At 59.9% G+C, this 136,422-nt stretch overlaps 4 protein-coding genes across 5 annotated transcripts in view; all 4 read left to right on the top strand.

Annotated features, from left to right (window-relative positions):
- Positions 1-16,295: 16,295 nt before the first annotated feature.
- On the top strand, positions 16,296-67,518 carry WNK3 (WNK lysine deficient protein kinase 3). 2 transcript variants are annotated; one of them, XM_030547211.1, is made up of 24 exons: positions 16,296-16,796; positions 25,669-25,841; positions 27,262-27,482; positions 28,187-28,344; positions 32,256-32,344; positions 33,083-33,302; positions 34,937-35,219; positions 36,265-36,458; positions 37,477-37,605; positions 39,050-40,930; positions 42,500-42,564; positions 43,152-43,299; positions 44,361-44,477; positions 52,125-52,280; positions 52,373-52,424; positions 53,058-53,153; positions 53,806-54,563; positions 56,165-56,255; positions 56,725-56,834; positions 57,789-58,243; positions 59,370-59,581; positions 60,794-60,895; positions 62,624-62,823; positions 63,222-67,518. In XM_030547211.1, exons 1-24 carry the CDS (start codon positions 16,296-16,298, stop codon positions 63,549-63,551), a joined length of 6,741 nt encoding a protein of 2,246 aa, XP_030403071.1. In that variant the 3' UTR covers positions 63,552-67,518. The 2 variants fall into 2 exon arrangements, with proteins under 2 accessions (XP_030403071.1, XP_030403072.1); XM_030547212.1 differs by having other exon boundaries at positions 37,474-37,587; positions 39,047-40,930.
- Positions 67,519-69,304: 1,786 nt separating this feature from the next.
- On the top strand, positions 69,305-93,408 carry FAM120C (family with sequence similarity 120C). The gene is made up of 16 exons (XM_030547181.1): positions 69,305-70,373; positions 72,549-72,795; positions 75,605-75,687; positions 77,107-77,235; positions 78,404-78,506; positions 79,187-79,272; positions 80,191-80,480; positions 80,963-81,242; positions 81,661-81,832; positions 82,223-82,472; positions 82,733-82,847; positions 84,125-84,334; positions 84,671-84,872; positions 86,047-86,185; positions 86,559-86,616; positions 86,856-93,408. The coding sequence occupies exons 1-16, from the start codon at positions 69,471-69,473 to the stop codon at positions 87,093-87,095; spliced, it is 3,507 nt and encodes a 1,168-aa protein (XP_030403041.1). The 5' UTR covers positions 69,305-69,470; the 3' UTR covers positions 87,096-93,408.
- A 5,441-nt stretch (positions 93,409-98,849) lies between these two features.
- On the top strand, positions 98,850-115,785 carry PHF8 (PHD finger protein 8). Its single transcript, XM_030547355.1, has 21 exons — positions 98,850-99,157; positions 99,826-99,911; positions 100,036-100,156; positions 100,937-101,097; positions 101,761-101,902; positions 102,827-103,013; positions 103,097-103,259; positions 105,736-105,823; positions 106,549-106,655; positions 106,747-106,838; positions 107,125-107,214; positions 107,652-107,885; positions 108,158-108,255; positions 108,687-108,856; positions 108,948-109,033; positions 110,814-110,944; positions 111,870-112,135; positions 112,277-112,372; positions 113,050-113,159; positions 114,094-114,433; positions 115,232-115,785. The coding sequence occupies exons 1-21, from the start codon at positions 99,060-99,062 to the stop codon at positions 115,318-115,320; spliced, it is 2,955 nt and encodes a 984-aa protein (XP_030403215.1). The 5' UTR covers positions 98,850-99,059; the 3' UTR covers positions 115,321-115,785.
- A 1,809-nt stretch (positions 115,786-117,594) lies between these two features.
- Positions 117,595-136,422, top strand: part of LOC115643313 (E3 ubiquitin-protein ligase HUWE1-like) — a 40,436-nt gene continuing 21,608 nt past the window's right edge. Inside the window, exons 1-4 of the mRNA XM_030547193.1 lie at positions 117,595-117,682; positions 122,243-122,387; positions 134,641-134,711; positions 135,337-135,435. Coding sequence (XP_030403053.1) covers positions 134,667-134,711; positions 135,337-135,435 — 144 coding nt within the window. The 5' untranslated portion in view covers positions 117,595-117,682; positions 122,243-122,387; positions 134,641-134,666. The remainder of the gene's footprint in view (positions 117,683-122,242; positions 122,388-134,640; positions 134,712-135,336; positions 135,436-136,422) is intronic.

Here is a 136,422-nt window from a genome sequence, read left to right as displayed (position 1 = left end):
AGGGGAGTGGGGTCTAGTGGTTAGAGCGAGGGAGGGGCTGGGAGCCAGGACTCCTGGGTTCTCTCCCTGGCTCTGGGAGAGGAGTGGGGTCTAGTGGTTAGAGCAAGAGGGGGGCTGGGAGCCAGGACTCCTGGGTTCCATCCTCTGCTCTGGGAGGGAAGTGGGGTCTAGTGGTTAGAGCGAGGGAGGGGCTGGGAGCCAGGACTCCTGGGTTCCATCCTCTGCTCTGGGAGGGGAGTGGGGTCTAGTGGTCAGAGCAGGGGTTGGGTGGTCTGGGACCCAGGACTCCTGGGTTCTTTTTCCCACATCTGGGAGAGGATGGCACACCGTACATCTTTTTGTTCCGTGTGTGCACGGTGCCTCGCACAACTCCCTCAGTACCGGTATCAATCAGGTTGTGTGTGTGAGTGCGAGCCTACGGGGTGTTGTGTGCGTGGCTAGCAAGGGTCTGGGAATCCTGCGCGTGTGTGTGTGTGTGTGCACGCCTCTCACACTTTGGCAGCTCGCCATACCAGTAAAGCATTAGCGGGCAGAGTTAAATGCAGCCGGGAAAAGTGGCTATTGACAGATTTTCTCTGAACTTTGCAGGGTTTGACACCGCTGAGGTATCAGCCCAGTTCTCCCGAGCGAGGAGACATCCGGGTAGTCTGCCTTTATCTCCCCCCATCCCCATCTCCATCCTTCTCCCCCTGGGCTGGGGCAGATGGTCCACCCCACCTACAAACTCCTTCCTCTGTGGCAGAGGCTCTGCTGCCAATAGCACAGCCCAGACAGAGGGTGCAGGAGAAAGAATTGCTTCTTCACCTGCTCGGCAGACTGGCTTTGCTGTCCCCCGGAAGTTCTTCCTCGGGAGGAAGAGTGTGTCTGTGTGGGTGAGTGGGTGGGCGTCTTCTCCCCAGATGCACTGCCCCTCCTTTGGCTGCCTTGTTGGGGGCAACCTGGGTACACAGATGGAGGGATGGAGCAGTCCACCCCCTTAAGGATGTAACTGAAGTCCTGCAATCTTGGTAGGAGGAGGGGGGGGATTCATGAGGGAAAGGGGAGGAGGGGTGTGTGTATGTAGTCTGGTTGGTGCATTGTGCATGGGATTGCATGCTGTCTGCAATGCTTCTCTTTCTGCTGAACGTGGTTAGAAATTGGGGCCAAAGGGATACAGCCAGGGATTTGGGGTGGGGGTGGCGGCAGCGGCTTTATGGGTCTCCATTTGTGAGCTGGGGTGGGTGGGATGTGTTTTCAGGATGATTCATCTATGTGCATAGTGTGTGCGCACTGTAGGTGAAGGATACTTATTCAGCGTGTGTTGGGGAAACAGGTGTATTTATTGATGGTGTGTGTAGGTGCGTTATTTGCTGGGAGATGCCTGTGGAAATCCGGTGTTACTCTTAACGGTGGTAGGGAGGGAGGGGAAGACTTTTTGCTTCAATTTTCTAACCCCTGCCTCTAAACATTGCCACGGAGTCACTGGCTGGAGAGTTAACTCCCCCCCCCAACCTCGTTTCTTGTAATGTGGTTTCTGTCTTTCGCTGGCTGTATCCTATTGCGCCTCGTTCTGCTGCTTTTTGTGAGACCTTTTGTGTGGGGGCTTGTTAGCTTTCTTCCTCCACCTCCTTGGAATTAAAAAAAAAATGTAAATTTTTGTGTAGTAACCCAGATTCATCTGACCTGAGGAGGTGGGGTTTTCCTGTTTAAAAACAATTTCCTTTCACTCGGGTTTGTCATTCATGTAGATTTATTTTGGGGGTGAAAGAAGTGGATTGCAATTCCCTGCTCAGCTGATCTGTGAAACAAAATACCGGTTTCTGAATGGCTGCTTGAAACCATTCTTTGTAACTGTGCCTTCCTCTTGTAATTTATACTGGGCTCCCAAGCCAGGGTTTGTGTAGGGGATCCCTGCTAGGTTTTTAGGGGACAGGGTTTTGTAGGAACGAGGCTTGCTTTGCAATTAAGCTGTGTCGTACCGCAGAAAATAAATTGATCTGTCTATTTCTTGCTTCTGCATAAAAGATTTAAAGTGCCAGGTGTTCTCCTCTATTCTTGCAGTGATATTTGTCTTATGTGTTTGCTTTTGAGTGGTTCTTTTATTTTTTTTTTTTTGGTCCCTTAAGTTGTGCAGGTCATGTCCTGTAAAAAAAAAGCCTGCTTTGCTGATTGAGTCCATCCTTGTGGTCCCCCGTTTTATTTCTCGTTGCCAGTGGTGAGGTCAGGACTCCACAGATGTCAGTATCTGGGTCACGGTGAAGACAGAATCTCCCACGGCTTGGAATTTCAGTTGCTTAGTAGCCGCTGGCCTTGGAAAGACGCAGCGGGAAGCCGGGAAGGTATTGTGATTTTTGCAGTGCCGTGGGGAGTCTGGGTAAACTGGCTTCGCCAGTAGGGGTGACAGCCACATATCAGATGACCAAGATGGAAAGAATTTGAATACAGGAATACAAATGTGTTAATGCAAAGAAATAAATTAATATTGATCTGGATGCTTTGGATGTGTGTGTCACAATTACATAAGTGTTATACCAGTACAGGGAAGCTGTTCTACTGGTCCCTTCCCACCCGGGAGGAGTTATAGTGGCATAATGCCCGTGTGTACTGATATAACCGCGTCCACCATAGGGGCAGAAGTAGTACTGCTTGAACTATAGTTAAACCAGTACAGCTGTTGTGTGAAGACAAGCCTGTCATTATTTATTAGGTGTATTATGGTATTACCTGAGGGCCTCTGTCCTCCACTGTGCTGGTTGCTGTATGTTGTTATTAGGTGTATTACGGTATCAGCTCAGAACCCCCATCCTGCACCAGGACCCTGTGATGCTAGGCACTGTCCATTGTATATGATCAGTGCAGCGTCTCAGTCCTGGACCAGGATCCCATTGCGCTTGGCGCTGTACATTATATATTAAGTGTATGACAGTAGAACCTGAGAACCCAAGTCCTGAATGAGGACTCCATTTTGTTGGTCCCTGTCCATGATATATTGGGTATATTATGGTAGCACATCAGGGTCCCAGAGACAGGTAGTGTGTGCTATATATTAGGTGTATTATGGTAGTAACTGAGAACCCCAGTCATGGACCAGGACCCCGTTGTGTTGAGTGCTGTACCTTATATATTAGGTGTATTACGGTAGCAGCTCAGCGCCCCAGTCCTGGCCCAGGACCCCATTGTGCTAACTACTGTAAGCTATATATTTAGGTGTATTATGGTAGGGCCTGAGAGTCCAAGCCCTGGACCAGGACTCTGTTGTGCTGGGCGCTGTATTTTATATATTAGATGTATTATGGTAGCAGCCCAGCACCCCAGGGATCGACCAGGACCCCATTGTGCTGGGCGTTATATGTTTTATATTAGGTGCCTTATGGTAGCAGTTCACAGCCCCAGGCAGGGACCTGGGACTATTGTGTCTAATAGTTACACCAGTACAAAAACTGCAGGCGGCTCTGGCTTTACCCGCTGGCCTGGAGTTAGGTGGGAAGACTGTGGCTGAGCAGGGAGTTGGACCTGGTATTCGATACAACAGACCAGCGCTCTGGTGCCTGGAGCAACCGTCCTCTTTCCCTGTATTTCCGTCTTTAGCTGTAGTTTCCCATGGGGATCGGGTACAGGACGGGGACAGGGTGAACATGGTTTATGCTTTACAGGAAGTCAGGCTCACTAGAGGATCAATGGGCTCTTCTGGACCCCTGCTCTATCAAGCAATGGTGAGTGATATGTTGCTCGAGACATGGCTCGACATCAAAGTGAAAGCAGAAGTTATTTGCATTACATATAGCTGGCTGTGTCAGTGCTCTGTTAATCACAAGCTCAGACATCTCGAAAAGGAGGAGGGGAAATTGCTAGTCAGCCTTGTTTGTTTTTCTGTGGGGGTGCTTTGGACTGTCCAGAAAACAGCCCCTGTATCTCCTAGCAGACAGAGTTGACTGGGGGAGGAACATCTGGTAAGTTCCCTTGGAAAGGGCTGGCAAGGTGAGGTTTCCAATGTGATGGTTGCGTTAGTGGTAATTATACTTACGGGGACGTAAAGGGGAATTAAGAGGAAGGATTTGACCAAGTCCTTTGTGAACTTTTTTATGGGGGCGGGGGGGAGGGCGGTTCATTTGGGTCATGGCATGTTTTCTAAAGAAGGGAAAAAAAACTTTGCAGAAAATTGATTCAATCTTGTTGTTAAAGAAGGGAAGGTTCAGAATTTGGGTGGGATTTAGTAGTGTTGTGGGGGGTCGGGACCTCTGGGTTGTACTCCTGGCTCTGGGAGCAGAATGGATCCAGTGGGTTTGAGGTGGAGGTCAGGGAGCCATGACACCTAAGTTCCATCCCTAACTCTGGGGTGGGTATCTAGTCAATTAGAGCAGGGGACCTGGCGTCCTGGGTTCTACCCTGGCTCTGTGAAGGGAGTGGGTTTTAATGGTTAGAGCGGCAAGGTAGAGGCTGAGAATCAGGACTCCTGGGTTCTATCCCTGGCTCTGGGGTGGGTGTGCGTTCTAATGGGTTTGAGCACGGGGGTGGGGGGAGGTGGGAACCAGGACTCCTGGGTTCTGTCCCTAACTTGGAGGTGGGGGGTAGTGTTATTTAGATCTTTTCATGATATGTTTGTACAATGCTCAGCAAGGTGGGATCTGGATCCATGCTTAGGGCCCCCAGGCAGTGCCCCTGTACAAATTCATCATAATAATGGTACGGTGTTTAGGTCAGTAGCACTGGGAGCCAGGACGCCTGGGTTCTCTTTCTGCCACTGATGAGCTCTGTTATTTTGGCCAAATCATTTAATCTCTCTGTGCTTCATCTCTCCCCTCCCCCGCTCCTCCCCCCAAACTGGGACTGAATACAACTTCCTGCATGTATAAGGTCTTGTTTGCACATGCACCTTACCCTGTTTAACTATACCTAAGTATACTGAGAGGGTATAGCTTCTTCCTATCCAAGAAATGGAATGAGGGAGACCAGTGTTAGGTGTCTTTACGCCGGTATAACCACCCGCACCTGACCTCCTGTGTAACCCAGGACAGAGAACTCCCTTGAATGAATTTCTGGCTAAACAAGAGCAGATCTCTGAGAAAAGTGTCCATCACTGACAATTTTAAAATCAAGATGGGAAACTCCACTATGCCCCTTGTTACATTGGTCTAATGGTTAATTCCTCTAATTGTTCAAAATTAGCGGCTTGTTCCCAGTCAGAATTTGTCTAGCTTCAGTTCCCAACCTGTGTACAAAAAGTACATCTCGACCCCACTTCCCTTTGTGGAGAAATGTCACCCCAAGTACTGGTGAACGTTGCTGTTCATATTTGAGAAACATGCCCGCATTATGTATTTCTGTCTTACAAAAAGCACCTCATTTTGAGGAGCGATGTTAAAACAAATGCGCGCCGATGTCTCTCTGCCTTTATCCAGGCTGAAATGTTTGTTTATAGTGAAAGGAAATGGCTTAGTCTGTAAGAACCTTTTGACTGTGCCAGAAATGACAGCTCGTAGTCAAAACCCTGTTGTGCTGATGCATTGCATGGCTTTTGATTGTACAGCTGCGGAAAGGATTCAGGGATCTGGGGCTAGCTCTTTAAACACAAAGTCGGATCAGTCAGCACTTTCATTTGCAATGTGAATTCTTGGGTTCGTCACTGTTTTGCTTCTGAGTGGTGCCCTCTTTGTAAATTTGTAGATTCCTCGGTTCCAAGATCATTTCATCTCACAGGCCATAGAACTTCCCCATAATAATTCTTTTTGAACTAGAGCATGGCTTAAAAAAAAATCCAATCAATCATCTTATCTTGAGTTTGTCCTTTGGATCTAACTGATGGTGGTATGTAGTATATTGACTGTGAGGACTTACTCAGCGCTGTAGGATAGGACAGATTTTTAAAGGACTGGTGTTGTTCTCTCGTGCGTAGCACACGCTCATGATTCCTGGATGTTTGGATTAATAGTGACAAAGCAAGACTGGGACCAACTTGGTAAAATCCAAACGGCGATTGTTTGTCTTTGAACTGAGGGACTTACCACTGAGAGAGGTCAGTACAGCTTGGTTTGGTTTGAAGGCCAAGCAGTTGAGGATGCGGTTTGTGCCAACACCTGTTCGTGTATCGTTTCAGCACCACAAGAACGGCCAGACTGGGTCAGAACAATGGTCCATCTAGCCCAGTGTCCTGTCTTCCGACAATGGCCAGAGGGAATGAGCAGAACATAGCAATCATCGAGTGATCCATCCCCTCTCGCCCATTCCCAGCTTCTGGCTCAGAAACTCGGGATATTCAGAGCATGGGGTTGCATCCCTGACCTTCTTGGCTAATAGCCCTTGATGGACCTATCTTCCCCGAACTCAGCTAGTTCTTTTTTCAACCCCGTCTTTTATTGTTGGCCTTGGCAGATAACCCATTTTCCCTGTCGTCTGTTCCGTTTTGCCATGGTGGTTGGTAATAACAACGTGTTGCATTTCGAAGCGCTGTGCAGAATAATTAGAATTTCTTCCCTGCAAATGTTTAGAGCATTTTTATGGTGTTCTCTCCTGCCCCCACGTATTTGTTCCTGTGCCTAGCATTTGATAGAATGGCTTTCATTTGCTTTGCTTTTCCATTCAGTATATTTCAGATGTAATGCAGTGTTCTACATGAGTATATCTTCTCCTGTTAGCCTTGCTAATCTGTTCCAATGGTGAAGTCCCCTCGCTGTTAACAATGCATACCTGCTCTCCAGTCTGACTTCATGTAGCTTCAACTTCCAGCCATTGGATTGTGTTAGACCTTTGAGTGCTAGATTGAAGAGTCCATTATTAAATATTTCTTCCCTGTGGAGGTACTCAGACTGCAGTCGGGTCTTCTCTTGGTTAAACTAAATACATTCAGTTCCTGGAGTCTCCCTCTAGAATCATCTTCATGGCTCTTCTCTGAACCCTCCCCAATTTGCCAACATCCTTCTTGAATCGTGGACACCAGAACTGGACACAGGATTCGCACCAGGGCCAAATCCAGAGGTCATAGAACCTCCCTGTTGCTACTTGAGATTCCCTTGTTTATACATCCCAGGATCACATTTGCCTTTTCGGCCCCAGTGTCACATTGGGAGCTCATGTTCTGCTGATTTTCCAGCATGACCCCAAGTCTTTTTCAGAGTCACGGCTTCCCAGGGGAGAGTCCCCCATCCCGCCAGTACGGCCTACAGTCTTTGTTCCCAGATAGGAGTCTATATCTGGTGCAAAGTGGCTCCAGCACCGTACTGTACTCCTGGGTTCTATCACTGGCCTGTTGGGTGTAGCAGTCTCCGATCCTGTCCCCTACCCAATAGATCACACGGCTTTTCTCAGAGCACGAGAACCCCACTCTGATCTGGATAGGTTGCTATGGCCTACGCTATATGTCGTCTTGGAAGGCTTAGATTTTTATCAGGAATTGTTCTTAGCCATTGATTTCTCTGGCCACACGCACACCCAGGAAGCTGGGAATCGAAACGTACTGATAGGCAAAGTAAGACAAATGCAGCTTGAGAACTTTTATTTAAGGATATTTACTTGATGTATTTTGACGGGTGTTGTTGACAGTTTGCATTCTAATGGCTGTTAAGTGTTGACTTTTTGAATTTCAACATCTACAGTCCTTAAATAATTATTGTCTGGCCCCTCCTCCATTAATTTCCAGCAACTGTGAAAATTTAAATTGATAAATATAGGGAAAAAAATGCTTAAAATGAACACCTATGATATCCGTCAAATAAAAAATCCAGGAATTCTGTCCAGTTTAGTTATAGGTGAGGTCGGAGTAGATGATCATAGCAGTGCATTGTGGTCTTAAAATCTAGGAATCCTGTGTTGTTGTTGTCTCCCCTCTCCCCTCTCTTCCCACATCATTAGCAGATCTTGGCTTTATCTAGCCAGATGAAGTGGGCTGGTGCGCTTTCTGGATCACTTGTCTCTCTGTGCTGTGGTGTATCTTTTCCTCCTTCAGGGTGGTGATATCCTGGGTATATTTATTTTTGGTCACTACTCTGTGTATGAGGATTGAGCTAAGAGAGGAAAGATGAGGTTGTGACGTAGTTTAAGGTTTACATTTTTAACAGGGGAGGGAATTGATGCCTAGAACACCTTACCAAAGGCTATGCTGGGTTCTCCATCACCGGCCAGTTTTGAAGGAAGATGGGGTGGTTTTTTTTCTCAAAGATCTGCTCTGGTTCAACCAGGCGTGAATTTTGGGCTACCTGTGGTCCGAGTAGGGGATCCCAGTGGTCATGTCTGGCTTTATAATCTATGACTCGGTGAATTTAAATTGCAGTAGGGGCATAAGGCCAGTGAGGCCAGGGTCCCCATTGTGTGAGAAGCTCTACAAATGTGCCCTGCTCTGAAGAGTTGATGATCTTCTTATGTGTTGGTCCGGTTCCTGGACCAATGAGACCCTGATCTCAGCTGGACTCCTTTCATGTGAATAATAAAATACAAGTTGAAAACCACCGGGCTGGAATTTTGTTGTCGTTGCCACCGGTGGAATGGGGTGGCCCTTTGAAGTCAAGCCCTTTTGTGGAATTTGTGCTCTTCTGTTTCATTGCATGGTTCTGTAGTTCCCCGTTGGACGTATTTCCTCGTTTTCAGTCTGTTGGTGTGTGGGCAAATCCACTGAAATAGAAAAAGCCCCCTGTGAGGTACCAGGGCTTTTGTCTTTAATGTGGGCAAGGGAAATCTGTCCTGGGTCCGGTTCTGTTCAATATCTTCATGTGTGATTTGGATAACAATGGAGAGAGTACACTGATAAAGTGTGCGGACAACACCAAGCTGGGAGGGTTGGCAAGTGCTTTGCAGGACAGGGTTAGAATTCAAAATGATCTTGACAAACTGCAGAAATGGTCGGAAGTAAGTAGGATGAAATTCAATATGGAGAAGTGCAAGTACTCCACTTAGGAAGGAACAGGTCTTCGCATACACACAAAATGGGAAATGACTGCCTAGGAAGGAGTACGGTGGAAAAGGATCTGGGAGTTATAGTGGACCGCAAGCTAAATATAAGTCAACTATATGATACTGTTGCCAAAAAAAAAAAGTGTACATCCTTCTGGGTTGTTTTAGCGAGACACACGGTGTAATTCTTCCACTCTGCTCAGCGCTGATGAGACCTCAGCTGCAGTACTGTGTCCGCTTGTGAGCACCCTGCTTTGGGAGCACACACTGGGGACAGGCCGGAGGAGAGCAACACAAATGAGGAAAGGTGTAGAAAACATGACTCCGACTGGTCAGATTTAAAAAAACAGCAGGGTGAGGAGTATTGTTTAATCTGGAGAAGAGACGGCTGAGGGGGGACATGTTGACAGTTTTTAAGTACATAGAAAGTGGTTTTAAAGAGCAGCGTGATAAATTGTTCTCCTTATCCGCTGAGGACAGGACAAGAAGCATTGAGTTTAAGTAGCAGCAAGGGAGGGTTAGGTTGGACATTAGGAAAAACTTCCTGACTGTCAGGGTAGCTAAACACGGGAACAAATTCCCTACGGAGGTTGTGGAACCTCCATCGCTGCAGGTAGTTAAGAGCAGCTTAGACAAACCCCTGTCAGGGATGGGCTAGATCACACTTCCTCCTGCCTCAGTGCAGGGGACTGGCCAGCTGACCTCTGGAGGTCCCTGCCAGCCTGCACTCCCAGGGTTCCTAGGGGGCAGCCATGTTTAAAGAAAGCCCGGCTGGTCCTCGGCACCCTGCAGTTCCCAGATTGTTAACATGGTGCATTTTCCCAGCAGAGAAGAGGCCTGAGGCAGAGGAGGGTGGGGGCGGCTGCAGAATGTAAAGAAATAGAAGATGACAAAAGCCCTAGTTCAGTCCCTTAGCCCATCTTCCCGCCTGCAAACGGCAAATGGGGAACTCAGGATCACTGTCCCCTTTCTTATTGTGTTCCGCCTCTCCGGGCCGAGCGTGCCCGGCGCTCCCTACCTTCTCCGCCTCGCCTCTCCGGGCCGAGCGTGCCCGGCGCTCCCTACCTTCTCCGCCTCGCCTCTCCGGGCCGAGCGTGCCCGGCACTCCCTACCCTCTCCGCCTCGCCTCTCCGGGCCGAGCGTGCCCGGCGCTCCCTACCTTCTCCGCCTCGCCTCTCCGGGCCGAGCGTGCCCGGCGCTCCCTACCCTCTCCGCCTCGCCTCTCTGGGCCGAGCGTGCCCGGCGCTCCCTACCCTCTCCGCCTCGCCTCTCCGGGCTGAGCGTGCCCGGCGCTCTATACCCTCTCCGCCTCGCCTCTCCGGGCCGAGCGTGCCCGGCGCTCCCTACCTTCTCCGCCTCGCCTCTCCGGGCCGAGCGTGCCCGGCGCTCCCTACCCTCCCCGCCTCGCCTCTCCGGGCCGAGCGTGCCCGGCGCTCTCTACCTTCCCCGCCTCGCCTCTCCGGGCCGAGCGTGCCCGGCGCTCCCTACCTTCTCCGCCTCGCCTCTCCGGGCCGAGCGTGCCCGGCGCTCCCTACCTTCTCCGCCTCGCCTCTCCGGGCCGAGCGTGCCCGGCGCTCCCTACCTTCTCCGCCTCGCCTCTCCGGGCCGAGCGTGCCTGGCGCTCTATACCCTCTCCGCCTCGCCTCTCCGGGCTGAGCGTGCCCGGCGCTCCCTACCTTCTCCGCCTCGCCTCTCCAGGCCGAGCGTGCCCGGCGCTCTATACCCTCTCCGCCTCGCCTCTCCGGGCTGAGCGTGCCGGCGCTCTCTACCCTCTCCGCCTCGCCTCTCCGGGCCGAGCGTGCCTGGCGCTCCCTACCCTCCCCGCCTCGCCTCTCCGGGCCGAGCGTGCCCGGCGCTCCCTACCCTCTCCGCCTCGCCTCTCCAGGCCGAGCGTGCCCGGCGCTCTATACCCTCTCCGCCTCGCCTCTCCGGGCTGAGCGTGCCCGGCGCTCTCTACCCTCTCCGCCTCGCCTCTCCGGGCCGAGCGTGCCTGGCGCTCCCTACCCTCCCCGCCTCGCCTCTCCGGGCCGAGCGTGCCCGGCGCTCCCTACCCTCTCCGCCTCGCCTCTCCGGGCCGAGCGTGCCCGGCGCTCCCTACCCTCTCCGCCTCGCCTCTCCGGGCCGAGCGTGCCCGGCGCTCCCTACCCTCTCCGCCTCGCCTCTCCGGGCTGAGCGTGCCCGGCGCTCCCTACCTTCTCCGCCTCGCCTCTCCAGGCCGAGCGTGCCCGGCACTCCCTACCCTCTCCGCCTCGCCTCTCCGGGCCGAGCGTGCCTGGCGCTCCCTACCTTCTCCGCCTCGCCTCTCCGGGCCGAGCGTGCCCGGCGCTCCCTACCTTCTCCGCCTCGCCTCTCCGGGCCGAGCGTGCCCGGCGCTCCCTACCTTCTCCGCCTCGCCTCTCCGGGCCGAGCGTGCCTGGCGCTCTATACCCTCTCCGCCTCGCCTCTCCGGGCTGAGCGTGCCCGGCGCTCCCTACCTTCTCCGCCTCGCCTCTCCAGGCCGAGCGTGCCCGGCGCTCTATACCCTCTCCGCCTCGCCTCTCCGGGCTGAGCGTGCCCGGCGCTCTCTACCCTCTCCGCCTCGCCTCTCCGGGCCGAGCGTGCCTGGCGCTCCCTACCCTCCCCGCCTCGCCTCTCCGGGCCGAGCGTGCCCGGCGCTCCCTACCCTCCCCGCCTCGCCTCTCCGGGCCGAGCGTGCCCGGCGCTCCCTACCCTCTCCGCCTCGCCTCTCCGGGCCGAGCGTGCCCGGCGCTCCCTACCCTCTCCGCCTCGCCTCTCCGGGCCGAGCGTGCCCGGCGCTCCCTACCTTCTCCGCCTCGCCTCTCCGGGCCGAGCGTGCCCGGCGCTCCCTACCTTCTCCGCCTCGCCTCTCCGGGCCGAGCGTGCCTGGCGCTCCCTACCCTCTCCGCCTTGCCTCTCCGGGCCGAGCGTGCCCGGCGCTCCCTACCTTCTCCGCCTCGCCTCTCCGGGCCGAGCGTGCCCGGCGCTCTATACCTTCTCCGCCTCGCCTCTCCGGGCCGAGCGTGCCCGGCGCTCCCTACCTTCTCCGCCTCGCCTCTCCAGGCCGAGCGTGCCCGGCACTCCCTACCCTCTCCGCCTCGCCTCTCCGGGCCGAGCGTGCCCGGCGCTCCCTACCCTCTCCGCCTCGCCTCTCCGGGCCGAGCGTGCCCGGCGCTCTATACCCTCTCCGCCTCGCCTCTCCGGGCTGAGCGTGCCCGGCGCTCTCTACCCTCTCCGCCTCGCCTCTCCGGGCCGAGCGTGCCCGGCGCTCCCTACCTTCTCCGCCTCGCCTCTCCGGGCCGAGCGTGCCTGGCGCTCCCTACCCTCCCCGCCTCGCCTCTCCGGGCCGAGCGTGCCCGGCGCTCCCTACCTTCTCCGCCTCGCCTCTCCGGGCCGAGCGTGCCCGGCGCTCTATACCCTCTCCGCCTCGCCTCTCCGGGCCGAGCGTGCCCGGCGCTCCCTACCCTCTCCGCCTCGCCTCTCCGGGCCGAGCGTGCCCGGCGCTCTCTACCCTCTCCGCCTCGCCTCTCCGGGCCGAGCGTGCCCGGCGCTCCCTACCCTCTCCGCCTCGCCTCTCCGGGCCGAGCGTGCCCGGCGCTCCCTACCCTCTCCGCCTCGCCTCTCCGGGCCGAGCGTGCCCGGCGCTCCCTACCCTCCCCGCCTCGCCTCTCCGGGCCGAGCGTGCCCGGCGCTCCCTACCTTCTCCGCCTCGCCTCTCCGGGCCGAGCGTGCCCGGCGCTCCCTACCTTCTCCGCCTCGCCTCTCCGGGCCGAGCGTGCCCGGCGCTCCCTACCTTCTCCGCCTCGCCTCTCCGGGCCGAGCGTGCCTGGCGCTCCCTACCCTCCCCGCCTCGCCTCTCCGGGCCGAGCGTGCCCGGCGCTCCCTACCTTCTCCGCCTCGCCTCTCCGGGCCGAGCGTGCCCGGCGCTCTATACCCTCTCCGCCTCGCCTCTCCGGGCCGAGCGTGCCCGGCGCTCCCTACCCTCTCCGCCTCGCCTCTCCGGGCCGAGCGTGCCCGGCGCTCTCTACCCTCTCCGCCTCGCCTCTCCGGGCCGAGCGTGCCCGGCGCTCTATACCCTCTCCGCCTCGCCTCTCCGGGCCGAGCGTGCCCGGCGCTCTATACCCTCTCCGCCTCGCCTCTCCGGGCCGAGCGTGCCCGGCGCTCTATACCCTCTCCGCCTCGCCTCTCCGGGCTGAATGTGCCCGGCGCTCTATACCCTCTCCGCCTCGCCTCTCCGGGCTGAGCGTGCCCGGCGCTCTATACCCTCTCCGCCTCGCCTCTCCGGGCCGAGCGTGCCCGGCGCTCTCTACCCTCTCCGCCTCGCCTCTCCGGGCCGAGCGTGCCCGGCGCTCCCTACCCTCTCCGCCTCGCCTCTCCGGGCCGAGCGTGCCCGGCGCTCTATACCCTCTCCGCCTTGCCTCTCCGGGCCGAGCGTGCCCGGCGCTCTCTACCCTCTCCGCCTCGCCTCTCCGGGCCGAGCGTGCCCGGCGCTCTCTACCCTCTCCGCCTCGCCTCTCCGGGCTGAGCGTGCCCGGCGCTCTCTACCCTCTCCGCCTCGCCTCTCCGGGCTGAGCGTGCCCGGCGCTCTCTACCTGGCCTTATCTTTTCTAAGCCACTGATTATTTTTTGTGCTCGCCTCTGGACTCTCCAGTTCGTTCCCATCTCTCTTAAGGTGCATTGCCCAGAACTGGACACTGGACTCCAGCCGAGGCCTGGGTAGAGCGGGACAGTTACTTCCAGTGGCTTCTATGTGACTCTCTTTTTCATACATCCCAGGATGACATTCGCCTTGTTTGCATCATGCTGTTAACACATGTTCAATTTATGACCCAGTAAAACCCCCAGGTCCTTTCCTGCAGTACTGCTGCCTGAGCGTGGGGGATTTACTTTGTAGTACTCTGCGCTTTTCTTCACAGAAATTCCACCTGATTGAATTCAGACTGGTTCTCCAGTTCAGGCTGTAAGCTCTGGCCTGGGGGCTGGCTATTACTACATGAATTTTTACCAGGGAGGGTAATTAACCACTGGGACAATTTCGCAAGGGTCATGGTGGGGTGTTTTTCTGAAAGATCTACTATAGGTCAAGCATGAATTAGTCTGGGGAAGTTCAGGGGCCCGTGTTGTACAGGAGATCAGACTAGATGGTGACAGGTTTTCCTTCTGGCCTTCTCATCTGTGAATAAGAAGGGGCATGATAAAAGGAGATGAAATTATGACTGGGATGTGGAAGGTAGGCATAGAGCTTCTGCTCCCCCTGTGTCCTAACACCAGAAGAGACATGAAAGGTGGCTAAAAAATTTCTTCTATGCAGCAAATGCCTTGCCACAGGAAAGTGATGAGGCTGAGAACGTAGCCAGGTTCAGAAAAGAGACCGGACACTTGCATGGCTGTCGAGGCTATTCAGAGTTGTTATAAGGGGTAGTAACGAATTCTGGAAGGCATATTAAGCTGACTTTTGTTGTACGGTAACATGAGTAAGGATTGCAGTAACCCCTGGCGGGCCCTGTTAGGCTAGAGGCTATATGAACACAGAATGAAACTTTGCAATCTGAGTAGTCTTAAGTGTCCCATGAGAGCACTTTCCCACAGTCAAAGCAGCTCTTGCTGGTAGCCGATTTCCCTGATCTTCAGTCCTACGCTTCCTCTTTCTTAATTTCGCACCATGTACATAGCGGAATTGGTGCAGCAGGGGCCTCCGTGCCCGGCTTCTCGGTGGCAGGGGGCTGCTGTCGGTGCCTGTGCCGTGCTCAGCGGTTGGGGTGTAGGGCCTCTTGCGCTGAAACTGACCCCCTTTCCTACGTTGTCAGCGTGTGTCCTGTCCTGGGAAATGTCAGAAGTGAATCGTAGCTGCCAAAACCATCCCCCATTGGATCACTTGGCTCCAGAGTGCACGTGGTGGCTTCTGGGGCACATGGCAGCTAAGTAGATGCACAGATTTTAAGACCCTGAGGAACCATTAGATCCTTAGTTTGATCTCCTGTGTTACACGAGCCAGGGAACTTATTTCTCTTACCTCGGAGCCAGGACTCCTGGGTTCTCTCCCGGCTCTGGGAGGGGAGTGGGGGCTGGTGGTTAGAGCTTGAGGGGTGCTGGGAGCCAGGACGCTTGGGTTCTCTCCCTGGCTCTGGGAGGGGAGTGGAGGCTGGTGGTTAGAGCGAGGGGGGCGGGGGCTGGGAGCCAGGACTCCTGGGTTTTATGCTTGGCTCTGGGAGGGGAGTGGGGGCTGATGGTAAGAGCGGGGGTGGGGCTGGGAGTCAGGACTCCTGGGTTTTATGCTTGGCTCTGGGAAGGGGGTGGTGTCTAGTGGTTAGAGCACGTTTGAGCAGGGTGGGGCTGGGAACTGAGACTCATGGGTTCTATCCCCAGCTCTGGGATCCTTTCAAAAAGGCAGCCCCCAGAACAGAGCCTGGTGTTCCCAACGGGGCGTTGTCATCGTAACGCAGTGCTCACTAGCTTAACACAGCAGCGGTATCCGTAGAGATCAGAGTGGAGTCCATTAATTCATCTCTCCGTTTCACATTTCCTTGGTCCGGCGTTCTCAGTGATTAAATGCACTTTCATTGAGCAGCCAAATGTACGTGTATGAGGGAGCTCTTTAAAAATTCAAACGTCCAAAACTGCATCCAGACCCTTGCGAATTGCAGTGGCTGTGCTTTCCTCTTGGCTGGAAACCCAGATTTCACTGGGCTTGGTTAGAAATGATTAATTAAGGACCCATAATGTGCTCAAGACAGAAAATAAATACAGCCCCTTGGCCACGAGAACTTACAAGCTAAGAGGCCGGCATGTCTGAGCCAGCGCATTTTAGCAAATCCAGAGGGAAGAGACATTTACTGAGTTATGAGGAACTGGGAGTTTCTCTTCCTGGCTCCACTGCTGATGCGCAGAGCATACCACCTTCCGCCTTTACCTCAGTTTCCCCTCCCACCTTTTGTTTGTTTTTCTGGGCCTGGGCCATCTCTTGTTATGGGTTTGTACGGCATCTGTCACAGAGGGGCCCCCCTTCTGTCAGGGCTTGTCCGGTGCCACAAGGCTCTGTATGGTGCCCCGTGGAACAAAAGACCTTGGTATCAATTGGGTGACCCTGTACAGTGTCTGGAACCATGAAGGGGCTGCGGTCTCTATTGGGGGGGGGAAGGGGGTTGGGGAACGCTGCGTACAGCACAGTGATGGCCTTCATCTCGTCAGGGAGCTGGGTTAGTATTGTCGAGTGACTCTCCGGTTTGTTCTTTCGCTGGCTGGGGGTGGGGAGGAGGGGAGAAGAAGCCCCCAGAGATTTTGCACTTTTGGCGGCTGTTTCGTGATTTACCTTCTGAAACGATCCTATTCTTGCTCCCTTCGTCTCCTTTCAGGTTTGTTATGGGGATGCTCTGAGAGGAAGTAAGTCCTAGTAACATCCTGCCGGGTGTGAGGAGGGAGGACACAGGAGAAAGGTACCAATGGCTACAGATTCCGGTGAGCCAGCCAGCACGGAAGATCCGGAAAAACCTGATGGAGTTTCTCTGGAGGGCAGGATCCCGACCATCGAAGCTGCTTTGATCATGGAACCCGCTGGTGCCCCGGCCTCTGGGGGCACCAGGGAACGGAAGCGGTTCTTCCGCAAGAGTGTGGAGATCATGGAGGAGGACAGAACCACTGAGCCGTCTCCCAGGGATGAGCGAGAGCAGCTGGCTGCGTGCGGTCGCCGAGTGGACCAGCTCTCTGCTGGCGTGCTGGGGCAGGAGGTCAGGAATGAGCTGGGTTCCAAGGCGATTTCGGAGGTCTCCAAGGAGAAGACCAAGAAGGAGATTGAAGAGGAAGCAGAGATGAAAGCGGTGGCCACCTCGCCCAGCGGCCGCTTCCTGAAATTCGATATTGAGTTGGGCCGAGGGGCCTTTAAAACTGTCTTCAAAGGGCTCGACACAGAGACGTGGGTTGAGGTGGCCTGGTGTGAACTTCAGGTTAGTACAGCAGATGTCATTCTGTGCAGTAATTGGTGTGTTTTCTCTTAAATCTCCAGCTCCTGGAGTCCTGGGATTATGTAAAAACCAAGTGAAAGCCTGGGTTGTAAAACCTGTAGCAGCTGGGAGAAGTAATCTGCCATCTGTGCAGTTGCCAATGAAAATTGTTGTATGCAAATTAGTTGCAGAGTAATGGGGGATGCTTGGTTGAGTTACCTCTGATACGCTGATATATTCCTGGCATGGGTAACAGGCTGCCTGTTTTTAAATCCAGATCTGTCCTAGGAATTATGTTGGCCTGTGACTCTCAGGGATGATTGAACCTGCTTGTATCTGTTTGCATCGCTTCACCCTGACTCAACAGACATTCTAGGCTTTAGAGTGACACACTGACAGAGCGACCCTCCTTGAATCTTCTTACACGCATAGGCTAGGAATGTAATCCTCCTCCTCTAAGACTTAGGAGACCCGGGTTTGATTCTGTGGTTCACCATAAACTTCTTGCGTGGTCACGTCATTTAGCCTCTCTGCCTTCACTTTGCCCATCTGTCTAGCGCTGCCCTGCCTCGCACGGGTGTCGTGGCAAGTCGGGATTGTGAAATGCTTTAAGCGCTGCAGGTAAAACGTGCTGTGTAATTTTATTTGGGGGAAGTCCTACAGCTGGCGTCAGACTCAGTGACCATAGTCCCTTCTGGCTTTGGTATCTGTAAGAGCCCGTAACTTTTTTTCTTTTATTATGATTATTAAAACTCTCTGCTCACGCTCGCTTTTTAAAAATGGATCCTCACTCTCCTGCCAGATTCTCGCCTTTAGTAGAGATGGCTGCAGAACCAGGGAATCTCTCCATCCCCCTGGGCTGAGGCAGGCCCTGAGGGAAGTGGGGGCGGAGAAGCTGTGTCATGTGCCCTCACCAGCTTGCTGAAAATGTTCGGAATGACTTTGTCTTGTGAGAGTGAAGCCAGCCCTGAGGACTGTGAAATGGGTTTTAACCTCAGCTAACGTATCTGACTGCTGGTCTGTGGTACATTTCTAGTCCTTAAAGCCCCAGCACCTGGATTCATGTGATGTGAGAGTCTCGGCTTTCTTTAAAAAAAAAAAAAGGAAGTAAGTTTCTAGCAGGGAAAAGCTTTGAATCATGAACCATAAAGGCTCAGAAGTCAGAAGGCCAATAACCCCTTCTCTCCCTGACACTTGAAATCTGGTGAGATCCTCATCATTGTTTTCGGTTGGACAGGCCCCCATGAGGGATGGTACGGGTTTCCTTGGGTCTGCCTCAGCTGATCTCTCGAGGTCCCTTCCAGCCCTGCCTTTCTGTGGTTGCCTGACGTTTAAGCTAATCTTTTGAATTTTTGCCTCGGGGGTTTGTGAACGCGTGGGGCCGGCAGATACATAAGACGGGTGTGGCTGCAACCCCCCGTGATGAGTTTTCTGGTACTTCTGCTGTTGGCTCTTCTAGTGATTGCTGGCCAGGCTCAGCCCTGCCCATCGCGCTGCTGGGGATTGGATCCTTGTTTCCTTGTGTATGTCTATCTGTGTGTCTGTCTCTACCTGTTTTCTTTTTATTTGAATGGGAAGCTCCGTGGGGCAGGGACCACTTTTTTGTTCTGCCTTTGTACAGCGCCTGGCGCAGTGGGGTCTTGGTCTGTGGGGGCGCCTGATAGGAGCTACTGTAATACACCTAATAAATAGCAATAATGATGTACAGCACCTAGCACAATGGGCTTCTGGGCCACCACTCGGGTTCCTAGGTGCTACCATAATACGCCTAGTAAATCATACCATGGGGTCGCTCTCTTCGCTGAGCTCACTGTACGCTCCCTCCGTTCCCCACACAAACTGCTTTAGATGCTCGCCTCCCATCCTGCTCCAGTGCAGAGACTCGCTGCCGCGCCCGATCTCCCCGTATGCCAAGGGCTCTGTCTCCCCCCCAGGTCCCTCATCTCCCATACCAAGGCCCTATCTATCTCATAGAGCTGGAAGGGATCTCGAAAGGTCATCGAGTCCAGCCCCCTGCCTTCACTAGCAAGACCATGTACTGATTTTAGCCCCAGATTCCTAAGTGGCCCCCTCAAGGATTGAACTCACAACTCAGCACCCGGCACAATGGGGCCCTGATCTGAGCTGGGGCAGGGCCTGTCTCTCGCTGTGTGTCTGGGCAGCGCCCGGCGCAACGAGGCCCTGATCTGAGCTGGGGCAGGGCCTGTCTCTTGCTGTGTGTCTGGGCAGCGCCCGGCGCAACGAGGCCCTGATCTGAGCTGGGGCAGGGCCTGTCTCTTGCTGTGTGTCTGGGCAGCGCCCGGCGCAACGAGGCCCTGATCTGAGCTGGGGCAGGGTCTGTCTCTTGCTGTGTGTCTGGGCAGCGCCCGGCGCAACGAGGCCCTGATCTGAGCTGGGGCAGGGCCTGTCTCTTGCTGTGTGTCTGGGCAGCGCCCGGCGCAACGGGACCCTGATCTGAGCTGGGGCAGGGCCTGTCTCTTGCTGTGTGTCTGGGCAGCGCCCGGCACAACGGGGCCCTGATCTAAGCTGGGGCAGGGCCTGTCTCTTGGTGTGTGTCTGGGCAGCGCCCGGCGCAACGAGGCCCTGATCTGAGCTGGGGCAGGGCCTGTCTCTCGCTGTGTGTCTGGGCAGCGCCCGGCACAACGAGGCCCTGATCTGAGCTGGGGCAGGGCCTGTCTCTTGCTGTGTGTCTGGGCAGCGCCCGGCACAATGGGACCCTGATCTCAGTCGAGGTCATTCAGCGCCACCGTATTGTGAGTAACTGTAACATCATAATCTAGAATAAGGTCTCTGAAACCTAGAACTGTTAGTATCTTTTCAGCACAGCTCCCAGCTGCAGCCTTGTTGCGTATGGGTTTTTATCCCCGGCAGGAGCTGGGTCTGTTCTCCATAGATGGCCTGTCCACTAGACCTCACCCCCCAAAGAACTGGTCATCTCTGCCTCCTTCTCCGGGGCTAGAGCACCTACAGTAATGCTGTAGTGGGTGAACCAAAGCAAAGATTGATGGGGAAAGCTGGTGGGGTGGGTAAAGTGCTATTTTAGAGCAAGTCAGACCTTTGCCAGTGAAAATCCTCTTTGTTTCCTGGGAAACATTGAGCATCTGAGTGGTTCTGATTCAAAAGCCAGTGTGTTGCTGGTTGTGGGTTTTTTTCCCCCTCAGTGGGAGGCACAATAGTTACCACAGACATAATAATTAGTTTAATCTTCTGTGCAGGGAGTTTGAGCTGCCGAGCCTGGTCAGAATTTTCCACTCCTCATGCAGCTGCGTTCAGCCAGGGATGAATTCAGGGCAGTTTGGTGGCTTGTATCTGGTCTTGGACTCTGCCAACCTAGAGAGCTCCAGGGCAGGGGCATGTCAGCTCGCAGCAGGGGTAGATGTGTAAACAAGAGCCTCCTGTGGCTGCCTGATCTGTTCCCACAGTCATTGATCTGGCCGGCCAATCAATAACCTTCCCCCGTGCTAGCACTATGGGGGTGCTAATGGGGGGCCCTGAGCCGGAGGGTTTGCAAGCAGAATGTTATGGAGCCCGACCCTGTGTCTGACTGTCATGCTGGACGTGGGAACTCCTTCCCGTGCCCCTCTGCCTCTCACTTTATGGCATGAATAAGGTTGCCAGCCCTCTAGGATTGGCCTGGAGTCTCCAGAAATTAAAGATTATGTCATGTGATGAAATCTCCAGGACTATGTCTGACCAAAATTGGCAGCCCTTGGCCTGAAGCCCACCACTCTGCCGTGGCCGCAAACTCCCTGGCTGGCCGCTTTCACGTGTGTGGCCCAGTGCGTAGAAACAGCTTTGCCAGGTGGCCCCATCTGTTGGTGGTGGGTCTTCATCCAGTGAGAGAACGGCAGAACCAGGCCCAGAGATGGTCTGATAATGCGTTCGCATCATTAGCTTTCTTCTCTGACCACCTCCCAATTGGTGGACTTTGAGTCTCACTATGGGCGACTGAGATAGAGAATCCGTGTTTCCATTCTATGGGGTGGGGGGGGGGACTGAGTCATGGAGGGGGAAAAGTGACTTGACCAAGGTTGCACAGGAAGTCTGTGGCGAAGGCAGAAAGTAGACCAGAGAGAGGTTGGCTCAGTGGGTTGTAGCCCCTGGCCAGGCCCAGATTAACAAGTCTGCAGTTGTTGCACTTGCAGAAGGCCCTGGCCAGATGGATCACACCACCAGTTGCTGAGATTTGGCCTGGACAACAGAGGGGCAACCAGGCCAAACCTGAGTGGGGCAGGGCCCAGCGAATGCAGGGTGGGCGAGGGGCAGTGAGCTGGGATTGAGAAAAGCCGCCCTACCCTGGGACAGGAGGGAGTGGTGTGCTGAGCTGGTAGGAGGAGGACATGCCGTGAGTGGCCCAGAAGGTCTTGGGGGCAGTGGATGAGTGGGAGGTGAGTTGATGGGTTATGGGGTGAGTAGGGGGTGATGGGGTTGGAGGCTGCAGTGAGGGTGGGCCTGTTTGCATGAGGACAAAAGACTCTCCATTGAGGAGGGGTTGGCTAGGGGCTTAGAGGCCTTAGTGATTAGCAATCGGAAAAGCAGGCCAATCCAGCAAGGATTTCCTGTGTTTGAACCTTCAGCATGTCTCTTGGCAGTGCCAGACTCAAACAAACGCTTCTCAGTCTCCACAAAACTTCAGCTGCTTCTCATTCTGAGCCAGAGCCTTTGTTTACCTTTGTGTCTGTTTGACAGAGATTTGCATCTGAAATCCATCCAGTGTGCTGGGGCAGTCCTCCCTCCCGCCCTCCCTGCAATGTGGGAAATGGATGGGCATTTAACAAGTCCCTGTAGCCCTGCATGGATGGGGATCGAGTATCCAGCTGGTAGCGGCACAAAGATTAATTGGTCTTTTTTAGCTATTGCTAAAGTGATATTTGGCCTTGGGGAATGAAAACCAACCCCTTTAAAGTGTAGCAGGGAAGGTAATCTGGTCCTACTTGCCTGCCTCTTTTCATCAGCAAGCCGCCCTCCTTTCAAAGCTCCCAGCTATCCGCAGAGCTAAGTGCCACTTAGATGACTGTTTGTTTTGGCTTATGAAAGAGTAAGAGATTATGTTGGAAGGGCTGGGCCTTTGTAAAGCTACCCGCAAGAGGAAACTCGGAATGCGAGCTACCCCCAGAAACTGGGTTAGAGATTGAAACAAACTTCCTGGTAAGTCCTGGAAAGCTGTCAGGCCAGTTCTGAGCCTGCTGTAATGGCCACGAGGCAGCAACACAAAAAGGGGCACAGGTAGCAGAAACCTCAGCCCAGTGCCTGGGCGTCCTGATTTCTGCCTCGGGATGGGGTGGCCAGGGCTCCGCTGCTGGAATCCTGGGTCTAGTTCTGGTGTCCGCAGTTCAAAGGATGTTGACAATTAGAGAGGGGTCAGAGAAGAGCTGCGAGAGCGAGTAAAGGATTAGAAACGGGGCCTGACCATGAGAGACGCCGGGAATTCGGTCCCTCTGGCTTGAGTCCTTCTGCTAAGTACCTGGGTGCGGAGCAGGAATGAGTTGATAAGGGCTCTCCAGCCTGGCAGAGACATCTAACGCGGCTCCAAGGGCTGGGAGCTGAAGCTGGACAAATGCCTACTGGAAATGTGGCATAAAGTTGAATGAAGGGTTGGAACGGCTTCCCGAGGGCTGGGATGGATTCGCCGCCACTGGCAACGTTCAGATCCAGCTGGGAAGTTTTTCGAAAAGCTCGGTTCTAGCTCCATGGGGAATGAGTTCTCGGGCCCAGCTGATACAGGAGGTCACAATTGCCCCTTCTGGCCCTGAAATCGACGAATTTCCATGTAGATGGAAAACCTCCTGCGTGTGTAGGGTAGCAGGGGAGGCAGTGCAAAGGGACCCGAGTTTCCATGTCTGTCCTTTAGGATCCAACCTGATCCTGAGAGAGTCGAGTCACTTCCTGACCCAAGCCTGAGCCCCTGGCCAGGAGGGGGAGAGCCTGAGCCCAAGAGGGTCTGGCTGTTTTCCCGCCCGAGCTGGAGCCAAGTACAGGGCTCTCCTGGAAAGTAGCGACCAGTCATAGAGCAAGCGCCGTTTCAGACTGTCAGGCTGTGTCCAGGGGCTCTCGCAGCCACTGGGCCCCGCTGCCCCCGCCTCATGATCTGAGGCTGCATTTCCGAATGAACGAGTGGAATTAGATCCCAGCAGTGAGGCTGTAGCTCCTGGATGCCCCATCGCAGACCTGGTTTGGAACAATGTTAAAAGTGATTCCCTGGTGTTCTCACAACGAAGCTTCAGGCGTTCACTGCTCCGATCCCTTTGTCCCTTAATCCAATAAGGCTCCTTTCTAGCCTGCTCCGGGGCAGCCGGGGCAGCCGTGGCCTTTAATCCCTGCACTTTTCACAGCTGTTGAATGGCAGAAGTGGGTTGGCCAGGGTGGCTATTGAGCAGGCAGAGTGGAGAGGGAACAGCTGGTTAACACAGACAAACCGCCTGCTGGTGTCATTGCCTGTTGAGAGGAAAAGACTTGAGGTGATCTCCCGGGGTGTCCCAGTCGCTGGGAGTGGCTCCCGGCCCCCGCCTGGTGTGTGCACGCCGAGAGCTTGGCTCTGGCCTGTGACACAGAGGGTCTGGTCTGCCCACACACAGCCAGCCACGGGATATCAGTGTACACACAGAGACGGAGAGGATATGGGCTACCCCCGTCCCCGAGACAGAGCAGATATGGGCTATGCACCCCCCCTACAGAGACAGAGCAGCTACGGGCTACACCCACACACACACAGAGACAGAGCAGATACGGGCTACACACACACACACACACACACACACACAGAGACAGAGCAGCTACGGGCTACACACACACACACACACAGAGACAGAGCAGCTACGGGCTACACGCCCCCCCCCCAGAGACACCCCCCTCACACACACAGACAGAGCAGCTGCGGGCTACACCCACACACACAGACAGCAGATATGGGCTACACAGACAGACAGATGCACATAACGGACAGGGGCTGCAGATACACAGACATGATGGATATGGGCTGCGTACACACACAGATGCACCAACATACACAGAGAATAAGGGGTGCATGTACACACACATACCTGCACACACACATGAACATAAGAACGGCCTGGGTCAGACCAAAGGTCCAGCTAGCCCAGTGTCCCGTCTTCTGACAGTGGCCAGTGCCAGGAACCCCAGAGGGAATGAACAGAACAGGGCAATTATCAAGTGATCCATCCTGTGTCGTCTAGTCCAGCTTCTGGCACTCAGCGGTTTAGGGACACCTAGAGCATGGAGTGGAGGCTAAGGCCATCTTGGCTAGTAGCCATTGGTGGACCTCCCCTCCGTGAACGAGCCTAATTCTTTTTTGAACTTTTTTTGAAGTTGGACTTTTGGCCTTCACAACACTCCCCGGCAGCAAGTTCCCCAGGCTGACTGTGCGTTGGGTGAAGAAGTTCTTACTTCTGTTTGTTTTAAACCTGCTGCCTGTTCATTTCATTGGGTGACCCCTGGTCCTCGTGTGACATGAAGGAGAAAATTCCATTTCTTTATTCACTTTCTCCCACCATTTTTTCATGATTTTGTGCGTCCGCGCGGGCGTGCAGACCATAACCTCTGAGAGTGAATTTTCAAACGGAGAGAACTCAACACAACTGCTGAGGTCGAACCGCATCACAAATGTTGTCCAGAAGACCCCTGATTTGTCACGGCCATTAAGTCAGAATTAGCAACGCCAACACACACCCTGTTTTGTTTTAAAAGTACCCTTTGATCTCATGAAAAGACTTGGTCACAGTCTAGACATACATCACTGAGAAAAGAAATTTGACAGGGAGCCCTTCAGCGCAGCTGACAAAGGTCCACCCAAGTCCGGTGGCTGGAAGTTGCAGCTAAACAAATCAGGCTAGAAATAAGGCGTGTGTTTTAACGGGGCGGCGGGGGGGGGGGGGGGAGAAATCATTGGAACAGCTAACCGAGGGCTGTGGGGGATTCGCCGTTCTTGGACATTTGAAAATCAAGCTGAGCAGATCTTTTAGGAAAAAATCCCCTAGTCCAACCGGGAATGAATTCAGGGAAGTCCTGTGGCCTGCGTAGAGGGCAGACTAGATGCTATGAATCTATTTTATGACCCTAAAACTGTTGCCTAAAAAGCATAACCCTGGTTGTGATTTTCTAGGCACTTTACATGTAGGTAGACGTGGTCCCCTTGCCTTAAAGAGCCGAGTTTGTCGCCTATGGTGGCAAAAAGCTGTTCTCCGAAGCCTTGTCTGCAGTAAAAAGCTGTAACGTTTTCACTCTCCCAGTCTAGCTGGTCCCATAACTCTACCAGTATAACTGCCTACGCGTTAGGGCTTCTACTGGTACAGGGATATCGGTACCCCTCGCCCACACAGCTACGCTGATAAACTTTCCCGGGTAGAAGAAACTCAACATAGGGTTTCATAGATTCATAGACCCAAAGGGACAGATGACTAGAGGCCTAGGCCAGAGGGACCACTGTGGTCTCACCTGGATAACGCAGCCTCTAGAACTGCCCCCAAACAACCCCTTTTTCAAAAACAAAATCCCATCTTGATTTAAAAATTGCTGGTGCTGGAGACTCCACTACCACCCTGGGCAATCTCCTTCCAGTGTGGATCCCACGGGGCTAAATATTTACGTCGTCTTCCCAGTCTGAATTTGTCTAGCTTCAGCTCCCAGCCATCGAAGTGTCTTAGATCTTTGCCTGGCGGAGTGAAGAGCCCAGTTGAAATGTGTTCCCCACGTAGCCTCGCTGGAGCTGACTCAGATAGATCGAGCTCCTGGTGCCAAACATCTGAATACCTTTGCGGCTCTGCGCCGAGGTGCGGCTGCAATGTGACAGCTAACCAGGGATTCAACTGTGACTGTAGGGAGTAACAAGAGTGAATCTGTTTTGTTCCCCTTGTTCCAGGACAGGAAGCTAACCAAAGCCGAACAGCAACGGTTTAAGGAAGAAGCAGAGATGCTAAAAGGCCTACAGCATCCGAACATCGTCCGGTTTTACGATTCCTGGGAGTCCACGGTGAAGGGGAAGAAATGCATCGTGTTGGTCACCGAGCTGATGACGTCTGGCACCTTAAAGACGTAAGTCTGTCTGTCCCCTCCCCCTGCCCCGTCAGACATGCTGCAGGCACGCTGAGTTGGAATATGGTTGCCCTTTGGTCTTGTGTTCTGCGCAGGGGTAAAGAAAACTGCCACAGTCACCTTCTCCGAACCAGTCAGGATTTTACAGACCTCTGTCATATCTCCCTCAGTCGCCTCTTCTCTAACTGGAAAGTCCCAGTCTTTGTATCTCTCCTCATATGGCGGCTGTTCCACGCCCCAAATCCCTTTTGTTGCCCTTGTCTGAACCCTTTCTAATTCTAATCTGTTGTTTCTGAGATGGGGCGGCCAGAAGTGCGCAGTGTTCCAGGTGTGGCCGTGTCGTGGATGTATCTATTGGCGTTATGACATCTCTGGTTTATTCTCCAGCCCTTTCCTCAGGAGTCCTACCTTTCTGTTAGCTACGTTGGCTGCCGCTGCACATGGAGTGGATGTTCTCAGAGAACTAGCTACAGTGACGCCAAGATCTCTTTCGTGAGCGGCAACAGCCGATTTAGACCCCTTAATTTTTATGTATGGTTGGGATGGTTTTTTCTGTTGCTTACCGACATTGAAAATTTCATCTGCCAGGAGTCTTACTTCAGTCTGATCTTTTAAAACCCTGCCGGCATTCTGGCCTGGTCTACACTGCAGAGTTAGACCTAAGCAAGGCAGCTTACGTCGGCCTAACTCAGTAAGTGTCTACACTAAAATTTCACTCCCGCTGACGTAACTTGCCCGTGAGCGGCGTAGTCAAGGTTGATGGAGTTAGGTTGACACGGGCTCAGTGTAAACGTTGTATTGCGTATGTCAACTGTTGCCGGCTTTCAGGAGCCACCCCGCGATGCCCCACAAAAACAGTTGGATCGAGACAAGCGCTCTGGTGAGGACGCACACGGCCGACACGAGGAGCGCAGTGTTGACACACACAAGTGATGTAATTTATTGCCACGGCTCTAGGTCGACATGAGTTAGGTCGACTTAATTTTGTGGTGTATAGACATGGCCCCGGTGTCCTTCGGTGTCAGCCTTCCTGAGCCAGAGTCGGCAGCGTCGATGGTTTTAGCACTGTCCCTTAATGACTCTGAAGTGTAGACAGTGAGTGAGCCGACACCTCCTTGCAGAGAGACCCCCTAGGGAGTCAAACCCAGGTACCCAATGGTTATTACCAGCTTGCTGGCTAGTCCAGGCATGGGATGGGGGTTTGGTTTGGGAAGGGTTGACGCGTTGGAGTTGGCGTAAAGGAAGGGCTTTGTCTTGGCACACAGGTGGGTTTTCCCAGTGTAGCTCCTTTCCTAGACCGATAGCAGGTATTACCGCACTGACTTGTCTCAGCAGGCTGCTAGGCGCTCTGTGGGCACCCCCCTATGTTGGTAAAGCCTCTCCTCCTTTCTGATCAGTCCATGGTTCTCCTGCTGCCCAGGTACTTAAAGCGATTCAAAGTCATGAAGCCGAAGGTCCTGAGGAGCTGGTGCCGACAGATCTTGAAAGGGTTGCAGTTCCTCCACACCCGGACCCCACCCATCATCCATCGGGACTTGAAATGTGACAACATCTTTATCACGGGCCCCACGGGTTCGGTGAAAATTGGTGACCTGGGCCTGGCCACCTTGATGCGCACGTCGTTCGCCAAGAGCGTCATCGGTACGTCAACAGAACAGTCCCTGCTCAAGCAGCCGGCCCGGGCTGACCTGGCATGGGGGGGTGAATAATTTCCCTACTCCCTGCCTCAGTTTCCCCTTCTATAAAATGGGTATAACCACACTGACCTCCTTTCTAAATCGCTATCTGTGTGGCGGATGTTCTTTGTTCCTAGATGTATGCATCTACTGTTAGCCGTATTAAAGCAGCCTGATGGCATTCAATTGCCACGAATCCCGCAGTGTATCCCCCCACGTCACATCCGATCTCAGGTGTCCTTTTCCGAATCGTCTCGAATTACTTAGCGCCCTTTCTGGCTGTTCTCCTCTGCTCACGCTGCAGCATGCCAAAATAAAATCCTCAAGTTATCACTGCAAATTGCAGCAACAGGCCTGTGTTCTTGCAACCAAGTTAGGTTGGGCCGGGCTTTGAACTTGCAGCGTCTGTGGCACTCAGCTAGTTCAAAGCTTAGCTTATGTATGTCTCTGCATGCTGTGTAGAGAGACCCTCCGAAGCTATCAGCAAGGCGGTATCTTGACTTATTCATTGCACCTCTTTTGTTTCTGCTGACGGGGAGCTGGAATTCAAGAAGAGCGGTGTCCAGGAGGAGTTTGATGCGTGGGATGCGATGCTGCTGCTTGTCTTGCCTGAGTAAAGGCTTGTGGATCAGAGAAGCTTTTGAAAGACATCCCTCTTTCCCTCCGCAGGCACCCCCGAGTTCATGGCCCCAGAGATGTATGAAGAGCATTATGATGAGTCGGTGGACGTTTATGCTTTTGGGATGTGCATGCTGGAAATGGCTACTTCCGAGTACCCCTACTCCGAGTGCCAGAACGCCGCCCAGATCTATCGCAAAGTCACCAGCGTAGGTGTAAATTTAACTTCCTCGTTAGCAGAAACTTGTACATTGGCCGATTAGGGCGGGTAAGCCTATTACTCGGCACTAGCCTTGCTGTGCAAGCCGGAGGCTAAAAGTAGTCTGTTTGGAGCCGCCGGCTGAGCGGTGCTCTTTCCGCATTGGTCTGGGGGCACAACACGCCACTTGCTTCTGAAATTGCGCCCGGAGTGTAACGTGCCGGGCTTGGTTTCACTCTGTGAAAGCTGAGCAGCATCTTTCTCTCAAACTAAGCGCCCCAAACACTAGTCATTGGGAAATCTTGACCCACAGAGAAGAGTATGTGGAAAAAGTGGGGACTCTGATTGATTGTAGCTGGTGTGTGTAGGAGGGGTGCCTGGCATCTGAATCAGGGGCCTGTGCAGCTCCCAGTGAAACAGGCCCCAATCTTGGTCTGGGGGAAGGAGGGGCGGATTGGTGCAGTGTCCGGCACAACAGGGACCCTGGGACCCTGGACCTAGGCAGGCTGTGCAACACCCAGAATGATAGGGGCCCTAATCCCTGTCTGTCTATCTGTCTCTCTCGCGCACACACGCTTCACGCCTCTCCTTAATATGCATTAAAAGGCAGAAGGATGCTAACGTGACTCTGTGTTAGAAAGAGTTTTATCAAAGTTGCTCTTCTAGAACTGGGGAGTGGAAGCTGCCAATTCTTTCAGTGCATTCTGAAGCCCTGTTTGCTGAACCTGTCCAGAGCAGGAGAAAATGACATCAGTGCACAAACAAACCCAGTTAATTCTCAGCAAAGTCACACGTAATTATTGTGACAGAGGTGGAAAGACTGGCTAGGGTGGTTGAAAGGATGAGTCAAATAGATTAGAATGGATTTGGCCTCAGTTCCACATTATATAAAGCTCAGACATTCTGCTTAGTGTTTTAAAGTAGAGGCTGGACGTTTCAGAGTGGGATAAGGGAGTTAACAGAAGGGGCTGTCTGGATCCTACCCTCTGTGTGACGCAGCCCAGACTGGGTGACCATAATGGTCTCTTCTGGCTTTAAATGGTTGGCAGAGATCTCCCCCTGGCTGACGCTAATTTATAATGCATCTTCGAATCAGAGAAATGTTGGCCTGGAAGAGATCTTGAGAAGTGCCCCCTGCGCTGAGTTGGGACCAAGTAAAGCTAGACCATGCCTGAGGGAGTTTGTTCAGCCTGCCTTAAAACCGTCCAGCAGCACCTTTCCAGATCTGACCTACCCTTAGAACGAGAGAGTTTCCTAATATCTAACCTCCGTCTCCTTTGGTTGCTGTCCGCTTTATAACAGCCCTTAAAAGATCTGAAGACTGGCATCAGGTCCCCCCGAGCCGTCTGTTCTCAAGACTAAACACGTCTAGTTTTTGTAACTGTTCCTCATAGGTCGAGTTTTCTAAATCTTCGTTCAGTTTTGTTGCTATCCTCTGGCCCGTCTCCAGGTTGTCCAGGTCTTTCCTGAGGAGCGGCACCCGGAACCCCACACAGTTCTCCAGCTCGGGCCCAGCAGGGCCACTTCTTGTTAATAGCCCAGACCCTTTTCAGCCAGTCAGTCCCTATCTCATAGGTGTGCATTTGATTTTTCCTTCCTCAGGGACATTTTCTGCCCTTGTCTTTAGTGAATTCTCCAATTTGTCCTAATTGTTTTGAATTCTAATCCTGCCCTCCAAAGGGCCTGCAACCCCCCTAGCCTGATATCATCCATAGGTTTTATGAACACACTCGCCACTCTGTTATCCATGTTATTAATGATGGTATTGAGTAGTCCTGGCCCTGAGCCTGAACCCACTAGATACCTCCTCCAGTTTGGGAATAGCTGGGAAGTTCAAGAGGACTGCGAAAGTGCTGCTGTCATGCCAATCTTCCACAAGAACCAGTGGGGTGACCTGGGTAACATTAGCCTGGCGTCAGTCTCTCATACGGGATTCAGTCGATAAAGAATGAAAGGATTGGAATAGAATTAGTGCCTGGACCCATGGTTTTATGGACAGTGGGGCTTGCCAAAGAAAGCTGGTTTTATTCCTGATGAGATTTATAAGGTTGAGGTAGCAGCACAGATATAATAGACCTTTGATTTCCTCTATGGAATAGCAGTAGTTGGAGCCTGTCACGGAGTCCCTGGGCAGTGCTCTGGAACTGCTCCCCACCAAGCCAGGCAAGACTTTGGGGAGCCTCCTCTCCCTTGGAGCAGACTCTTTCAGGGCAAGAAGCTCACACGTCTTCACCTCCTGGGTCTCTCCTTGGAGCATTCAGCATCCTGTGCCCCTCCGTGCGCTTCCCCCAGCGAGTCCGCTCAGGCGGGGTCCTGGGGAAGCCAGAGGTTCCTGCACCCCCATGTTGTAGTCAGACATGACTCTCAGCCAGCCAGTAACACAGAAGTTTATTCGATGACAGGAACAGGGTCTAAAACAGAGCTTATAGATACAGCGAACCGGACCCCTCGGCCGGGTCCATTCTGGGGGGCAGTGAGCCAGACCCCCACCTCTGCCCTCACTCCTCGTCCCCAGCCAGCTCCAGACTGAAACCCCCTCCAGCACCTCCTCCTCTGCTCGGCCCCTTTCCCGGGCCAGGAGGTCTCCTGATCCCTTTGTCTCCTACATCTTTAGCATCCCCTTGCAGGGGGGAAGGGCCTGGCCATTAGTTGCTAGGTTACAGAGGGTCGGCCAGGAACTGAGCCCCCCTGCCCCCAGTATTCAGAGAAAATATTAAGAACATTCCCAGTTCGTCACATAGCCACACTTTAACGGTACCAGTACAGTGATTGTATTATAGCTCGTTATTAAACACCCGTTCGGGGACTCACGGCAGGAGTAACTGGATGAAATTCTACAGCCTGTGCTGTACAGAAGGGCAGGCTAGACCAGTGGTCCCCAACCTTTTAGTCTGGCGGGCGCCAGACGTAGGACCATGGTGGCGATCGAGCATCCGCCGAAATGCCGCTGAATTTTGGCAGCATTTCGGCGGTGACCCCTCTCATTGACGTCGCTTGTCGGTGGCAAGGGCGTCATCGAGAGGCGTTGCTGCTGAAATGCCGCCAAATTTCGGTAGCATTTTGGCGGATTCTCAACCGCCGGCCAGGACATGGGCGCATTTAGATGGCACTGCGTTGGGGACCACTGGGCTAGACTATCTGATGCCAGGCTGGGAGATGGGTCTATCACAGTCTACAGGAGAGGTGATTTTACCTGAGACCGATACATACAGTTGCGCTGCCCTCATTTTTAAAAAGGGTGTTGAGAAATTGGAGAGGGTGCAGAAAACCATTGGAGGGCTGGAAAAAATGCTTTGCAGTCAAAGAGGGAGGGAGAGCTTAGCTCGTCAAGGGGAAGAGTGCCAGGGGACTCGATTACTGTGTGAGCGCGTGGGGAGACGAGCCTGGGTATGAAAGGGTTCTTTGAGCTAGCGGAGAACAAGACCCAAGGGGCTGTGACTGAGCTGAAGCCAGACAGGTTCCAGCTGCAAGTGGTGCATGTTTTACCAGAGAGGAACAAACGGCAAAGGAGTCGCCTGCAAGAAGGTTCTGTTACCAGTGGTGCTGCTGGGGTCCTGTGTCCAAGTCTGGTGCCCACAGTTCAAGGAGGACGTGGGTAAATTCGGGAGGGCTCAGAGAAGAGCCATGAGAATGACTGAAGGGTTGGAAGTGAGAGATTCAAGGAGCTCGAGCTCTTTGGCTTAACCAAGAGAAGGGGCTAGGGAGTCTCGGTCACATAAGTGCCGACATAGGGAACAAAAGTTACGAGCGGGCTCTTCAGTCTGGCAGAGAAAGGTCTAACCCGATCCAGGGGATCTAGGAAACTTCTGGGTGCAGGCAGACCCTTTGGCAGTGGATCATGGAAGCCCTGCTCCCAGCTCACTGGCTCAAAGGAAGGGCTGGTGCCGCTTGGCGCACCATAACAATTCCCTTCTCTTCCAGGGCATTAAACCCGCCAGTTTCAACAAGGTGACCGACCCGGAGGTGAAAGAGATCATCGAGGGGTGCATCCGGCAGAACAAATCCGAAAGGTGTGTCCCCCTGCGAGCCACTGGCCCAGAGATCCCCGGCACAGGTGCTGATGAGGTGGCGTTGGCCACGGCCTCCGAGTCCGATTCGGGAAGTCCCCAGGACTCGAGTGCAGGCTCAAAGCAAAGCGTGTGCTCGTGTGCTTTCCTGAGTCAGCAGCCGAGCAGCTGCCGTACTGTGCGTGGGGGGGCCAAGTTAAAAAGGAAAAGCTGTGGGATCTCCTGACTACAATGGCAGTGCTGTGTAGAGATGAATTGGGACGTCTGGATTCTATTACCTGCCCCGGGTGTGGGAAGTGCAGTGGTTAGAGCAGGCTGGGGGGCTGGGAGCCAGGACGCCTGAGTTTTCTCCCCGGCTCTGGGAGGGCAGTGGGGGCTGGTGGTTAGAGCAGGCTGGGGGGCTGGGAGCCAGGACTCCTGGGTTCTCTCCCTGGCTCTGGCAGGGGAGTAGGGGCTAGTGGGTTAGAGCAGTGGGGTCTGGAAGCCAGGATACCTGGGTCCTATTCCTGGTTCTGCTGGTGATTTGCTGTGTGACCCCGAGGCAGATCATCGAGCGCTCTGGCTCCAGTTCAGCAAAGCATCTGAGGCCACATTCAGACACCCCCCCCCCCCCCGCCCCAGTTGGCCGAGTGGTTCCGTCCTTTACCCAGGCTAGAAATGATGTGGTTGAGATGGTCACCGACCAGGCTGTCAATATCCTGTTGGTGATGGGCCCCTAATCCCCCCACCTCTCCCCACCAGGTTGTCCATCAAAGACCTTTTGAACCACGCCTTCTTTGCGGAGGACACGGGGCTGCGGGTGGAGCTGGCGGAGGACGACGACGGGCTGAGCTCTGCTCTGGCCTTGAGGCTGTGGGTGGAAGACCCCAAGAAGCTGAAGGGGAAGCACAAGGACAACGAAGCCATCGAGTTCAGTTTCAACCTGGAGTCGGATGTCCCCGAGGAAGTGGCGTGTGAGATGGTGAGCGCTTCGCACGGGCTCCTCTCTCCCTCCGGCTGTGTGGGAGCTCGTCGGGGCAGGGGCTGTGTCTCGCTGTGAGTCTGTGCAGTGCCTGGTGTGACAGGAGCCCCAGTGTCAGTTTCCCCTCCTACCCTTCACACTGGAAGTTTGTCGGGGCAGGGGCTGTCTCTCACTGTTCGCATAGTCGGGCTAGCGGGGATCCAGCCGCTTTTGAGTACATGTAAATAACTCAGAAGGCCTGGAAGCATTACCATTGTTGTGCTCTGCTTGTATTTTCCATGACAAAGTCGTGTCTCGCCTGTCCTTCCTGGGCAACTCCGGGGGGGATGGAGATCTAGCCGGGCTTGTGCCATCGGGGATGTGTAGGAAACCCGACTGGTTGAGAAGTGGGAACCTTTTTTTATTTTTATTTTTTAATTCAGACTGTTCAAAACTTTATTAACATTTCTCTAACGCCGACACCGGTGATTGCTGCTGTCTCTGGCTATGTCTGCTGAGGCAGAGCACCCTGGGGATTGGGTTGGAACGTTAGAGAAACTCTCTCGTGAAGCCACAAGCAGTCGACGCGCTTACCCAGTGGCTGTCCGCATGGAGTCCTGGTGGGCCATGTGGGGTCTCACTGGGGAGCGACCCCTAGGTCTTTGCCTCTCCAAGAGATGCAGAGCATCAAAGGGCTGGGTATCCATATACCCGGCACTGGGATTTGGCTTTTATCACCCTCCTGGTGAATCCCAGTTCAGGAGAATCAGGAACACAAAGGTACCTAGACGGCTTGTCGATGCAATATCTACTAATATCCCCTACCGCCCGGCACTCGGGGATCGATTCAGACTTCCACTCCCCTAACGCCTTGCATCTGTCACAGGTATAACGTGATGTGAACTTAAACCCACTCAGGGCTTGCCTACGCCACAGTGAGTATCAAAGCTAGCTCAGGTGTGCGGCAATCACACTTTGCGACTGCGGCCAAGACATACGCTTAGTTAAACTGAAACAGGAGAATCCACCCAGAAGGCTGCGCCAGCTACAGACGGGGTGTGGGTTTTTTGGGTCACTTGGAAAGCGGTTTAAACTCAGCCAGAATAAGAGCGCTTTCCCTTAACCAACTGGCTGAATGTGTGTCGACAAGGCCTCTGTTAAAGATGGCTTTGCCAACTCCAAATGTTCTGAAATTATAAATTAGGTCTCACCCCAAAATTGTAAGGCGTGGCTTGAAAAATCTCTCTTAAAATGTGGGGTCTTGATATTTGTTTTCTAGCTTTTGAGCCTTTAGAACGTCCCTTTTGCAAGATTTGCTCCTCAGTCCCGAGGGCTAGCAAGATTTTCTTGTGAAAAGAAAGGTGACATTCTCCCCCAAATCACGTGACTCTGGCAGCTGGATTTTATGAAGAAACATCGAGGTGAAATCCTGGTTCTGTCAGGGGTCCCATATCATGAGAGTCACCAGTGCCTCTTACCTGAGGATGGGGAGAGTAGTTGAGCCACATCTCTGAGCCCTCCAAGGAGTTCTCCAGTAAAAGGGTGGGGAGCGAAGAGCCATGTGTTTTGGTTAACAAGCTGAGAGAGTCTTTCACGGGGTATCCAGAGAGCAGGCGCGATTCCTCGTCTTTCCCATCTTGATCCCCCTTCTGCAGGTGAAATCCGGATTCTTCCACGAAAGCGACTCCAAAGCTGTGGCCAAGTCCATCCGGGACCGCGTGGCCCTGATCAAGAAGACCCGAGAGCGGCGGCAAGCCAGCTGCCTGGAGGAACAGAGGGAAGCGCAGTGCAAGGCAGCCGGCGGGGCCCTGCCGCCCCAGGGCATCTCGCTGACCGGCCCAGCCCAGCTGGCGGGTGCCGAGTGGGAGGAGACAGAGGTGGACCAGCACGTCCGGCAGCAGCTGCTGCAGCAGCCTCAGCACCAGTCTTCCTTGGCGGGTACGTGGAGCGACAGGGGTAGCTAGTCAATTTCACCAGCCCCCTTTAGTCTCCTCAGGAGAGACCAAAACATCTGCCACTTGCCTGCTCCAGAAGAGAATTGTTTAGCTGAGACGTGCCCCGATGATCCCATCCTGCGGAGGGACCCCACGTCCTGCCTCCCCCCTCCCGCAACTGGCCACCCTGCACCTGGGAGCCAGACCTGCCAACTCGGCAGCTGCAAAGAGCCCCCTCACCCCTCAGTCTGGTGTCCCATCTCCAGCTGAGGCCCATCCCCGATGCTTTGGGACAAGGTAGAAAACCACCCTTGGAATACAGCTGCCTCCCCCTTTGAGCCATCGCAGGTTGTGCTGGGGCCGCGTTCACGCTACAGGGGCGCATTGGTTTAGGGGTAACCCTGGCCCAAGGTAGAGAAGCAGGGGCTTTGGACTCAGAAGGGCCTTTGGGGTGATCTGTCATCCCAGGTGGGGCTAACTCCTGGCCCAGACTCTGGCGTCACGACGGCAATAACAAGGCAGAAGGGGTGTCAGGGTCTCTTCCCACCTCCTGATGAGGGCGCACTCCACGCCCCCCTACGCTGTGACTTGGCCCCCACGCCGCTGCGGTCCCGCCCCCTCCTCAGGGTGGCAGGAAGGTGTTTTGGAGGGGTGGGGCTTGGGGCAGTTGGTGTCTCTTGGAGTCCCCGCAGACTGGTGATAATTGCCCTGGGTTTTCTGAGCAGCCATCATTGACTGTCATGCCGACCTCGCTGAGCAGCCTTAGATGTGAGTCTGTAGGCAGTGCGGCCTAGTGGATAGTGCACTGCCTGGGGGCCCAGGATAGTCGGCTTCTAGTCCCTGCCAGTCTCCATGGCATGGCTTCCCTGCTCCATAAAGCACTTGGAGACGCGCACTGGACAGGAACCTGGTGGTGTTGGTGAGGACGTAGGTCTGGACAGGGACCTTTGGTTCCCATGTCCTCTCCCGCCCTGTTTGCACCTGCTAGGACAGGACACGCTTGCCCATGCTCTGAGTGACTGACAGGCCTCTCCTGCTTCCCCATACAGCTGAGAGCCTGTCAGAGAAGAGCGCCGGGTCGGTGATTCTGTCGGAGGTCCCCAGACAGCACAGCCTGGCCTACTCGGAGCAGGTGATGAGTGGCACCCCGCAGCCCTCCATCCTCCCACCGGCAGAAGCTGGCCTTCAGGGACATCGGTACCCGTCGCAGCCACTGATGGGATGCTACCAGCAGATTCCTGGGGTAAGGCACCGCCTCGGATCACCAGCCGTCGTGCTAGGGTCAGTGACAGCAAGGGTGTCCTTAGCCACGTGCACTGCGTAAGGCCACAGAACGGTGTCTCCAGTGCCCCCAAAACCCTGCCGATTTGACCTGGGGGAAATCTCCTCCATACCTGAATCTGCTGACCCTGAGCAAGGCACACAGGCCAGGCCGTTAAAGGTACATCTACCCAGCCCGCTGCAGCGAATCCCAGAGCAAGGATTGGCAGACTTGGCCTGGTGCTGCGTCGTGACAGATCGCAGTGTAGACGACCCTGCTTGGGCTCTGAGACCCACTCATTTTGCTGGGTTTCTGAGCCTGAGAGGGAACGTCTACACTGCAGTTCTCTGCGCTGGCTCACTGGGACTCAGGCTCTGACCCAACCCTCCTAGCAGGGTCCTAGGATTCGGCTCCCGAGTCGTGAGGGGCCACGAGGCGGGAATGTAGGGGTCAGAGTTGGGGGTGTTGGGGATCAGAGTTGGGGGGGTTTGGGGAGTGGGTCAGAGTTGGGGGCATCGCAGGGGGCAGGGTTGGAGGTTAACCATTAGCTTTGGTGCGGCTTGTTACTAAATCGCCTCCATTGAGTTCAGAACCACACTGTGTCCTGGGGGGCAGGGCGTCAGGGACTCCAAACCCAGGCTCTGAGCCAGGGCTGAGCTCCAGCCCCGCTTCCATCCACACACAAATCAGTCTGGCTTGGGTCAGCGAATGCTCAGGGCCCAGGCCAAGTGGGGTGGGTCAGGCCCTGAGCCCGGCTGTGACCCGGATCCAAGCCCTGTCCTTCGGCCGTGTGAACGCAGCTCAGGTCTGCGTAGCGCATTCACTCAGCTGCGAGACACCGATCCAGCACTTGTAAACCTGGGCTCAAAGAGGAGCCAAGCATCTAAAGAGACCCAGCTAGGAGGGTGCAGCAGATCTGAGCTAGGGAGAGAACAGGGGAGCCCGGAGGTGCTTTGTCATTAACAAGCTTCTTTATTCGTCACTATCATTAATTAAGCAGGTGCAGCAGCAGAACATGTGCCACCCGCAGATCTTACCCCCAGCTCTACCCACCCACAGCTTAGCTCCGCCGGCAGCGTCCCAGCCCCAGACCTCGCCTGGCACAGTCCCGCAGCTCACGCAGATAATGGTACGTCTGTTGTGCTGCGTGTAGCGCGGCTGACGCATGAGGGGTGGCTGTTCAGCAGGATCCTTGGCAGGCGGGGAAAGCACTGAACAGGGCTGTGTGACCTCAGGGCTGACTTGATGAACGGCAGGGCCCGATTTGAATACCTGGCAGCGGTCTGGGGCTTCGGCGGCACAGGGTCTGCTCTGGGGCTTCCACGGCACCAAAAGACCCCCCGGCTGCCGAAATGCCGCCAAAGATGTGGAGCCCTCGTAGGCGCGGGGCCCGATTCCGGGGAATCGGCTTAAAGCCGGCCTTTGTGACCTGCAGGGTCAAGTCCTTCCTGGTTTAGGGACTTGAATCTGGGATCCCACATTCTAGGTGATTCCTAAGCATGGGGCTGCTGGCTCTTCTGGGGTGGGACTCTGCCTGGCCCCAAGGGACCTTCCCCTCGGAAAGTTTGAGTTTCCCTGAATCTGGCAAAGTTTGTGGGGAAATTCCTGATCGGCCCCAATTGCCTTTAAAGTCAGAAGAGGGACGGGCTGTGCCCAGCTGTTCCTGCTTCGGCTCACTCCTTGCAGAGTCTCCTCTACCACTTGGCATTTTCGTGGGCAGGGAGCTCCAGGCCCAGCACCAACCCGCTGCCACCCTAATTAGCCAAGATTAGAACCTCTGGGGTGCTGGACCAAAAGCAACTTATGTGGGGGGGATAGAATTGGCCCAAGGGCCAGACACAAGTTGGAGGATCAGCACAAGGGGGTCCAAGCCCTGTTACTACGAGGGATCTGAGGCATTTGAACAGGGCTCTGCTGAATCCAATTTCCGGACAGCGCTGGGCAGCTGTTTCTTTCCCCAGGTTTCTGGCTGGGGGCCTGGGCCATTTGCTTTTGTAAACTGAAGATGTTGAGCCAGACGCTCTCTGGCAGAAGGATTCCCGTCCCCGCATCCCTTGATATTGCCTGTGTCACTCCCAGAATGCATTGGCTTTCCCAGAGTGCCTTGCTCTCCTCTTGCTCGCTGATGAGTTCTAGATAAGAACTAGCTACGTTCACGGAGGATTGGTCCATCGATGGCTACTAGCCAGGCTGGGCAGGGATGGTGGCCTCAGCAGTGGGAATGGGAGACAGAGGGTGGATCACTTGGTGATTCCTTGTTTGGGGCTCCTGGCATTGGCCACTGTCCCTCTGGGGCTCCTGGCATTGGCCACTGTCAGAAGACGGGACGCTGGGCCAGATGGACATTTGGACTGACCCAGTGTGGCTGTCGTGCATGTCTCACCCCCAGAATGCATTGCTGCTGGAGACGCTGTGGGAATGCCTCCTGCTCTATGGGGTATCCGCTCAGATTGTTTTCCCCAGAATGCATTAGGGCGTACGTGGGCAGAGCCTAGATTTTTTTTGGAGTGAGGCTGGGGTGTGACTCGTTTGTGTTTCTACACCTGTAACCCCCATGCTTTCTTTGCCACCAGCACCTCGAGTCACAGCTGCCATATGGGGCCGAGGGGCAGGCGCTGGAGCCGTCGGTCATGACGGTGCCCCAGGCCATCCTTGCAGCTGCCTCTCCCCAGGCCATGCAGGGGGCCAGCACCCAGCTGGACTCCAGCACCAGGACCGGGAGTCAGACGGCCATCACCACTGCAGCTGAGATTGAAACGGCATCTGGCTTCCTGACCGTCGGTCACAGCCTGGCACCGCAGAACCAGCCCTCGGCCCAGTTTGGTGGGAATGTGCAGGGGATGGCTCAGCTCCTGCCTGCTTCCTTGGCTGGGCAGCCAGGGGCAGCCATGCAGCAGCCGCAGCAGGTGGCATCAATGCAGCAGCTCCAGCAGGTTCCTACCAGGCAGCAGCCCCAGCAAATTCCTCAGCAAACTGTACCCACACAGCAGATTCCAGCCATGCAGCAAGTTGCATCAATGCAGCAGGTTCCTGGCATGCAGCAATCCCAGCAGGTGGTGTCCATGCAGCAACCACAGCAAATTCCTCAGCAACCTGCACCGATGCAGCAGGTTCCTGCCACGCAGCAGCCGCAGCATGTTGCGCCGATGCAGCAACCCCAGCCAGTTGCGCCCATGCAGCAGCTCCAGCAGGTTCCTGCCATGCAACAGCCACAGCAAGCGGTGCCCATGCAGCAGCTGCATCAAATTCCTCAACAGACTGTGACCATGCAGCAGGTTCCTGCAATGCGGCTGTCACAGCAGGTTGCACCGATGCAGCAGGGTCCTGCCATGCAGCAGCCACAGCAGGTTGCACCGATGCAGCAAGCCCATCTGCTTGTGCCCATGCAACAGCCCCAGCAGGTTCCCGCCATGCAACAGCCACAGCAAATTCCTCAACAGAATGTGCCCATACAGCAGGTTCCTGCCGTGCAGCAGCTGCAGCAGGTTGCATCGATGCAGCAACCCCAGCAGGTTCCCGCCGTGCAGCCGCCCCAGCAGTATGCCGTAATTCAGCCAGACTCCTTACTGCAGCCTTCCCTGGTCCAGCCAGAGCAGCCCATGCAGTTGCAGCCGCCGCCAGGTTACCCGCCCCCGCAGCCAACGCAGTTTTTGCCACACGGGGGCGCCTTAGAGCAGACGCAGGGGCTGCTGGTGCAGGAGCCGGAGCAGCAGGTGGAACGCGTGTGTCCTGTCCCAGCACCGGAGCAGCTGGCTTACTCGCTGCAGGCCCCGTATCAGCTGCAGCCAGCGTACCCACTGCAGGCTCCTTACGCTGACCAGCCCCCCTACCCAGCCCAGTCGGCAGAGCCAGTGGTGTACGCGTTCCCGGAGCCACCGGGGTACCCGGGGCAGCCTGCGTACCGGCCGGAGCCGCTGGCGTTTCTGAGCCAGCTGGCGGAGCTGCAGCAGCCAGGCTTCGCGCCGTCTCCCAGGGCGCTGAGCCAGGAGTCTGGCACTGAGCAAATGCCACCGGTGCTCTCCCAGCAGGACGGCAGTGGCTTGGGGCACGCCCTGGGACAAGGGCCAGGTGAAGGACAACAAGCAGCGCTGCCGGCGGTCCCATTCCTCCCACCGCCGCCCGCGGCTTTCGCGCCTCCCCCAATGCAGTCGCTACCCCAGCCAGCTCCTCTCCAGCCACAGCCGCTCGTGGCCGCGGTCCCCGCCTTGCTCCAGACCCTGTCGCCCAGGCTGGAGCAGCTGCAGCCACCCTCCTCGGAACAAGCCTGTGGAGCGCAGCAGCCAACGGTGCAGATCCCTGAGCAGCCAGCCTACGTCCTGTTAGCGGCAGAGTCGGGGGCGTACCAGAGTCCAGTGGCCAGCCCTCTGCTCACCACCTCCCCGCAGCCCACCCTGAGCCCCCAGCCACACCAACAGCACGGGCTGGGGCCGGAGCAGGAGCAGGAGCAGGAGCAGGTACGTGACCTGGCCTCAGACTGGGCTGGGGGATGGTAAGAGGTAACTAGGTGACAGTCTGGTGGCATCGGCGTGAGGACCGAATAGTTAATAATGAGCCCCCAGGTAGCAGAGAAAGGTCTAACCGTTGGGCGTTGAAGCTGGACTGACTCAGGTGATCAGTAAGGCGTGCGATTTGAACAGGGCGTGTAATTAACCACTGGAACAGTTTGCCAAGGGTCCTAGTGGATTCTCCGTCACTGGCCGTTTTAAAATCGAGGTGGGAGGTCTGGTGAAAAGCTCTGCTGTAGGGCAGAAGGGAAGCTTGTGGGGCAGGTCTCTGGCCTGGGTTATCCAGGAGGTCAGACTGCACGAGCTCAGTGGTCCTTGGGGATCTGTGAACTCTCAGGCCAGCATGAAGAAGCGAGGCTGAGAGCTTGCGAGCGGTCCCTGCTGTGTCCGGCGGCTCGTCGACATGGGAAGTGCCGTGGTAGGTCCACCGTTGGCGTTACACCAGGGCAACGCTCTGGTTTTGGAATCACCAAAGCCTTTTTCCAGTCAGTTTCCTGCCCTAGACAAGCCCGAAGATTGACTGCGAAAGCCTCCTCCCTGCCGGGTGACTCTTTCTGAGTTTCCATCCAGGCTCCAGGTTTAGCCATCGCCCTGGAGAATGGTTCCTCCTGGGGTCATCCTCTGAACGTGGGGTCCCTCCTGTGTTCAGCCCTGGTCACCCTTCACCCCACCATGCTTCCTCTGCCTGGGACTAGCTGGCGAGCCCGCTGCTTTGCCCAGCCCTATTGGGAAGGCTCTGCAGCTCGCTGGTGTCAAAGTTAGAATCAGGACTCACAATTTGTCAGACCACTCTGTTTTATTAGCGCAGCGCTCCGCCAATAACACCCAGATAATGTGAGTGGCCATGCAAGACCCAAACAGTCTTATTTATACAGATAAAAGAGCGGGAATTAGACAAAGGGACAAAGAAAGCAAAACAGTAAAATTCACCTGGGGCACAGCATGCATATCCTACTTCCTTACTAGCTCATATAGATCTAAGGCTAATACTTCACCAATTGCCCTCAAACGGTGCAATTGTTCTATGTTAATGTCTGTATTCCTGACACCTGGATTGCAGCATTCCAACAGTTTTGCTTAAAGGTACAGACAGCATTTCTTTAATCCTTTCTATTTTCACAATATAATTCATTCTACTTTCACACTGGTTTGCCTCCCTCGCACTGGACTCGTACCGAACCGGCTGCGTTCAGTAACCTGACAGCTGCTTCTGGCTCCCAGAGGGACTTTCTGTCCTTGTAAGAGTCTCTCGTTCTCCTGCGCCCCATCTGTGGTCCTGCTCCTCTGCTCTGAAGGCAAATGCAGTCCCCCCAGTGTTCTAATTTCCAGCCTGAATCGATCCCTGAGCCTGGTAGTCCTTGTGCCCATACTGCCCCTTCTTTATCTCTGTCTTATGTTCTTCTGGCCTTTGTCCAGCCCCTGTCTCGCTTCTCCTCTAATCCCCTCGGAGTCCGTATAGCCCCATCTCCCTGGAGAAGGACTGAAATTCCCTTGTTTCACAACTCTGTTTCCTGGCAGGTTTCCCAGCCTGCCCCGGTGTCGGAGCCCCAGATAGCTGGTCCAAAGCCAGACTTCCCGCAAGGGTGAGTCTTTTTCCTCATTGAGTCGAGGGCATGGGAACGTGGGGGTGGCGGGGGGAAAGGAAATGAGCCTGGTGCAAAATCCAGTCTTTCTGCCCATGTGCTGTGCATCTGGGGGGCACATGTGAGCGGCAGTTCACAGCCCCGTCAAGTGGCCGTATCGACGGTTAGCCGGCCATCCTGCCAGCTGGAGGAGCGCTGGGTCGGTGTGTCCCAGAAACCTCTGTCAAACGATCCCCTTGGATTTATTTCTCGCAGCACACGTCCAACCACGAGATAGACACACAGGCCTGTCCCTTTCCTGCGGCTTGTCTGACCCTTGTGAGGAGGCTGAGCCTTCCACAGCCGTGGCCACTGAAGTGATTCGATTTCCCTTCCTCTCTTGGCCTGCGGAACTCATTGCCACAAGACTGAAGGAGAGGCTATGGCAGGAAACACCAAATAAACACTCAGGACTTTGGGCAGGGAGCTAAATGCATCAGCCCGTATCTTCCCCTGGGGGCAGATTGACTGATCCAGTTTGCTGCAGCGAGTCCCATTCTGAGAGCTCATCCATTCACGCTTTCCTTCTCTCCCTGCTGTGCTCCCAGGCTGAATCCTGAGCTGGCCACTCTGAAGGAAAGCTCCAACGCACACGAGCTCACGAGCGGCAACGGCAAACAAGACAGAAGTAAACAGAGGCGGGCCTCCTGCCCCCGGCCGGACAAAGGCACCAAGTTCCAGCTCACCGTCCTGCAGGTTGGTAGCGGTGAGGGGGGAATTCAGCCTGTGGAAGGGATTCGAGTCCAGGCGGAGATCCGACATTCCTCAGCCTTGGGTTCTCATAGGCCGCCTGGTTCCTCCAGGCTTCTCTATGTGGAGAAATTGACCTGATCACAGTCCAGAAGTATCTAGGTGCGGAACAAATACTGGGCTCCTCAGTGTAAATTCTGACAGGAAATAAGGCGCTAGGGGAGGTAACTGCTGGGACTTCTCACCGAGAGGTGTCGGGGAGTTTTGCTTGTGGGAGAATCGTATAAATCGAGATGGGCTGTTGTTAAAGGCTCTGCTCCAGTTCAGCCCAGGCCTGTGTTAGCCAGGGAGTCAGAGCAGACGATCACAGTGCTCCCTTCTGACCTTGAGATGTGTGAATCTGTGTGTTTGAAAGCAGGTTCCTAGGTCACTTCAGTGCATTTGAATTTTTGACTCCGTAGGTTTTGCCCCGAGTTTGCTATGGCTGGGTTTTTTGGGGGTCGGGGGTGATTTGGGAGCTGGGAGGTCACTTTCCTCTCCGGGGAGGGGTGCGGGGTAGGCAGACTCACCTTCCTGAGATCACCCAGCCACAGCTCACATTATCAGTTCCCTGCCGTCGCTTGGCCCTTGGCTTCACAACAGTGTAGTCTCCCGAGGCCTGAAATGGGTCCTTCTGATTGATGCTGGGCTTACTGGGACTGGCCTGGTGTGACAGTGTCCACACTCAGGAGGCTGGCAGGGGAGTTAAAGCTGCTTTACCTCACCTTGGCAGGGCCTGACGGTCACATGGGCCTGTCAGGCTGTAGGAAGGGCTTGCTGTCTCCTCCACGTCCGCTCTCGGACTTTCCGGCAGCTGTCCTGGGCCTGAGCCACAGCTGTTGAAGTCTACGAGGGGCTTGCTTTGGCTTGGGGCGGGGGCTGAAGGCCACCAGGTAGATCGGAGTCCCGAAGTCGGTCTTAAAAGCCGAATGTTCTTCCCCTCGCTCCCCGAGATTCCCTTTGCCTGTCCCACCACCCAGGAATCGAGTCCCCCCCACAAAACGCTGGCATTCTGCTCATGTCCCCAGGTGTCCACGGCCGGGGATAACATGGTCGAGTGCCAGCTGGAGACCCACAACAACAAGATGGTCACCTTCAAGTTTGATGCCGATGGAGACGCGCCCGAGGATATTGCTGATTACATGGTGAGTTTCTCCAGCTGCAGCCCTGCTTGCTGGGACCCTCTCCTGGGGAGCAGCGACTCTGGGAAATGTTCAGGGCTTGTGGGGGAGAAAGGGCGACGCTGGGGCAAAAAGGGCTAATGCGATCCTGGGCGGCAGAAACCAGGGAATCTAGAATAGGAGCCCAGAGGTTCTTTTAACCCTAATTTGGCCCTGGTGTGACCGCTGCTGGAACACTGCATCCGGTTCTGGTGCCTACTATGGCGAGTTGGACCCCCCCTTCTGAGATGCCACCTGATATATTGGGGTTTCCCTGAGCCCGCCCGAATCAGTTAGGGGATTTCCCAGCACTCAAGTGCAGCTTCCCTCTGGAGACTACCCCCAGGATAATATTGTGTTGCACTGTATAGACAGATCTGCACAGCACAAGCTCATAAAAATTCACCCTCTCCCTCGATGTGAGGAGAGATACGCACAGCTTCTCGCCCCCCAATATGAATTGCACAAACTGGGTTTTGAAATAAGAAATAAACCTGTTAACTACAGGGACAGCAAACAGAACAAAGCAGATTACTGCGAAAATAAAACAAACCACGCAAGCTAAGCTTAGTACAGTGTGCCGTGGTGCCTGTGAGCTTTGAGGCTCACCTGGGCTTTGTGTCACACCTGGGCTGATTTTCCAGGGTGGAGAGTAGATGATCTCGGGAGCGGGTGATGAGGGCCCCACCCTAGGGCCTGGGAACTGATGGTTCTTCTTCGAGTGATTGCTCATATCCATTCCAGGTAGGTGTGCGCGCCGCGCGTGCACGTTTGCCGGAAACTTTTTACCCTAGCAACTCCAGTGGGCCGGCAGGTCGCCCCCTAGAGTGGCGCCACTATGGCACTAGATATATATCCCTGCCGGCCTATCCGCTCCTCAGTTCCTTCTTACCGCCGTGTCGGTTGCTGGAACTGTGGAGTGCGGCTTGCTGTCCTCCACGTACCTAGCTCTCCTGTACTTTGTTCGTAGTCGTAGTTGTAAATAGTTTTATAGATAGTTTGAAGTAGTATATTAGTTAGTTGTTTATTATATATAGTTGTTTAACTTGTTTGCGGGTGGGCCGTTGCCCTTCCCGGCGCCCGGCACCGGGCTCATGCCTGGTTCGCCGGGCTTCAAGCAGCGCTCGGCATGCAAGAAGCCGATGCCGACTAGCGATCCCCACGAGGCGTGCCTCAAGTGCCTGGGGGAATCGCACATCAGTGAGAAGTGTCCTATATGCAAGGCCTTTAAGCCTCGCACAAAGAAAGAGAGGGATCAAAGACTCCGCGCTCTCCTAATGGAAGCGGCACTGACTCCGGCACTGGCGGTGCAACCGGCCACTTCTACTCCGGCACCAGACCGCGCCGGCACCGGCAAGACTCCCCGGCACCGTCCATCCCCGGCACCGGGAGCAGATCCAAGACCCTCGACGTCTGCAACACCATCAAGGCAGGCTCGAGTGGAGCGCCTGGCATCTACCGTGGCCGCGGCACCGCCTGCAGGGCTGCTATCGACTCCGGGTCCGGAAGGTCCGTCGAGTCCAGCCCCTCCTAGCTCCCCCTTGAGATCAGGGGTCGAGCTGTTAGTCCCATCTACGCCGGAGACCTTTGCCTCGGCACGGGACTTGATAGCGCTCATGGAGCCATCACAGCCTCAGACCACGGCACCCCCGGGATGGGTAACCTCCAGAGGCAAACCGATGATGAGAGCGCTGTCTCCGGAGCCCCGGCACCGATCGCCCCGGAGATGTGAACGCTCGCGCTCGGGGCGCCGCTCGCAGCCCCGGCACCGTTCTCCCCAGCGGTACCGGTTGCACTCGCGGCGCCGATCAGCATCTGCACGGTCCCGGTCTGGCTCGTCTTACCACCGGCACCGAGACTCTAGGAGCCGTTCACCTCGGCGTTCAGCTCCTCGGTCGACCTCCCGGCACTGAGCTGGTGGTAGGTCCCGATCCCGGTCAACCTCCCGGCACCGCGTCGGTGGCAGGTCCCGGTCCCCACTGCCATCCCGGCACCGCGCTGATCGAAGGTCGCGGTCCCACTCTCGGCACCGACCTTGAGGCAGATCCCGATCCGGATCCCGGCACCGACTACCATGCCGTTTCTGGTCCCGATCCCGGCACCGATACGGGTCGCGGCACCGATCCTCGGCACCGAGGAGAGCGTCAGAGTCAGCATATAGAGAGGTCTATCAAACTGGCTCAGCGCCTCCGTGGCCTTCAAGGGAACCATCTGTGTCCTCGCAGGCAGAGAGCGCCTATGCGTTGGGCCAGGACAGACACTCGGCCCTGTTTCAAGACCCTCCACCTCAGGAACGAGGGCCTCAACAGTGGGGGTTTTGGACCCCATGGGCGTACCGCCAAGCCCAGGGTCCACAACATATTACTCCCCGCCCTGCGGCGGAACGCAGGCCACCAGCGGCAACGGTGTCTAGACCCCCGCCCTCCCTGGAAGCAGAAGACAGGTCCAGCCACCAGGACCCAGAGCTCCCTCCAGTGACGGAGGTGCAGCCCCAGACAGAACCCCCCGTGGACGCTCTGTTGCCGGGGGTTTCCTCATCGTCTTCCCCGGATGAGGCAGTGGCGGGTACCTCGTCCTCCAGCCCTCCCCCTCTACATCTTAGGGCACACCAGGACCTCCTCCGACGCGTGGCACAAGACCTGGACATTCAAGCAGAGGAGGTCTCTGAAATCGAGGACCCGGTGGTGAGCATCCTCTCCGCCGATGCGCCCACCAGAGAGGCCCTGCCTTTTATCAAGACTATTCAGGCCAACGCCGCTACTATCTGGCAGTCACCGGCCTCCATTCCTCCGACCGCTCGAGGAGTGGAAAGGAAGTACATGGCCCCCTCGAAGGGCTATGAATACCTGCAGGTTCACCCGACACCCTGCTCCCTTGTGGTCCAGTCGGTGAACGACAGAGAGCGCCACGGTCAAGAGGCCCCGGCATCCAAGTCGAAGGAGGCGAGACGGATGGACCTCCTGGGCCGCAAGGTCTATTCAGCGGGGCCCTACTGCTCAGGGTCTCGAACCAGCAGGCCCTCCTTAGCTGCTACTCCTTTAACTCTTGGGTAGCGGCGGGAAAATTTGCAGAGCTGTTACCACAGGACGCCCGCCAGGAGTTTACCACCATCCTGGATGAGGGCAAAAAGGTAGCGAGGACCTCGCTACAAGCCTCCTTAGATGCTGCGGACTTGGCCGCTCGGACCCTTGCCTCAGGGCTTACGATGCGCCGAATTTCCTGGCTTCAGGTCTCTGGCCTTCCGCCAGAGCTCCAGCATACGATCCAGGACCTCCCCTTCGAAGGCCAGGGCCTGTTTTCCGCTAAAACAGACCCCAGACTAAAGGACCTTAAAGACAATAGGGTCATAATACGGTCTTTGGGGATGCATACGCCTGCGACACAGCGCAGGCCATTCCGGCAGCAGAACCAACAACAGCAGCGTTGATCGTATCCTCAGTTCCATCCGCAGCAGGACCTCACTAGGCGCCGCGGCAGGAACAACTGGCGCAGACAGTTGGGTGGCTAAACGGGGCAAAACCAAGGCTCCGCCAAGGCCCCTCCTGGACCCAAGCCTTCATTTTGAAGGTGCGCCCGAGGGCGCAGTACCAGTTTCCCCTCCGGATCCTTCCCCGCAGTTTTCCAACCGTCTTTCATTTTTCCTCCTGGCGTGGACCCAAATAACATCGGACCGTTGGATCTTGCATACTGTGCAGGCCGGTTATCGCCTGCAGTTTTCATTGCCCCCCCCCACTCCTCGTCCCTCTTCAGGGACCCCTCTCACGAGCAATTCCTTCGTCAGGAGGTACACACGCTCCTCGTCAAGGGAGCCATAGAGGAGGTTCCAGAGAGCGAGAAGGGCAAGGGGTTTTATTCCTGCTACTTTCTAATCCCCAAGTCCAAGGGGGGCCTCAGGCCTATCCTCGACCTGCGGGAACTCAACAAGTATATGGTGAAGTTGAAGTTCCGTATGGTATCCCTTGGAACCATCATCCCATCCCTGGATCCCGGAGACTGGTACGCCGCCCTCGACATGCAGGACGCTTACTTCCATATCGCCATATTCCCCCAGCACAGGCGTTTCCTCCGCTTTGTGGTCGACCGCCAACATAACCAATTTGCGGTCCCCCGTTTGGCCTCTCTACGGCCCCAAGGGTGTTCACGAAATGCATGGCAGTCGTCGTTGCACACCTTCGGCGCTGCCGCATTCACGTGTTCCCCTACCTCGACGACTGGCTGATCCGGGGCACATTGGAGCTGCAGGTCCGTGACCACGTCCGCAGGATCAGCAGCCTCTTTGCTGCCCTAGGCCTCGTGATCAACGTGGACAAGTCTACTCTGCTCCCCACGCAGAGGATAGAGTTAATCGGAGCTGTTCTGGACTCTACCCTAGCCAGGGCCTCGCTACCCTTGCCCAGGTTCCAGTTGCTGTCGGCCATCATTCTGCGCTTGCAGGCGGCCCCGCTGACCTCTCTAAGAACATGTCTGGCCCTCCTGGGCCATATGGCAGCCTGTACGTTCGTGACAGCGTATGCCCGACTCCGCATGAGGCCTCTTCAATCTTGGCTCATCGCGCAGTACCGGCCAGCCAGACATTCATTGGACACAGTTGTCACCGTTCCCCAAAGGGTACTGGACTCCCTTCGGTGGTGGCTGGACCAGTCCGTAGTCTGTGCGGGGCTCCCGTTTCATCCGCCCCAGCTCTCGGCATCCCTGACTACGGACGTCTCAGATCTGGGCTGGGGGCGCACTGCGGCACCCAAAGAACTCAGGGCTTGTGGACCTCTCAGGAGCTGGACCTCCACATCAACATACGGAAGTTGAGAGCGGTCCGTCTTGCTTGTAAAGCGTTCGTCCATCACCCTCAAGGTCGTTGTGTCGCGGTGTTCACCGACAACACGACGACCATGTTCTACATCAACAAGCAGGGCGGCACCAGGTCCTCTCCCCTATGTCTTGAGGCGATGTGTCTCTGGGAGTTTTGCATAGCCCATGCCGTTCACCTTTCCGCCTCCTATCTCCCGGGAGTACGAAACACTCTAGCGGATCGACTGAGCAGGTCCTTCCGCTCGCACGAGTGGTCCCTCCGTCCAGACGTCGCCCTCTCACTCTTCCAGAAGTGGGGTCGTCCCCGGATGGACCTCTTCGCGTCCAGGGAGAACAGGAAATGTCGAACATTCTGCTCCTTTCAGGGTCGGGAGCCCGGGTCTATAGCGGATGCCTTCCTGATACCATGGGCGACTCTCCTGTTTTATGCGTTCCCTCCCGTTCCGCTGACACACAGGATTCTCCTCAAGGTGCGCAGAGACAGAGTGCGGGTGATTCTCATAGCTCCAGCATGGGCCAGACAACATTGGTACCCCATGTTGCTGGACCTCTCAGTGGCCAACCCAGTTGCCCTGCCCCTACATCCGGAGCTGATCACCCAGGACCACGGCAGGCTCTGTCACCCGGACCTTCAGTCTCTGCACCTTACGGCATGGCTCCTGCGTGGTTGACAGGCTCCGAGTTACGCTGCTCTACCCCGGTTCGGGAGGTTCTCCTGGACAGTAGAAAGCCTTCCACCAGAGCTACTTACTCGGCTAAGTGGAAGCGTTTCTCCTGTTGGTGTTCGGAGAAAGGTCTTCTCCCTATGGAGATTCCCATCACCACTATTCTAGACTACATCTGGTCCCTCAAGGCCCAGGGTCTGGCGTTGTCGTCCCTCCGGGTCCACCTAGCAGCTATCTCCGCGTTTCATCTTGGAGTGGACGGATCTTCCGTCTTCTCCCACCCTATGGTGGTAAGATTTCTGAAGGGACTGGAGCATCTCTATCCACAGATCTGCCCTCCTGCCCCTTCATGGGGTCACAACCTGGTCCTAACTCGGCTCATGGGTCCTCCATTCGAGCCGTTGGCTACTTGCTCCCTGCTCTATCTCTCATGGAAGACCGCCTTCCTGGTGGCCATCACCTCAGCTAGACGGGTGTCAGAACTACAGGCCCTCACAGTAGATCCCCCGTATACAGTCTTCCATAAAGACAAGGTGCAGCTGAGACCACACCCGGCCTTCCTTCCCAAGGTGGTCTCAACTTTCCATATTAACCAGGAGATCTTCCTCCTCGTCTTTTTCCCAAAGCCCCATTCGTCCCGCAGGGAGCAACAGCTCCACTCGCTAGATGTCTGTCGGGCGCTAGCATTTTATGTGGACAGGACCAAAGCGTTCTGCAAGTCCCCCCAGTTATTCGTGGCGGTAGTGGACCGGGTCAAGGGGCTATCGATTTCCTCACAGAGGATATCTTCCTGGGTTACCTCCTGCATCAGGACCTGTTATGACCTGGCCCACGTTCCGACGGGCCATGTGACTGCTCACTCCACCAGAGCACAGGCATCATCACTGGCTTTCCTTGCCCGCGTGCCAATCCAAGAGATTTGTAGGGCGGCGACCTGGTCATCGGTCCACACATTCACTTCCCATTACGCCCTGGTTCAGCAGTCCAGGGATGATGCGGCCTTTGGCTCTGCAGTGCTCCATGCCGTGACTTCTCACTCTGACCCCACCGCCTAGGTATGGCTTGGGAATCACCTACCTGGAATGGAATCACTCGAAGAAGAAAAGACGGTTACTCACCTTGTAACTGTTGTTCTTCGAGATGTGTTGCTCATATCCATTCCACACCCGCCCTCCTTCCCCACTGTCGGAGTATCCGGCAAGAAGGAACTGAGGAGCAGGCGGGCCGGCAGGGGTATATATCTAGTGCCATAGTGGCGCCACTCTAGGGGGCGACCTGCCGGCCCACTGGAGTTGCTAGGGTAAAAAGTTTCGGGCAAATGTGCACGCGCGGCGCGCACACCTGCCTGGAATGGATATGAGCAACACATCTCGATGAACAACAGTTACAACGGTGAGTAACCGTCTTTTCAGTTCCCAGAGCCGTCATAGACTTGGATAAGCCATCTAGGGCTTGGTTTCGCTACATATCGCTGATTGTTTTGGCGCGTTCCAAAAAGGTGGGTCAAGACAAACCTGAAAATTATGAAAAATGTCAGCGAATTGACAACATCGGTTTGGGGTTTTGTTAAAGGGCTAGATTCACAAAATTGAGGTGTGTGGCGGGGGTAGTCATTGGACTCTGTGGATTCTAGGCAGGTCTCCGATGGTGCTTTGCCTCGCTGTTGGGCTCTGTGCATTCTGGGACTTCTCTTGCTGTGCATTGTGGGACCCTGGAGTTCTGAGTTCCCATGATTCCTCACCTGCCACGTCAGGGCTGTTCTCTTTTTTGGTGAGCCAGCACCTTTTCAAACTGCTGTCAGACGGCATTGCTCAAGTATGAGCTATTCCTCTCTTTCCTAACATGCTTGAACCGGCAGCGAAATGGGTCAAGGTATTGTCATTGGGCAACTGAGATCGCTAAAGGGGCCAGTTCCCACCTGTCTGAGCAATCGGCTCAGGCTCTCTGCACACTCGGGCAAGCATTGTTGGGTAAGGCAGGCTTGGGGCATGTTCTCCAAGATTCCTTTGCAGCAATACGAGCTAGAGACACTTCCTTTTGTAATACACGAAAGCTGAAAATCTGCTGAACGATTTGGGTACTTGTCCAATCCCCTGGCTGCTGAGTCCCATGCTTTGGGAAACGCTAATTGAGCTGTTGGGTGTTGGTTCCCCCCAATCAGGTGGAAGATAACTTTGTGCTGGAGAGCGAGAAGGAGAAGTTTGTGGAGGAGCTGAGAGCCATCGTGTGCCAAGCTCAGGAGATCCTCCGAAGCCTGCCGGTGGAAGAGCGAGCATCTGGCAACGATTCCGTTCCCTCCGAGTCCAACAGCAGCCAAGTAAGAGCAGTGCTTTATCTCGGGCATGTCTCCTGGCTATGTGGGCACCTCAGAAGCTTCATTGTTTATCGACCTGTCGGTTTTTAATTCAGACAGGGTCGTCCGAGCAAGTTCAGATGAACCCTGCCTCCGCTCAGACCGGCAGTAAGTACCTTTAAAGAACCTTGAAACACAGGGGTGTTGGCTTAACCACTGCCACTGTCTGCCGAGGGTCATGGCGGATTCTCCATCACTGACGCTGGTTAAATCAAGAGGGGATGTTTTCCTAAAAGATTTGCCCTAGGAATTTTTCTGGGGCTGTTCTCCGGCCTGTGCTCTGCAGGGGGCAGGTGGAATGATCACAACGCTCCCTTCTGGCCTCGGAACATGTGAATCTGTGACTCTGTTAATGGAGAGAGGTCCTTGTTTTTCACTCTACAGGGACATTGTCGTGTATTTTATTGTTTGAATTCACTTCCTTTTAAGTCTGTCCTTCAGCACGGTACAAAACAGCGCCATCGTCCTACACAGCAACCGCATGTGTTATTCAAACCAGTCCGTCCGGGTGAATTGAGCAGTTAGCTTCGCCTCGGCGTCCCCCTGCCCTGCGTACATGAGCCATTCGCCGTGCCCGACCCACACGGTTGATATTTCCAAGGCAGCCGAACAGACCCACAGAGTGGGAGGCGGTGGGTGTGCTTCGGCCAGCCGATTAGCTAGCACAGAAACGCACTAGACTTCCACTAGTGACTTAGCTGCTGGTAGGTACAAGCTGCTCTCCCTGTCATCTTTCCCCAGGCGAGTGCGCCCCGCAGTCCTCTCCGGTTGGCCGCTGGCGATTCTGCATCAATCAGACAATAAGGAACAGAGAGGGGCAGATGCCGGCTGCTACCGGTGAGCAGAGACTTCCATCATGGGTGATGGGAGGTCAGAGAGCAGAGGGAACCGAACAATTTAGAGCCAAGGCCTGAGTTAAAACCAGCCAGAGGCTTTCTCTTAGCTTTGGCAGAAGCCTTTGTAGCCCACGCAGTAGGGCTTCTGTGGAGGGCCCAGGCTGGGATCCTAGTCTCAGCTGGGGTAAGACGAGGCACTGGACAGGGTGGGCTAAAGCTCTGAGACAGTCCAGAGACTCCTCCGTCTGCATGCCTGGCCTTTGAGTCTTCCTCCCCTGCTCATGGTGAAAGTGATCGCCAGATTTAGGGTCGAGAGCCAGTTGCTCTGAGAAGGGGGAATCGCCCCGAGTGTGACCTGACTTGGTGATCTTGCCTGAGTCTGCAGAGAGCCTGAGCCAGTCGCTCAGAGAGGTGTGACCTGCTGTTAGTATCACTGATAGTCACACAGCCTGAGTCTGCTGAGAACTGAGTCTCTGTGAAGATCTTTCGGCCGCAGAAATTCCCAGCAGCTCCCTTCATCTTCCAGGCCCTCCCTCTTAGGCCCTTTGCCTGGGGAGCCCCCCACAACTGTCTGTACTGCCAGGGGCCGAGGTCCCTGCTCAGCGTCTCGGTCGGGGTGTAACATTTCCCCCCGGCGGTTGTTTCATGTCCAGACAAGGAGAACGCTAAGGAGACGTGCCCCCAGGGTGGAACACTGGCTGCTGAGAGCCAGGGTCCCAATGCCAGCCCAAAGGACAGCGCGGCACCGGAATGCCCTGGCTCGAAACCTGAATGGCTGGTGGAAGGAGACACAGAGAAGCCAGCATCTCTCTCTCCCAATGACAGCTGGGCCGGGCTGGAGACAGGAGAGCCCCCTGCCCCACAGCCTGGCGACGGCCCTGTCGGCTTGGCGGTGGCCCCCGCTGGCAAGCCGCCCCTCCTGACTGAGGTCCCGGCGTCCGAGTACCAGTCCCAGCAGCCTCTGCAAGGAGACGCCTCTCCAAGCTCCAAGGCCGGGCAGGTGCAGACGCCCGGCTCAGAACCGGCCCCGCTGCCCCCCTCAGTGCCAGAATCTGACGGCGAGGGGCCGCCCAAGATGGATTTTGTCGACAACCGAATCAAAACCCTGGATGAGAAGCTAAGGACGCTGCTCTACCAAGAGCACAGCTACTCTGAGAGCCAGAAGGACATGCAGAGCACAGAGTCCCCGCTCTCCTCGGCCGAGGATACGCTGTCCTGTGCCGGGCCAGAAGCGCCAGCTGCTAGCCCCTCCCTGGGAGCACTAGGGAGCCCAGCGGAGTCCCAGGGAACTGACATCTCCGAGGGGTCTCCGCTGCCACCCCCTGAGCCTGCCAGCCAGCCTGCTGGCTCGCCAGCGGTGAGACAGGACCCCGACGTCATCACGGTCGCACCCAGGGAACTCTGTCTGCTTGTGAGTATGGAGGGGTGGGGGGCCGGCGGGTATGGCTCTAATTACGGCACCCGGGACGCAACGCTGGCCCTGGGGGGTGGGATCCAGGTGTTCCGACCCCTCCTGCTGAGATCGGGGCCCCTGTAGTGCCGGGCGGTGCACAGACCCCTCCCCTGGCCGAGATCAGGGTCCTTGTAGTGCCGGTGGCCACACATACCCCTCCCCCGCCAAGATTGGGGTCCCCTTGTGCCGGGGGTTGCGCAGACTCCTCCCCCAGCCGAGATCGGGGTCCCCTTGTGCCGGGGGCTGCGCAAACCCCTCCCCCAGCCGAAATCGGGGTCCCCTTTTGCCAGGGGCTGTGCAGACCCCTCCCCTGGTCGAGATCGGGGTCCCCTTTTGCCAGGGGCTGCACAGACCCCTCCCCTGGTCGAGATTGGGGTCCCTGTAGTGCTGGGGGTCACGCAGACCCCTGCCCTGGCCGAGATTGGGGTTCCTGTAGTGCCGGGGGCCACGCAGACTCCTCCGGCCGAGATTGGGGTTCCTGTAGTGCCGGGGGCCACGCAGAGTCCTCCCCCGGCCGAGATTGGGGTTCCTGTAGTGCCGGGGGCCACGCAGACTCCTCCGGCCGAGATTGGGGTTCCTGTAGTGCTGGGGGTCACACAGACCCCTGCCCTGGCCGAGATTGGGGTTCCTGTAGTGCCGGGGGCCACGCAGACTCCTCCGGCCGAAATTGGGGTTCCTGTAGTGCTGGGGGTCACACAGACCCCTGCCCTGGCCGAGATTGGGGTTCCTGTAGTGCCGGGGGCCACGCAGACTCCTCCTCCAGCCGAGATTGGGGTTCCTGTAGTGCTGGAGGTCACGCAGACCCCTGCCCTGGCTGAGATTGGGGTTCCTGTAGTGCCGGGGGCCACGCAGACTCCTCCCCCGGCCGAGATTGGGGTTCCTGTAGTGCCGGGGGCCACGCAGAGTCCTCCCCCGGCCGAGATTGGGGTTTCTGTAGTGCCAGGGGCCACGCAGACTCCTCCCCCGGCCGAGATTGGGGTTCCTGTAGTGCCGGGGGCCAGGCAGACCCCTCCCCCAGCTGAGATTGGGGTTCCTGTAGTGCTGGGGGCCACGCAGACCCCTGCTCTGGCCGAGATTGGGGTTCCTGTAGTGCCGGGTGCCACGCAGACCCCTCCCCTGGCCGAGATTGGGGCCCCTAATGCGCCAGCCCGTTGGAAAGTCCTTTAGATGCATGAGGTGGAGTGGCAAGGGGGCCTGGTACGGTTTGGAAAGTTGGGTTGGGGCAGGATGGTGGTTTCTGCCCTCCCTTTCCCCCCGCCCCGCCTCCATAGGGTGACCAGAGAGCAAGTGTGAAAAAAGGGGACGGGGTGACAGGAGTAACAGGCGCCTGTACAAGAAAAGGACCCCAAAGTCAGGCCTGTCCCTATAAAACTGGGACATCTGGTGACACTAGCTCCCGGTGGCTGTTTCCTGGGAGCTCTCTAGGGCCCCCAGCCGTTATTTCAGGGAAGTCTGATGTGGGGGGGTCCCAGGGGCCCCCTTTGCCTTGCGAATCTGTGGCTGCCCCATCCCACTCAGGCACTGCGCTTTTCTCCTTCCCTCCCCTTTGTCTCCGGCAGGAGCCGTCCCCGGAGCCTTCCCCCCCGCCGAACCCCGAGGCCTGCCCCGCTGCGGTGGCCAGCGTCGGAGCCCTTCATCTGCAGACAGGAGGTGGATATTTTGGCCTAAGCTTTACTTGCCCTAGTCTCAAAAACCCTATTAGCAAGAAATCCTGGACTCGCAAATTAAAAAGCTGGGCGTTCAGGCTCCGGCAATCCACCAGCTTTTTCAAGAGAGCCAAAGTCCGCCAAGGTAGTGTGCTTGAGACAGGGCTCCACCCTAGGTAAAGCATCCGTTATGATTTCTTTCCCCGCTGTGCCCCTTTGTGTCCAGCCGCGTCATTTCACCCCGCAGCCGTCGCCACTTTCCTTTGCTCGGGCTCCCCCCCGCTCCCCCCATTCTTCTCCATTCCACCTAGCAGCGTGAGTCTCGGGCCGGGGGGGCAGGGGCGAACCGGCTAGCACCGGGGGCGGGGTGTCGCACGCGTTGGCGCTCTTGGGCGGCGCGGCCTGGTTCCAACCCGCGATGCCCTCCCCTCTTTCTGCTCTTCTTTCCTGCCGGCTGTGGCGCCGCTCGGCAGCGGAGGCAGAGGAGATGAGGACGGAGGGGGCTGCCAAGCAGGCCAGGGAGGACGAAGCCAGGGGGAGATGGAGATCGGCTTCGGTGTCCTATCAGCGAGGCCGCTTCCAGGTGGGCTGTGCCAGCCACTGCCTGGCTCCTTCCCCATGCCCTGGCTCTAACCCGCTGGACCTCGCTCTCCTCCCAGAGCCAGCAGGGAACCCAGGAGTCCTGGCACCCAGCCCGCCCTGTGCTGTAACCACCAGCCCCCACTCCCCTCCCAGAGCCGGGAGAGAACCCAGGAGTCCTGGCACCCAGCCCGCCCTGTGCTGTAACCACCAGCCCCCACTCCCCTCCCAGAGCTGGGGAGAGAATCCAGGAGTCCTGTCCCAGCCCCCGCTGCTCTAACCACCAGCCCCCACTCCCCTCCCAGAGCCGGGAGAGAACCCAGGAGTCCTGGCTCTTAGCCCCCCCCTGCTCTAACCACCAGCCCCCACTCCCCTCCCAGAGCTGGGGAGAGAACCCAGGAGTCCTGGCTCTTAGCCCCCCCCCCTGCTCTAACCACCAGCCCCCACTCCCCTCCCAGAGCTGGGGAGAGAACCCAGGAGTCCTGGCTCTTAGCGCCCCCTGCTGTAACCACCAGCCTCCACTCCCCTCCCAGAGCTGGGGAGAGAACCCAGGAGTCCTGGCTCTTAGCGCCCCCTGCTGTAACCACCAGCCCCCACTCCCCTCCCACAGCTGGGGAGACAACCCAGGAGTCCTGGGTCTTAGCCCCTGCTGCTCTAACCACCAGCCCCCCTCCCCTTCCAGAGCTGGGGAGAGAACCCAGGAGTCCTGGCTCTTAGCGCCCCCCTGCTCTAACCACCGGCCCCCACTCCCCTCCCCTCCCAGAGCTAGGGAGAGAACCCAGGAGTCCTGGCTCTTAGCCCCCGCTGCTCTAACCACCAGCCCCCACTCCTTTCCCAGAGCCAGGGAGAAAACCCAGGAGTCCTGGCTCCCAGCCCCTCCCATCACCTCTAGGCATGACCTCTTCATGGCCGGGGCCTGCCCGTCCCAGCTAATCCTGCCTATCCCTTTGCCTCCCAGGTCACCGCCGTGCCGCAGCAGCCAGCTCCGCACGTGGCAGATGCCGGGCCTGACGCTGCCAGGCTGGAGGAGCCTCAGGCGGACGATCCAGGCACCCCCCCGCCAAGAGAGTCACTCCTATGGGCCAGCCCGGCCTGTGAGACGGACGCCTCTTCCCTCACCCCGGAGCGGGAGCCAGAGGAGCTGTCGGCCACAGGGAGCAGCACAGAGCCATGGGCCGAGGGGCCTGTCCAGAGGCAGCCCAGCTCCGACAGCGAGCTGGGCCCCGAGGAGTTGGGGAAGACCTTGGGGTCCGGCAGGGAGCGGCGCCCCCCGACGGCCGAGGACCGCGCCTGCCACGGGGCGAAGCGCCGCAGCTCCCTCTTCCTCTCAGCCTCCTCGCCCATGAGCAGCGACGACGAGTCCGAACTCGAGGACGAGGACCTGAAGGTGGAGCTGCAGCGGCTGCGGGAGAAGTAAGGGGGTCGTCTCCGGCCCTGGGCAGCCCCACTGTGACCTCCTCTAACCTGCACCAGGACCGGGGCTCTCCTTCCCCAGGGTTTCTCCTGCCACACGTCCAGCCCGCAGCTGGGGTGGGGCTGGCCAGGCCCCCCAAGCAGTGGGGCTTGGGATGGAGAGGTACAGGGCAGCCGCTGGCGCAGGTGCTTGGTAGATTCAGGCAGGGTCACGTCACACCTCTCGGCGCAGGCTCTGTGCAGACTCAGGCGTGCCTCAGGCCAGTCCTGCTTTGTCCTTTCAGAGCCAGCCAGGAGCGTATTGGCAGGACCGTTCCTTGTTTTTCCTCTAATGCCTAGAGGTCAGGCGGGCGCAACACCTAGAGTGGGTCAAGAGCTTGGTCTAAATATGCTGGACAGACAAGGGGAAACAGAGCATAGGCTGGGGAAGTGACAGAGCCAAGAACAGAACCCAGGAGTCCTGGCTCCCAGCCCCCCCTGCTCTAACCACTAGACCTCACTCTCCTTCCAGAGCCGGGGGGAGAACCCAGGAGTCCTGGCTCCCAGCCCCCCCTGCTCTAACCACTATACCCCACTCCCCTCCCAGAGCCAGGGGGAGAACCCAGGAGTCCTGGCTCCCAGCCCCCCCTGCTCTAACCACTAGACCTCACTCTCCTTCCAGAGCCGGGGGGAGAACCCAGGAGTCCTGGCTCCCAGCCCCCCCTGCTCTAACCACTAGACCCCACTCCCCTCTCAGAGCCGGGGGGAGAACCCAGGAGTCCTGGCTCCCAGCCCCCCTGCTCTAACCAATAGACCCCACTCCCCTCCCAGAGCCGGGGGGAGAACCCAGGAGTCCTGGCTCCCAGCTCCCCCACTCTAACCAATAGACCCCACTCCCCTCCCAGAGCCGGGGGGAGAACCCAGGAGTCCTGGCTCACAGCCCCCCCGCTGTAACCACTAGACACCACTCCCTTCCCAGGCCTGGAGAGAGAACCCAAGAGTCCGGGCTCCCAGTCTCCTCTGCTCTAACCACCAGCCCCCACTCCCCTCCCAGAGCCGGGGGGAGAACCCAGGTCTCCCTCACGGAGCAGCGCCAGTCCCCGCTGGGTTGGGGGACGCCGTGCTGATAGCTTTTCCTGCCCCGCAGACACGTCCAGGAGGTGGTGACGCTCCAGGCCCAGCAGAGCCGGGAGCTGCAGGAGCTGTACACACGCCTGCATGCCCTCAAAGACAGCAAGCCCGAGCTGGCGGAGCTGGCCCTGCAGCCCGCCTCCCCCCGCCGGCCTCGCTCCTTCAAAAGCAAACTACGCAGCCGGCCCCAAGTCCTGACGCACTCCGAGAACTGTATTGTCACTACCGGTAAGGCAGGAAACGAGCCCTGGCTGGCATGGGGCTGCCTCTGTCCCTTCTGGCCTTCCAGGGGGTGGGGATCACAAGGGAATGGGTGTCGCACGGGGGAGCGGCCAGAAACAAGCCTTGGGGATGATCGGAGAGTTGGAAACGAGGCTTTAGTGGGAGAGACTCCAGGAGCTTGGTTGCTCTGCCTCGTTGCCGCCTACGTGGGGAACAGATATTGGTTACGGGCTCTTGGGGCTCCCGCCAGGCCAGGGCTGAAAGTTGACGCAAGCCAAAGCTGTGAACAGTGGCCCCTGGCTCCTACTGAGGTGCATGGATTTCAGAGCAGAAGGGACCGTTGCTGCTATACGTATGCCCATTTTACAGCTGGACAAACTGAGGGACAGAAAGGCCGTGACTTGCCCATGGTGACCCCAGCAGGGCCAGCTGCCCTGAAGGGGTTACTTACTTTGGATGGGGTGGGGTGACGAAGTGGGACTGTTCTGAATGTTTCCTCTGAATACTGTGTGGGTGCCTCAGTTTCCCCATGCATTTCTTAAGTCTCCAGTGTGCATAAATGGCCGACACGCTGTATCCTGGCAACAAATGGCCTGGGCCCTTCCCCACTGCAAGGGGATGCTAAAGGTGAACAAAGAGATCAGGTGACCTCCTGGCCCGGAAAGAGACAAAGCACAGAGAGGAGGGGCTGGAGGGGGTTTCAGTTTGGGGCTGGCTGGGGACAAGGAATGAGGGCAGATGTGCCCCCCAGAATGCACCCGGCTGAGAGGTCCAGTTCTCTGTACCTACAAGCTCTGTTTTAGTCTGTGTTCCTGTCATCGAATAAACCTCTGTGTCACTGGCGGGCTGAGAGTCACGTCTGGCTGTGCAGTGGGGGTGCAGGGCCCTCTGGCCCCCGCAGGACCCCGCCTGGGGGGACTCGCTGTGGGAAGCACATGGAGGAGCAGAGGATGCTGAATGCTCCAAGGAGAGACCCAGGAGGTGAAGCCGTGTGAGCTTCTTGCCCCGGAGACAGTCTGCTCCGAGGGAGAGGAGGCTCCCAGAGTCCTGCCTGGCTTGGTGGGGAGCAGTTCCAGAGCATCGCCCGGGGACTCCATGACAGGGAGTGGGGGTGACTGACTCCCCAGATTAGGCTGTAGCCCTGGGTTGGTGGCATGTAGGTTAGAAAACAGGAGGGTTACGTCTTGATTTTTAACTCCATCCCTCCCGTACGCATAGAGTGCTGCTGCACGACCACTGCCGCCTCCATGATTGACTATCAGCTGAGCATCCAGGCCCGCCTGCTGCATCAGAGCTGTGCCCCAGGGGAGCCCAGCCCAGGTATCTCTGCGCCCCGGAGAAGGAGAGGCATTTAGCCAGTTCCCACGCAGACAGCCCAGGGAGGAGGCAGCTTGGGCTAAGGATTAAAGTGCCAGATTAGGATTTGGGAGACCTGGGTTCTGTTCCCAGCTCCTCAGATGAGTCACTCGGCCCTGCCCTGTGCCTCGGTTTCCCCATCTGTGATACTGGCGCCCCTTTGTAAAGCATGTTGAGATGTATACATGGAAAGCGCTTTGTGTGAGCTAAGAGACCCTACTAGGCTGCTCTGGGTTAGCCTGACTCGGGGGCGGTTTGGTCTGTCTGTCCAAATTGCCCCTCTTGGGTCTAATCTGCTTCTCTGGCCACAATTGGTTCTGTATAACCCACTTCTCAGAGCCCCATTGGTTCAGGCTCGGGGGTGCGTCTGGGCCCTCCACCCTGTACTTATCCGCTGCGCTGCCCTGCCTCGGGGCCACCTGCCAGGCTCCTGGTGTGCAAGCCTAGACAGGCACGGTGGATGATATGGTCTGGCCCCTGCCCAGCCTGGTGAGTTCCACCACCGGTGCTGAGCCTGGGGAGATCTGCCCAATGAGTTCTGCCTGGCACCGAGTCTGGGGAGATCCACCTGGCGCCGAGCCCAGAGGCATTAATTTAAAGTGGGGCTGAGCCGCTGTTTGAGCATGAGACCCCCTAGGACCCTGCCGTGGCAGCGCATTGATCGCCTGCACCGGGCGCTGTACAGTGACTATTAGATGTATTACGGTACCTCCTAGGCACCCCAGCCACAGACCATAACCCCACTGTGCCGGGTGCTGTACAGTGACTATTAGATGTATTACGGCACCCCAGCCACAGACCATAACCCCACCGTGTGCTGTACAGTGTCTATTAGGCATATTACGGTACCTCCTGGGGTGACAATCCCTGCCCCTGCAGAGCTTCCCTCTGAGTGCTTGGGACCTCCCTATTGGATGGGGATGGAAAGATGGAAGGGGGGTGGCAGGGGGGTGGAAGGGGTGTGTGGGACAGGGGGTGGGGGGGATGGAAGGGGTGTGGCGGGGGGACGGAAGGGGTGTGGGGGAGGTGGAAGGGGTATGTGTGGAGGGAGGGAGGGAGGGATGGGGAAGAAGGAGGGGGTGGATACAGAGGTGTGTGGGGATGGAGAGAGGGAGGGTGGTGTGCAGGAACGGAAGGACAGACAGAGGGGTGCCATGGGGACGGACAGACAGAGGAGTTTGGATGTGGATGGATGAACAGAGGAATGCCGATGTGGGGGGACAGACGGACAGAGGGGCATGGGTGGAGATGTGGACGGACGGAGGAGTGCCGATGTAGGGGGGACGGACGGACAGAGGGGCATGGGTGGGGATGTGGACGGACGGAGGAGTGCCGATGTGGGGGAGGACAGACGGACGGACAGAGGGGCATGGGTGGGGATGTGGATGGACGGAGGAGTGCCGATGTGGGGGGGACGGACGGATGGACGGAGCGGTGCCGACGGGGATGGACGGATGGGTGGATACCAGCTCACCCCTCTGTCCCGCCTCACTTTCCCACCCTGTAGGACAGGGGCTGGCCCCCGTCTCCAGGGAGCGTGAGGGCCACATACTCGGCTGGCGTCTAGTCAGCTAATTCCCCCTGGGCAGTGGGCCCATGGGCTCGCTGTGGGGTCACTGTTGTGGCCAGCAGGGGGAGCCGTGTGTGCCCCGCCCCTGCCCCCTAACCCCCCTCTGCCCCTCTCCCCGACAGAGCAGCTGTGCGGTGGCCGCGCTGCCTCCTGCCAGCAGTCCCCGGCCAGCAAGAAGGGGATGTTCACCGATGACCTGCACAAGCTGGTGGACGACTGGACTAAGGAGGCGGTCGGGAACGCCCTCCTGAAACCCAGCCTGAACCAGCTCAAACAGAGCCAGCACCGGCTGGATGGGGACAGCTGGAGCAAAGCCTGCGAGGTGGGGGGGGGCTGGGGGCCAGGACTCCTGGGTTCTCTCCCCGGCTCTGGGAGGGCAGTGGGGTCTAGTGGTTAGAGCGGGGGGGCTGGGAGCCAGGACTCCTGGGTTATCTCCCTGGCTCTGGGAGGGGAGTGGGGGCTGGTGGTTAGAGCAGGGGGGGATGGGAGCCAGGACTCCTGGGTTCTCTCCCTGGCTCTGGGAGGGGAGTGGGGGCTGGTGGTTAGAGCAGGGGGGGCTGGGAGCTCTGTCCCTGGTTCAGGGAGGGGAGTGACACCTAGTGCTTAGAGGGGGGCAGCTGGGTGCCTGGAGTCCTGGGTTCCCTCTCTGGCACTGCGAGGGGGGCAGGGGCAGAATTTGCTGACCCACCTGACTGCTCTCTCTTCACTCTCCCCTCGTAGAACACGTCAGCATCCGTGGGCTACAGCTCCACCTGGATTTCCTCCCTCTCCCAGATCCACGGGACTGTGCCGGCCTCCTTGCCCCCCGGACTGGCCCTCCCGGCTTTCTCCAGCGTCCTGCCGCCCTATGGAGTACCCCACGTCTGCCAGTACAATGCCATGGCAGGGGTGGCTTACCCAATGCAGTGGGTGGGCATTTCGGGGATGGCTCAGCAGTCGGTGGTTGTCCCCTCCCCGCCCGTCGGACCCTTCCAGCCAGGGGGCAGCATGCTGGGATTCCCAGCCTCCCCGGTCCCTAACCCAGCTACCATCCCGCCTGGTCCCAAATGAGGCCGGAGCAGGCAGCTGGAGGCAGAACTCCCCCGTCGTGGCCTGCAAACCATATGGAGACGCCCAGTCTGCCAGCGGAGGCGATTTGGCTCGGGCGCAGTTCCTATCCTCCCGGAATACTTGATTTGATTTGAAATTTTTAACCAGCTTTGGAGAGTTCGGCTCCTGCGTCTCATGCCCCCGAGATGTGATGGCTTCAAAAAGAAACCTCCATTTCCCCCCTCTGGCGGAGAAGCTGCCTGCATCTTTTCAATGGCAGACGTCATGGTGGGGAGGAGTTTATGATTTGGTTCTTAAGTTAGTTGATGGAAAAAGTGCTCCTAGAACTCACGGCGGTTTGAGCCGCGGCCGGGAAGTTTTGATCAGCGCAGCTCGCTTCTGCCGAGTTCTAAAGACCTTCTGAGCCTGAGCCAGGAGGGTTGGGGACTGAGAAGGGGTTTCCTTGATCTCGCTGGGTCAGGAATTCAGGGCAGCTCTGTGCAAAGCCAGCTGCTATTTCCTTGTTCCTCACACGCACACTGATTTGGGCAGCTGAGAGATGCTTGGGGAGTTGTGTGTTTCCTGTTGAAACGAGTTCTGGTTTGGTTATTTTTGCAGAGTGGCAGGAGTTGCTGGGAGGGGGCTATTTTAAATCTCTTCGGATCTCGGTCACCCATGTGGGACACAGATTTGGAGGTGCAAAATTAGACACGGCAACAGGGCGGTGTGCACCTCAGTGCTGTAGGGAATTTGGGAGCAAACACAGTGAATTGGGCCCTACCCAACCCCTGTGTTTTTGCAGCTGCCCTTGTTTGGAAAAGCCTGCCTTTTGGAAGCACCAGCTTCCAATGTTTTTCTGTCTTAGGCACATTTGAAAATACTGCCTCAAGTCCTATTTTCGAAAGGGACTTTTCTGGATTTTCAGAGGTTGAAACAGTTCAGTGGCTTCACTCATTGATTTCAATCAAATTTAGCTGCCTAACTTGCTTTGTGACTGTGCCGGTAGCTGGCTGTTTGCATCTCTACACTCCTAAATACCTTTGAAAATCAGCTCCTACGTCTCTTTTGAAATTGGCACTTCGGAAAATTTCATCCCACGTCATCCCGGCTTTGCTCTAATAGCTCATATCTGGCCCCTTTTGGGCTCTGAAACCTTAAGTCCAGCAACCTGAACAACATTGGGGTCCTGCACACACTCGACTTCACTTCATGATTTGGAGAACGTTCGTTCGAAAGTGCTGACCATCAGTGAGTCTGTGTCTTTTTCCTGTTCTTTGCCTTTGCAGCCTGCCTCCGAGGCCTGGGGTTGTAGACTAGCATGTCCCGATTGCAGCCCTGCCGTGGCTGTGCTAGGAGGGAGCTTTCACAGTAAGAGACTAGTTGAGGCTAATGTGAAGTGCAGCACATCCTGTTTCTCCCTCTCACCGGCGCCCAGCTTGGCTTCAATTCCTTGTCTTCTTTGCAAGGATGTTAGCACGTGGGGTTGGGTTAGGTTTGTGGTAGGAACAGGGACTTGCCAAAATGCATCCCGATTCCCCTCGGCGTTGCTGTCTCGTGGCCTTTCTGCGTCCTGAGTTTCAAACAGACATTTCTTTGCCAGGTGGCTTTCGAGTCCGTTGGATTTTCCAAGGCTGGGCCCTTTGTCAGATAGGAACTTCCCAGGTGTGCCAAGTGCTTCTGCTCCACCCTGAAACCCTGCTTAGAGCAGCATTAGAAGTGGTGCAAATGCAGCCCCATTTGATGCTGCCCCCTACCTCGTCTGCCTGCAGCCACTTGCATTGCCTTAGCTCTGCTGTCTCCTAGGATTTGGGTCACAGTTTTCCTGGGAGGGGCCACGCATCCGAGGGTGACTTGACACCAGTTTTTTATAGGAACATGTGCAGAAAACACACCCACACGCAGAAAGCGAGTGGCGTTTGTAAAGACCTGAGAACAGCATTTCTCATCTCACTGGGTTTAAGACGTTTCAGTTGTTTCTAGGCTGGTTGTGTTCACGCCGTTAAAAACAAGGCTCAAACGGTGGACTCTGAACTCAGGTTTCGTTTTCCCCTTGGAGGAGAATGGGAGGTGCTTGGCCTTAGTTTTCTTCCTTTCCCCAAAGCACAGATCTGTGAAACAGCTGTTGGTTTTCCGTTGGGAGGGGAAACCAAGGTCTTGTCTGCTCTTTAAGGCTGCAGCAGGAGGGATTTTCCGTACACCCAGGCCTAAGACTCTGAATTAGCTCTGGGACCTGATTGTAATTGACACCAAAACCGGACAGAAATTTGAGCGCTATGCAGGTAGAGTGAAAGCACAGCTTAGCGTGCGCCTGTTGGTACTTGCGCCTGTTCCCTGGTAGGAAGAGGAGAACGGTGTCTGCAGGAGGGGTGGGACTGGGTTAGTGTCTGTAACTGACACAGCTAGAGCGAAAGCACAGCTTAGCGTGCGCCTGTTGGTACGTGCGCCTGTTCCCTGGTAGGAAGAGGAGAACCGTGTCTGCAGGAGGGGTGGGACTGGGTTAGTGTCTGTAACTGACACAGCTTGAGTGGTATACAGTCAGGTGTGGAGGATGCTTTTGGCTTTGACCCTGCTAATTTCTGAGTGCTCTGGCCCTGATCCAGCAAAGCACAGGTTGAAGTGTGTGAGTAATCAGGGACAGGGACAGTTAATTGGGAAGACAAACCCTTAGTGACACTGGGAATCTAGCTTTGACTCAGGAAGGTTTTAAACAGCAGCACGCAAGGGTGTTGCAGATCAGGCCCGACAGCAGAAATGACTGCACTTAGAGCGGGAAAACGCCTGTGTCTGTATGGCCCAGTCCCTTGTGTCTGTTTCCTAGGGCAAATGACAGTCCTAGACTGCAGTCCCGCCAGATGTATCCTCCCTGTCATGAAGTGTCTGAGCAGCATGCTAGGCGTAGACGCTGTGACTCTGATAACAAACCAAACCACGCCCCCACCCCCCAAAAGAGTCAGTGGCAGCGCTTGGTCTGTATTTAACGGTTCCTATCTTCGTTTGCTGTAACGAGGAGCTCGCCGGCTCCCACGGGCCTTTTTTAGTTTCTGTCCAGCATGAAGGATTTGAAGGTGATAAACAAATGGGAATTTTTTTTTTAAAGAGACTTCTTTAATTTTCCTGCTGTGACTCTTTCAGGTGGAAGTCCACCGGGGTTGTCCTCCACTGTAACGAATGTATCATTTTAATACAGGCTGGTTTGGGAGACAGTCTGCTGAACCTGGCGCTTTTTACGTTTGCTCTTGGGTTTATCTACCTCATTATTTTTTTAGTGCCGTTTGAATCCAGCCTCCAATTTCCCGCTGTTGCTTTATTTCCATCCTTTGTGTTATGGATTCAAAGTGACAGTTGATCTTCCGTTTTCTGAGTTAATTATTTGTGTATTCGCTCTCTTGAGTGGCTGATCCCCCCCTTGAATTCAGCTGGATGAACGAAACTATGATTTAGACCAGTGGTCTCCAACCTTTTCGTCCAGCAAGCGCCAGATGAAGGACCGTGGTGGTGGTGGAGCACCTGCTGAAATCCCGCCGAAGTTCTGCGGCATTTCTGCGGCATTTCAGCAGATGCTCGACCGTTGGCCAGGATGTGGGCGCATTTAGATGCCCCGCATTGGGGACCCCTGATTTAGACAGTGCACAGTTGACCTGGGATCTTTGGTGAAGCATGTGAAAGCTGGAGCGCCGATCTGCCTTTCAGTAGCAACAATTTTGAAAGCTTGTTTTGTCGACAGAAGCATCCCTCATGAATTATTTGTGTCCCCAATTAAGCCATCACAATAAGCCAAGCCGCTGGCATTGTTCTGCGGGGCGTGATTCTTAACATCCCTTTTAGGTGTTTTATTTAAAAGTCATTAAAATGATGCATTCTGGGCTATTTTGTTTCTGAAACCCAGCAGTCTGTGTCTGTCCTTCATTTTACACGGTCTAACTCTGTAAAGGTGAAATGTTTGGTGAAAACTGTTAACCTGAAATACATTTGGATTTTCGTTTTTTAATATTTTGTTTCTTTTTGGTGTTTATAAATCTCCAATTCATCCCAGCAGCAGGCGGGAGTGTGTGGGTTGGGGGAGCGGGAGGGAGGGGACACAGGGAAAACATTCTCCACTTCCTGCGCACACCCTCTCCCCTGACCAAGGTGAACAGACCTGAGGGTTCTAGTGTGAGCTTGAGCACATGGGAAAAAAATCCGCCCAGCTCACGGACTTCAGCTGAGCCGGGCAGGACTCACTTGTAACACAGACGCAGCTCGTTGTGAAGCACAAGGGGGCAGCCCCATCCCTCCAGCTTCGCTATGGGACCAAGCGTTGAGCTGGTGCAGAGTGGCCTTGTGAGCCCTGCCTGAGGCGCCCAAAGTGAGACCCCTGCTTAACGTCAATGAGCCCCCTCCCCGTCCCCAGAGAGGATTCTGGGTAACGTCAATGAGCCCCCTCCCCCTGTCCCCAGAGAGGATTCTGGGTAACGTCAATGAGCCCCCTCCCCCTGTCCCCAGAGAGGATTCTGGGTAACGTCAATGAGCCCCCTCCCCCTGTCCCCAGAGAGGATTCTGGGTAATGTCAATGAGCCCCCTCCCCCTGTCCCCAGAGAAGATTCTGGGTAACGCTAATAAGCCCCCTCCCCCTGTCCCCAGAGAGGATTCTGGGTAATGTCAATGAGGCCCCTCGCCCTGTCCCCAGAGAGGATTCTGGGTAACGCCAATAAGCCCCCTTGCCTTGTCCCCAGAGAGGATTCTGGGTAATGTCAATGAGGGCCCTCGCCCTGTCCCCAGAGAGGATTCTGGATAATGTCAATGAGGCCCCTCGCCATGTCCCCAGAGAGGATTCTGGGTAACGCCAATAAGCCCCCTTGCCTTGTCCCCAGAGAGGATTCTGGGTAACGTCAATGAGCCCCCTCCCCCTGTCCCCAGAGAGGATTCTGGGTAACGTCAATGAGCCCCCTCCCCCTGTCCCCAGAGAGGATTCTGGGTAACGCCAATAAGCCCCCTTGCCTTGTCCCCAGAGAGGATTCTGGGTAATGTCAATGAGGGCCCTCGCCCTGTCCCCAGAGAGGATTCTGGGTAATGTCAATGAGGCCCCTCGCCCTGTCCCCAGAGAGGATTCTGGGTAATGTCAATGAGGGCCCTCGCCCTGTCCCCAGAGAGGATTCTGGGTAATATAATTCCTTTCCCACAGCACTGTGGGTAAAGAGGTTACTGAACTGTTGGAGACGGGTGGGGAGGCTAGTGGACTACAACTGCCAGCATGCCCAATGGCTAGAAAGCAGGGTGGGCAAAGGTCACTGAGGTCAGCAATGGCCGTTGGGACTACACCTCCTATGAGGCTTTGCAACGGGCAAGATGGCGTTCTGAGAGCCCCACTACAACTCCCATGATCGCTTGGGAGAGACGCGGCGTCCGGCAAGATGGCGCCCTTAGGGCTCACGGCAGCCTGGGAGCCGGGCACTACAACTCCCATGAGGCCATACACCGCCTTGCTTGATGCACCGGACACCATGGCGGAGAATAGGTGGAAGGGGGCCTCGCTCGGGCTGCCGGGAATCGTAGTCCGAGTCCTCCCGCTCCCTCAGTGCAAACGGGGCTCTCCTAAGGAAAAGACTACAACTCCCATGAGCCCGCGCGAAGGCGACCCGGACAACATGGCGGGAGGGCGCCGCCCTTCCCGCAGGGCCTGCCGGGACTTTTAGTCCCGACCCCTCCGGCACGTCCATGGGTTCTAACGGGCGCACCCCGAGAGCAAACTACAACTCCCGACGTGCCCTGCGGCCGGACGGGGGGCGGGGCTGCCAGGGAGGCGGAGAAGGAGAAGAAAGCTACAACATGGCGGCCACGGCCGCCCCAAAGCGCTGGGCGCTGTGAAGGGGGGTGGGGAGGAGCCCAGGAGCCAGCCCCCGGCTAGGGGAGGGAGGATGCCCTGCCCCCCGTCGCCCTGACCCCCAAGTGGGGCCCACCGTGATGGGGGTCCAGGGCTTCCAGGAGTTCGTGGAGAAGCGCTGCCCGGGCGCCGTGGTGCCCGTCGACCTGCTCAAGCTGGCCCGGGCGGCAGGGGTCCGCGGGGGGGCCCCCTACTGTGGCCTAGCTGGCTACCTCCAGCCACTGCCTGGGCCCTACCCCCCGCCTCTCGTGGCCCACTCCCAGCATGCTCCGGGGTTGGCGTCGGTGGCCCGCTCCCAGCATGCTCCGGGGCTGGCGTCAGTAACTCATTCCCAGCATGCTCCGGGGTTGGCGTCGGTGGCCTGCTCCCAGCATGCTCCGGGGCTGGCGTCAGTGGCGGCTCACTCCCAGCATGCTCCGGGGCTGGCGACAGTGGCGGCTCACTCCCAGCATGCTCCGGGGCTGGCGACAGTGGCGGCTCACTCCCAGCATGCTCCGGGGCTGGCGACAGTGGCGGCTCACTCCCAGCATGCTCCGGGGCTGGCGACAGTGGCGGCTCACTCCCAGCATGCTCCGGGGCTGGCGACAGTGGCGGCTCACTCCCAGCATGCTCCGGGGCTGGCGATGGCCTGCCCGGCCCGGCTACTGGTGGACGCAGACTCGGCCCTGCAGCGGCTGTATGGCGGCTACCAGACGGACTGGGTGTGCGGCGGCCAGTGGAATGCCATGGTGGGCTACCTGGCGGCCCTGTCCCAGGCCTGCCTCTACCAGGGCGGGCTGGAGCTGGCGATCATCTTCAATGGCGGGCTGGGCAAGGAGCGGCTGCCCGAGTGGGGCCGCAAGGCCCAGGCTGAGCGGCAGACGGCCCAGCTCATCGCCGCCCACGTGGGCAACAAGGGCACCCCGCCCCCCCGCGCCTGGTTCCTGCCCCCCGCCTGCCTGGAGCACTGCGTCCGCCTGGCCATGATCCGCTTCCGGGTCAAGGTAGGAGAGGGCGGCTGCGAGCCTGCCCCCCATGGCTGTTCACCCCCTGCCCCCATCTCGCGCCTTATGACTGTGCCTACCTGAGTCTGCCCCCTTCCCTTCCACCTATGGCTCCTTCCCTGTACATGAGCCCCACTTCCTGCGGTCTGAGCTGTGACCCTAACTCCTTCTGCCTCCTTCCCCTGTACTTCATCGTTCTCTTTCGTCTCCTCTCCCAACCGGCTGGACTGCCTGGCTCTGTGATTGTTCCCCAGAGGTGGCTGCATCCCAGCACCGGGCGAGCCCTCCCTATGTGGTGTTGTGTGCGGCTGTTCCCCAGCTGCCCCGCCCAGAGGTGGCTGCATCTCTGCGCTGGGAGACTCATATTCATTGTGTCTGTTGGATTTCTCTCTCCATCATCAACAGTGGTTCTCTTTTGCCCTTTAATGTGGGCTCCTGGTACCCGAGTGCTGGATAGGAAGGGTACTTACGGAGCTAGCTGCATCGTCCGCCCTTGAGCTGTAGGTGCTAGGGGAATGCTCTGTGTCAGACAAAGTGGAGAAATAGGACGGGGGAGTCATGGGGGAGAAGCAGCTGAACAGAAGCTCCCGGTGCGACGCTGGGATCGAAAGGGCTAAGGCCATCCTGGGGTGTATAAACTGGGGAATCTCAAGTGGGAGCAGAGAGGTGACTTCACCCTGGATTCGGCCCTGGTGCGTCCGCTGCTGGGATCCCGCGTCCAGTTCTGGTATCTGGAATTGCAGGAGGCTGTTGATCAGTTGAAGAGGGGCCGGATAAGAGCCAGGAGAACGATTTAAAGGGTTGGAAAACTGGCCTGCGAGAGACGCCAGGAGTGTGATCTATTGAGCTCCGTGAAGGGGTGATGTGATTGCAGCCTCTAAATGGCTCCAGAGGGACCAAACGTTTACTAACGGGCTCGTCAGTCTCGCAGTGGAAGCTTGAACACAAGCTAGTGGCTGGAAATTGAAGCTAAACAAATCCAGTGTGGAAATCAGGTGTCGATTTTGAACAGAGAGGGGTCCGTTTCCCGAGGGATGTGTGGATTCTCCATTGAACTCAAGGATGTCCCGTGGACTGTGTTTAAATGTGTGTAGGTTGGAGGGTGTCTCTGGGAGAACTGAGACGGCCAGCGCCCCGGAGCCACGCCCACATGTTGGCAGTGTGGGGCTGGGGGGAGGGATAGGTCAGTGGTTCGAGCATTGGCCTGCTAAACCCAGGGTTGTGAGTTCAATCTTTGAGGGGGCCACTGAGGGATCTGGGGCAAAAATTGGTCCTGCTAATGAAGGCAGGGGGCTGGACTCGATGACCTTTCGAGGTCCCTTCCAGTTCTAGGAGATTGGTATATCTCCAATTATTACCTTTAATGAAAGGGAGGGAAGGAGCAGCCAGCAGGAGGGTTGTGGAATCGTGCCAGGGTCGCGATGAAAGGGAGGTGGGGTTGGGGGGGACAATCAAGTGACGGTGACACTTCGAGGACAGGCAGCCAGAGCAGTTATGGGTGGAACGACTTGTCCCATGCCCGAGTATAGCTCTGCCTCCAGATAAGGGCTGTGATCCACTCCCATGCTTCAGGGCTTCACCAGCTGAGGTCAGGAAGGAAGGTTCCATCTCTCTCCAATGCAGAACTGTTGTTTCTCTGCCCTCCTCGGCAGCATCAGGGACCAGCTGCAGCTAGAGGCATTGTGGGCTGGCAAGCCAGAGCCCTCTGTCTAGCCCCCTGGTCGCCCAATGTGGGGTTGGCTTGATTAACTCTGCCTCTGCCCTTTATGATGGCTGATACTGAGTCCTTGGGCCCTCAGCCAGAGCCACGGGTTGCGCTGCCAGGGAGACAGAAACCCAGCAAAGAGCTTCCGGCTTCCTCCACTTGTTTCTCCGAGCCCAGAGATGGCGCCTGCCAATTGCACCCCCCACTGCGCTGTGGTGTTCTCTCGTTCCTTCCTCTGTGGGGGGGCTGTCCCCCACTCCTCCTCCCATACAGGGCCCCCCCTGTTCCCTCTCTACAGCGGAGGGCCTTGTGTGTGCCTCATTTCCTCCTCCCTCTATACCAGGGCCCTCCATTTCTCCCTCCCCTATGCCTGGACCCCCCATACCCTCCTCTGGTGGGGGGCTTTGTGCGGGCCCATTCCTTCCCTTGTCTTGCTACTGTCGAGTGTGACCGTCTTCTCCCGCCCGCAGGTCTTCCAGAGCCTGGAGGACCATCACCTGGAGGTGGTGTCCTTCTTCCGGGAGCGCGGCTTCCACGGGCTGCTGGCCCACGACTCAGAGTTCGCCCTGGCCAGCCTGCCCTGCTACTTCAGCGCCCACGCCCTGAAGCTGAGCTGGAACGGCAAGAGCCTCACCACCAATCAGTTCCTCATGCACCAGGTGGCCAAGCAGCTGGGACTGAAGGTCTCCAGCTTCCCTGTCTTCGCCGCCCTGCTGGGTAGGAACAGCCAGGGCAAACCGCTGGCACACAGCGGGGGGGATGGGGCAGCAGGGACACCCCCTGGGCTCAGCCCCTCTAGCTGGGGGGACGGACAGCAGGTCCCTCTGGGAGGGGGAGTCCGTGGCACTGGCTAAGCTGTGCTCTGGGGAGTCTGGGAAGAAGCCCTGTTCCTCCAGGCTCGGAGAGCTGCCCCCCACCCCACTGCCGTGGAGAGATGGCTCGCACAACTGGTGGCGTGACAGACAGGCAGCCGCTGCGGTGGTCGCTCTAGCTGGGTCTCTGGGGTTGGGGAGCACACAAGGGGCTGGGGGACAGCTCTGGGCAGGGTGTCTGTGCTCTTTGGGGGACATCTGGGGGGGTGGGGGTTTGGGAACCACTCTAGGCAGCATCTCTATAGTGAAGTACCACATGGAGGAGTGTTGGGGGTCACTCTAGGGAGGAACTCTATTGTCAGGGAGCCCTATACAGGGGACTGGAGACCACCCTCAAGGCAAGCACTGTATGGTCAGGGAGCACATGAGGGGAATTGGGAACTGCTCTCTAGGCAGGGCCTTTGCTGACCAGTCTAGCCAGGAATTCTATGGCTGAAACACATTGGGGAGGAGGGGCTAGTCTCTGGTCAGGGTCCCTATGGTCAGGGAGGACATGAGGGGCTGAGGATCACTCTAGGCAGGACCTCTATGGTCAGGGAGGACATGAGGGGCTGAGGATCACTCTAGGCAGGGTCTCTATGGTCAGGGAGGACATGAGGGGCTGGGGATCACTCTAGGCAGGGTCTCTATGGTCAGGGTGGACATGAGGGGCTAAGGATCACTCTAGGCAGGGTCTCCATGGTCAGGGAGGACATGAGGGGCTGAGGACCACTCTAGGCAGGGTCTCTATGGTCAGGGAGGAGATGGGCTAAGGACCACTCTAGGCAGGGTCTCTATGGTCAGGGTGGACGTGAGGGGCTGAGGATCACTCTAGGCAGGGTCTCTATGGTCAGGATGGACATGAGGGGCTGAGGATCACTCTAGGCAGGGTCTCTATGGTCAGGGAGGACATGAGGGGCTGAGGATCACTCTAGGCAGGGTCTCTATGGTCAGGTAGGACATGAGGGGCTGGAGATCACTCTAGGCAGGGTCTCTATGGTCAAGGAGGACATGAGGGGCTGGGGATCACTCTAGGCAGGGTCTCTATGGTCAGGGTGGACATGAGGGGCTGAGGATCACTCTAGGCAGGGTCTCTATGGTCAAGGAGGACATGAGGGGCTGGGGATCACTCTAGGCAGGGTCTCTATGGTCAGGGAGGACATGAGGGGCTGGGGATCACTCTAGGCAGGGTCTCTATGGTCAGGGAGGACATGAGGGGCTGGGGATCACTCTAGGCAGGGTCTCTATGGTCAGGTAGGACATGAGGGGCTGGAGATCACTCTAGGCAGGGTCTCTATGGTCAGGGTGGACATGAGGGGCTGAGGATCACTCTAGGCAGGGTCTCTATGGTCAAGGAGGACATGAGGGGCTGGGGATCACTCTAGGCAGGGTCTCTATGGTCAGGGTGGACATGAGGGGCTGAGGATCACTCTAGGCAGGGTCTCTATGGTCAGGGAGGACATGAGGGGCTGGGGATCACTCTAGGCAGGGTCTCTATGGTCAGGGAGGACATGAGGGGCTGGGGATCACTCTAGGCAGGGTCTCTGTGGTCAAGGAGGACATGAGGGGCTGGGGATCACTCTAGGCAGGGTCTCTATGGTCAGGGAGGACATGAGGGGCTGGGGATCACTCTAGGCAGGGTCTCTATGGTCAAGGAGTACATGAGGGGCTGGGGATCACTCTAGGAAGGGTCTCTATGGTCAAGGAGGACATGAGGGGCTGGGGATCACTCTTGGCTGGGTCTCTATGGTCAAGGAGGACATGAGGGGCTGGGGATCACTCTAGGCAGGGTCTCTATGGTCAGGGAGGACATGAGGGGCTGGGGATCACTCTAGGCAGGGTCTCTATGGTCAAGGAGGACATGAGGGGCTGGGGATCACTCTAGGCAGGGTCTCTATGGTCAGGGAGGACATGAGGGGCTGGGGATCACTCTAGGCAGGGTCTCTATGGTCAGGGAGGACATGAGGGGCTGAGGACCACTCTTGGCAGGGTCTCTATGGTCAGGGAGGACATGAGGAGCTGGGGATCACTCTAGGCAGGGTCTCTATGGTCAAGGAGGACATGAGGGGCTGGGGATCACTCTAGGCAGGGTCTCTATGGTCAGGGTGGACATGAGGGGCTGAGGATCACTCTAGGCAGGGTCTCTATGGTCAGGGAGGAGATGGGCTAAGGACCACTCTAGGCAGGGTCTCTATGGTCAGGGAGGACATGAGGGGCTGGGGATCACTCTAGGCAGGGTCTCTATGGTCAAGGAGGACATGAGGGGCTGGGGATCACTCTAGGCAGGGTCTCTATGGTCAGGGTGGACATGAGGGGCTGAGGACCACTCTAGGAAGCGTCTCTATAGTCAGGGAGGACATGAGCTGAGGGTCTCTGTGATTGGGGAACGGACTGTGTGGGGGGTTGGATTTGCATGAAGAAAGGGGATCACTCAAAGGGGATCCTGAGAGAAAGAGGGAGTGCATTTATGCAAATGACAGTGCCTAGTCAAATATTCAAATCAGGGCTGCCTCATTTGCATAAAATTTCCTGTTTTCTGGCCATCTGGCCTGATTCCTCCTCCAATCAGAAGACACTGTAACCGCCCCCCTCTTTCCTCTTTGAGGGTGGGGTAGGGGCACCGAATCCCTTTGGGGCACAGTAACCAGGAACCGCGTTATTCCTGCCTCCCCCAGGTAACCACATCCTCCCCGACGAGGACTTGGCTGCTTTCCACTGGAGCCTGCTGGGGCCAGACCACCCGCTGGCATCGCTCAAGGTAGCCTCCCGTCCCCTGGCAGTGCCCCACAGCAGCCTGGTAGGGCTGGGATGGGAATGGCCTTGCGGACAGGCATTGTGGGTCGGAGCAGAGGGGACTGAGAGCCAGGATTCCTGGCCCTAGGAAGGGAGTGGGGTCTAGTGGTTAGAGTAGGGGAGACTGGGAGCCACTCTAGGAAAGACTCAATGGTCAGGGAGCACATGGGGGCTGGGGACTCCCTGGACAGGTCTCTATGGTTGTGGAGCACATGGGGGCTGGGGACTCCCTGGACAGGTCTCTATGGTTGTGGAGCACATGGAGGGCCAGGGACTCTCTGGGCAGGTCTTTATGGTCGAGGAGCACATGGGGGGCTGGGGACTCCCTGGGCAGGTCTCTATAGTCAGGGAGCACATGGGGGGGCTGGGGATTCCCTGGGCAGGTGTCAAGGTTTTTTCCCCACTCTGAACCTTAGGGTACAGATGTGGGGGACCTGCATGGACCCTTCTAAGTTTAATTACTAGCTTAAATCTGGTAACACTGCCACCACCCACAATTTCAGTGTCTGGGGCACTTTCTGTCCCCCCAAAACTTTTCCCTCCCTGGGTTGCCTTGAGAGGCTTCATCACTTCCCTGGTGAACACAGATCCAAACCCCTTGGATCTTAAAACAAGGAGGAATTAGCCATCCCCCCTCCATTCCCCCCACCAATCCCTGGTGAGTCCAGACCCAATCCCCTTGGATCTTAAAACAAGGAAAATCAATCAGGTTCTTAAAAAAGAAAGCTTTTAATTAAAGAAAGAAAGATAAAAATCATCTCTGTAAAATCAGGATGGAAAATGCGTTACAGGGAATCAGATTCCTATAGACCAGAGGGACCCCCCCACAACCTTAGGTTCAAAGTTACAGCAAACAGAGGTAAAAATCCTTCCAGCAAAAAGAAACATTTCCAAGTTGAGAAAACAAACATAAGACTAACAGGCCTTGCCTGGCTAATTACTTACAAGTTTGAAACATGGGAGACTGATTCAGAAAGATTTGGAGAGCCTGGACTGATGTCCCGTCCCCCTCTGTCCCGAGAGCGAACAACACCACCACCAAAAGCACAAAGACTTCCCTCCACCAAGATTTGAAAGTACCTTGTCCCCCTATTGGTCCTTTGGTCAGGTGTCAGCCAGGTTCACTGAGCTTCTTAACCCTTTACAGGCAAAAGAGACATTAACCCTTAATTATCTGTTTATGACAGCAGGTCTCTATGGTCGGGGAGCACACGCGGGACTGGGAACTCCCTGGGCAGGTCTCTGTGGTCGGGGGGCTGGGGACTCTCTGGGCAGGTCTCTATGGTTGGGGAGCACACAGGGCGTGATGGAAGGTGGGGCTTCCAGCATGGCTGCCTGTGGGGTGCCAGATGCTGAGCACTGTCCGTGTCACCCCCGTGCCCAGGTCCGAGCCCACCAGCTGGTGCTGCCCCCCTGCGACGTGGTGATCAAGGCCGTCTCAGAGTACGTCAGCGCCATCAAAGAACCCTGCAACCTGGATGCTGTGGGGAGAGACGTCTTCAAACACTCTCAGGTGAGTGTGAAGAGGCCTGATTGCTGACTGGAGTTGCTGATCTGGTCCCCTGGCATGCCATGAGACCCCCTGTGGCTGAGATTGGGGGTCCTGGTGTGCTGTGAGACATCTCTGACTGAGATCAGGGTCCCCCTCTGGCTGAGATGGGGGGGCAGTGCTCTGAGAGATCCCTCTGACTGAGATCAGAGGCCCCTGGTGCGCTGTGTGCCATGAGAGCCCCTGTGGCTGAGATTGGGGGTCCTGGTGTGCTGTGAGACGTCTCTGACTGAGATCGGTGGGCCCTGGTGTGCCTTTTGCCGTGAGACCCCTCCAGCTGAGATGAGGGGCCCCAGTGCACTGTGAGACCCCTCCAGCCAAGATCAGTGACCCCAGCACTCCAAGAGACCCCTCTGGCTGAGATCGGGGGGCCCCCTATGCTCCAAGAGACTCTTCTGACAGAGATCGGGGGGCCCTGGCTCGCTATGAGACTCCTCTGACTGAGATTGGAGGCCCCTGGTGCGCTGCGTGCCATGAGACCCCCTCTGGCCGAGATGAGGGGGCTCCTAGTGCTCTGAGAGACCCCTCTGACTGAGATCAGGGGCCCTGGTGCACTGTGGGACCCCTCTGGCTGAGATCAGGGGGCCCTCAGCGCTCCAAGAGACCCCTCTGACAGAGATCGGGGGTCCCTGGCTCACAGTGAGACGTCTCTAACTGAGATCGGAGGCTCCTGGTGCGCTGTGTGCTGTGAGACCCCCTCCGGCCGAGATGGGGGGGGCCCAGTGCTCCGAGAGATCTTTCTGACTGAGATCAGGGGCCCCTGGCGTGCTGTGGGACCCCTCTGACAGAGATATGGGGCCCTGGCGCGCCTTGTGCTGTGAGATCCCGCTGGGCGAGACCTAGGGCCCCTGGCAAGCCCTGAGACCCCTCTGACTTAAATTGGGAGCCCCTGGCATGCTGCATGCCATGAACCCCTGTCCGGATGAGATCAGGGGGCCCCAGGCTCGCTGGCTTCTGCCCCATCTCTTTGGGGTTCCAAGCCCCGGTGGGCTGACACTGCAATCCTGTGTCGCTCTGTAGCATCAGACAAGGCACAGCAGCTCCTGCTTTGAGAGTGGGTTTGATTGCTGGGGTGGGGCCCTTCTTAGCCCCTGGATCTCCAGCCAGTCTCCTGTCCGCTTTGCTCCCCCAGTCCAGGACGGAGGATAAGATCGAGCGCTTCAAGAAGGCCGTGAACTACTATTCGGTGGCTGCCAAGATGCCCCCAGCACCTGTGGGTCCGTCCTCATTTGTATGTGAGTATCTGACGGGCTGGGATAGGCCGGCTGGAGTACCCAGGAGTTCCCACACAGCCAGCCCCCCTCCTCCCCCACAGCGCCTCCTCTTGGGAGAGGCTGGGCCTGGAGTACCCAGGAGCTCCCCCACGGCCAGCACCCTTCCCCTCCCCACAGCGCCCCCCTGCTGGGAGAGGCTAGGGCTGGAGCCACCGGGAACTCCCCCCAAAGCCAGCGCCCCTCCTCCTCCCCACAGCTGCCCCTGCTGGGAGGCCATGGCATGAGTACCCAGGAGCTCCCCCACAGCCAGCGCCCCTCCTCCTCCCCACAGCGCCCCCTGCTGGGAGAGGCCATGGTTGGATTACCCAGGAGCTCCCCCACAGCCAGCGCCCCTCCTCCTCCCCACAGCGCCCCCTGCTGGGAGAGGCTGGGGCTGCAGCAGCTGGGAGTTCCCCCACAGTCGGCGCCCCTCTCCCTTGCCACAGCGCCCCCTGCTGGGAGAGGCCATGGCTGGAGTACCCAGGAGCTCCCCCACAGCCAGCGCCCCCGCCCCTCCCCCTCCCCACAGCGCGCCCTGCCCTAACCACCAGGCCCCACTCCCCTCCCAGACCCAGGCAGAGAACCCAGGAGTCCTGGCCGCCCCCTGCTAACCATTAGGCCCCACTCCCCTCTACATGGTGAGCCCCTGCTCTGTGTCTCAGTGCCAGGCTATGGATCCAACCACTTCGGAGGAGCAGCCCCTGCGCAGCGCAGCCCGGTGGGATCCCTCCCCACGGGGAAGCCGATGGTACGTTCCAGTCCGGGTGGGGAGTGGGATTGGGCTCCCTGGAGTCAGTGGGTTGGAGTGGAGGTGCAGCAGGCTGACAACCCGGACTCCTGGGTTCTCTCCCCAGCTCTGGGAGGGGAGTGGGGACTGTGGTTAGAGTGGGGGGGGCTGGGAGCCAGGACTCCTGGGTTCTCTCCCCAGCTCTGGGAGGGGAGTGGGGGCTGGTGGTTAGAGTGGGGGGGGGGCTGGGAGCCAGGACTCCTGGATTCTCTCCCCGGCTCTGGGAGGGGAGTGGGGGCTGGTGGTTAGAGCAGGGGGGCTGGGAGCCAGGACTCCTGGGTTCTCTCCCCAGCTCTGGGAGGGGAGTGGAGGCTGGTGGTTACAGCAGAGGGCGCTAAGAGCCAGGACTCCTGGGTTCTCTCCCCGGCTCTGGGAGGGGAGTGGGGACTGTGGTTAGAGTGGGGGGGGGGCTGGGAGCCAGGACTCCTGGGTTCTCTCCCCAGCTCTGGGAGGGGAGTGGGGACTGTGGTTAGAGCAGGGGGGGCTGGGAGCCAGGACTCCTGGGTTCTCTCCCCGGCCCTGGGAGGGGAGTGGGGACTGTGGTTAGAGTGGGGGGGGGCTGGGAGCCAGGACTCCTGGGTTCTCTCCTGGCTCTGGGAGGGGAGTGGGGACTGGTGGTTAGAGTGGGGGGGGGGGCAGGGAGCCAGGACTCCTGGGTTCTTTCCCCGGCTCTGGGAGGGGAGTGGGGACTGTGGTTAGAGTGGGGGGGGGCTGGGAGCCAGGACTCCTGGGTTCTCTCCCAGCTCTGGGAGGGGAGGGAGGTCTAGTGATTAGAGCAAGGGGGAGGGGGTTGAAGCCTGACTCCTGGATCTCCTGGCTGTCAGGGGAGGGAGATCTACTGCTCTTTGCTGACTTCTGTCTCTCTGCCTCCCTCCCCAGTTCCCACCCGACCTGGGGCCAAAGGTGCAGTACGAGCCGCCGGCCCCGCCCTCCTCCTTCCCCCCGGGCCCCAGCACCAGCCTCCTCTTCTCCCCCCACCCGCTTGGAGACGTGCCCCCCTTTCACGAGCAGCCCGGCCTGAAAGGCGGTGACTTCAGCTGCTGGACCAGCGCCTACAATGCCAAGTTCCCGCCCCACCAGCAGGGTCCCAAGCCCTCCCCTTCCTCCGGGCCGGCCTCCTCCCCCTCCTCCTCCTCCGACTGCGAAGAGCACAACGGGGACAGTGCCAAGTGAGTGGAGGCTGGTGGTTAGAGCGGGGAAGGCTGGGAGCCAGGACTCCTGGGTTCTCTTCCCCAGCTCTGGGAGGGGAGTGGGGGCTGCTGGTTAGAGCAGGGGGCTGGGAGCCAGGACTCCTGGGTTCTCTTCCCCAGCTCTGGGAGGGGAGTGGGGGCTGGTGGGTTAGAGCAGGGGGGCTGGGAGCCAGGACTCCTGGGTTCTCTCATGGCTCTGGGAGGGGAGGAGTCTGGTGGGTTAGAGCAGGGGGGGCTGGGAGCCAGGACTCCTGGGTTCTCTCATGGCTCTGGGAGGGGAGGAGTCTGGTGGTTAGAGCAGCGGGGGCTGGGAGCCAGGACTCCTGGGTTCTCTTCCCCAGCTCTGGGAGGGGAGTGGGGGCTGGTGGTTAGAGCAGGGGGGGCTGGGCGCCAGGACTCCTGGGTTCTCTCCCTGGCTCTGGGAGGGGTGAGTCATCACCTCCCCCATGTCTCCTCCCCAGCCATGTCTCCGAGATGCTGCAGCTGAAGTCTGGCTGGGAGGGGCCAGATGCCGAAAAGCTGAGCCAGGGCTGGGGGCAAGTGGGGGGCTCCGGTGGCACCGATGGGCCCCTGATTGGGCCCGAGCCCTCCATCCCCTCACTGCTTTCCATGGCCACCCGCAACCACATGGACATAACCACCCCCCCGCTGCCCCCCGTAGCCCCCGAGGTCCTGCGGGTGGCTGAGCACCGGCACCGACGCGGCCTTATGTATCCCTCCATCTACCATGTTCTTACCAAGGTGAGCCTGGCTCCGGTCCTGGCTCTGGGAGGGGAGTGGAGGCTGGTGGTTAGAGTAGAAGGGGCTGGGAGCCAGGACTCCTGGGTTCCATCTTCAGCTCTGGGAGGGGAGTGGGGACTGGTGGGTTTAGAGCAGGGGCGCTGGGAGCCAGGACTCCTGGGTTCTCTCCCTGGCTCTGGGAGGGGAGTGGGGGCTAGTGGTTAGAGCAGGGGGGCTGGGAGCCAGGACTCCTGGGTTCCATCTTCAGCTCTGGGAGGGGAGTGGGGACAGGTGGGTTTAGAGCAGGGGGCGATGGGAGCCAGGACTCCTGGGTTCTCTCCCTGGCTCTGGGAGGGGAGTGGGGGCTGGTAGTTAGACCCGGGGTGGGGGGAGCCAGGACTCCTGGGTTCTCAGTCCCTCTCCTGATGTTCCGGCACAGGGCGAGATCAAGCTCCCCGTGTGCATCGAGGACGAATGTAACACTGAGCTGCCTCCAGCCGCCGTCCTCTTCCGTGGCGCCCGGCAGCATATCTACGGGGTGCTGTTCGGCGTGGCTGAGAACCAGCGCCGGGTGGAGCGCCTGGCCATCCGCCGCCGCATTCCCACGGAAGGTACGGACCCCCATGCCCAAGAGCTGAAGCCTCCGGACACCTCGGTTCTGTCCCTAGCTCTGGGAGGGGAGTAGGATAGCATGGTCAGGGCTGGGGTCTACGAGCCAGGACTCCTGGGTTTTTTCCCTGGCTGCGGAAGGGGAATGGGGTCTGGTGGTTGGGGTGGGGGCGGGCTGGAAGCCAGAACTCCTGGGTTCTCTCCCTGGCTCTAGGAGGGGAGGGGGGTCTGGTGGTCAGGGGTGAGAGGGAGCCAGGACTCCTGGGTTCTCTCGCCGGCTCTGGGAGGGGAGTGGGGTCTGTGGTTGGGGGTGTGGGGGTAGCTAGATCCAGGACTCCTGGGTTCTCCCCAGCCAGGAGAACCTGATCCCTTGCCCTCTCCTTGCCCCGCAGTGCCGCCTGTGATCATCAAGGAATGGGCGGCTTACAAGGGGAAGTCCCCGCAGACACCGGAGCTGGTCTCAGCCCTGGCCTTTCGCGAGTGGACCTGCCCCAACCTGCGGAAGCTGTGGCTGGGGAAGGCAGTGGAGGACAAGAACCGGCGCATGAGGGCCTTCCTGGCCTGCCTGCGGGCCGACACGCCCGGCATGCTGAACCCGGCCAGCGTGCCCACGCACCTGCTGCTGATGTGCTGCGTGCTGCGGTGAGCAGGGGCAGGGGCGCCACTAGACCCCACTCCCGTCCCAGAGCCGGGGAGAGAACCCAGGAGTCTTGGCTCTCAGGCCCCCCTGCTCTAACCAACAGCCCCCACTCCCCTCCAAGAGCCAGGAGAGAACCCAGGGGTCCTGGCCCCCAGCCCCCTGCTCTAACCGCCAGCCCCCCCTCCCCTCCCCAAGCCGGGGTGAGCTGCCCCGTGTGGAATGCCAGGCCTGGCTGGGTTCACACTCTCTGTTCTCTTTCCAGTTACATGATGCAGTGGCCTGGAGGGAGGATCCTTCATAGGCACGAACTGGACGTGTTCCTGGCTCAGTCAGTTTCCTCTCAGCTCTATGAGCCGGATCACCTGCAGGAGCTGAAGGTAGGGGGCAGCCGCCATGTTCCCCGGGGGACAAAGAGCCATGTCCCCTCGCTTCTCCACCCTGGGGTGCCTCACACCCTGCTTCGCTGTGAGAACAGCCGCTCCTGGCCGGCCCCGCAGCCACCCACCTCGGCTGAATGACACCAGTGCTCTGGCTGGCTACTCACCAGCTACTCCCAGACCTTCTCCAGGGGTGTGTCTTGTCCTGCCCCGTCTCTCTCAGACAGTCCAGGCTCCTCAAGGGTAACTGGCCTGCCCAGACCCCGTTTTCTGCGGTGGCGGTTCCCAAACGCTCCGGGGCAGAGAGAACAGTCCCAGAAGTTCATTAAACCCAGGCAGAAAGATTTGAAGTGACGACAGGTGATGAGGCGTGAAAGTCACGCTGGGTCCCAAAGAAAATAAAGAAAGAGAAGACGCAACGTACCTACGACCTTAAAAGCAAAAAGGTTTTTCTCCCTCTAAGGAGCCCACTGGCTCGATCTTTCCACCAGGACCCTGGCCCCAGTTCAGTGATGCTTCCTTTGCCTTTCAAACAGGGCTGCTGCCGTGAGTAGAGATGAGGGGAGAATGCGATTTGGGCTCCTCTGTTCCCATTTGTACACCCCTCTCCCTCCCTTGAGGATTAGCTCCAACTGGGGCACAGGAAACCCCAGCTGTGTCTTTGCCAATGTGTAAAGTTCTTATTCGCACCCTTCTTTCCCCCAAAGATGGGCCGGGGATAGTCTGCTTTATTATGCTGTCGCCTAGCCAGGCCGTCAGTGTGTCCCTTGTCTCTGAGGAACTGGTTTGTGCCTGCCTGTCACAGCGATGTTATACCATGGAATCTCATAACTTTCCATACAACGCTGATACACACATTTTACCGGGACAGTAATGTTCAGCAGATTATGAGTTTTCAAATGATACCGCACAAGGTACATTTTGTACACGATTTATCCTAGTCTGTGAAAGCAGTGAACATGGGGTACAGTTGGTGACAGCCGGCACTGGAGCTGTTTGGGAGAAAGGTGAACGGGAGCAGGGTGCAGTGATTAGTATAGGGGGGTTGGCAGCCAGGACTCCTGGGTTCTCTCCGCAGCTCTCACTGGAGAACGTGCTGGAGTTATTCCTTTACTAGATTAAAAACTGCCGTTCTGCTCTGTTCCCCAGCTGCCCACATCTTGACGCCGGGTGAGCCTCCCTGTGCAGTGTTATGTGTGATTGTTTCCCAGCTGTCCTGCTCCAGAGGTGGCTGCACTCCTCCTCGTGTTAAAGTGATGGGAATGGTTCCCTTGCAGATCGAGAAGCTGGATGCCCGGGGCGTGCAGCTGGCAGCTCTCTTCATGAGCGGAGTAGATACGGCTCTGTTTGCCAATGACGCCTGTGGGCAACCGGTGCCCTGGGAACACTGCTGCCCCTGGATCTATTTTGATGGGAAACTCTTCCAGAGCAAGCTCATCAAAGCCACCCGTGACAGGGCCCCCCTCATTGACCTGTGTGATGGGCAGGTATGGGGCAGGATGCCTGAGTTCTCTCCCGGCCTCTGAGATGGTGGGTGGTCTAGTGCGTTAGAGCGGCGGAGTGGGGAGTCAGGACTCCTGGATTCTCTCCCCGGCTCTGGGAGGGGAGTGGGATCTAGTGGGTTAGAGCAGGGAGGGCTGGGAGCCAGGATGCCTGGGTTCTGTCCCTGTCCCTGCGGGGGGAGGGGATTTGAGAGGCTGCTCCTCTTGGTCTGGAAGTACCTGGATGTTCTGACATTGGGGCAGGCTGTGGGGGAGGGACAGGGATCTGGGGGATTAGGTCAGCTGGATTTAACCCCCCCCCGCCCCCACTTTCCTCCCCAGACGGAGCAGGCAGCCAAAGTGGAGAGGATGAGACAGAGCATCCTGGAGGGCGTGAACTTCAACCGCCAGGCCCCGCCCCCTCTGCTCCCGCCCCCTCCCTTCGTGCCTGCCATGGCCACGCCCTTCTATTCAATGCCCCTCTACCCCCGCACCACGGGCTCTGTGCCGCTGCCAACCCCTGGGAGGAGCAGAGGGTTCACAGGTGAGAGATCGTAGTGTCCCCTGAGCCGTGTCTCTGCCCCTGTATTCTGTGGCCCCGCTCACCACGGGCCATTGGTGAGAGAAGTGGGATCCCCAGATGGCTGGATTGTATGCCCTCTTGAAGGCAGGGGTAGGGGAGGCCTCTTTTCTCACCACTCCACTTGTAGATACGTGGAGTGTGATGGGCTGGTGGGGTGCTCCAGAGCGTGGAGCTAGGGGGCATTGGGGCAGATTTCCTCTGTCAGTGCTATTGGCTCAGGCTCTCTGCAGACTCAGGCAGGAATTGGTGACGCCCAGCGCAGTTCACATGTCTCCCAGCGAGCGGCTCAGGCTCTCTGCAGACTCAGGCGGGGATTGGTGATGCCCAGCGCAGTTCACACCTCTCCCAGTGACCGGCTCATGCTCTCTGCAGACTCAGGCAGGGATCGGTTATGCCCAGGGCAGTTCACATGTCTCCCAGCGAGCGGCTCAGGCTCTCTGCAGACTCAGGCGGGGATTGGTGATGCCCAGCGCAGTTCACACCTCTCCCAGTGACCGGCTCATGCTCTCTGCAGACTCAGGCAGGGATCGGTTATGCCCAGGGCAGTTCACATGTCTCCCAGCGAGCGGCTCAGGCTCTCTGCAGACTCAGGCGGGGATTGGTGATGCCCAGCGCAGTTCACACCTCTCCCAGTGACCGGCTCAGGCTCTCTGCAGACTCAGGCAGGGATCGATTATGCCCAGGGCAGTTCACATGTCTCCCAGTGACCGACTCAGGCTCTCTGCAGACTCAGGCGGGGATCAGTTATGCCCAGGGCAGTTCACACCTCTCCCAGTGACTGACTCAGGCTCTCTGCAGACTCAGGCGGGGATCAGTTATGCCCAGGGCAGTTCACACCTCTCCCAGTGACCGACTCAGGCTCTCTGCAGACTCAGGCGGGGATCAGTTATGCCCAGGGCAGTTCACACCTCTCCCAGTGACTGACTCAGGCTCTCTGCAGACTCAGGGATCGAGTATGCCCAGGCAGTTCGCACCGCTCCCAGTGACCGGCTCAGGCTCTCTGCGGACTCAAGCAGACCCTGTTTCTGACCCAAAAGATGACGTTCTGCTTCTGTTCCATATCTCTGGGAGCCTGTACGTGACCCTAGTGTCACCTGTCACTCATCTCCCCCTCCCCCTGTCTCCGCTTCCCTAGGTCTCCACCCAATTCCGCCTCAGGGGGGCAAGCTGGAGATTGCTGGTATGGTTGTCGGCCAGTGGGCGGGCAGTAAGCCCTCGCGGGGCCGGGGCTCCTTTGGCATGCAGGTGGTGTCTGTCGGGGGACCTGGGAAGGGGTAAGTACTGCAGCACTGCTGAGGGGTGGGCTGGAGAGAGGCTTTGCTGGCTGCTGGGGAATCAGCATTCTCCCCTTAGGTCATCTCTGTGCCACGCAAGCCAGCTGTGTGTGGCGTTATGTGCAGCTGTTCACCAGCTGCCCCGCCCCAGAGACAGCTGCATCTCAGCACCCGGCAAGCCATCCCTGTTCTCATGAATTATGCGTAATATTATTTGTAATCATTAGAACTGTTAATGGCCACTGTTCTTTATCCTTGTTAATGTCACCCTGGTTATTAGGCCTATAACTTAATTACACTTATTATGGAGGCATCAGTGTAACAATCCTGCTGCTAGCTAATCAGTATTAATCTCCGCCGTGCTCCACCCCAGACGCAGTCGGGACGGATCTGGAAAACTCCCCAAAGGAAACAAGAAGCTTAGCAAGCAGGTGCGTGTTTCTGCCTTTCCCTCAGCCCTACTGGTCTGGACTGCCCCCCGAACCAAGGAGACCCCAGCCCTTCTCCATGCCCCCCCGCCCCCCTACATTTGGGTTGCTGTCCCTGGGCAGCATTATGTGCTGCTGTTCCCGAGCTGCCCCGCTCTAGAGGTGGCTGCATTGCAGCCCCGGGCACAGTGGGATGGGATTCCTGCGGGTGTCTGATTATGTTGCACTCCTGTTCTCCACAGGGCTCGTTGGAGGGAGCAGCCAAAGCAGTGGAGTTGCAGAGCGGGCAGTTCCCATCGCAGGTGAACCGGGGCGAGGATTCGGGGGGCGGTCCCTGCCCCCCGGCACCGTCACAATGTGCCTTAGCCAGAGACACTGACGCCTGTGGTGATGAGGGCCAGTACTGCAGGCGGCTGGCCCAGGAGGTGGATCACGGCCCCAACACCAAGCTGCCCCTCCCAGCTCTGCAGAAGGAAGAGTGACGGGGGGGGGTGGGGGATGGACCTGATTTGGGGGCGGGTGGGGCTTTCCGGGGGGCGGGTCCAGGAGTGTGGAAGCCTCAGGGTACCATGAGGACAGGGAGGTTGGAAAGGCAGAGCCCCAGTGCATTGTGGGGGATCATCCCCTAATTAAAGGGATGGTCTCCTACAGCGCCCCAGTGCATTGTGGGGGAATCTCCTACAGCGCCCCAGTGCATTGTGGGGGATCATCCCCTAATTAAAGGGATGGTCTCCTACAGCGCCCCAGTGCATTGTGGGGGAATCTCCTACAGCGCCCCAGTGCATTGTGGGGGATCATCCCCTAATTAAAGGGATGGTCTCCTACAGCGCCCCAGTGCATTGTGGGGGAATCTCCTACAGCGCCCCAGTGCATTGTGGGGGATCACCCCCTAATTAAAGGGATGGTCTCCTACAGTGCCCCAGTGCATTGTGGGGGAATCTCCTACAGTGCCCCAGTGCATTGTGGGGGATCACCCCCTAATTAAAGGGATGGTCTCCTACAGTGCCCCAGTGCATTGTGGGGGAATCTCCTACAGTGCCCCAGTGCATTGTGGGGGATCATCCCCTAATTAAAGGGATGGTCTCCTACAGTGCCGCAGTGCATTGTGGGGGAATCTCCTACAGCGCCGCAGTGCATTGTGGAGGATCATCCCCTAATTAAAGGGATGGTCTCCTACAGCGCCCCAGTGCATTGTGGGAGGATTTGTACCTGTTTCCCTATCCCCCCCTTCCCCCCCAATCATGTCAATCAGCTCCACAACATGGCATATTTTATTATTTTTTTATTTTAATATTTGTGGGTGGGGAGTTGATGGTTTTCTATGGTTTTTAACATATTATCTATACCCCTCCCCTGGCTCTTGTAGCGGGGTGGGGGGGGACAAATGCTAGTAAATAAACGGGGAGCCGTTAAAAGGAAGCCAGCCAGGATGAATAAAAGCGAGTGGGGAGGAGTGATGTCTGGAGGCTCAAGCCAGGCCACTAATGGGTCGTGGTGTCCCCTGGCCTGCAGTGCTGGGTGCCCTGGCCCCCACAGCCAGCCGAGCGGGGCACTGGTTGCGCCCCTCGCTGCTCTGGGTGGAGCCCCAAAACGTATTTCCCCAATATTTGGCGGGTGCAGATGCTCCCAGCCCGTGTTCGTTTCGGGCGGTACGGGGTCGAGTTCGGGGCAGAGGCGCTGATGGCTGAAATCTACCCATGCTTTGTACAGACAGAAGAGAGAGATTATATTTACAGAGACAGATTCTATATAGAAACTACGTATCTCGGGGGGAGGAATTCCCGTGTCCCCAGCCGCAGCTCCAGAGCCGTCCGCGACGGACCCAGGGGGGCAGGGGCAGTCGGGGGTCCCTCCAAAACCAGGCAGCTGCCCCCTTCTTCCGCAGAGTCCCCCCTCCCAGCCGCGGTTCCCAGCAGGACTGGCCAATGGAGGGTGGAGGAGGGGTTCAGGTTGGTGGCCTGTGGGGGGTGGGTGGGCAGGGATTTTGAGGCTGGGGGCTGTTAGGGTTTCTGTCCCATGGGAGGGGAATGCAGGGACTTGGAGGCTGACTGATCGGGGATGTATTTGGTGCGGGGGGACCCCCTTCAAGTCCCATTAAAATCTGGACTGTAGAGGGTGGAAAATTTGAAGGTTTTGTGGACTATCCTAATCCCCCTCCTCGACAGGCAGGGGGGCTGGTGGTGAATTCCCGTCCTGCCCCCCTGACGTGTGTAAAAACTGAGCAGTGCGGCTTCTCTCCTGACTAATCCACACCCCTGTTGACACGGGAAGGCTTGAATTCCCCCAGATCCAGGGGATTTGGGGAACAGGGAGGGAGCAGGAAACAGCCCAAATCTCGACAAACTTTATATATTATTTTTCCCCTGCCTTGGAGGTGGGGGGATGGGAGGAAATTTAGCGCCCCCTTTTGCAGTCGGAGGCACTGAACCCTTTTAACCTGACTGATCCGCCAGCAAGGACTCCGGAAAACTATCTCCGGCCTCTGATACTTGAGCTTTCGAACCGAGGCCAGTTCCGAATCCAGCGCTCGGAAGATGCCTGCCCACCCGAGGCAGCTCGTTGACAGGCGTCACCCTGTAGTTTTTTATTACTTTAACCATGTTTCAAAGTCAGGCTTCAGGTCAGGCGTCTCTGAATGTCTGCAGACAATTGGCCGTGTCTGCGAATCGCAAAGGAGTTAATCTGAAGTGTTTAGGGTTGGGAGTCTTTAGGGACAGACGCCTGGAGTTGCAATCACTTTTATTGCTGGAATAACGCTCCTTTTCAGCGGGCAGGGGGGCGGGAGATGATTTTAAAGACCCTCGGCATTTTACAGCGGTCATCCCAATTCAGTGCAGCCATTTTTTCTCTTCTGAAATCTGGAAAACTAAACCCAAAATCACAGCCTCCCGAACTCCCTCCGCTAAACTCTCAGGAGGAAATTCTGAAACGCATCCACCAGTCATTGGTGCTTCGGAAGATTTGTAGTTTTTGCCATCCCAGGGATTTTAAACACAGAGACGCTCTGGGGTGTGGAGAAGAGCCGTGGAAATGAGTTGAGAGGCGTAAGCGGCCACTGCGTTCGGAAGGAGATGGAGAGGGGACTGGATTCTGCTGGAGAAGCTTAGGCCGTCACGGTACTACAGGGCTCTTTACTCTGGTGGAGACAGGCTGATGGAAAAACAAGAGGCAGGAGGCTGAAGCCTGACCAATACAAATTGAAAACAAGGGACCAGTCACCGTAAGGTGATTAACAGCTGGGACAAACTCCCAATTGAGGTGGCCCGTTCTCCAGCTCTTAGGGTCTTCCCATCCAAGTGAGATTGTTTACGCCCCTCGCCAGGTGACATAAAGACACCGAGATAAGCATCCTGCCTGGCAGGGATTTAGCAGTCTTGGCTAGATCGGCGGAGAGTCACCTTTTAGATGTACACTGGAAATAAAATGAGCGCAAATCTCAACCTCAGATGGGGGATTTGGACTGATCTGAGTTGGGGCCGCTGGCTCGGCTGCCTTTGCAGAAGCCCCATTCTTGGCTCCATTTGGCAGAATTGCAGATTCCCCACGCTGGAAATCGCTCGTCCCTTTTGGAAAACCATGGCCAGTTTCCTTGCCCCTTCCGCATCTGCTTCGGGGGCTCAGTTCCCACCCACGCTGCCTTTCCTGATGTCGTGAGGTGCCCCGCAGACTTGACCAGAGGTAAGACGATCCCTTTCTTTCACCTTGATTGCCACACCCAGCAAGGGACTGTTCGGCTTAGCTCCTTGAAGAACAGCTGAGGAGATGATTCGGGAATCCTGTCCTTGGAGGTTTTTAAGGACAGGGCAGGCACACCTGTCAGGGACGGTCTTCCTGCCTCTGCGCCGGGAGCTGGACTGGACGCCCTCTCGAGGTCCCTGCCGGCCTGTGGAGTCGGGCACCGTGGAGGATCCGGGGCCTTGTTCATGGCCTGGAAGATCCTGTTTCCGTGTTCAGGGCCAGAATTTGAGTCTTGCATAGGGCAGGACGTTCGGTTTCACTGAGCCCCAGGGCGGCGGTTGGACTAAAGGAGACAGAGCAGTTGCGAGGGGCCGCAGGGAAGTGATTTAGATGAGACCTGCCTGGATGATGCCAGCAGGCTCAGGCTGCAGCAGAAGATGAAACTTCCCCATTCCAATCTGTCGATGGTCAGCAGCTCCAAGCACCTCATCCAGGGTTCCGTTTCCAGCTGGGGCTGGTCCCAGCTGCTTCAGGGAAGGTGGAAAAGCCCCAGACAAACCCATCAAAGCCCAGAGTCGTGTGGGTGGGAAATTGCTGTTGGCTGAAGCTTGCGCTTGGCTTGCTGTGGGCGTCATGTCTGGCAGCCGAGGGCGATGGAAGCAAAGACAGGAGGAGAGGTATTTCCTCCCAGGGTCAGCCCTGCGAGCGAGCAGTGGAGTCGGGAGGACACACCTCTCTCTCAGCCGTCAGGCTGGCTGCAGGACTGACTGGTGAACGTGTGCTGGAGCTCGACTCGGCCGGTCGTTCATATGAACCTGGAACATACCGGAGGCTTTGGGATTGTGCTGCTAAATTCCTCCATGCTTTTCCCCCCCTTATCTAGGTGAAACACTTTGACTAGCATGGAGCCTATTTTCTCTGCTGGTGTCAATTGGGGGTTCCCACAGCTTGGGGCCTGGCCCCACTCACCCAGCGGAGCTTAGGCCCATTGACCCCAGCTGGGGGCCTGGCCCCATTGCCTCAACAGAGTTACGGCCCATTGACGGCAGCTGTGGGTCTGGCCCCATTGACCCAGCGGAGCTACAGCCCATTGATGCCAGCTACGGGTCTGGCTGCACTGACCAATGGAGCTCTGGCTGATGGAGCCAGTGGCGGTCTGGCCCCACTGACTGCAGTGGATTTACACCCACATGCCCCAGGTGGGGATCCGGCCCATGACAGCTCTTGTGTATTGAATCCGGGCAGCTGAAAGCCAGACAGGAGCGCTTGGGTTGTACCCTTGGCAGCAGCACCTGAGTGAACCCTTCTGCTCCCAGATTCCTGCTTTCCGCTCCGATCCAGCGACGCCCCGCGGACGACGCACACGCTGAAGTGGGGCTTTCACTTTCCTTTTCTTGCTGGCTCAAAGCTTTAAAAGAGAACAAGAACCACAAAGAGGTTTAAACCAACCCACCTGCAGTTCTCTTGACTTTTAAGCGAGCCAGCCTGCCTGTCGTGGGCCAGGTGTGGCTACTGACTTCCTACCTTTGGCCACTAAATCACTGGCTGATGGTGTAAGCTAGCCACTCGGACATTATTTTCCCCCTCTTCCTCGTCTTTGGTTTTTAAACCGTGCGTGTGTGAATTGTATTAACTCACACGTGGATTTCTCAGTCTTCTCTTTGTGTCCCCTGTTGTGTGTCAGAAACCTGCCCCCGACCATGTTCTCTTGAATTTTCATTCGACCTCCACCAAGGAGAGAGAATTTTCTCTCATCCTTGGGAATTGTTTGTGAAATCGCTCAGACCCCTGGCTGTAACTGTGTCAGGCCGGCCTGGAAGCGAATATAAGATCTGACAGCAGAGCTCCGGCCCCAGTGTCAGAGAATCTGTGATCAGATTAGCTGGCGCCGCTCCCCTAGCCGCACAGGAGGAGCAACGAGCAATCCTAGTGTTTCAGTTTTAATCCTGTTAGTGGAATTCAGTAGAGCCAAGTCTGGGCGCTGGCTCTTTCCTGACCTGTATTTCTGCTAAATAGGCCTGGTCCCCTTTCTGTTTCCCTGGCTGCCCTGCTTCAGGGCGTCTTTCTCCTGTTCATTTCCTTTGCTGTCTATTTAATTTAACTTTTTAAAAGCAGCCCCCATTGCCTTGCCTGCAGTGTAGATCCTTTGGGTTTATACTGCTATTTATGGGTAAGGGTTGTTTTAAATAGTTTTTGTTGATGTTAAGAACTTCTCTTCCAATTTTGAAATACTTTTATTTCTATCATCCATCTCTGTGCACCGTGTCTGTCTATCTATTCCCATCCACCCCCTCTATCTGTCGCCTCAGCTGGGGCATACACCTTTTTGACGATAATCATTGCACTTTTATGTTGCTAGATGCTTTTCTGGATAGAAACTAGTGAGATTTTTTTGAAGCAAATCTCAACAGTCTCAATCATATTTTTTTTGGTTCTTAAATTGTAAACCACCTGACTTTCCTTTTCCTACTTTGCCCCCGCCTTCAAATAACTCTGAAGCTTCCGTTTGTTGTAACCATATCTATCTATCCATATATTTCTCTCCCTAACTTTTAAAATGCTTTTAGCATAAGAACCCAGGTTTGGGGGGTTTTTGTTTTGTTTAAACCCCAAAGTATCTTTCACTGAAATGAGCAGTCAGGTTATTTTCTTCCTTGCGATCTTGTCAATTTACAGTTGTGTGTGATATTTACAAGGGGGAAAAAATCCAAGGAAGAGATGTCATGGGTTTTGTTGTAACTAATCTTATCATTTAAATCCCCCCAGCCCCCTTTTTTTTAAAGCTACTGACACGTGTTTATTAGTGGACGGATAAATGTTACTTCTACTTCCCTTGCACCTCAGCCCTATGACTATAAAAACCCTGTTATCCCGCTAGCCCCAGATCCCACAACTTGCTCCCTAGTTTATCCATGTAAGTTGGGACGGGTCCCGCTTCGGGAGGGAAATTGGCTGTCGTGGGGACGCAGGGGAAGGCTGTGTGGTGGAGGCGAAGCCGGCAGGGGTGATGTCTTTGGGAATATGTTTTGCTTGGGTGGCTCTGGACGCGTGGTACGGTCATCTGTGATCGAGGAGAGAGACTTACAGTACTTAATAAAAGTCTATTCTTTTAGTAAACCGCAGCCGAGCTGGATTGTTTTTCTGAGCAACAACTGAAGGTAGGGGGCTGGGGTGCAGGACTTCTGGGTTCTCTCAGCTTTGGGGGGGGGGCTGGGATCCCGGATACCTGGGTTCTCCCCTTGGCTCTGGGAGAGGAGGGGGGGGGAACCAGGACTCCCGGGTTCTCCCCTTGGCTCTGGGAGAGGAGGGGGGTGTGGGAGCCAGGACTCCCGGGTTCTCCCCTTGGCTCTGGGAGAGGAGGGGGGTGTGGGAGCCAGGACTCCCGGGTTCTCCCCTTGGCTGTGGGAGGGGAGGGGAGGGGAGGGGGGTGTGGGAGCCAGGACTCCTGGGTTCTCCCCTTGGCTGTGGGAGGGGAGGGGAGAGGAGGGGGGTGTGGGAGCCAGGACTCCCGGGTTCTCCCCTTGGCTGTGGGAGGGGAGGGGGGTGTGGGAGCCAGGACTCCCGGGTTCTCTCCCCGGCTGTGGGAGGGGAGGGGGGTGTGGGAGCCAGGACTCCTGGGTTCTCCCCTTGGTTCTGGGTGGGGTGGGGGGTGTGGGAGCCAGGACTCCCGGGTTCTCCCCTTGGCTCTGGGAGAGGAGGGGGGTGTGGGAGCCAGGACTCCCGGGTTCTCCCCTTGGCTCTGGGAGGGGAGGGGGGTGTGGGAGCCAGGACTCCCGGGTTCTCCCCTTGGCTCTGGGAGAGGAGGGGGGTGTGGGAGCCAGGACTCCCGGGTTCTCCCCTTGGCTGTGGAAGGGGAGGGGGGTGTGGGAGCCAGGACTCCCGGGTTCTCCCCTTGGCTCTGGGAGGGGAGGGGGGCGTGGGAACCAGGACTCCCGGGTTCTCCCCTTGGATGTGGGAGGGGTGGGGGGCGTGGGAGCCAGGACTCCCGGGTTCTCCCCTTGGCTGTGGGAGGGGAGGGGGGCGTGGGAGCCAGGACTCCCGGGTTCTCCCCTTGGCTCTGGGAGAGGAGGGGGGTGTGGGAGCCAGGACTCCCGGGTTCTCCCCTGGGCTGTGGGAGGGGAGGGGAGGGGAGGGGGGTGTGGGAGCCAGGACTCCTGGGTTCTCCCCTTGGCTGTGGGCGGGGAGGGGAGAGGAGGGGGGTGTGGGAGCCAGGACTCCCGGGTTCTCCCCTTGGCTCTGGGAGGGGAGGGGGGTGTGGGAGCCAGGACTCCCGGGTTCTCCCCTTGGCTCTGGGAGGGGAGGGGGGGGTGGGAGCCAGGACTCCTGGGTTCTCCCCTTGGCTCTGGGAGGGGAGGGGGGTGTGGGAGCCAGGACTCCTGGGTTCTCCCCTTGGCTGTGGGAGAGGAGGGGGGCGTGGGAACCAGGACTCCCGGGTTCTCCCCTTGGCTCTGGGAGGGGAGGGGGGTGTGGGAGCCAGGACTCCCGGGTTCTCCCCTTGGCTGTGGGAGGGGAGGGGGGCGTGGGAGCCAGGACTCCCGGGTTCTCCCCTTGGCTCTGGGAGGGGAGGGGGGTGTGGGAGCCAGGACTCCCGGGTTCTCCCCTTGGCTCTGGGAGGGGAGGGGGGTGTGGGAGCCAGGACTCCCGGGTTCTCCCCTTGGCTCTGGGAGGGGAGGGGGGTGTGGGAGCCAGGACTCCTGGGTTCTCCCCTTGGCTGTGGGAGGGGAGGGGGGTGTGGGAGCCAGGACTCCCGGGTTCTCCCCTTGGCTCTGGGAGGGGAGGGGGGTGTGGGAGCCAGGACTCCCGGGTTCTCCCCTTGGCTCTGGGAGGGGAGGGGGGAGTGGGAGCCAGGACTCCCGGGTTCTCCCCTTGGCTGTGGGAGGGGAGGGGGGCGTGGGAACCAGGACTCCCGGGTTCTCCCCTTGGATGTGGGAGGGGAGGGGGGCGTGGGAGCCAGGACTCCCGGGTTCTCCCCTTGGCTGTGGGCGGGGAGGGGGGCGTGGGAGCCAGGACTCCCGGGTTCTCCCCTTGGCTCTGGGAGAGGAGGGGGGTGTGGGAGCCAGGACTCCCGGGTTCTCCCCTTGGCTGTGGGAGGGGAGGGGAGGGGAGGGGGGTGTGGGAGCCAGGACTCCTGGGTTCTCCCCTTGGCTGTGGGAGGGGAGGGGAGAGGAGGGGGGTGTGGGAGCCAGGACTCCCGGGTTCTCCCCTTGGCTCTGGGAGGGGAGGGGGGTGTGGGAGCCAGGACTCCCGGGTTCTCCCCTTGGCTCTGGGAGGGGAGGGGGGTGTGGGAGCCAGGACTCCTGGGTTCTCCCCTTGGCTCTGGGAGGGGAGGGGGGTGTGGGAGCCAGGACTCCTGGGTTCTCCCCTTGGCTGTGGGAGAGGAGGGGGGCGTGGGAACCAGGACTCCCGGGTTCTCCCCTTGGCTCTGGGAGGGGAGGGGGGTGTGGGAGCCAGGACTCCCGGGTTCTCCCCTTGGCTGTGGGAGGGGAGGGGGGCGTGGGAGCCAGGACTCCCGGGTTCTCCCCTTGGCTCTGGGAGGGGAGGGGGGTGTGGGAGCCAGGACTCCCGGGTTCTCCCCTTGGCTCTGGGAGAGGAGGGGGGTGTGGGAGCCAGGACTCCCGGGTTCTCCCCTTGGCTCTGGGAGAGGAGGGGGGTGTGGGAGCCAGGACTCCTGGGTTCTCCCCTTGGCTCTGGGAGGGGAGGGGGGTGTGGGAGCCAGGACTCCTGGGTTCTCCCCTTGGCTGTGGGAGAGGAGGGGGGTGTGGGAGCCAGGACTGCCGGGTTCTCCCCTTGGCTCTGGGAGAGCAGGGGGGTGTGGGAGCCAGGACTCCCGGGTTCTCCCCTTGGCTGTGGGAGGGGAGGGGGGTGTGGGAGCCAGGACTCCCGGGTTCTCTCCCCGGCTGTGGGAGGGGAGGGGGGTGTGGGAGCCAGGACTCCCGGGTTCTCCCCTTGGTTCTGGGAGGGGAGGGGGGTGTGGGAGCCAGGACTCCCGGGTTCTCCCCTTGGCTCTGGGAGAGGAGGGGGGTGTGGGAGCCAGGACTCCCGGGTTCTCCCCTTGGCTCTGGGAGAGGAGGGGGGTGTGGGAGCCAGGACTCCCGGGTTCTCCCCTTGGCTCTGGGAGGGGAGGGGGGTGTGGGAGCCAGGACTCCCGGGTTCTCCCCTTGGCTGTGGGAGGGGAGGGGGGCGTGGGAACCAGGACTCCCGGGTTCTCCCCTTGGATGTGGGAGGGGAGGGGGGCGTGGGAGCCAGGACTCCCGGGTTCTCCCCTTGGCTGTGGGAGGGGAGGGGGGCGTGGGAGCCAGGACTCCCGGGTTCTCCCCTTGGCTCTGGGAGAGGAGGGGGGTGTGGGAGCCAGGACTCCCGGGTTCTCCCCTTGGCTGTGGGAGGGGAGGGGAGGGGAGGGGGGTGTGGGAGCCAGGACTCCTGGGTTCTCCCCTTGGCTGTGGGAGGGGAGGGGAGAGGAGGGGGGTGTGGGAGCCAGGACTCCCGGGTTCTCCCCTTGGCTCTGGGAGGGGAGGGGGGTGTGGGAGCCAGGACTCCCGGGTTCTCCCCTTGGCTCTGGGAGGGGAGGGGGGTGTGGGAGCCAGGACTCCTGGGTTCTCCCCTTGGCTGTGGGAGAGGAGGGGGGCGTGGGAACCAGGACTCCCGGGTTCTCCCCTTGGCTCTGGGAGGGGAGGGGGGTGTGGGAGCCAGGACTCCCGGGTTCTCCCCTTGGCTGTGGGAGGGGAGGGGGGCGTGGGAGCCAGGACTCCCGGGTTCTCCCCTTGGCTCTGGGAGGGGAGGGGGGCGTGGGAGCCAGGACTCCCGGGTTCTCCCCTTGGCTCTGGGAGGGGAGGGGGGTGTGGGAGCCAGGACTCCCGGGTTCTCCCCTTGGCTCTGGGAGGGGAGGGGGGTGTGGGAGCCAGGACTCCCGGGTTCTCCCCTTGGCTGTGGGAGGGGAGGGGGGTGTGGGAGCCAGGACTCCCGGGTTCTCCCCTTGGCTCTGGGAGGGGAGGGGGGTGTGGGAGCCAGGACTCCCGGGTTCTACCCTTGGCTGTGGGAGGGGAGGGGAGGGGGGTGTGGGAGCCAGGACTCCCGGGTTCTCCCCTTGGCTCTGGGAGGGGAGGGGGGTGTGGGAGCCAGGACTCCCGGGTTCTACCCTTGGCTGTGGGAGGGGAGGGGGGGGGGGTGTGGGAGCCAGGACTCCCGGGTTCTCCCCTTGGCTCTGGGAGGGGAGGGGGGTGTGGGAGCCAGGACTCCCGGGTTCTCCCCTTGGCTGTGGGAGGGGAGGGGAGGGGGGTGTGGGAGCCAGGACTCCCGGGTTCTCCCCTTGGTTCTGGGAGGGGAGGGGGGTGTGGGAGCCAGGACTCCCGGGTTCTCCCCTTGGCTGTGGGAGGGGAGGGGGGTGTGGGAGCCAGGACTCCTGGGTTCTCCCCTTGGCTCTGGGAGGGGAGGGGGGTGTGGGAGCCAGGACTCCTGGGTTCTCCCCTTGGCTCTGGGAGAGGAGGGGGGCGTGGGAGCCAGGACTCCTGGGTTCTCCCCTTGGCTCTGGGAGGGGAGTGGCAGGGTGGGAGCCAGGACTCCCGGGTTCTCCCCTTGGCTCTGGGAGGGGAGTGGCAGGGTGGGGGCTGGGAGCCCGGACTCCCGGGTTCTCCCCTTGGCTCTGGGAGGGGAGGCGGGGGGTGGGAGCCAGGACTCCTGGGTTCTCTCCCCGGCTCGGGGGGGTGGGCTGGGAACCAGGGACTCTTGGGTTCTCTGGAGTGACATCACAGTGGCCACATGCCACACCCAAGATGGCGACAGGGCCCACGCGGGGAGGGCTGGTGCCACTCCCAAGGTGGCGACGTCAGCTACGGGGCGTAAGGGGGGTGCCAGCCCGGCGCTGGGGGCTGCGTTGGACCGAGGCCTGAACCCGCTGAGCTCGCGCCTGCCCCGTGTCGGCCCGAATGTGCTCGTGCCACTCCCAAGATGGCGTCATTGTCCTTGTCCCTTCTCAACATGGCCGCCAGCCAGGGACGCCCTGCGCCGCTCCCAAGATGGCGACCAAGTTCTACTCCCAGGATGGCTCAGCTCTCCGGCTGGCCTGTGCGTCCCTTGGCGGCTCGGCCGCCGCTCCCTGGCCCGTGATCGATGCCACACTCAAGATGGCGGGCGGGCCTGGGCGGGCCAACATGGCTTCCGCACCCCCCGCCAGGCCACTCTCAAGATGGCCGCGTCGCCCGGCCGCGGCCTGGGCCGCACCAAAGATGGCGCCGGGGCCCCTCCCCGTCTTTTGAATAAACTTTATTGGGAGGCCGGAGCTGGAGCAGGATCCTGGGGCCTGGCCAGGCCGAGCGGGACCGGACCGGGCCTGGAAAGAGCCCCCCCCCCCCGCGGGGCCTGGGCGGCGGAGAGCGCCCCCATTGGGCGGGGGAGGGAGCGGGAGGTGGGGAGCCCCCCCATTGGGCGGGGGAGGGAGCGGGAGGTGGGGAGCCCCCCCATTGGGCGGGGGAGGCGGGGAGCCCCCCCTGGGGTGCAGGTGGGAGGGAGCCCCCCCGTCTCTAGGGCGGAGGGAGGGGGTGTGGGGTGACCCCCGGGGCTCAGGCTCGCTTGGGGGTCAGTGGCCCCAGGGCGGGGCACCCCGAGGGGGGCACGTGCTCTTTAGGGGGGTCGAGGAGAGCCCAGAGTTTTTTGGGGGGGTCGGGACTGATTTGGGGGCACCCCGGGGGCCGGGCTCTGGGAGGGGCCCCGTGTCCCCTGCCCCCCGGCTGGCCCTGAGGGGGGCGTCAGTCGTTTCTTGGGGGCGGGCAGCCATGGCCTCGGTGCCCGTCTACTGCCTGTGCCGCCTGCCCTACGACGTGACCCGCTTCATGATCGAGTGCGACCTCTGCCAGGACTGGTTCCACGGCAGGTGGGGCAGGGCCCGGCCCCTGGGGGGGCTGGGGGTGGGGAATGGGGCAGGGCCGGCCCCTGGGGGGCCTGGGGGTGGGGAATGGGGCAGGGCCCGGCCCCTGGGGGGCTGGCTGGCGGGGGGTGGGGAATGGGCCAGGGCCCGGCCCCTGGGGGGGCGCTGGGGGGCTGGGGAGCTGGCTGGCTTGGGGGTGGGGTGAGGAATGGGGCATGTCCCCTCTGGGGAGGGCTGGATCCAGCCCTGGCCGGGGGGCTGGCTGGTTTGGGGGTGGGGTGAGGAATGGGGCATGTCCCCTCTGGGGAGGGCTGGATCCGGCCCTGGCCGGGGGGCTGGCTGGCTTGGGGGTGGGGTGAGGAATGGGGCATGTCCCCTCTGGGGAGGGCTGGATCCAGCCCTGGCCGGGGGGCTGGCTGGCTTGGGGGTGGGGTGAGGAATGGGGCATGTCCCCTCTGGGGAGGGCTGGATCCGGCCCTGGCTAGGGGGCTGGCTGGCTCCGGGGGGTGGGGAATGGGGCAGGCCTGTCCCCTCTGGGAAGCACTGGACCCAGCCCTGTGAGGGGGGCTGGCTGGCTCCGGGGGGTGGGGAATGGGGCAGGTCTGTCCCCTCTGGGGGGGCTAGCTTGGGGGGTCGGGAATGGGGCACTGGGTAAGCGACTCTCTCCCCCCCAGCTGCGTCGGGGTGGAAGAGGACGCGGCTGCTGACATCGACCTGTATCACTGCCCCAACTGCCAGCTGGCGCACGGCCCCTCCGTCAGTGAGTACCCCAACCCGCCCCCTCAGGCCGGGCGGGGGGTGGCTGCCGCGGGGACGGGGGGAGGGGAGCTGCCCCCCACACCCCCGGCTGGGTCTCCCTTGACGGGGTCTCCTGCCCCCCGCAGTGAAGCGGCGCCGGGGGCCCCAGAGGCAGCAGGACGCGGGGCTGAGCCGAGAGACGGGCGCCACGGTGCGGACGGGCAGCGCCCAGTTCATTAAGGAGCTTCGGACCCGGACGTTCCCCAGGTGAGAGTCACAGTGGAGGGTGCCGTGGGGAGGGGGCTTCTGCTGGGACGTGTCAGAGGTCTGGGTGAGGGGCGCTCTCCCCTGGCAGGGCTAGGCGCTGGGCGCTGGGGGGCCCCGGGGATTGGGACCGGGGGGCTGGTTACAGGACACTCTCCCCTGGCAAGGCCAGGCGCTGGGTGGCCCCGGGGAGTGGGACCGGGGGGCTGGTCACAGGACACTCTCCCCTGGCAGGGCCGGGCGCTGGGGGGCCCCGGGGATTGGGACCGGGGGGCTGGTTACAGGGCACTGTCCCCTGGCAAGGCCGGGCGCTGGGGGGCCCCGGGGAGTGGGACCGGGGGGCTGGTTACAGGACACTCTCCCCTGACAGGGCTGGGCACTTGGGAGTGGGATGGGCTGAGGGGCTGGGCAGGCAGTTTCTCGTCCCTGGTAGTCAGAGCTGGGCGTTTGGAGGTTCCTGAGGTTGTCAGCGCCTGGCCCCAGGATCTTTTTTTCTAGTTCTGTCCCTAAATCTCGTGTCGCAGCGGGCGAGCCATCTCTATGCAGTGTTATATGTGGCTGTTTCCAGCCACCCCACCCCAGAGCTGGTTGCATCTCAGCACTGGGTGAGCTGTCTCTGGTCAGTGTTATGTGCAGCTGTTCCCCAGCTGCTCTGCCCCAGAGCTGACTGCATCTCAGTGCCGGGCGAGCCGGCCCCATGCGGTGTTATGTGGGGCTGTTCCCAGCTGCCCTGCCCTGCCCCAGAGGTGGCCGCATCTCGCTGACTCTCCCTCCCGCCGGCAGCGCGGACGAGGTGATCCTGAAGCCCAGTGGGGCGCAGCTGACGGTCGAGTTCCTGGAGGAGAACAGCTTCAGCGTCCCCATCCTGGTGCTAAAGAAGGAGGGGCTGGGCATGACGCTGCCCCCCCCGTCCTTCACCGTGCGCGACATTGAGCACCACGTGGGTAAGGCCGGGCTGGGGGGCTGCCAGCGCTGGGAATGGCCGCTGGGGGGGCGGGGCCGTGGCGGGGGTCAGGGGGCTGCAGGGCGGACAGTGGGAGGGTCAAAGGGCTGTGGGGGGCCCATAGCTGGTGGGGGGACAGGAGGGTCAGGGGGCAGTTGGGGGGCTGTGGGGAGGTCGGGGGACCACGGGGAGCACATAGCTGGGAGGGTCAGGGGGCAGTGGGGGCCCATAGCTGGTGGCGGGGGTCAGACGGCCACAGAAGGGTAGTGGGGGGGTCAGGAGGCCATGGGGGGGCGGTGGAGGGGTCAGGAGGCTGGGGGGGCCGCGGGGGGCCCATAGCTGGCAGGGGGCAGTGGAGGGGTCGGGGAGCGGCGATGGCCCACAGCTGGCGGGGGGGGTCAGGGGGCCACAGGGGGCAGTGGGAGGATTGGGGGGCTGTGGGGGCCCACAGCTGGCAGGGGGGGTCAGGGGGCCACAGGGGGCAGTGGGGGCCCACAGCCGGCAGGGGGGTCGGGGGGCCATAGGGGGGCAGTGGGGGGTTTGGGGGGGCCGCAGGGGGCCCACAGCTGGCAGGAGGGTCAGGGGGCCACAGGAAGGCAGTAGGGGGAACGCGGGGGTCCCGCAGCTGGCGGGGGGCCGGGCACTCTCACCCTGTGCCCCCCAGGGCCCGACAGAGAGATCGACGTGATCGACGTGAGCCGCCAGGCCGACCTTCGCATGCGCCTGGGCGACTTCGTCAGCTACTTCTGCGCCGCCCGGCGGGACAAGGTGCTGAACGTCATCAGCCTGGAGTTCTCCGAGAGCCGGTCAGCGGGGGCCGGGGGGCTGGGGCGGGGGGTCAGCCGGGGAGAGCACGTTAGCTGTGGTAGCGCCCGGACTCCTGGGTCCCTGAGATGCACCCTCCACCTGCCCTGTTCTGTGCCCCCCAACTCCATCCCTCGGTTCCTTTGACTGCAGTCTGACGGCTGGGCCCCCCTCCCGGGCGCCGGGGTCCCACGAGCGGGTAGCTGGGCCCCCCTCCCAGGCGCCGGGGTCCCACGAGCGGGTAGCTGGGCCCCCCTCCCGGGCGCCGGGGTCCCACGAGCGGGTAGCTGGGCCCCCCTCCCGGGCGCCGGGGTCCCACGAGCGGGTAGCTGGGCCCCCCTCCCGGGCGCCGGGGTCCCACGAGCGGGTAGCTGGGCCCCCCTCCCGGGCGCCAGGGTCCCGCAGGTGACGGCCGGGCTCCCCTCCCGGACGCCGGGGTCCCACAGAGGGGTAGCTAGGTCCCCTTCCCAGACGCTGGGGTCCCGCAGGGGGGCAGCTGGGCCCCCCTCCCGGGCGCCGGGGTCCCACGAGCGGGTAGCTGGGCCCCCCTCCCGGGCGCCAGGGTCCCACGAGCGGGTAGCCAGGCCCCCCTCCCAGGTGCCGGGGTCCCACAAGCGGGTACCTGGGCCCCCCTCCCGGGCGCCAGGGTCCCGCAGGTGACGGCCGGGCTCCCCTCCCGGGCGCCGGGGTCCCACGAGCGGGTAGCCGGGCCCCCATCCCGGGCGCCAGGGTCCCACGAGCGGGTAGCTGGGCTCCCCTCCCGGGTGCCAGGGTCCCGCAGGTGACGGCCGGGCTCCCCTCCCGGACGCCGGGGTCCCACAGAGGGGTAGCTAGGTCCCCTTCCCAGACGCTGGGGTCCCGCAGGGGGGCAGCTGGGCCCCTCTCCCGGGCGCCGGGGTCCCGCGGCTGACGGCTCTGCCCCCCAGGCTGTCGAACCTGGTGGAGACCCCAAAGATCGTGCGGAAGCTGTCGTGGGTGGAGAACCTGTGGCCGGGCGAGTCGGTGTTCGAGCGGCCGAGCGTGCAGAAGTACTGCCTGATGGGCACGCAGGGCAGCTACACCGACTTCCACATCGACTTCGGGGGCACCTCCGTGTGGTACCACGTGCTGTGGGTACGGCCGGGCCGGGCGCTGCGCAGGGGGTGGGCTGGGGCCGGCGCGGGGACCCCCCTACTCACTCTCCCGTCCCCCCCAAGGGCGAGAAGATTTTCTACCTGGTGCGACCAAGCCCGGCCAACCTGGCCCGGTTCGAGGCCTGGAGCAGCTCGTCCAACCAGAGCGAGACGTTCTTCGGGGACCAGGCCGAGCACTGCTACCGGTGCCCGCTGCGCCAGGGCCAGACGCTCTTCATCCCCACGGGTACCCTGCCCCCCGCGGGCACCGCCTGCCCCCTCTGTCCCCCACTGCTACCGGTGCCCGCTGCGCCAGGGCCAGACGCCCTTCATCTCCACGGGTACCCTGCCCCCCGCGGGCACCGCCTGCCCCCTCTGTCCCCCGCTGCTACCGGTGCCCGCTGCGCCAGGGCCAGACGCCCTTCATCCCCACGGGTACCCTGCCCCCCGCGGGCACCGCCTGCCCCCTCTGTCCCCCACTGCTACCGGTGCCCGCTGCGCCAGGGCCAGACGCTCTTCATCCCCACGGTACCCTGCCCCCCGCGGGCACCGCCTGCCCCCTCTGTCCCCTACTGCTACCGGTGCCCGCTGCGCCAGGGCCAGACGCTCTTCATCCCCACGGGTACCCTGCCCCCCGCGGGCACCGCCTGCCCCCTCTGTCCCCCACTGCTACCGGTGCCCGCTGCGCCAGGGCCAGACGCTCTTCATCCCCACGGGTACCCTGCCCCCCGCGGGCACCCCCTGCCCCCTCTGTCCCCCACTGCTACCGGTGCCCGCTGCGCCAGGGCCAGACGCTCTTCATCCCCACGGGTACCCTGCCCCCTCTGTCCCCCACTGCTACCGGTGCCCACTGCGCCAGGGCCAGACGCTCTTCATCCCCACGGGTACCCTGCCCCCTGCGGGCACCCCCTGCCCCCTCTGTCCCCTACTGCTACCGGTGCCCCCTGCACCAGGGCCAGACGCTCTTCATCCCCACGGGTACCCAGCCCCCTGCGGGCACCGCCTGCCCCCTCTATACCCCACTGCTACCGGTGCCCGCTGCGCCAGGGCCAGACGCTCTTCATCCCCACGGGAACCCTGCCCCCCGCGGGCACCCCCTGCCCCCTCTGTCCCCCACTGCTACCGGTGCTCGCTGCGCCAGGGCCAGACGCTCTTCATCCCCACGGGTACCCTGCCCCCGCGGGCACCGCCTGCCCCCTCTGTCCCCCACTGCTACCGGTGCCCCCTGCGCCAGGGCCAGACGCTCCTCATCCCCACGGGTCCCCTGCCTCCCGCGGGCACCGCCTGCCCCCTCTGTCCCCCACTGCTACCGGTGCCCCCTGCGCCAGGGCCAGACGCTCTTCATCCCCACGGGTACCCTGCCCCCCGCGGGCACCGCCCGCCCCCTCTGTCCCCCACTGCTACCGGTGCCCCCTGCGCCAGGGCCAGACGCTCTTCATCCCCACGGGTACCCTGCCCCCCGCGGGCACCGCCCGCCCCCTCTGTCCCCCACTGCTACCGGAGCCCGCTGCGCCAGGGCCAGACGCTCTTCATCCCCACGGGTACCCTGCCCCCCGCAGGCACCGCCTGCCCCCTCTGTCCCCCACTGCTACCGGTGCCCGCTGCGCCAGGGCCAGACGCTCTTCATCCCCACGGGTACCCTGCCCCCCGCGGGCACCGCCTGCCCCCTCTGTCCCCTACTGCTACCGGTGCCCCCTGCGCCAGGGTCAGACGCTCTTCATCCCCACGGGTACCCTGCCCCCCGCGGGCACCACCTGCCCCCTCTGTCCCCCACTGCTACCGGTGCCCGCTGCGCCAGGGCCAGACACTCTTCATCCCCACGGGTACCCTGCCCCCCGCGGGCACCGCCTGCCCCCTCTGTCCCCCATTGCTACCGGTGCCCGCTGCGCCAGGGCCAGACGCTCTTCATCCCCACGGGTACCCTGCCCCCCGCGGGCACCGCCTGCCCCCTCTGTCCCCCACTGCTACCGGTGCCTGCTGCGCCAGGGCCAGACGCTCTTCATCCCCACGGGTACCCTGCCCCCCGCGGGCACCGCCTGCCCCCTCTGTCCCCCACTGCTACCGGTGCCCGCTGCGCCAGGGCCAGACGCTCTTCATCCCCACGGGTACCCTGCCCCCCGCGGGCACCGCCTGCCCCCTCTGTCCCCCACTGCTACCGGTGCCCGCTGCGCCAGGGCCAGACGCTCTTCATCCCCACGGGTACCCTGCCCCCCGCGGGCACCGCCAGCCCCCTCTGTCCCCCACTGCTACCGGTGCCCTCTGCGCCAGGGCCAGACGCCCTTCATCCCCACGGGTACCCTGCCCCCTGCGGGCACCCCCTGCCCTTCCCGGGCACTCCCTGCTCCCCACAGGTACCCCCCAGTCCCCTTCATCCCCATGGGTACCCATTGGCCCCTGTCCCTGTGGGTATCCCCATTCTCCCCCCCCGGGGTACCCGCCCCCTGCAGGCACCCTCCAGCCCCCTTCATCCCCATGGGTACCCACCACTTCTTCCTCCCGTGGGTACCCTCCCCCTGCTCCCCACAGGTATACCCCAGCCCCCTTCATCCCCACAGGCACCTGCTTCCCCCTTTCCCTGTGGGTATCCCCCTTCCTCCCCCCCGCGAGTACCCTCCTCCTCGTCCCCATGGGTACCCGCCCCCCTCCTGCTCCCGTACCTGCGGGTCCCCGACCCCTCATTGCTCCACGGGTTCCCCTGGAGTCTGATGCCGCTCTGCCCCCAGGCTGGATCCATGCCGTGCTGACCCCCGTCGACTGCCTGGCTTTCGGGGGCAACTTCCTGCACAGCCTCAACATCGAGATGCAGCTCAAGTGAGTGTCGGGGGCGCCCGAGACCCCCATTCCTGCCCCAGGGACACCGACCCTGCCGGGGGGTGGGCTTGGTGCAAAGCGCTCTCGGAAAGGGCCCATGGTGGCTCAGTAGGGACAAATGGGGCAGCCATCCCCAAGCTGCGTTGTGTGTAGCTGTTCCCCAGCTGCCCCGCCCCAGAGGTGGCTGCATGTCAGTGCCAGGTGAGCCGTCCTCGTGCGGTGTTACACGCGGCTGTTTCTAGCTGCCCCGCCCCAGAGGTGGCTGCATGTCAGTGCCAGGTGAGCCATCCCCGTGCGGTGTTACGCGCGGCTGTTTCCAGCTGCCCCGCCCCAGAGGTGGCTGCATGTCAGTGCCGGGTGAGCCATCCCCGTGCGGTGTTACATGCGGCTGTTTCCAGCTGTCCCACTCCAGAGGTGGCTGCATGTCAGCACCAGGCGAACCCCCACCTCGTGATGTTATGTGCAGCTGTTCCCTAGCTGCCCCGCCCCAGAGATGGCTGCATCTCAGTGCTGGGCGAGCCCTCCCCTGTGGCGTTATGTGCGGCTTTTCTTAGCTGTCCCTCCCCAGAGGTGGCTGCATCTCAGTGCCGGGCGAGCCCTTCCCGTGCGGTGTTCTGTGCAGCTGTTCCTAGCTGCCCCGCCTCAGAGGTGGCTGCATCTCCGTGCCGGGCAAGCCAGCCCCGAGCTGCCCCAGCCCAACCCGGCTCGGTTGTCTCCCCCGGCAGGGCCTACGAGATAGAGAAGCGCCTGAGCACGGCCGATCTCTTCAGATTTCCCAATTTTGAAACCATTTGCTGGTACGTCGGCAAACACCTCCTGGACATCTTCCGAGGTGAGCGGGGCCAGGGGGCCTCGGAGGTGAGAGGGGCCGGGGGGTGGCCGTGTCCATCCCCAAGCCCTACCTGTGCCTCTCGCCCCCCCAGGTCTGCGGGAGAACCGCCGACACCCGGCCGCCTACCTGGTCCATGGAGCGAAAGCTCTGAACACGGCCTTCCGTGCCTGGACACGCAGAGAGGCAAGTGGCTCTGCTCTGGGGGCCGGGAGCGGTCGATTTGCCGGAGGGAGGAGGATGCTGTGGAGCGAGGAGCAGTCGCGCCCCACCCTAGCGTCAGCCACATCTTGGGGCTGGAGGGGGGGTGTTGGCCTTACAGGCGCCTGCTCTGGGCTGTGTCTGTTCTACAACCGTAACTCGACTGTGTTAGCTCGACTCACAGCCCCCTCCCACCGCGCCCACCCGCGCCAGCAGCCCTTCCTCCGAGGGGCAGAGAGCTGGAGCCTCCAGTAACCCCCCCTTCCCCCAGGTGCTGGAGGAGCACGAGGACGAAATCCCCGGCACCGTGCGTCCTGCGCAGCTCATCAAAGACCTGGCCAAGGAAATCCGCCTGGTCGAGGTGCGGAGCAGCCTGGGCACTAGGGGACGGGGCAGAGGGCGCTCTCCCCTGGCATCCAGGACTGGGCGCTGGGGGTGGGCAGGGGCTTTCCCCTGCCAGATGGGACTGGAGACTGTGGGGTGGGGGCCGGGCCGTGTGGGGGCCAGGCAGGGCTGGTCATTGGCGGGCAGGGCAGGGGACTGTGGGGCGGGAGCCGGGCACTGGGGGTGGGGGCTGGGCAGGGCCAGGGACTGGGGGCGGGGGCCGGGCACTGGGGGTGGGCACCGGGCAGGGCTGGGGACTGTGGGGTGGGGGCTGGGCACTGGGGATGGTGGGGGACACTGTGGGGTGGGGGCCAGGCAGGGCTGGGCACTGGGAGAGGTAGGAGGCACTGCGGGGCAGGGGCAAGGTGGGGGGCGGGAGAGGGGTCTGGGGTGGGGGGATTGAAGCCCTCCCAGGATATCTTTCAGCAGAACATTGGGAAGACGGGCAGCCCCTTCGGGGTGCAGCGGGCCCCCCCGCCTGGCGCCAGGAGGGGGGACCAGAGCCCCCAGGAGCCGGGCCGGAGGGGAGGCCAGAAGGGGCGTGAGGGCCCAGCTGCCGGCGCCCCCACGAGGCTGGACTTGGAGCTGCTGGACACGTGCACAGAGCTGCCGACACTGGAAAGCAGCGAGAGCCCCCCGGCAGAGGAGGTGACGGCTGGGGGTGGGGGCTGGGTGGTGCCGTGGGGCAGAGGGGCTGGGCAGGGGATTGGGGGGTGCCGTGGGGCAGAGGGGCTGGGCAGGGGATTGGGGGGTGCCGTGGGGCTGAGGGGCTGGGCAGGCGCTGCTCTCCCCTGGAAATCAGAATACCTGGATCTCCTCGCCAGCGTTATGTGCAGCTGGTCCTAGTGGCTCCACCCTAGAGGTGGCTGCAGCTACTCAGCCACACCCCCCATTTGCTGAGCCCCCCACCCTTTTCACAGTTTGACATTCCCAGTTCCAGCCTGGAGGAGACGGACGTGGATTCGGAGCTGGCCGAAGGGGAGCTCACCTTGGTCCTGGCCGATGGCCGGCCCGTGCGGTGAGTGGGGCGAGTTGGGGCTGGGCAGGGGCTGCTACAGGGTGGGGAGTGGGGCTGTGGGCTGGCAGGGAGCGCTGTGGGGTGGGGAGTTGGGGCCCTTTGGGCCAGCAGGGGGCACTGCGGGCTGGGGAGCTGCAGGCCAGCAGGAGGTGCTGTCGGGCGGGGGGCCGGGCTGCAGGGCGGGGGGCCAGGAGGGGGCTCTGTGGAGAGCGGGGTGGGGGGCACTCTTGGAGGCTGGGCCGAAGGCACTGTGAGATGGGGAGCTCGGGGGCTGCAGGCTGGCAGGGGGCTGCAGGGCAGGGAGCTGTGGGGCTGTGGGCCGACGGGGGCCTGCAGGGTGGCAGGGGGTGCTGCAGGGCGGGGAGCTGGGGGGCGCTGCGGGGGGCTTTTGGGGGCTGGCCAGGGGCTCTGACCTGCTCTCCCCTTGGCAGGGCGAAGCGGGCCAGGGGCTCCCGGCGCCCCCACCCGTCCTGCTCCCCGTCGCCCCCCAGCTCCCCAGGCGCCCAGGGGCTGGACCTGGACTCGGAGGAGGATTTGCAGATCGACGAGGCACCACCCCGCAAGGACCGGCGGGGCCCAGCGCCCCCCCGGAGACTGGCCAGTAGGTCGCCGCCCCGCCCCGGTGCCCCCCCGCCCCGCAGCCCTGCCCCCCCGGGCCGTTCGGTGAGTGGCTCTGCCGTTCTCTTTCCCAGAATTCCCCAGGAAGCTGCCAAGGGCCAAACCCTGCTCTGACCCCAACCGCGTGCGGGAGCCTGGGGAGGTCGACTTCGACATCGAGGTAAATGGGGGGCTCTCGGGGGTGGGGAGCAGAGAGCCGTGGGGGGCTGGGCCATGGGGGGCTGGGAGCAGAGAGCCGTGGGGGGCTGAGCCCTGTGGGGCTGGGAGCAGAGAGCTGTGGGGGGCTGGGAGCAGAGAGCCGTGGGGGGCTGGGCCATGGGGGGCTGGGAGCAGAGAGCCGTGGGGGGCTGAGCCCTGTGGGGCTGGGAGCAGAGAGCTGTGGGGGGCTGGGAGCAGAGAGCTGTGGGGGGCTGGGAGCAGAGAGCCGTGGGGGGCTGGGCCATGGGGGGCTGGGAGCAGAGAGCCGTGGGGGGCTGAGCCCTGTGGGGCTGGGAGCAGAGAGCTGTGGGGGGCTGGGCCATGGGGGGCTGGGAGCAGAGAGCTGTGGGGGGCTGGGCCCTGTGGGGCTGGGAGCAGAGAGCTGTGGGGGGCTGGGCCCTGTGGGGCTGGGAGCAGAGAGCTGTGGGGGGCTGGGCCCTGTGGCGCTGGGAGCAGGAGGTGTGGGGGGCTGAGCCCTGTGGGGCTGGGAGCAGGAGCTGTGTGGGGCTGGGCCATGGGGGGCTGGGAGCAGAGAGCTGTGGAGGGCTGGGAGCAGGAGGTGTGGGGGGCTGGGCCCTGTGGGGCTGGGAGCAGGAGGTGTGGGGGGCTGGGCCCTGTGGGGCTGGGAGCAGGAGGTGGGGGCTGGGCCCTGTGGGGCTGGGAGCAGAGAGCCGTGGGGGGCTGGGCCCTGTGGCGCTGGGAGCAGGAGGTGTGGGGGGCTGAGCCCTGTGGGGCTGGGAGCAGGAGCTGTGTGGGGCTGGGCCATGGGGGGCTGGGAGCAGAGAGCTGTGGGGGTCTGGGAGCAGGAGGTGTGAGGGCTGGGCCATGGGGGTCTGGGAGCAGGAGGTGTGGGGGGCTGGGCCATGGGGGGCTGGGAGCAGGAGGTGTGGAGGGCTGGGCCCTGTGGGGCTGGGAGCAGAGAGCTGTGGGGGGCTGGGCCCTGTGGGGCTGGGAGCAGAGAGCTGTGGGGGGCTGGGCCCTGTGGCGCTGGGAGCAGGAGGTGTGGGGGGCTGGGCCGTGGAGGGCTGGGCCATGGGGAGCTGGGAGCAGAGAGCTGTGGGGGGCTGGGCCCTGTGGGGCTGGGAGCAGGAGGTGTGGGGGGCTGGGCCCTGTGGGGCTGGGATCAGAGAGCTGTGGGGGGCTGGGCCATGGGGGGCTGGGAGCAGGAGGTGTGGGGGGCTGGGCCCTGTGGCACTGGGAGCAGGAGGTGGGGGCTGGGCCATGGGGGGCTGGGAGCAGAGAGCTGTGGGGGACTGGGAGCAGAGAGCTGTGGGGGGCTGGGCCCTGTGGGGCTGGGAGCAGAGAGCTGTGGGGGGCTGGGCCCTGTGGGGCTGGGAGCAGGAGGTGTGGGGGGCTGGGCCATGGGGGGCTGGGAGCAGAGAGCTGTGGGGGGCTGGGAGCAGAGAGCTGTGGGGGGCTGGGCCATGGGGGGCTGGGAGCAGGAGCTGTGGGGGGCTGGGCCCTGTGGGGCTGGGAGCAGAGAGCTGTGGGGGGTGGGCCATGGGGGGCTGGGAGCAGGAGGTGTGGAGGGCTGGGCCCTGTGGGGGGCTGGGAGCAGGAGGTGTGGGGGGCTGGGCCCTGGGGGGCTGGGAGCAGAGAGCTTTGGGGGGCTGGGCCCTGTGGGGCTGGGCCCTGTGGCGCTGGGAGCAGAGAGCTGTGGGGGGCTGGGCCATGGGGGGCTGGGCCATGGGGGGCCGGAGCAGGTGGCTGGCGGCAGGCGCCCCACGTCTCTCTCCCCCCAGGAGGATTACACCACGGAGGATGAGGGCGGCTCAGGGGACGAGGGGCTGGGGCCGGGGGGCAGCGCGGCCGGGATCCTCGACCTGCTCAAGGCCAGTCGCCAAGTCGGGGGGCCACACTACGAGGAGCTCAGGTGAGATGCGCTGGGTGGGGGGAAGGGGGCAGGGGAGAGTCATGGGGCACCATGCTGGGGGAGCTCAGTGGGGGGGTGCTGGGCATTGCTGGGGGGAGGGGAAGGTGCTGGGGGGCGCTGTGCCGGGGGGAGGCGAGGGGGGCTGGGTGTGGCTGAAGGGAAGGTGCCAGGGGGCACTGTGCTGGGGGGGAAGGGAAGGTGCTGGGAGGCGCTGTGCCGGGGGGAGGGGAGGCGGGGCTGGATGTGGCTGAGGGGTGCTGTGTCAAGGGGAGGGGGCTGGGTGTGGACGGGGGTCGCTGTGTGGGGGGGAGGGGAAGGTGCTGGGGGGCGCTGTGCCGGGGGGGAAGGGAAGGTGCTGGGGGGCGCTGTGCCGGGGGGAGGCGAGGGGGGCTGGGTGTGGCTGAGGGGTGCTGTGTCAAGGGGAGGGGGCTGGGTGTGAACGGGGGTCGCTGTGTGGGGGGGGAGGGGAAGGTGCCAGGGGGCGCTGTGCCGGGGGGGAAGGGAAGGTGCTGGGGGGCGCTGTGCCGGGGGGAGGCGAGGGGGGCTGGGTGTGGCTGAAGGGAAGGGGCAGGGGGGCGCTGTGCCGGGGGGAGGGGAGGCGGGGCTGGGTATGGCCGAGGGGTGCTGTGCCGGGGTAGAGGAAGGTGCAGAGGGGCGCTATGCCGGGGGGAGGGGGAGCTGGGTGTGGCTGAGGGGTGCTGTGTCGAGGGGGCGGGGCTGGGTGTGGATGGGGGTCGCTGTGTGGGGAGGAGGGAAAGTGCTGGGGGGTGCTGTGTCTAGGGGAGGGGCAGGGGCTGGCTGTGGCCCGGGCGGAGGGGAAGGTGCCAGGGGGCGCTGTGCCGGGGGGGAAGCAGGGGAGGGGGTCCCAGGGCCCCCCACGAGGGGCCAGGGCGTCCACGCCCCCTAACCCTCCCGCCCCCCCCAGCGACGCGCCGGCCTCGCCCAGCACGCAGGAGGCGATCCAGGGCATGCTCTGCATGGCCAACCTGCAGGCCGCTGGCTCCTCGCCCAGCCGCCCGGCCTGGTGGGTCCCGGGCCACGAGCGCGGCTGGGCGGGCGGGTCGGGCACCAAGCGCCCGCGCCGCAGACCCCCGACGCGGGCGGCCGCCCACAGCACGGACAGCGAGGGCGAGACGGGCAGCCTGGACGAGCAGGAGAGCCTGGGCGCCTGCTTCAAGGACGCCGAGTTCAGTGAGTGCCAGGCCGGGGGGCGGGAATGGGGCAGGGGCCTGTCCCCTCTGGGGGGCGCCGGGCCCATCTGGCCCCTGGGTGGGGGGCTGGTTGGGTCAGGAGCATGCCCCCCCACCTTACCCCCTGCCCCCCACCCCACAGTTTACCCCTCTCTTGAGTCTGATGAGGACGACCCAGCCTTGAAATCGCTACCAAAGAAGAAGAAATGTACAGACGACGCCCCCTGGAGCCCGAAAGGTAATGGAACCCAGGAGTCCGGGGGTCTGGGCTGGTGGGTTAGAGCGGGGGGGCTGGGAGCCAGGACTCCTGGGTTCTCTCCCAGCTCTGGGAGGGCAGTGGGGGCTGGTGGGCTAGAGCAGGGGGGCTGGGAGCCCGGACTCCTGGGTTCTCACCTTGCTCTGGGAGGGGAGTGGGGACTGGTGGGTTAGAGTGGGGGGCTGGGAGCCCGGACTCCTGGGTTCTCTCCCAGCTCTGGGAGGGGAGTGGGGACTGGTGGGTTAGAGTGGGGGGCTGGGAGCCCGGACTCCTGGGTTCTCTCCCAGCTCTGGGAGGGGAGTGGGGACTGGTGGGTTAGAGCGTGGGGGGGCTGGGAGCCAGGACTCCTGGGTTCTCTCCTGGCTCTGGGAGGGGAGTGGGGGCTGGTGGGCTAGAGCAGGGGGGCTGGGAGCCCGGACTCCTGGGTTCTCTCCTTGCTCTGGGAGGGGAGTGGGGACTGGTGGGTTAGAGTGGGGGGATGGGAGCCAGGACTCCTGGGTTCTCTCCTGGCTCTGGGAGGGGAGTGGGGGCTGGTGGGTTAGAGCGGGGGGCTGGGAGCCCGGACTCCTGGGTTCTCTCGTGGCTCTAGAAGGGGTGCGGGGGACCTGGTTGCTGGCCAGGCCAAGAACTCTGTGGTTCCCTCTCTGCTCCCCCCACAGCCCGGGTGACCCCGACGCTGCCCCGCCAGGACCGGCCCGTGCGGGAGGGGACCCGAGTGGCGTCCGTGGAGACGGGGCTGGCGGCTGCCGCGGCCAAGCTGGCTCAGCAGGTAATGGCCCTGCGGGGCGGGGGCTGGGCAGGGGCGCTGGGCGGGGGAGCAGGGCCGGCTCTAGGCACCGGCAAACCCAGCGCATGCTAGGGGTGGGGGCACGTTTCGGCCCTGGCAGCAGCAGCGTGTGGTGCCTGGGGGGCGCCCTGGGGCTGCTGCGGTTCCGCCGTGGGGAGCAGCGCCCGCACCTTGTGGCCAGGCCAGGCAGGCTCCGAGTGCGGGACACTTGTGCCGCCCCGTGGGGCACACGGAGCCGCCTGCAGGTGCCGTAGGGCAGTCGCCCCCATTACCGCAGCCGGGGCTGGGCAAAGCGGCCTGAGCCGGCCAGGGCCTGCGCAGGGCGGCCCGGAGCAGCCGGGTGGGGCCCGTGTCCCGCTCTCTGGGGCTCCGCTCCCTGCTGGGCTCCTCAGCCCCCTGCCGGGTGGGGGGTCCCCCAGCTCCTCTGCCCCCTGCCGGGCGTTCCCCCAGCTCTGCCCTCCTGGGTCCCGGACGGTCCTGGAGGCAGGAGCCCCGGCTGGAGGGACCCTGGGCTGAGGCGCACGGGAGCCTCACTGCTTATCCCGAGCTGGCCAGCGCTGGACCGGCTGGAGGGGAGGGGGGGAGTCAGCACTGGTGTGGGGGGAGCCCAGGCCTGGGGCAGCAGGGGGTGCGGGTGTGTGTGTGGGGAGAGAGAGCCCTGGGCTGGGGGTGGCAAAAAACCTGGAGCTGGCCCTGATGGGGGGGCACTGCGCCATGGCGGGGCAGGTGGGGGGCACCATGTTGCAGGGATGGTAGTGGGCAGGCAGGGGGCTGCTGGGGGTCACCGTGCCGTGGGGGGCACCATGTTGCAGGGATGGTAGTGGGCAGGCAGGGGGCTGCTGGGGGGCACTGTCGCAGGGACAGGTGGGGGGCACGCCACTGTCCCCCTCCCCCAGCCCTGCACTCCCTCCCCCAGGAACACCAGCGGCTGCAGCGACGGAAGAGCCAGGCCAAGCGGAGGGCCCCGTCCCCGAAGGACCTGGAGCCGGACCCGGAGCCGGACCCAGAGCCGGAACTAGAGCCGGACCCAGAACCGGAGGTGCCTGCTGTGCCAGACGGTGCCCCCGGGGCACCCCCCACCCCTGAGCCCAAGGCAGAGCCCTACGCCGGCAGCCTAGCCGACCATGAGTACACGGCCCGGCCCAGCCTCTTCGGCATGGCCCAGCTCAGCCGCGGCACCACCCCCATGGCCCCCGGCGTCTTCCTGTCCCAGCGCCGCCCCTCTGCCGGCGCCCCCAGCACCCCGCCCGCTCAGGGTAAGGCAGGGGCCAGGACGCCTGGGTTCTCTCCTGGCTCTGGGAGGGGAGTGGGGGGCTGGTGGTTAGAGCTTGGGGAGTGCTAGGAGCCAGGACTCCTGGGTTCTCTCCTGGCTCTGGGAGGGGAGTGGGGGGCTGGTGGTTAGAGCTTGGGGAGTGCTGGGAGCCAGGACGCCTGGGTTCTCTTGTGGCTCTGGGAGGGGAGGGGGGCCTGGTGGTTAGAGCGGGGGGGCTGGGAGCCAGCCAGGACGCCTGGGTTCTCTCCTGGCTCTGGGAGGGGAGGGGAGGGGGGCCTGGTGGTTAGAGCGGGGGGGCTGGGAGCCAGGACGCCTGGGTTCTCTCCCGGCTCTGGGAGGGGAGTGGGGGCTAGTGGTTAGAGCGGGGGGGGGGGGGCTGGGAGCCAGCCAGGACGCCTGGGTTCTCTCCTGGCTCTGGGAGGGGAGTGGGGGGCTAGTGGGATAGAGGAGGGGTGGCTGGGAGCCAGGACGCCTGGGTTCTCTCCCAGCTCTGGGAGGGGAGTGGGGACTGGTGGTTAGAGCGGGGGGGGCTGGGAGCCAGGACGCCTGGGTTCTCTCCTGGCTCTGGGAAGGGAGGGGGGCCTGGTGGTTAGAGCGGGGGGGGGGCTGGGAGCCAGGACGCCTGGGTTCTCTCCTGGCTCTGGGAGGGGAGGGGGGCCTGGTGGTTAGAGCGGGGGGGGGGCTGGGAGCCAGGACGCCTGGGTTTCATGGTGGGGCTGTTGGTATCTCCTGCGGTTGGGGGAGGGATCTGTCCCCCCTAACCCTCCGCTCTGCCCCCCAGGAAAGCGCCCCAAGAAGGGGCTGGCCACGGCGAAGCAGCGGCTCGGCCGCATCCTCAAGATCCATCGCAATGGGAAGCTGCTTCTCTGAGCCCCATGGGACTGCATGGGGGAGGGGTTTGCCTGGCACTCCACTGATTGGCTGCTGTGTCCTGGTAGCCCCCTCTCCTCCTTTGCCTCTGATTGGTCTCTTCTGCCAGGGGGCTCTTCCGAGCCTGGATTGAGTGGGCCCCCTCCCCGCCCCCCCCGCCATCAGAAGGGATCCAGACTTCAGCTTGTTCCCCTGCCCCGATTTTTGGGGCCCCCTGGCCCCCCTTCCCCATGGCAGGACCTGCTCAAGGAGGGAGGTGGCTGGGGGGGCCCTGAGCCCAAACAGTGTCTCCCCTGCTGGAGGGGCACATGGGGCAGTGGGTGGGGGGCTGTGGTAGAGGTTCCCTTTTCTGCCCCCCCTCCAGGGGTCCCAGGCTCCCCCGGGGCTGTGGGGGTTCAGGCCGCACCGGGGCTCGTACCAGGCGTTTTATATCCAGGGTTAGAATAAAAATCTGTTGGTTCTGCTCGTCTCGGGGAGACCCCCCTGTCTCTTAACTGTGCCCCCCTGCACCGAACAGCTCGCCCCTCCTTCCTGTGAGCCTCACCTCCTGCAGCCCCCCTCCTGTGTGTCACCCCTCGCCGTACGGACCCTCAGACCATTGCGCCAGGTGCTGCATGGGCCCCGAGCGAGAGCGGAGCCCCCATACCAGCCCCCCTCGCCACTGGGGCTCTGTGCCCCCCACACCATCTCCCTCACTCTTCCCAGGGGCTGTGTCCCCCCTAGCAGCCCCCCACTTCCCCAAGGCATCACCCCCTACCAGCACCCCTCCCCCCAGGGGCTCTGTGTGCCATACCAGCCCCCGCTCTCCCCAGGGTTCTATTTGCCCCCATACCCGCCCCCCCCATGAGTTCTCTGTCCCCCCCACCAACCCCCTCCCCCCCAGGGGCTCTGTGCCACTTATACTTATGCCCCCCTGGGGCTCTGCCCCCCCATACCAGCCCTTCCCCAGAGGGGCTCTGTGCCCCTGAAACCAGCCCCCCCCCGGGCTCTGTCCCCCCCCCCATACCAACCTCCTCCCCCCCCAGGGGCTCTGTGCCCCTGGTCCCAGCCCCCCTTTCCCCCCTCAGGGCTCTGCCCCCCCCATACCAGCCCCCCTCCCCCAGGGGCTCTGTGCCCCTGAAACCAGCCCCCCTCCCCCCTGGGCTCTGCCCCCCCCATACCAGCCCCCTCCCCCCTGGGCTCTGCCGTCATTAGCCCGAGCGGTGACGTGACATGACCGCATGGGGGGAGGGGCGGGGCCCTCGCGTGTCCGCCCGGAGGCGGCTCAATAAAGTTACATTTGTCTCAAGAACGGTTGGGGTTGGGGTTGGGGTTGGGCTTTGACAGCGAAGTCTCGCGAGAAATAGTAATCAGAGGTTTCGCGAGACGAGCGGTCGCTAGCGGAAGAGCGTCGACCGAGATCTCGCGAGAGTTGAAGATTGACACAGCCTCGCGAAATCTCGCGTGACTAGAAGCTTCCTTGGAGGAAGCGCGACGCCGTCGCAGGTCGGGGCTCTCGCGAGGTTTCCTGTCATCGCGATACCTCACGTGGGCTCTTGTCCAGCCACCCCCGCCGCGGCCGGCCGTTCTCGCCCCCTGTCGCCTTGGAAACGGTTAGTTCTCGCGCGATTTCCCTCAAGGCTCTGATCCCCTTCTAGCACCTGGCACGGGGGGGTTCGGGGGGCCCGCGTTCATTTCCCCCCCCCGCCGGCCCTGAGTTCTCGCGAGTTTTCTCTTCTCACAGCCCGGGGAGTGAGTTCTCGCGAGGTTCTGTTCCCGGACTGCAGGCAATTTAATCTCATGGGAAAAGAGGGACCCAAAGCGAGATCTGCAGCCTCAAGTCTCGCGAGATCTCGCCTCACCCCTTTCTTCCGGGCCGCAAACAGTTAAAGATCAGTTTGGCGACCCTTGCGAGATTTTATCCTTAAGTCTCGCGGGATCTAATGCCCAGTAGGCGGCCTCGCGGTGATTTCTGCTCCCCGAACTATCGCGAGATTTCGCTCTTTCCGTCTAACTCCGAGGATCGCTACCCCGGTATTGAATGCGGACGAAAACCATCAAGATCTCGCGAGATCTCGACCATTTCGTCTTGCGGGAAGGGGGAAGTCTCGCGTAACTGTCGCCTGAATTCTCGCGAGATCTCTCCCGCCGAGCTTCAGCGCGGCCTCGCGGGATCTGCCCGGCTCAGTTCTCGCGGCCGGGTGGGAGGGGGCGGAGCCTGTCTCGCGGGAACTCGCTCCCGAAGTCTCGCGGGGTCCCGTCCCGAGCGGCAGGCAGGGAGTTCTCGCGGGATCTGCCTGCTGGGCTGAGGCTCGGGGGCTGCTGTTAAGATGGCGGCGGCGGGAGGCGACTGGGCCTGGCACTGACCCCGCGCCCGGAGCAGGTACCGCCGGGGCGGGGGAGGGGCCCCCGCGTGGGGCTGTTCCTCGTGGGGCCCGGCCCATCCCCCTTCCCGGGACCCCCGGCAGCCCCCCGGCCAGGGACCTGCCCCCCCGTAGCCCCCCCGGCCAGGGACCTGCCCCCCCGTCTTGCCCCCCCCGGCCAGGGACCTGCCCCCCCGTAGCCCCCCCGTCCTGACCCCCCCCGGCCAGGGACCTGCCCCCCCAGTAACCCCCCCCCCGTCCTGACCTCCCCCGGCCAGGGACCTGCCCCCCCGTAACCCCCCCCGGCCAGGGACCTGCCCCCGCCAGTAACCCCCCCCGTCCTGACCCCCCCCCGGCCAGGGACCTGCCCCCCGCAGTACCCCCCCGTCCTGACACCCCCCCCCTGCCAGGGACCTGCCCCCCGCAGTAACCCCCCCGTCCTGACCCCCCCCCTGCCAGGGACCTGCCCCCCGTAACCCCCCCTGGCCAGGGACCTGCCCCCCCCGTAACCCCCCCATCCTGACCCCCCCGGCCAGGGACCTGCCCCCCCAGTAACCCCCCCGTCCTGACCCCCCCAGCCAGGGACCTGCCCCCCCCAGTAACCCCCCCGTCCTGACCCCCCCGGCCAGGGACCTGCCCCCCCCCCAGTAACCCCCCCATCCTGACCCCCCCCGGCCAGGGACCTGCCCCCCCAGTAACCACCCCGTCCTGACCCCCCCCCGGCCAAGGACCTACCCCCCCGTCCTGACCCCCCTGGCCAGGGTGCCCCCCTGTACCCCCCCCGTCCTGACCCCCCCTGGCCAGGGACCTGCCCCCCCAGGACCCCTCCCGTCCTGACCCCCCCCGGCCAGGGTCCTGCCCCCCCAGGACCCCTCCCGTCCTGACCCCCCCCCGGCCAGGGACCTGCCCCCCCAGTAACCTCCTCGGCCAGGGACCTGCCCCCCCCGTCCTGACCCCCTCTGGCCAGGGACCTGCCCCCCCAGTAACCCCCCCCCAGCCAGGGACTGGGTTACTAGGGGGCCAGGTCCCCCCAAGTCCTGATCCCCCTGCTCAGGCACCTGAACCCCCCCGTCGTATCCCCCTGCCGCCCCCCCCCCGCAGCCCTCCCCCCGCGACCCCCATCGTATCCTCACACAGTGTCCCGCCCCCCCCGGGCAGGCACCGCCCCCCATCATATCCGTCTGGGACCCCCCCCCATCCAGGGACCTCCCCCCTATGCTGGCCCCCCCCAGCAATCTGCCCTTTGTCACACCATCCCCGCCCCGCGACACGCCCCCCGCAGCAACCCTCCCCCAGTGACCTCCTTCCCTCCCTGTCATATCTGCCCCGGTCCTCCCCCCGCAGCACCCCGTCCCCAGCCACCTGCCCTATATCTTCCCCCGCCCAGGGATCTTCCCCCCCCCCCCACACCAGCCCCCCTGCAGCAACCCACTCCCAGCAACCTGCTCTCCTGTCATATTCCCCCCGCTGGGCTCCCATCGTGTTCCCCGAGGACCCCCCCCCAGGAACCTCCGCCCTTGCCAGCCCCCCCAGCAACCCATCCCTCCACCCTGTCCCCTGTCATATCTGTCCCTCACTCAGGGACCTGCCCCCTGCTGGCCCCCCCATCGTATCCTGGCCCCCCTGGAACCCCACCACAAGTGATCTCCCCCCCAATACCCAGCTACCTACCTGCCGGGCCTCCCATCATATTCCCCCGGGACCTCCCCTCGCCCAGTGACCTGCTCCCCCTGCCCAGGGACCTCCCCCCTACCCCACCAAGCCCCCCTGCCTTGCCAACCCCCGACCCAGGGAACTCCCCCCCATCATACCCCCTTACCCTGCTGGGCCTGTCCCCACATCATATAGGCCTCCTATCCAGATGGGCGACAGGGAGAGAAGGGAGGTTTGCCTCCCCCCCCCGGGACTTACCATCCCCACCCCCACGGGAAGAGAAGGACACCCCCCCCCCAAGCACAGGGACGTGGACCCCCCAGGGAGAGACAGGAGGCCTGACCCCTGCTGCCTTTCTTCTACCCCAGTCTCCATAGAGCCCTGCCCCTCTCTTACCGCCCCCCGGACAGGGACAGAGACCTGCTTTCCTCTTCCCGTAGAGCCCTGCCTTTCTTCTACCCCGTCTCCATAGAGCCCTGCCCCTCTCTTACCGCCCCCCGGACAGGGACAGAGACCTGCTTTCCTCTTCCCGTAGAGCCCTGCCTTTCTTCTACCCCGTCTCCATAGAGCCCTGCCCCTCTCTTACCGCCCCCTGGACAGGGACAGAGACCTGCTTTCCTCTTCCCGTAGAGCCCTGCCTTTCTTCTACCCCGTCTCCATAGAGCCCTGCCCCTCTCTTACCGCCCCCCGGACAGGGACAGAGACCTGCTTTCCTCTTCCCGTAGAGCCCTGCCTTTCTTCTACCCCGTCTCCATAGAGCCCTGCCCCTCTCTTACCGCCCCCCGGACAGGGACAGAGCCACCGCAGGGCAGAGACCTGCTTTCCTCTTCCCGTAGAGCCCTGCCTTTCTTCTACCCCGTCTCCGTAGAGCCCTGCCCCTCTCTTACCGCCCCCTGGACAGGGACCCTTTCCCCTCATCCCAGATCTCCCCATGGAGACCCCCTGAGCATGATCTGCACCATCCATCCATAGACTGATGTCCTCCTCCCACCCCATTGGGTAGGGACCTTCCCTTCCCTTCCCCCTATCCGTGCAGGATGGGTTCCCTCCACAAGGGTCCATCACCCCCCTTTCAGTGCCTGGCCTCCCCTCTCCCGTGAAACCTTCTCCCCCCAGCCCCATGAGGGAGCCTGTCATTCCCCCTTCCTGGGCAGAGATCCTGCCTCCCCTTGGGACCCCAGGACTGAACTTGCTACCTCCCACAGGGACTTCTCCCTGGAACCCGTCCTCCCATGAGGACCCTCATCTCCCTCCTTGCAGGGTATTCATTCCAGTTCCCCGTAACTCCATATCAGGACTTCTGTGCCCCCCAAAACCTGGGCGTGGATGTCCCCCGAAGGCAGGGGATGATTGCAGGAGTGAAGAGCTCAAAGTGGGAGGTGGGGAGGAGATGCTATATGACTCCCACCCAAAGGGGAGGGTTCTTTTGGTAGGTGCTGCCAGGGTAGGGAGATGTGAAAGAGGGTGGGTCAGCGAGGCCTCTCTGATTTCTTGGGGAGGGGGGGAATGGTGCCCGCCCCCAGGTCTGGGTGGGAAGCTCACCAGGAAACCTTGTAATTGGGGAAAACCCTCCCCACCTGCGCAGCAGGGAGAGATGTTATGGGGCTCCCTCCTCCCAGGCCAAGCCCTAGGAATCTCTCCAGGAGAGCGGGGGCACCTGGAGCTGGCAGTTCTTACTGCCCCTTGCATGTGGGGCGAAGCTGCAGCACCTCCCAGTTCTGGGGCTAAATTGAAGTGGCAGCTCAGGGGGAGGTTTTTCCTCCCCCCACCCCCTTTTTGCCTGGACCCATGTCTGGGCTCTGCTCGGGACCCAGCAGGGCTAGTGGGCGGGGAACTTCTAGAGCGACAGGGCTGCTGAAATAGCTGGAGCGACTGCTGAGCCTAGCACGGGGGCGGGGGTTGTTCCAGCACCCCCGGGCTGCCCGGGCTCGTCCTAGAGCTGCCAAAAGTTCCATCTGCCACGGCCGAGCCCAGCCGGCCTCTCCCTGCTGCCGGCGCTCAGCACAGTTTGCGAGCGACCAGCCACGTAGTGGGTGGTGCGCAGAGGTGGGAGACCCTCTGTCAATAACCGTAGCGCCTACGCGAGCGCAGAATGCTTGTTAGGTGACTAGGGCTTGCCCAGCAATTCAGTGCTTCGTTTGGGTGAATAACAACCCTCGGCGCTTTTCTCGGGCTGGAGCAGGGTGGGAAGCAAGTCTGTCTGGGGAGCTGAGTGCGACTAGCTCCCCCTGTAATGCAGGCCAGGGAGGATCACCCTCAATTTCCTGCTTTGTAGCAGGTGAGCACATCAGACGGGTGCAGAGCAATGGTCCATGCAGTCCAGTATCCATCTCCTGTGGTGGCCAGGCCCAGAACTTCAGGGCAGGGTACAGAACAGGGCACCCCCCCCCCCCCCAAATCTTCCCCCTCCAGTTTCTGGCCGTCAGAGTTGGGACACCTCAAGCATCCCTAGCCGTCTTGGCTAATAACCTCCTGGAGGATGGCTCCGTTGGTGGCTGTGTGGTTATTTTCGGACCACGGTTATCTACTACTGGTCTTCACAACATCTCAGTGAGGTGGCAGTGGGTGCCACAGGTTAATGCTGTGGGGGGGGTGGTAGGGAGAGAGGGAAGAGGTGCTGCTTGCTTCACGTTCAAGCCGTTGCTTATGAATGTTATCAGGTAATTCCTGGGTGTTGTATGGTGGGAAGGAGAAATACCACGTCTGGGTTCACTCTTTCCATGCCAGGCAGGGATCCCCTAGGTCGAGTGGGATGGTATTACAGGTACCCCACTTGCCTTCCTGTCTGCCCCCAATATATTGCCCAATTCACCTGCTAGGGACATATCTGTTCTTAACCCTGTATAAAGAAATATCCAGGTCTCCATGGTCTGGCCTCTGCCCCGCGCCCGTGCTGGGGTCTCACCCGTGTCTCTGGTTTCTCCTAGGCCCTCAGTTAGTCTGGTGGAAGTGGATCAGAGCGACCGCGAAAACTGGAAGGTGTTTCCCTTGGCCAGCTGGGGCGAAGCGTGGGTGCCGGATTAGTGATTCGGATAGCAGACCGGACAGAGCATGGACTGGCTGTGATTCCAGGTGGGTGTCCACGCGCCGCCAGTGTTGGCTTCCGTCAGCTTCTCGGTGATCTAGCAGGGTGCTTTGCTCTGGTGGCCATCTCTGGGTGCAGTCGCCAATCTGTGGCGAGAGGAGATGGTGGTCACGCCACTGAGGCTCCTTTGATGAGTGGGAGTAAGCACTCGCGTGTGGCGGAGGGCACGTGGGGAACTGGCTAGCACCGCAGTTGGCAGATGTGTTCTCTCTGGATTGATCTGTATTTCGAAGGGTGCCCTGCTTGATACCAGGGAGGCCACCTGTGTACTGGGGCCCTCACAGATGCGTGGGGAGAATGCCCCTTTCCCAAGGAGTTGGTGGGAGGGGAAACTGAGGCACATCTGAGCTCAGAACTAGGCCTGGAGCTCTGGCCTCCAGATAGTGCTGTCTCTCGTGCTGCAGGTAGGGGGCCTGGTGGCTGTAGGTGATGGGTTCTGCTCTGAAAGCCCTGGCGTCCCTCTGGAAAATGTGGCTGGGGCTGACCAGTCCCTGGTGATGTGCTTGGAGATCCTTGCGTGGAATGTGCTGAAGGTGGTGGGTGTTAGAACAAGACCTTCTGGGGCTTTCAGCATCATGCGTTCTGGCTCTGGGCGGAGGTGAGGTGGAGTGGGGTAGTGCAGGTAGCGGGGCTGGGCGCCAGGACTCTGGGTTCCTAGGTTCTTCCCAAACTCTCAGCCTACAGCAGCACGGAAAGTTGTCTGATTAAGTCCAGTTAGATCTGGGTGTGGCTGCGCCCGATGTGTTGCAGCGGAGCTGTGTGTCCCCGAGCAGCTCAGTCACAGGATTTCAGCTCTAGAAACGTCCCTGGTTCAATCCCCAGTACTGTCAGCCCGCGCAGGGCCTGCAATTGTGGGGAGGTGCTAACGAGCTCCTCTTGCTACTGCTAAATTGCCCTAAGAATGTTTATTTGTTCACTGTGTAGGGAAGGGAGTGTGTCTAATGGTTAGCGCAGGGCCTCGATAGCTCTCCTCTTGGGAGAGAGACTGGGTGGTCTGATGCCCCAACACCTGTGGGATGACCCCCCCCCCCCCCACTCTGGCTTGAGTGCTCCTGGTGTGACGTACTGGGTGTCAGGTCTCCTGGGTTCTTTCTCCAACTTCAGGAGCAGAGTGGTGTCTACTGGTTAGAGCGGGGGAGACTGGGATTCAGGATTCCTTGGTTCTTTCCCTGGCTCTGGGAGGGGAGTGGGGTCTAGTGGTTAGAGTGGGGGGGGATGACTGGGAGCCAGAATTCCTGGGTTCCATTTCCAGTTCTGCCACTGACCGTAACCTCGGTCATGTTACTTAACTTTCTGGTGCCTTTTGCTAGTCAGGACCCAGAGGACAGCACGTGGCGGGGGCGCAAGGTTTGATGTTTTAGGCTCAAGTGGTGATCCTTTCTGTATGAGTTCAGGCCAGCCTGACCCGAGTCCAGTGTATGTGGCCCGCCTGCAGCGCTGCTCTGCTTTGCCCTGTGCTTTGCAATGGGGGTAATAGCTGTGGAGTGGCGTTCTGCAATCTCTTGGCTTGTCTGTGAGGCTAGGGGTTAGCCCTGTGGGGGAGCTATTGGTTTTCTTTGAGAAAAGCCTGATTCAGATGGCTTGGCGTACCTTTTAAAATGCAGCGTCACTATGGGATCCCATATTTAGCCTTGTGAATCAGAGTCGAAAGAACCTATTCCTCTTCAGCTCCCCCTGCGTTGGCACGCCTGTGAGTAGCGGTCCTGGAGGCAGTCTCACTCGGCGGAGCCGTGCCAGGACTGGAGCCCGCCAGCCCTCCGAGCATTGTCCTCTGTCAGCTGATGGGAGACTCAGGGTAACCGAGTCCAAGATGCCACTTTTCTCAGTCTCTTAAATGCCTGCGTCTTAGAGAACTATGAAACTGATTGGCGCCAGGATCAGAGCCTGCAGGTAGCTGTTGGGGTGCGGGGTGTGTGTGTGGGGGTGTGTAGACGTACTAGACTGGCTTTGTGGCCTGGTGTCTGACACATTTCCTCAGCAATAGCTAAGTGGTGGCCGCATGGCCAGGTAAATAGGACATCACTGGTGGAACCTATTCTGCCATGGATCCTCCAGAGACTCTTAGTCTGATGTGTGTCATAATGGCTGAGTTACTAAAACTTGCTATACTTGTTGGTCAGCTCGCTGGGGCAATTTTCCAGATGAGCCGGCCGGTTGAAGTGAGTGGATGGGTGTATTCTCTCCCCCCAGCCCTTCGTTACAGGTATTGGCAGATTTCTCCTCTCTAACCAAGTGCTCTGCTTCTGTGTGGAGGACGAGCCCCCCTGGGCAAAAACGTGTGAATGTGCCTTCCAGCCTCTGCAGTTTCTTACGGGTGTTTGTCGGAAGAGCCGGCCTCGCTGCCAATGCCTGCAGCCTTCTGTGTGCTGCTGTCACCATGTCTAGAACCTGTGCAGAATAAATCGCTCCAGGGTAGAGACACCACTGGTCAGAGTTTCGCAGCACTTCCTGGGTCTCAAACGTCTGCCTCTGTAATCAGTGGGGAAACTGAGGCTCGGAGGTAGTGACTTGCCTGTGGTCTCACCTTGTCAGTGATAGGAATGGAGCAGAGCACAGCACCCAGGAGTCCTGGCACTCAGGTGGGTGCTGTAACCACCGCGTTGTACTTGGCAGTGGTAGCTGGTTCTCTGGGTGAGCAAAGAGAATCCAACTTGAATATTGTAAGGGAGCCTGACGTGATCCTGATGGACTCTGCTTAATGACCAGTCAGACTCACGGACCAGTGTGTGGCTACAGTGTCCAAGTGCCTTCATCCCATACTTGAGTACGAAGCCCCTTCTAGTGGCGAAAGGTGGAACCACCGCCGATTGGAAGCTAAAGCCAGCCAAAGGCCGATTCTAAGAGAGAGGACGATGAACTCTTGGGACCCACTTCCCGGGGACAGAGATGGAGCTCCCATCCAGACTGGCTGCCTTTCAGGGCGTGCTTTTGCCAAACGCAAGTTGTTCCCCGGGGAGGACTGGTGAAATTCTCTGGCGTGTGTTAGCCAGGAGGTCAGGCTTGGATGATCCCTTCTGACTTTGGAATGGCAAGTTACAGACGTCAGGGGCCACTGTCCAACTGAAATCATGCCAATTAAAACTCTTGGCTGATCACGCACCTGTCCCCCTGCCTTTGCTGGTCGTGTCCAGTCCCCACGTCTTCCCCAGTCTGGCCCCTCGCTCAGTGGGAAAGATCAGAACAAACGAGGGCTAATGGAAGCCGACTGCACAAAGCCAGCGCTTTATAAAGCGAACCAACGAGCCTGTTTTTCCCATCAATCGTAGGTATTAAGAGTAGGCAGGGAAAACCATTGGACATTCCCGGAGAACAGAGGTGGTGTCCCATCAAGGAACCTCTCTGGACTATAGATCAGGCTAGCGCAGTAGCTGTCTCCATCTGTTGGTTTCCCACGGATGCCCCAAGCAAGGGGTGTTGAGCGGGAGGTGGGGGTGGGATGTTATGTACACACCCAGTTCCTCTTGGGGACTCAGTGTTCTACGCCGAGCGCTTTCATTTCACTCTAGAACAGCAGCTGCGTAGTGAGGGACAAGGGGCGCTGAGGTGGGAGGCAGGACTCCTGGGTTCTGCTGCTGCCACTGCCTTGCTGGCTTCATGTCTCTGGGTGTGTTTCCTCTCCCCGTCCTTTGTCAGGCTGTAAGGCTGTGAGCGGCATCCGTACAGCACCTGGCAACAGGAAGGAATTGGGTTGCTGTTGGGCAGGATGCGAGAAATTGACAAGCGTGTGCTGAGGGCTAAGGTGTGACGGATGGATGGATGGCTGTCATTGGAACTGAGACAAGCGTGTGTCAGGCAGTCCCACCGGCTAACGTGAGGATGCAGCTACGCTGGGTGCATTAGGAAAACAGATCCTCATCCCTTGCAGAGATGGGCTGTGTCACTGGGACGTTGTGTCTAGGTCTGGTGCCCCTGTGGATCTAGAATAATGCTCTGAAAAGTAGGAGAGGGTTCAGAGAAGAACCATGAAGGCCATTCAAGGCTTGTGTGGTGAGCAATTGAAATAGCTGTATGGAAGCAAAGGTTGAGGTGACTTCACCGCAGCCTGGGGAGAAGAGTTGCGACCTCAGACAGCTCTTGGATCTAGCCCACGAGGCAGGTGAGATTGCTGGTCGGAGTTGGTCCGCAGTGGATGAAAAAATCAGGAGTAGGCTGCTGGCCATTGGGACAGACAGGCAGGGATCTGGTATGTGAGTCTTCGTCACACGCAGGTCTTCAGTCGAGACTGGGTGTATTCGTAAGAGGAATGTTTGTTCAACTGCCTCTTATTGAACTCAGCTGAGGAGTCCTGTGCTCTCACCATACAAGAGATCAGACTAGATCTACGGTTTCTTTGTAGCCTTAACACTTCCGAGGGGACTGCTCCCTTGGGAAGGGCAGGAACCGGCCGGGTGGATTCAGAACGTGTGGCCTATAAACCCACAAGACTGGCACCTCCACTGACTGTCCAAGACCACCTCCTAGCTCGGCACTGGGACGGGGACTGTCACTGGAGGCCTGGAGAGGAGGCGTTCAATGAGAGACCCGTGGGTCTCTCTTTCCAGCAGTGTTTTTGGCACACGTGGGCTGTGTTGGGCCGGAATGTCTCTGGTTTGATCTTGGCTCAAAGGGGCCACTCGCCCTTACTGCCGGGTGACTTGTGCTCAGAGGGTGCTTTGCTCTCAAGGCCTGAAGCAAGCCAGCCTGTTTGAAAACGGCGCGCCAGGAAGGGTGTTTGTTTGAAGACTCCAGCAGCATTCGAGGAGTGGAGATGGCCGAGCAGGATTTGTAGATCAATCGGGTGCTGACCTGGCAAAGTTTGCCACCTCCCCTGTTGGATTTCAGCGCTCTGTTTTCCCCAGTCAGGCTGGACTCCAACTGCATTGATCTCTTGGAGCACCTTGCTCCTCGCTTCGTTGGCATCTTCAGCCAAGGTCCCGTCTCCTCTGCACGGGTTACCTGTATGGCGGCAGTCCCAGGAGCCCCTAGTTTTAGATGCTGCACAAACAGAACAAAAAGAGCCCAAAGTCTTAAGTAAGCTGCTGAAGACCCCGTATTGCTCTTCACGGGGCTTCCTCGGTGGCTCAGAACTCCCCCTCCCTCTCTATCCTGCAGCTTGCCGTGTTCTGTTTAGCTGCTGCTCTCTGCACCAGAGGTGGCTGCGCTTCCTTCTGCCTCAGATATTTCTCAGACTCTGCAGCCGACTGTTCGCACTGATGTGCCATGGAGGGCCAGGGGCTTGAGAGGAAACCACCTTTCAGTCTGATAAGAGCGGAGCCGTGCAGGGCTGTGTTTCGTCTGAGACGCCAAAACCTCCAGCAACCAAGTGCTCGCAGCAGCCAGGACCCTGACCCCGTGAGACGTGTTAGGTCACAAGTGTCACTGCACCATCCGACCAACGTGCCGTGGGTGAGAGTGGCGGCTCTTGCAGGCTGAAGCAACGTAGTGTCACGGGCGGTGACTGTTCCTGGGGTTTATTCCCACCACCCCATCGGGCGACTCTTCTCCTTCTTGGTGCCCCTGTTCCTCTCCCACCCTGCGTTTCGTTGTCTTAGTTCGATGTGGCTGCCGCGATGCCAGAACTGCCGCAGCCAGGATCTTCCCCAGACTTCGCACCCATGGGCGGTCCCGCCTTGAACGCTGCATGTTGCCCAGCAGGCGCTTAATGGGGTTGGGTGTGAGCAGAATGAGTAAGTGCTGCTTGCCGGGCAGTGTCCCTAGAAGAGATGAGCTGCTGATCTCGCTAAGCTGGGAAGCCTTCTGTGAAGACGGGGGCTTGAGAGAGGCCTGATTTAGCCAGCCTCGCACAGAACGACTGAGGTTCTGTTCCCTTTGGATCTGACACTGGTGCGACTGTGGCTGGAATATTGTGTCCCGTTCTGGTGCCCACAATTCAAGGCAGACGTTGGTCAGCTGGAGAGGGAGGGTTGGAAAACCTGCCTTTGAGCTCCCTCCATGTCTCTCACTTTGTGACAGTTTTCAGAGGGGCAGCCGTGTCAGTCTGTGTGCACAAAAGCGAGGGGTCCTTGTGGCACCTTGGAGACGAGCAAATGTATTTGGGCCTAAGCTTTCGTGGGCTAAACCCACTTCCTCAGCTGCCTGGAGTGGAACATACAGTAGGGAGGTATAAACTCACAACCCGTGAAAAGATGGGAGTTGCTGTACGGAGTAGGGGGTCAGTGCTAACCAGCCAAGTCAGTTAAGGTGGAAGTGGGCTGCTGTCAACAATTGACAAGAAAGGGTGGAAATCACTTTTGCAGTGCTGATGAGGCCAGTGTAATCAAGGTGGCCCGTTTCCAACGGTTGACGAGAAGGTGAGAGTATCACCGGGGGAGAGGGAATTACTTTTTGCAGTGACCCAACCACTCCCAGGCTTTATTCAGGCCCAGTTTGATGGTGTCCAGTTTGCAGATGAATTCCAGTTGTTGGAGGCTGTTTCTGAAGGTTTTGGGTTGAAGAATGGCCTTTTTAGGTCTGTTGTTGAGTGTCCAGGGAGATCGACGTGGCCTCCTGCTGGTTTGTAAACGTTATAATTCTTGAGGTCGGATTTGTGCTTATGCCCAGGTATTTGTTAGTTTCTCAGGTGCCGCAGGGGGGACTCCTCGTGTCGCTCTCTGGTTAATCTCACAAAGAAGCTAAGGGGCGACTCTCGCTCCATCCAGCTGTTGAAGCCTGACTCGTTGAGAGGAGAAATAAGATGCGTGTTTTTAACAGGGAGGCGAATTAATCGCTGGCGCAGCTTGCTGAGGGTCACGCTGGGTTCGCCCACGCTGGCAAACTCCGGCCGGGATGGTGTTCAAAGAGCTCTGCTCTAGTTCCACTGGGAATGAATTGAGGGGCCTCCGGGGGCTCAGATGGGGTGAATGCCATGCGCCCCTCAGCCCTTCACAGGACTCTCTGGCACTTAGGGTGCTGGCTTGGGAATTGAGACGGGGGCAAGTCTCTTAGGTTGGGAAACTGAGGCAGCGCTGCTACTGGCACTGCCTTTCTTCACAGGGAGGCTGTGGGGATCAGTGACCTACAGACTGAGACACCGCGTAGGGGGTGGGCATGGAAGTATCTAAAAGCCGTGGGTCAAACCTAGGCCGCCCCTTTCGTTCCGTCCTCCAGGTGCTGTTCCTTACTGCCCCTTTGCCGGGGGAGTTTTGGGTGGAGAGGGCTCTGAAGTTCAGAGCCCCAGCAGCTCCCCACCCCCCAGCACATGGGGTTTGTCTAGCGCCAGCTTAGCTACAGCACCGCGGAGCCGTGAGTCACAGCAGGCAGAATGCAAAAGAGGGGGCTGGAAGCCCTGGCACGCTCCAGGCTTTGCCCTATATTTTTGGTGTTGCCGCATGAGCGGGCAGCTCTTTATTGGGCGGGGGCTGAGGGCTCTCGTTCCAGAACCGAAACGAAAACTCCTCGTGGAGTCATGCCTGTGACTAAGCAGCTGCGGGTTGCAAGGTGTCGGTGCAAATCCCCTGGGAGGAAGTCTGTGGAGGACGCCCTGGGCCCTTCTAGGGTGTCCAGTGTTGCTGGGGGTGGGGAGCAGGAGGGGATTGATTTCCTGATTGCTCTGATCTCAACACGTTTGACTGGGGGAAGCGGCTGCGTAGGTCTCTTGCTGTGGGGCGGTCTGGTGAGTGTCGGCCGTGCTCTGTCACTCGGAGCTACCGGCGCAGGCTCTTCAGCTGGGGATGCTTGGGATGCTGAGTGAGTTTTGCTTTCAGTTTCAGGCTGGAGCATGGCTCCTGGAGGGGTAGGAAAGGGTGGGTGTCTGTGGGCTGTGCCCACCTGGAGGAAGCCTGGCATCTGAGCAGCTGGGAGCTGTGCAGAAGTGTAGCTGGGTGGCTTTTAAAACCAGTTAGCGTGAGGAGAGGTGCTGCTGCAGTCTGTCCCCCACAGCCTCGGGGCCTGCGGCTGGAGCAGACAGGAGCAGCAGGCTCTGGGACCGGCCAGCATCCAGGCTCTGGTTGTTTTGGCACGTTAAGGCAGCCAGCCTGGAGCGAAGGGGGCCCACTGGCCTGCAGCCCTCCCAAGACATCTAGAGCAGAGGACTGGCAGGGTAGGATCCCAGGCCTCGCCAAGCGGGGTGTGTACAGCGGGCCCCAGCCCACCACCGGGCTTTGGTTCCCATCGAAGGCTGGTTTCTCTGGCCAACTGGGTCATCCAGCAGGAAGTGCTTTGTCAGCTTTTCCGGGCCGGCCCGGGGGGGGAGGCGCGGCGTTTCTGTGCTGAAGGCTGCGTTGACTTGAGCGAACACTTGCGAGAGCTCCTCTCCCAAGGGTCTAGCCAGAACGTAGGACGCGGTGCTGGGAGAAGTGGCCAGACTTAGCAACGATCTGCCTCCCAGGCTTGGAGCCCGAGTCCGTTGCCGTCGGAAGAGGGGCAGGAGCTTTCAGCGGGAGCCTGGTGCTGAGCACTGTTGCCCAGCCAGGCTGACGGAGATGGCAGCAGCTCCAGCCCAGGGACAAAGTTCTTAGCCCCGCGGCTTGGCTGGGCGGCCTGTGGAAACCTGGCTTCGCGGGGTGCTAGACAGGTACCCAGTCCGAAAGTCTCTGCCCTGAGGAGGTCACAGTCTAGGCCACAGAAAGAGACAGAAAAGCAACGTGAAAAGCTGGTCCCAGCCACCGGCCTGCGCTGAATCAAAGGGGAGGGTGTTAAAACAAGTGACAAATCTGCACCGTTACTCGGATTGCCTTGAAATTTGGTGCCCCTCATCCGGACCCGGGATAGGGTGAGCGGTCCACTTTTGGGGCTGTCTGAGCAGATTGGGCCTGAGATACACCCCCACCCCACCCCCCAAGTCAGCTTTTCTTACCAGTGACATTCGTACAAACTCCCCCCAGCCTGGGAATCCAACTACGGCTCTTATCGTGGCCCAGAGGTCCCAGCACATGGCACCCGCCTGCCCTTTGGGGGAGCAAAATCCACTGTCACGTGGGCTGCCTGGGCTAGAACCTAATCGGGTCAGGACTGGCTCATTGTGTCCATATGTTTCTCCCACCGGCCACCTACCTCCCTGGTCCCGGGTCCTGGGCTCTGTAGGCTAGGATCCTGCTGGCTGGTGTCTGTTGCGTGGCAGGAGAGCTCATTGGCCGCTAGAACTCGATCTGCTGTGGGGCATGCTCCACGAGCCAGGCCTGTCTCCCCTAACCATCTGACCAGGGGTGCAGGAGTCAGCAGTTCCTCTGGCTGGCGTCTGGTACCGGGAACCAGACTCCTGGGTTTGGCTGGCCTGTCCTATGCCATGTGCGTCCCTTCTATCAGAGGGGGGAAGGTCCCGTTGTTCCAGTTCCGGATTCCGAGCTTATGTGGCCGGAAGGCTCCTCTGTGATCAGTCAGTTTGGCTGACCATGGTGTCTCGAGACATCAGCTGTGCAGGGAGCTGAGCAGATCCTGGCCGGAGGAACTTAATCTAACCACCCCCCAAAGGGATGTGAAGAGTTTTGGACCTAAAAGGGACCCTTAGTTCTGTCTAGTCTGCCCTCCTGTGCATTGCAGGCAGTTGGAGCTCATGTTTATAGAGCATGTGGCTGTTTTAGAAAGGGTAAACTGAGGCACAGGACTGCATGAGCCGTGAGGACCTGCCTCCCGGTCCTACGCTCTGTCAGGCTATAATTAATGACTTCCTTGGGGTGGGGAGGAATGCTGGCTGGCCTTCAGAAGGTCAGAGCTCTGAGACTGGCCTCGGTAAAGAGCGTCTCCAACCAGTACGTTTCCCCGGCCTCCAGGAAGGTGGCCTCCTTTGTGTACCCCTGGCAGGTGGGCTAATAAACCTCCCTCCTGGCCCAGCCCTGCTGTGACGCGTGGCCATGTGTGGACCTTGCCTGCTGCTCCTCCCAAGACCTGCCTTTCAAACACTTGTCCTGGCAGCCTGTGAAGGTGTCCGGCCTCCTGTTTACGCCAGCCATAGGACTTCCCTGAGTTAATTCCTGCGTAAACTAGAGCCAGGCTCTTCGCTGACTTGCTTTACAGAAAGCGGCACTTGCTGTGCTCCTCCAGTCTCGCTTTCATTTTTTGAATGTGTCGTCCAGTTTATTCAGTCACCTTGGAAGTGCTGCAGAACCAGGACTCCTGGGTCCTGTAGCGAGTGAGGGCCATGGGACTGGGACCTGTTGGGGGCAGTTCCCTGGATGTGCCAGATGAGATCCCCGCGAGCCCTTCATGCCGTGGAGAGAGACGGAGAGAAAGCAGGCGGGGCTGCTCCTAGTCCACAGGCTCTGAACGAACTGGGGGGGCTGCCTCAAGTGTGTCTGGGGGGCCTTTGCCGGCGCCGGGAAAGGCAGAGACCGGCCGCAGCTCAGGGTCCCTCTTGTGCAGGTGCTGTGGATTTGAGTGTGCACGCTGGATTTCGGGGCCGAGGCTGCCCCAGCAGCCCTGAGCGCGCCCTCCCCTCCCTGCCCCCCAGACCGCTCCCACCCACTCTCCTGCGGGGTTTTTGCACATTCATTGTTCCAGAGCCGGAGCTGTGATGTCATCAGCCGAGGCCAAGGCCAGCCCACTGCCTTCTGGGAGCTGTAGTTCAGGCCTGACTGCGGGACCCGGCTTTGTTTGCGGGGCAGCCTGACCCTACAGAGCAGATTGCAAGGGCGGGGTCAGCAGCCAGCCACGGGCCCGAAGAATTGCCTAGTTTGGGCTCAGGCTTCGGCATGGGGCCCAGGGTCTCCCTCTCGGCTCAGACCATGAGCTCTCTAGGTCCGGGTGTTCCCAGCACAATGGGGCTCGGCTGGTCTGACCTTTCTCTGCGGCATCAAAGAACCTGTTCTCAAATGTTGGTTCCCCACGCCTAGACCCTCGACTGGAATCAAGTCCCCCCACAACACCTTCTCACTGGGGAGCTGAAGAGCTGGTGGTCCTGGAGTATCGCTCGAAAGCCGGTTTGCTAATCCCTTAATCGTGGCTTTCGCCGACCCCTCTCTGACTGAACTGGGCTCCTCGGTCCAGCCGTGGTCGCACTGGTGCCGAATAAAGCATTGCAGGCTGGGGGAGGCTGCCAAGCCGCTCCTGAAAGGAGGCACTGTGGCTGTTCAGGCCCCCGATCTGTCCCCCATGGTCTGCCCTGGGGGCCGGGAAGCTGCCTGCCTCGCTCTGAACCAGAAGGCATCTCGTGCAGGGGGAGATTGTGCTTGGAGTGGAGGGTTTTTTTGTTGTTTTTTGCCATTGATCTGCCTGGGGTGGGTTCCAATCCAGCCATGCTGCTTGCTTGCTGGGCCGTTGTGAGGCATATGGAGCCCAGGTGTTGCCCCTGTTCCCTCAATCAAGGGGCCTCAGTTGAGATCAGGGTCCCTCCCTCCCCGTGCTGCCTAGCCAGTGCCTGTCCCGAAGCCTGTGCTCCTTGAACAGCTGGCCAACTGCAGCCTAGAGCGAGGGAGCCATTTGGGTGCCCGTGGGTCAGACCTGGATCTCAAGAATTGCCAGCTGGCGGGGGACCATTGGGCTCGCCCCACATCTCTCTTCTGGGCCAGCCCAGTCACGGTCGGGGCTGGAGCCTGAATCGAGGGTCAGAAGCTGATTCCTTTCTGTGGGGTTCAGACCCCCAGGGGCTCAGATCCACTGCTGCTGGAGCAGAGACCCACCCCCCTGCCCAGGTGCAGGGGAGGGGTGAAAGCAGAGAATGGATCGGAGGGGGAGGGGGGCATTCCCAGAACTCCAGGCTATTGGACAGATGTGTGGGCTGGCTGGGAGCGGAGTCAGCTTTGGCTCTGCCCATACGTGGTACTGTCACCCTACCTTGGGTAGCTTGGGGGTCACCCTTCCATGTTCAGTGGGATGGGCTGCGGGCTGGAGCTGGGCTGGCACAATGGAGGGGACTCATTTTGTTTGGTGGGGGGGAACTGAGTGGCCCCCGGTGCAGTGGGAAGACCCCCTGATCTGGGAAGGGGGTAGCACACCTGGAGTCTGGCGTGATTTAGGGGGACCCTGGTCTCAAGTCAGGGTGGCTGCAGTGTGGGCACATGGGGTCCCCCAATCTTGATTGAGTGAGGGGGAATGTAGTAGTTAGTGAGGGTTGAGCTGGGAGCCAGGACTCCTGGGTTCTGTCCCCAGCTCTGCCACAGACCTGTGGCCAGTCTCCTTAGATTGCCTCTGCGGGGGCGGAGGGCCCGTCTGGGTGCACTGTCTGTCCAGACCTGGCATGGTGGGGCCTAGAGCCAGGACACGGGTGCCTGGCTCCTATGGCAGTGCAGAATGGACAAACCCCTCTGCCGGCTGCGAGGCTCCCTGCCTGCTTTTCTCCCCCCCCCTTCCCCCCCAGTTCACTGCCCGTTCTCCCCTATTCTCTTCCAGGATCAGAACGTGAAAAAGAATAAAAAATGAAAGTGGACCGAACTAAACTGAAGAAAACCCCCACGGAGGCTGTGAGTATCGCTGGGGGTTGGAACCCCCAGGCTTCCTGGCGTGACTGGGGGCTGGAAGGCTCCTGGGGAAATGCCCCCATTAAACACAGGGGTCGGGGCTGGGTTACTGGCCAGCCAGGCCGTCACGCTGACTGGGAGATATTACCACTGCGGGCGGGATCTGCCCTTCACAACAGGATGTAAATACTCTGGCCTAGGAATTGCTCGGCCACGCTTGGGCTGCCATTTTTATTGGGATCAAACTGAATCCAGAGCTGGGGAGAGAACCCAGGAGTCCTGGCTCCCAGCCCCGCTCCCCTGCTCTGACCACTAACCCCCACTCTCCTCCCAGAGCCAGGGAGAGAACCCAGGAGTCCTGGCTCCCAGCCCCCTGCTCTAACCACTAGACCCAACCTGGTGTGAAAACTGTTGCTCCCTATAGGAGGTGTTCTGAGGGCCCTGCTTTGTGAAGAGAGGGTGCTCTCCTTTGATGCCAGAGGGCTGGGTCCATCTCTGATGCCCCACAGACCCACTGGGTTCTCCCAGCATGTTGGAAATCAGCCCTGGGGGAATCCAGCAGGATCATCGCCCCAGGCCCGAAGCAGCCTGGTACCCCTGACCTGCCTCTCCCCACTTCTCTCCCCAGCCTGCCGACTGCAGGGCCTTGATTGACAAGCTCAAAGTTTGCAATGATGAGCAGCTGCTGCTGGAACTGCAACAGATCAAGACATGGAACATTGGGAAGGTGGGTGTCGGGGCGCTCGGCTGGGGCTGCCTCTGACTGACTGGGCACTCGGCTCCTGGGCCAGCCCCAGGCATTGTTGGGGTGTTGGCAGGAATCGGTCACTCACTGCTTCCGGGGATGTCCAGCTAGGGGTCTGTGAGAACTGAGGAGAGGAGAAGGTACCATGGCCCCGCCAGGGAGCACCAGCTCTGGGGACTGGCTGGCTCAGGTGGGTGGGGAATGGAGCTTGGGCCTTCCCCTCTAGGGGGTGCTGGCTGTGATGTCAGCTGGAGAGTGGGGGCCACCAACTGTGCCCGTGACTATTGGGTGGCCAGTGTAAGTTGTAGTGTACGGTTGTACGATGGTGCCCGGGGGAGCCAGCTGAGGTCACTCAATCAGGGTGAACTGCAAACAGATGGAGGCAAACAGACCCCAGACGCTGGTGGATCTTCCAATACTGAGATTTACCAGCCAGCCCAGAACAGCTTCTCTGGTACCTCCCTGGTTACTGAGGAGTCCAGACCCCGCAGTTCCCTTCCAGTGCCCAGCCTCAGGCCTGTGCCCAGACACACGTCAGATCAGAGGATGATTCCTGAAAATCTTCTCTCCTCGTATAAAAGAAAAGGTTCTTCCAACCCCAAAGGATCAGCCACACAACCAGGTCCAACTGTAACTTAGATCTTACCCACAATACCCACTGCAGCCAGTTCTTATTAACGAAGCTAAAATTTAGTAAAGAAAAGAGAGGGAGCGAGAGCTGGTTCAAAGCTCAACCTGCAGACACTCGAATTCAATTCCTGAGCTTCAGGTACAAGCCAAGAAGAGTTTGTAGTTGCCAAAAGTCCTTTTAGAAAGTCCGTAGGTTACAGTCCAACGTCCGTATTCAGGGCGACTCCATCAGTGCCTGGGGAGCTCGATCCTTGTGGCTTAAGGTTTCCGCCTCTTGGAACGCAGAGCGGATCTGAGGTGAAGCCGGATCGTGGCCCAGGCCTTTTGGCCTCAGAAAAC

The sequence above is a fragment of the Gopherus evgoodei genome, unplaced genomic scaffold (assembly GCF_007399415.2).
Source record: "Gopherus evgoodei ecotype Sinaloan lineage unplaced genomic scaffold, rGopEvg1_v1.p scaffold_57_arrow_ctg1, whole genome shotgun sequence".
NCBI classification, from domain to species: Eukaryota; Metazoa; Chordata; order Testudines; family Testudinidae; genus Gopherus; species Gopherus evgoodei.
Note: the sequence above shows the minus strand (reverse complement) of the source record. Positions and strands in the feature narration are given on the sequence as shown.

Bases quoted from the DNA above. Each gene is read 5' to 3' on its own strand.
- WNK3 (XM_030547211.1), top strand. From the start codon at position 16,296: ATGGCTACAGATTCCGGTGAGCCAGCCAGCACGGAAGATCCGGAAAAA. The intron at 37,606-39,049 runs GTACGTCTGTTG...CTTTGCCACCAG, and splicing joins CGCAGCTCACGCAGATAATG to CACCTCGAGTCACAGCTGCC. The intron at 43,300-44,360 runs GTTGGTAGCGGT...TCATGTCCCCAG, and splicing joins TCCAGCTCACCGTCCTGCAG to GTGTCCACGGCCGGGGATAA.
- FAM120C (XM_030547181.1), top strand. From the start codon at position 69,471: ATGGGGGTCCAGGGCTTCCAGGAGTTCGTGGAGAAGCGCTGCCCGGGC. The intron at 72,796-75,604 runs GTAGGAACAGCC...TGCCTCCCCCAG, and splicing joins TGTCTTCGCCGCCCTGCTGG to GTAACCACATCCTCCCCGAC. The intron at 82,473-82,732 runs GTGAGCAGGGGC...TTCTCTTTCCAG, and splicing joins CTGATGTGCTGCGTGCTGCG to TTACATGATGCAGTGGCCTG.
- PHF8 (XM_030547355.1), top strand. From the start codon at position 99,060: ATGGCCTCGGTGCCCGTCTACTGCCTGTGCCGCCTGCCCTACGACGTG. The intron at 103,260-105,735 runs GTACCCTGCCCC...CTCTGCCCCCAG, and splicing joins GACGCTCTTCATCCCCACGG to GCTGGATCCATGCCGTGCTG. The intron at 112,373-113,049 runs GTAATGGAACCC...CTCCCCCCACAG, and splicing joins CGCCCCCTGGAGCCCGAAAG to CCCGGGTGACCCCGACGCTG.